Here is a 144,179-nt window from a genome sequence, read left to right on the forward strand (position 1 = left end):
TAAGGTCTGAGCCTGCTGAATCGACTTCCTTCACATCTTTTTTCCTAGTTCTTCTGAAGTTCCTGACCTCTTGCTCTTCCAAATGAACTTTGTTATCGTAAGTCATTCTTTCTCTAACTTGCCTCTCCAGTCACCACGCCGAGCTAGCTGTCGGTAAACTATTTGTGCTAAAAATGCCCTGGCATTATCATGACCATTAGTAGCACCACCCAGGGCTTCTGGGAAAAGGAGAAGGAAAGAATGGGCAAGAAACTAGGGGGAAGAGGAATAAAGAAACCAAAACAAATGAGATTTAAAAAACATTGTGGGCTTTACAAATATGAACTTATTCGCTCCTCACCACAACCTTGGGAGATAGTTACTATTATCTCCTGATGGCAGACAGATAAATGACTTGGCCAGGGTCACACACCTAGCAAGTTTCTGAAACTGGTTTTAAATTCGGCACTTGCTGACTCTAGATCCTGTGCTTTGTCCACTTCGCCACCTAGTGGTGATTATGGAGAGAGGGTGGAAGATGATCCATCTCCAAAGCTCAGGTCTTCCTCTCTGCTTTGATCCTAATCTCCAGTCCAAGCAGTGGTGTGGAAACAGACTTAGAAAACCACAAATTAACATTTTCTATGTGGTCTCGTATTTTTAATTTATTTTGTTAAGCATTTTCCAGTTCCATTTTAATCTGGTTCAGATTTCACTTTGGGTTTTTCCAAAGGACCAAACTCTTACACTTATCTCATATGTAGAGCTGAAGGTGACCATCATCTAGACCAGATTATCCCTTCTCTTGGTAATATCTTCCATCATCCCTACTTCCTAACCCGTTCCTTTCCTTGTGCCCTCAAACATTCTCAGGTCTCCTCTACCTCAAAAGGCAAAAAAATAATATATGCCACTCCAGTGTTTGCAAAGCACTTCTCATTTGACCCTCACGACAATCCTGGGAGGTAGGTGCTATTGTCATCTTCATTCTACAGATAAGGCAACTGAGGCAGGGATGGGATTAGCCCAGAGACACACATGTGAGGCAGGTTTTGAATTCAAGTCTTTCTGGCTCCAAGTCCAGCTGTCTATGCCCTAGCCATCTAGCTGCCTTCATTTGATACTGTTTCTCCGGCTAGTCATAGTCACATTTAGACACGAGGCCCTTCTCTATTTCCCTTCACTACCAAACTTCTCAAGACTGATCTACGTGGCTGTCTCCTAATCCTTTCCTGGTGCTTTATAATCTGGTTTCTTTCTAACTTCTATTAAGATGCTGCCTTTTAAAGTTACTGGTGACCACACTGTCACTATATCCAAAGCCTTTTCTCAGTTTTTATCCTACTCCTCCTTCTCAGCAACCCTAGACACTGTTGACTTCCTTTTAAAACTCCTCTGTTGGTTTCTACTACCACTAAACTATTTTGGTTTTCCTAACTAATCTTTTTATCTCCTTTAAAGACTCCTTTACCTTTCAACTCTTAGAATAGTACCTAGCAAATAGTAGGCATTGAATACATAAAAATAAATTGACTTTAGCAGAATGCCTTACATGTAGTTTGGGTATAATAAAATATTTTGGAATGAATTAATAAATTAGATTATTGTTGTGCCTTAAAGCTCCACCATTAGCTCTCTTTCCTCTCTTTTTACTCTCTCTCTGTTTACTCCTCTGTCACAACTTTGGCTGTTTCTTTATCACCTCTAGGGTCAAATGTTTGTAATTTAAAGCCCTTTACAACCTGGCTCCAATCTACATTTCCATGCTTATTCAGAGCAGTCTACAATCCAGCCAAAGTGACCCCATCGGCCCTCACATACTGCATTGTGTCTCCATGCCTTTATTTAAGCCGTCTCTCGTAGTACCTAATGCCCCCCTTCCCCAGCAAAATAACCTTGTGTTTACTTTGTATATGTAGGGTGGCCTTAGATTTCTCCCTTTCTAGCCCAGCTCCCTCCATACAGTCACTTGGTGTAGTTGTACAAAACAAAGCAAAGGGCAGCTGACAGAGGCAGTGCACACTGTGCAGAGATATTTTATGGGTACATGTTGTCTCCCTGAATAGAATGTAAACTCCTTGAGGGCAGAGGCTGTTTCATTTCTACTTTGTATCCCCTTCACTTAGCGTAGGATCTGGGGCAGAGAGGGCATTTCATCAATGCTTTTTTCTTGATCATACCAGTAAGACCCAAATCTAAATGTCTTGTTCTAATTACTCTTCTCTGTACACATGTTCTCTCTGCTGGTAGAACGTAAAGTCCTTGAGGGCAGCGACTGTTTTGTTTTTGTCTTTGTATCCTATGTACCTAGCACAGTACCCAGAATATAGCAGGCACTTCATAAATGCTTGTTTATTGATGGATTATGCCATTAAATCCAAAATCTGTATTTCTAGTTCTAATCATTTACCCTAATTCTAGACCCATGTTTCTGACTCTCTACGAGCCATTTATATTTATGTGTCCTATAGCCACGCTCAGAAGGGTACTTTGGAGTGGATCTCCCCTTCCTGGGGGCATGTTGCTCTGGTAGAACCAAGCCTTCCCACTTGAATGGACCAGAGTCTCTGTGCCCCACAATGCGGTGCAGTCCTTATGTGAGTTTTATTCTATGTTAATATGTATATGTCTGACTTGTATATTGGGTTCCTGCCTCCTTTTCTTCCCTTCCCTTCCTCCCCACCCCTATCCCTATCTCTTACTCTTCCCCCTTGGTCAAAAAAAACTTGAGTATTAAACTGGCCCCCATTATTTTGACATATTTTCAGCATCTGAACTCACAACAATCTTGGGAGGTAGGTCCTATTCCTACTCCCATTTTGTAGGTGAGGAAACTGAGGCAGGCCACGTGACATCCATAGGGTTACACAGCTAGTTAGTGTCTGAGGCTGGATCTGGTCCAGTGCTCCATCCAAAGCGCCACCTAGCTAGGACTGTGGGACTGCTCTGTTTCCCAGCTCACTCCAGGTTGGCTGATTAGAGGGATATGGAGGATCTTTTATATGATGCCAGGTGCTGTGGGTAATTTGGGCCCAGGTGGACATTCACTTATGAAGTTACCATTAGGGACACAGGAGAAGCCCCTCTCTGTTGGTCTCAGGGTGAAAAACCAAAGAAAGTAATCCACATTTAGAATTATGTAGGTGAAAAACCAAAGAAAGTAATCCACATTTAGAATTATGTAGAATTATGTACGTGCAGGAGTCTCCCCAGGCAGTTCTTTCTCTTAAACTGCCTGACTAGAGCCAGGAGAGTGGCTTTAGCTTGTTTCTCAAACGAGGATCAGAGGCCTCTGATAGAGGGTCTTCCTGCTCTCCCCCTTCTCTTCTGCTAAGCTGGATTCTACAAAGGAGATTACACTTCCAATACACAAAGATCTTAACAAAAGCAAAAAAGTCTTATAATATTAATACAGCTGTGCATGCTGTGTGTATACATAAATGCAGCTTCCAGCAAGCAACACTAACTCATTTAAATGCCCCAGAATGAGGAGTAATTACACTTGGAGTTTCAAAATCCTAAGACTCAAGCATAGCCTTAGGCGAATCATCAGAAAAGGCAAAGAAGCCTCAGACCAGACGCTATGAGACGAAATGTGGCAGTCGTAGTTTGAGGCGTCCTATAACAGGGCAGCCAGGTGGTGCAGGGGGAACAGCGCCAGGCCTGGAGTCAGGAAGACTCACCTTCCTAAATTCAAATCTGGCCTCAGACACTAGCTGTGTGACCCTGGGCAAGACACTTCATCCTGTTTGCCTCAGTTTCCTCATCTGTCAAATGAGCCGGAGAAGGAGACAGCAAACCACTCCAGTATCTTTGCCAAGAAAACGCCAGATGGGGTCATGAACAGTGAGACAGGACTGAAAGGACTGAATGACCACACAACAGGGATCCCCACGTCAACTAATGGCCTCACTATCCCCCTAGTTGCCAGGCTCCAAACCTTGTAAAAATATGAGTTCAGCTTCTTCCCATTCATCACTCCTTGGTTTCAATCAGACCCTAAGTCCTGTCAACTTTTCCTTTCAAATATCTCTTGAATTGGGCCCTTTTCTGTGCCCGCTGCTACCATCCCAGGGCACATCCTTGTTACCTCATACCTGGATGACTACCGTAGGCACTGAATGGGTCTAACTTTTTACATTTCCCCCCAAACACTGCTTTTATCACGTTGACCACTGGCTACTACATCCCACCTGACCACCTCTGCCATCCCTCAAGGCTCTCCATAATCTGGCCCTGTCTACCCCTGCAACTTTTCAAGAGGGACTTTACGATTCAGTTCAGGCCAGTCTCCTCACTGCCATCTTTGCCTCACTAACACACAAACACACACCCTGCATTTATGGTCATTTTTGTATATTTGTTGATGCTGTTCACTACTTGGCCTAGAACAGGCACACAGTAGGTGTTTAATAAGTGCTTATTGGCTGAGTACTGAATCCTTACTCCTCCTCTCCGTTTATCTATGTTCTAATCAGTACCTTAATGTATACCTGTTCTTTAATCCTGTGCCACCCAATTAAGAACGGTGGATTTGAAGTTGGAGGTCGTTGGTTCAAATATTGGCTCGGCTGCCTCTTTTTTTAGCTGTGTGACCTTGGGGTCAGCTGGGGACAACTCGCTTAACTGAGCCTTAGTTTTTTTTATTAGTAAGAAGGAAAGAAGGAGCTTGGCCTAGATGAACTCTGAGATCTCCTTCTGCAGTGACTCTTCCGATTTTATCTTCTAGTGACCGCTTTTTCCTTTGTGCCACACAATTTATTTTTGTGTTGTATCTGTGTGTGACATAATGCTATTTTGTGCCCCGTCTAAAGCATGAGCCTCTAACATCCAATGGAGGAATCTTTGGCCACATTCAGGCCAAAATGACAGCATGTGGCACAGAGGAAACACTCTAGGAATTCAAAGAAAGACTGAGGACAGTGGCTATTGTCCCTACATGCAAAGCCAACTGAAGGACTGGCATAATCGTCCAGAGCCTGAAAGGCCTGATGTGTCTGACTGAACTTCTTGAACTCGGAGGAAGTGAAGCTATTTCCTGAATTTGTGGGCTTGAGCGGTTCTAGATGGTTGGTTCCTTTCTGTCTGGTAGGCTCAGGTGCGACAGTGAGATGGCGAAGCTGCACGTCAGTCACTGAGAAGACCTGACTTCAAACCCAGCCTCAAACACTTCACTAGGCAAGTCACTTAATCACTGCTGCCTAATTCCCAGGGTAATCCCAGGGACAAGATGACATGATATTTGTAAAGCGCCTCGCAAACCTTAAAGCACTACATGAATACTATCACTCTTCCCATTATCGTAGGATTTAGAACTGGAAGGGCCTTTCAGAATGACCTCATCCAATCCTCTCATTCCACAGGTGAGCATACAGCCCCAGAGATTTTCAGTGACTTGCCCAAGGTCTCACAGCATAAGCGGCAGCATCAGAATTCAAACCTAGATCTTTGCATGCAAATTCCTTCTGCTATTACCACGTTGCTTCAATCCTCTGGATTCAGTGGTGGGGTACAGGTGCCTTGAGTGCATAAAGTACAGGCGTCCAGTTATTTAGACAAGTAGAATATTAATTATGTGTTAACACACTTTTTACTGTCAAGTTGAAAAGGCAAACACTGCAAGGCAGCCTTAATTTTTTAAACGAATCACAGAATCATATGCTGTCCTCACTGGAAAGGATCTCAGAGAACATAGGGTCTCAGAGTTGGGAAGGGCCACAGAAACCAGCCATCCCTGACCAAAAATTCCCCCCATGAGCACCCCAATCCCCATTCACCGGCAGCCAATTCTACTTTAGGGAGTTTTTTCCTTGTAGCCAGATTAAATTTGCTCGTCTAAAACTTCTGTCCATTGTTTTTTGTTCTGCTCTCTGGGGTCAAGGACAAGTAGAACAAGTCTAGTGTCCCCCTCCAACGTCAGACCTTCAATTACATGAAGACAGTTGAGTCTCCTCCTCCTCCTCCTTTTCTTCCTTCCCCTCCTTTCTCTTCCTCCTCTACTCTCCTTCTCTCTCCCCTTGCCCCAAGTCCTCTCCTCTCTAGGCTATGACGTAGTTTGGAGGCCTCTTCACGCAGGCTTGGTCACGCTCCTCTTAGACGCTCTACAGCTTGTCTTTGAAAGGTCGCGTCCAGTTTTCCCAGTTGCTGCCCAGCATTGTTGATTCGTAATGATTTGACAATATTCTAAAACCTTCCTTCCTCCCTTTCTCCTTCTCTTTCTTTCCTCCTTCTTTCTCTCCTTCCTCCTTCTCTCTTTCCTCCCCTCTCTCTCCTTCCTCCTTCTCTCTTTCCTCCCCTCACTCTCTCTTCCTCCCTTCCTCCTTCTCTCTTTCCTCCCCTCTCTCTCCTTCCTCCTTCTCTCTTCTTCCCCCTTCTCTTTCCTCCCCTCACTCTCTCTTCCTCCCTTCCTCCTTCTCTCTTTCCTCCCCTCTCTCTCCTTCCTCCTTCTCTCTTCTTCCCCCTTCTCTCTTTCCTCCCCTCACTCTCTCTTCCTCCCTTTCTCCTTCTCTCTCCTTCGTCCTCTCTCTCCTTCCTCCCTTTCTCCTCTCTTCCTCCTCTCTCCTTCCTCCCTTTCCCCTTCTCTCTCCTTCCTTCCTTCCTCCTCTCTTCTTTCTCTCTCTCCTTCCTTCTTTCTTTCTTTCCTTCCTACATTGCAACAGAGAGTTTCCTTTTCTACATTCTCCCTCTGCCCCAATGAAATGTGGGTTTAGACCCCAGTCTCCCATCAGATCTTTATTAAAGAAATTTGCTGCAAAGATTTCCCCCCCTTAACTTTCCCTTCAAATTCTAACTATTCATTTTTACACGTTTCGTGTAATCAAAATTGTTTAACTTTTCCGGTCATTCTGTCCTCTAGCCCCGGCATTTCCTACTGCGTACCGTGCCACGGTCTAGGTGCTTGATCCTACCTCATGCTTATCACCGGGTTCTTGCAGTTAACGCCTGCTGTCTAGGGGCTCCAGAACAGCTCGTTCAGTGCGATCGGTTCGTTCTGTGAAACAGGTTCTCAGGTTGTAATTAAAACCCAATAGGGAGTTCCTCCAGGGGTCCAGACGGAGGGGATGAGGGGCGTCGGAAGGCAAGATTGGCTCCTATCTATTAACTAGAGCCAAACAAACGGCCGCAGAGGTTTTCGCTGCCTCCACCCATGTGAGCGCACTTTTACGCGGAACTTTAAAGTTTGCAAAGCACTTTACACACAGCGCGCCGTTTCTTTCTCAAAACAACCCCGTGAAAACAGGTATTCTTAATCCCATTTTACAGAGGAGGAAACTGAGTCTGGGAGCGCTTCAGTGCCGTGCCCGGGGTCACACTGCATAGCTGGCCATAGCCGGGATTTGAACCTAAGTCTTCAAGACGTGTCTGCCCACTAAGCCCGCTGGCTGCCTTCCCAGAACGGAGGAGCGCCGGGTCATTTGTCCTGGGGTCATCTGTCCGTCAAGGAGGTCCCTGGAAGAGACATTCGCGTCCTTCAGTTAGTGCGCATTATTAGTGTGTCACGTTAGCCCCGGTACAGCGGGCCACTCGGCCTTCTCAATTAGCGGGGTGGGGCTCCGGGGCACTGTGGATCCCCAGGGCCCCCGCCCAGGCTCCGGTGTCGGAACACAAAGGCGATCCGAAGGGGAGCCCGTGGCGTCCGGCGCCCTGCCGCACTTGGCCCCTAGAGGGGGCACTGGGCGGAACCGAGCCCCGCCCGCTCTTCTTGGGCGTCTGCCGGAGGGCCTGGGGACGGTGGCCACGTCTCCCTCCCCCCTCCCTCCTTCTCCTCCTCCTCCGGGCGGTGAGCTCAGTTCCTGCCTCGCCTCCCCCGCCCTTCTTGTACGGGCGCCGGGGGTGAGGGCGGGGATCTTCTCTCACCACTAGGAGCCGCTCCTCGGGCTCTCAAAGAGCAGCCGCCCCCCGCCTGGCCGTCCCCAGGGAGGAGAGAGCCCCCGCCCACCTGGCCATCCCCGGAGCGCCTCTCACCCACGGCTGGAAGCCTCCGGGGAGGATCGCCCGGCCTCCGGTCTCAGGAGCATCGCGCCGCCGCCCTAGTCCCGCGAGGGTCGCCCAGCCTCCAGCCCCGTGAGGATCGCCCCAGCCCCGGAAGGGTCCCGCCGCCGGCATGTCTTCCGGCTCCAGCCTGACCACGATGCAGCGCCTGGTGGAGCAGCTGAAGTTGGAGGCGGGGGTGGAGAGGATCAAGGTGAAGGCCGGGGCCGGGCCGAGGGGCCGGAGGCAGGCGGCGGGTTTGCGGGATGTTTGTAGCCGGGTAGGGGGAGACGAGGCCTCGGAGATCTTCCTCTTTCCCCCTCTCTGAATGGGTGTGGCCGCCGAGTATCCAGAAGCGCCTTCTCTCCCCCAGCTCCCGGCTCTCTTGAACCTCCGTCCCCGGTGCTTCGTGTGTTTAACAGACAGTGTGTGACCCCGGGCAAGTCTGAGCCCCCAACCCGCCCCCCTTTGTGCCTGGCACGTGTTACCGAGTGAGATAACATTACGAAAGCGCTTTGCAGAACTTAAAGCGCTTTATAAACGCCAGCCACCACTAGGAGCACGGGCTCAGTGTGTGCGTGGGCGTCCACTTTGAGGTGGGGCGGGGGAAGGGAGGCAGAGAAGGCCCTTGAATCGGGTGAGGCGGAGGAGATGCCCAGAGGCAGGCAGTAAACGCGTTTTCGGCGCCCCCTCGGTGCCAGGCCCTGGAGGTGCTGGGGGTCTGGTTCCCCTCGGTCCGCCAGTGAGACAAAGCCCGGTGGAGCCCGTCGTGGGAGGGGGCCGTGTGTGTGTGTGTGTGTGTGTGTGTGTGTGTGTGTCTCTGTCTGTCTGTCTCGGTCTGTCTCGCAGTCCGCCTTACTCTCTCCTCCCCACCCTTCTCCTTTCCGGCTCCCCCTTCCCTTTTCTCCTCCCCACCCCCACCCTTCTCTCCAGCCTCGCCCCTCACCCACTCTTCCTCCTTTCTAACTTCCTCCTCCTCCGTCCCGAAGCCTCTCCCGCTTGCCAGACCGTAGCTGTAGCCTTCCCGGGCCGGGCAGCCTGGGCCCAGGTCCCAGGAAGGACCGCGCCTCTTAGAATGGAGCGCAGAGAAAGGTCGAAGGGGAGGCTGGCTCTGACCCCGGTAAACGCCTTTGTTGCGGGTCCACAAACCAGCTTCTGTTTCTGGTCCAGACCCGAAAATGTACAGAGGGGGGCGGGACCAGCCCAGCAGGGGAGCACCGGGGACAGTGCCGAGCTTTGTCTTGGGCTGGGGGAGGGGAAGACCGCGGGGACCGAGATTTGGGATCCAACCTAAGGTTTCAAAGTGTCTGGAGAGGCTGCGCTATGTCTCCGAGCTAAGCAGCCGCAGGAGTCCCCGGGTCTGGTGAGGCAGGGGCTTCAAGCCGCTTTGGCGGAGGCTGGTAGGCAGGGAAGAGGTGTTTAATAAATGCCGTGTGCCTGCATTTCACAGGTATGCACTCCTTTGATCCTGGGGAGGTGAGTGATATTAACATTCCAATTTTACAGATGAGGAAACTGAGGCAGACATTGCCCAGGGCCACACAACTAGCAGTTGTCGGAGGCTGGATTTGAACTCTGACCGCAGGCGCCGCTAGCTGCCCCCAACGCCAGTAGATGGGAGAAAGGGGCCAGGCCCGCTAAGGGTTAGCTGCGGGTTTCTTAGTTTCTGCTCGGAGCACATCGCACGCTATCGTTCGTCTCTCAGGATCAGTCTCCGGCACCTCTGAGCGGCAGTAAGGCCGTTAATAACGGCCTCATCTAAGCTATTCCAGGATGGGTTGCCCCAGATAGGTTCTGGCTTTGCGTCTGAGCACTGAAGGTGCCCTCCATCCAGCCTGGCCCGCGCTGATCGTCCCAGCGCCAGTGACCTCCTGACTGCGCTTCCCCCAGAGCCTCAGAGCATACTCTAGCCGGAGCAGACGGATCAGAACCGGCTTTAAGTTCACCATTCTGTCCACTCGCTTAGACTCTCCCGGTTCCCTCATCTGTAATATGAGACTATTGACTCGCTTTCCATCCCACAGAGCTGTTATAAGGAATGCACTTCGTAAATTAATATATTCTTACGGGCTATTGGCTGTATTGCTATGGGAATACTAGAGGCGGGTCAGTGGTGCAGTCTGTAGGAGGCTGGACCTGGAGTCGGGGAGACTCTTCTTGAGTTCAAAATCTGGCCTCATACATTTACTAGCTGTGTGACCCTGGACAACTCACTTCACCCTGTTTGCCTCAGTTTCTTCATCTGCAAAAAGAGCCAGAGAAGGAGATGACAAACCAGTCCAGCATCTTTGCCAAGAAAACCCAAAGGGAGTCAGTCGAGAAGTCAGACACGACATGGACAAATAAGTGTCAGTTCCTTGTTGACCTGAATGTGACTCTGTATATGAAAGAAAAGCAGGAGCACGTGTAGGGATTGTTAGCAGGCGAAACTTACTAAGAAGCTTCCTCCTAGTCAATTACATAACCCAATGCCGTGTGCAATCACCGTGCTCCTGCATCCCCGCGGCGCCTCATTTGGCCTTGCCCTGACTTGTTAAACCACTCCCCAGTGTAAAACGCCAGTGGCTGTTCTTTCCACTGTTCTGATGGTGAATGCTGACTTGGGCTGCAAGGAGGTCATCCTTGCTGACCAAAGATGGCACGCCCTGAGACAGGGCTGATGTCCTGGTGGGAGAAGCACAGGATCCTGAGGACACAGGGCACTTCAAAGCAGCAATAAAATTCTGAGTCTGTAAAGGACTGCATGGCTTAAAATTTTAGTGTTGGGAAAGACTGTAGGGATCATGTCATGCAGGGGGCTCACCCTTTTGTTGTGCCCTGGACACCTTTCACAGTCTCCTGACTGCTAGGATCCTAGGATCCCAGTTTGGAAGTTGGAAGAAACCTTAAGAGGACATCTAGTCCAGCCACCTCCTTTTACAGACGAGGACACCGAGACTCCAGGTCTCCCGGCTCCAAATCAGCCATCTTTCCATGCTGCCTCATCTGAGGAACTAGAAGAGAGGAAATGCCTGCGTGGAGACTGCTTTTTTCCCCCTGGAAACTTGATTCTGAATGACAGAATGAGGATACAATGATAACTTGAGGGCATAGTTGGGTAAAGAGGGTTTTCAAAGGATTGCGGAGACATACTTGTAGGCATCAGGATAGGATGATCATGGGGCAGTCTGCCGGAAGAGAGGGAACAAGATGGCACCAAGGGAGCGATTCAAGTTAGCCTTGGCCAGGAGTAGGGCCATCTGTTCGTCAGAAACGGGGGTAAAGGAGGAGAAGATGGGGCATGATTTCAAAAGGTTTTGAGTGGAGGAGGGGGATGCTCTTTGTACGTGGCATCTTTTTTTTTTTCAGTCAGAGATCTCTGGCTGAGAAGGGGGTTGGGGTGTGGGGAGCTTTGCAGGCAAACTTACTGTTCAGACAAGTGTTTCTCTGGTATGGTTCTTTCTGGCTTGAAGGCCATGATCCTATATCTTTCTTCTGGTGCCTCTGTTGCTATGAGATACTTTATTATATCTAAGCCTGAAAATTGTCCTCCTGCATTTGGCTTACACTATACTGACTGGGGACCAGCTAAGTTGACCTTCTTAGAGAAATGTCAGAAATCAGTAATCAAGGATTTTGGTTCATCTCCTTTTTTCTCTCCACGTAGGAAATATATCACAGCCTGGATGGAAATTTTAGAAAAGACACATCTTACGAACAACTAGTTGTGTGATCTTGGTTTGTAGTGTAGAATGGGGACTGGTAATCCTTGTAGGATCTCACTGGGTTGTTGTGAGGAAAGTAGCTTGTAAACTATGAATTCCAACAGGCCAAGCCAATCCTTCAAGCCTTTTGACATACTTACTCCCTGCAAATCACTATGCTTGGGCAGTAGAGATAGAGAAAAAATGAAAAATGTTTCCTGTGCTCAAGGAGCATTCTTGCTTCTTGCACCTTCCCCCTAACGGGTACTCCTTAGTCCAGTGGCAGTGGCTTCCTTGTTCCAGGAACAAGACACTCGGTCTCTCGACTCCAGCCATTCTCTCTGGCTGTCTCCCATGCAAATGCTCTCCTCCCTGGCTTCCTTTAAGTCCCAATTAAAATCGCACCTTCTACAGGGAGCCTTCCCCAGCCCCTCTTCATTCTTAATAGCGTCTTCCCTCTTTTAGTTATTTCCTATTTGTCCTGTTTATAGCTTGCTTATGTTTGTTTGCATGTTGTCTGCCTTATCAGGTTCTAAGCTTCTTGGCCACAAGGACTGTCTTTTTATTTTTTTGTATCCCCAGTGCTTAGTACATATCTGACACATAGTAGGCATTTAATAAATGTTTATTGGGGATGGGGAGGGATGATGTGGGTAGAATGTTTCAAGAATCCATGATTTTGTGGGTGCAGGTTCTCCCTATGCAGGTTAATCATAGTCTTTTCAATTCCTTGGGAGATAATCTTTATGAACTCTAGGTCTAAAACAAACAAACAAACAAAAACCTGATGGCAACCCCGAGCTTGTTCTGACTCAGCTATATCGGTCCTTGTTGTTGCTGGGCTTATACTTAGAACCTCTTTAATTTGGCATGACCTGAGAATTCAGGGTCAACTCTATGCCATCATGAGTGGAGTAAAGCATAAAATGCTGTGTCAGGGTGATCGCTTACTGTTTGGAACTCTCATGTTTCTAGCCTCACCTGTGAGCAAATTGCTAGGAGGCAGAAAGCATCTCATGTAGCTATACAGAGTGAACCCAACTGTCTGGCCTTAAGAAATGAAAGAAATCCCTTTTTGTTTTTTTAAGATGGAACACCAATCAGCATATCACAATCACGAGGTGGTAGTAAAGGGAGAGAAGGCAGGATTTACATCAGAGGAATTATTATTAACCAGTTAAAATAAGAATAAGAAAAAACCCCAGTGCTCCAAAGTTCCTTCTCTGAGAAGTCTGAATCATGATTATTTTATAGTTCACAGAGTGCTTTACGACACTTTGCTAAAGTAGGTTACAGAAGCCTTATCATCTCCATTTTACAGAGGAGGAAACTGATCTTCACTGCGATTACCTTTATTACAAGATAGGATAACTGGGTACTTAATCTACAAGGTACCGGATTTTAAATTCTGAATAAAGTGCTTACTTTCTCTGGATGAGAGACAAAAACTTTCTCTCTCTTTCCTTTTTCTCTTCTGTTCTCCTTTCTCTCTCCACCAACTTCCACCCCCTTTTTTGGTGCCTTGAAACAACTTATTTACTTTCTTCAGGTGAACATTATATGGGGCTGCTAAGAGTTGTATATTTGCTAGAAAACCAGTCCCCCAAAATTAGTTTGCCCCTGTGTTGTATAATAGAGACAAAACTCCAAACAATTGCTGTTTCTCTAAATCTTCAAAGGTGTGGTTATCATTCCCTTCACTGAGAAAATCTCAAATAGTTCCCAGGAAGACCATTCTCCACCCGTTTCTACCCTTCCCCACTCCCCACTTCCCTGCTTTTAGGAGTTTGGTTGCTGCGGCTTTCTGTAGGTTCATCCATGTAATGCAAAGGTTCTTAATCTCCTTCGTATGTCATATACCCGTGGCGGTCTGGTGATGCCGGTGAACTCCTTCCCAGGATGATGTTTTTCAGTGCATAAAATAAAATACATAGGATTATAAAGGAAACCAGTTATATTGAAATAACAGTAATCAAGGTTCAGAATGCTTCTTATAATGGAGTAGGAGTTGGTTCTTGAAGGGCGTGTCCTCTGCTTTGCTTGTGGGAATGGTGGAAGGGAGACAGACGTCTCTAAGACATAACTGTTCTCTTCTTGCCCCTCTCAGGTCTCTCAGGCTGCTGCGGAGCTCCAGCAGTATTGCATGCAGAATGCCTGCAAAGATGCTCTTCTGGTAGGAGTTCCAGCAGGGAGCAACCCCTTCCGAGAGCCCCGGTCCTGTGTTTTACTCTGACGACAGGTAACTCCATTGGGTGCCTTACTGGGGCTCATTTTTTATCTCTGAATGCCTTTGACGTTTTCAGGCGCCTCCACACAGGTTTGGTGGTAATCTCTGCCATTTGCTGATTGGGAGGATATAAAGTCAAAGCAGCCAAATCCATAGATCACAGATTTAGGACTGGAAAAGGGATCTTAGAGACCACCCAGTCTAATCCTTTCATTTTACAGATGAGGAAATGGGGGTCCACAAAGTGAGTTGCCCGAAGTCACAAAGGTAGAGATCGGATTTGAATTCAACTAGGTGGCAAAGTGTTGGGCCTGGAGTCAGGAAAACTCTGTTACTAGCTATGTGACCCTGTGCAAGTCACTTAACCCTGGTTTGCCTCAGTTTCCTCATCTGTAAAATGAGCTGGAAAAGGAAAAGTCAAACCACTCTAGTATCTTGGCCAAGAAAATCCCTAAATGGGGCCATGAAGAATTGAATATGACTGAAACAACTAAGCAACAAAATGTATATATACATATATAATACACACATGTAGAAATCACATATAACACACAAATATAATACATACAATGTACAACACACACCCAGTTTTCTAAGTCACTCTGTGGCCCGCAGGGACCCTCATGTAAGGTTTAGCGGCCCCTGTTTTTATTTCAGTTTGACAGCACTGGTCTAGCGGAAAGCCCATCCAGGAGACGTAGATTTCCTTGTCAGCTCTGCTGTGCACTAACTGTGCTCGTGAGTGAAGAATCCCTTAATCTCAGTGAAGGCCAGTTTCCCCATCTGTAAAATGGACGTGATAACGCTGCTGTCACCTACTTCACCGAAGTGTCGTAGAGCACTTTGTGCACTATAAAATGAATGCTTCCGGAGCTCTCAGCCCACAGATGGTAGAGCCTTTGATCAGATGATCAGGAGGAGGTTACGTGGGTCTCTCTGCTGGCACTGAGGCAGGACTCTGTTGCTTTGCCCGTACTTGGATCTGGGTTGCAGTCCTGGGGTGGGGAGGAGCACTGGCAGAGCTTGTGGCAGCAGTACAGAGGGAACCCTCCTCACAGTTCCAGGGCAGAAAAGAGCTCATGCTACCTTGGAGGAACTGAAAACTTAGAGGTCCCTAGAAGTATCTCTAAAAACAGTTGCACAAAACCCCTGAAGCTTGGGACAGTATGCTCTTCACTGGAAGCAAAGTCCTACCTTAACAATTTTCCTATTCATCTCTGGTCTTTTCATCAAGAAAGCTTGAAAGTCCTCTATTTTGTTGAAAGTCCATATTTTGCCTTGGAGCATGATACTCAGTTTTGCTGGGTAGGTGATTCTTAGTTTTAATCCTAGCTCCATTGACCTTCGGAATATCGTATTCCAAGCCCTTCAGTCCCTTAATGTGGAAGCTGCCAGATCCTGTGTTATCCTGATTGTTTTTCCACAATATTCAAATTGTTTCTGACTGCTTGCAGTATTTTCTCCTTGACCTGGGAGCTCTGGAATTTGGCGACAATGTTCCTAGGAGTTTTCTCTTTGGGATCTATTTGAGGAGGCGATCTGTGGATTCTTTCAATTTCTACTTTACCCTCTGGCTCTAGAATATCGGGGCAATTCTCCTTGATAATTTCTTGAAAGATGATATCTAAGCTCTTTCTTTGATCATGGCCTTCAGGTAGTCCAATAATTTTTAAATTATCTCTCCTGGATCTATTTTCTAGGTCAGTGGTTTTTCCAATGAGATATTTGACATTGTCTTCCACTTTTTCATTCCTTTGGTTCTGTTTTATAATATCCTGATTTCTCATAAAGTCACTAGCTTCCACTTGCTCCAGTCTCATTTTTAAGGTAGCATTTTCTTCAGTGGTCTTTTGGATCTCCTTTTCCATTTGGCTAATTCTGCCTTTCAAGACATTCTTCTCCTCATTGGCTTTTTGGAGCTCTTTTGCCATTTGAGTTAGTCTATTTTTTTAAAGTGTTGTTTTCTTCAATATTTTTTTCAGTATTTTTTTTGGGTCTCTTTTAGCAAGTCATTGACTGGTTTTCATGGTTTTCTTGCATGCTTCTCATTTCTCTTCCCAGTTTTTCCTCTATTTCTCTAACTTGCTTTTCCAAATCCTTTTTGAGCTATTCCATGGCCTAAGGCCAGTTCATGTTTTTCTTGGAGGCTTTTGATGTAGGCTATTGCACTTTGTTGACTTCTTCGGGCCCTATGTTTTGGTCTTCTTTGTCACCAAAGAAAGATTCCAAAGTCTGAGACTGAATCTGGGTGCGTTTTCGCTGCCTGGCCATTTTCCCAGCCAACTTACTTGACCCTTCAGTTTTTCATCGGGGTATGACTGCTTGTAGAGCAAAGAGTACCTTGTTCCAAGCCTGGGGGGGATGTGCCGTTGATTTCAGAGCTATTTCTATACAGCCAGCTCTGCCACCCCAGTACTCCTCCCTCCTTAAGAACCACCAACCTGGACCTGATGCAAATCTTCAGCAGGCTCTGCACTCCTGCTCTGATCCGCCACTTAATTCCTCCCACCACGTGGGCCTGGGGCCGGAAGTAACTGCAGCTGTAGCTGCACCTCCCCCGCTGCCCCTGGGGTGGTGGCCGAACCACGAACTCTGTTCCCCGAAGCTTTTCCCACTAACCTTCTCTGTTGTCTTTGGTGTTTGTGGGTTGAGAAGTCTGGTAACTGCCACAACACACTGATTCAGCGCGCTAGGGCCTGTTCTGCCCGGCTCCCAGTCTGGCTGGTCCTGCTGCCTCCCACACTGAGCTCTGCTTGCCTCCACTCCATGCGCAATAGACCTCATCCAGCGACCATCCAGGCTGTCCTGGGCTGGATCCCTGCTTCCCTCTGCTATTTTGTGGGTTCTGCAGTTCTAGAATTTGTTCAGAGCCATTTTTTATAGGTTTTTGGAGGGATGTGGTAGGGAGCTCACGCAAGTCCCTGCTTTCCAGCTGCCATCTTGGCTCCCCTGCTGCTCAGTTCTTCCTGTGTGGCCCTGTTATGTCACCTCTGTAGGCTTCCATTTCCCCATCTGCACCTCAAAGGTCCTCTTTGGTTCTAAACCTATCACCTATGTCGGGAAACTCCTGTAGCTGAGAAAGGAAGCTGCCAATAACCACACCACCAACTGTGTAGTGATTGTACTTTTTTGATGGAAATTTATAATCTTCACAGTCTGGACATTTTCCTTTTACACTGTAGTTTTCTGACTTGAGAGAATGGAATGTTTTTTTTTTTTCGTTGTTTGTTTTCTTGGAAATTGAGTTTAGCTTTAGTGTGGGGTTACCCAATGAGACTCTCAAGTCTAACAATATAACAATTCTACATTCTATTAAGAGCTGACAGTTATATTGAATTTTACATACATTACCCCCTTTGAACCTCATAGCAATCCCATAAGATAGACACTACAGGTATTACAGATGAGGGAATTGAGGCTCAGGGAGGTTAAATGACTTGCCCAAGGTCACACATATCTAATGTTTCAAAGACAATTCAGATTGAGATCTCTTGACACGAGATTCAGTACGATATTTACTAAGCCATCCTCCTTTTCCACATCTCCAGGATAGGTCAGAACATACGGAAAATTTAGAAAGGGCCCAAAGTTTGCTGGAAGATGTTAATAAGAAAATCCTGGGTTGTAGCTTCTTTCATTTTGGATAATTAGAATTTGTTTTTTAATTTTTATTTTTAGTTTACAACATTCGGTTCTACATAGTTTTGAGTTCCAGATTTTCTTCCCTCCCTCCCCGCCTCCCTGCCCTAGATGGCATGGAATCCCATATAGCTTCCATGTATAACTTCGCATTGAATTAATTTACACACTAGTCAAGTTATGGAGAAGAACTGTGATCAATGAAATGAATCATGCGAGAGAAGAAACAGAACCAAAAAAAAAACCTGCCCAAAAACAAAAACAAAAGTGAGAAAAGGAAAAAAAAATGGGGGGGAAAAAGACTATCATTAAGTGTGCCTCAATCTGCATTCATACTTCATAGTTCTTTCTCTGGATGTAGATAGCATCCTCCATCGTGAGTCCTTTGGAGTTGTCTTTGTACCTTGTGTTGCTGAGAAGAGCGAAGTCTGTCAGGGTTGGTTCTCCTGGCTCTGCTCCGCTCCCTCAGCATTATGTCGTGTAGGTTTTTCCAGGTTGTTAGGAATTCCGTATCATCCCCATTTCTTATAGCACAATAGTATTCCATTACCTTCATATACCACAGCTTGTTCAGCCATTCCCCAGTTGATGGGCATCCCTTTGATTTCCAATTCTTGGCTACCACAAAAAGAGCCGCTATAAATATTTTTGTAGAATGGAATGTTTTATAAAATTAGAGCACCGCCCAAACTATTTTCTTTTTCTTAACAGGAAGAAGTTCACTGAGGAGTTACCTTCAAGCATGCAGTGATTAACAGCTGCTTCTGAGTCTTAAGAAATTTTTTTTTTTTGGTGGCCAAACAACTTTTAGATATTTGAGTCCTTTCCATTACCAGCCCCTGAAGTCAAATGCCTTGAGGAATGAATGGAAGTTTCTAGATGCATAAAGGAATAGACCCACATGTAATAATTAACTTGCTTTTTGGGGGGGCAGTTCTTGTAAAACATTCTATACTTTAAATGACACACACACACCATTTCACTTCAACAAAACTACTCACCTCTCATAACTCAGTTATGACTGTTGCTATATTTTTAACAGCCTATTTTTACTTAAGTAAAGAAAACATTTTCTTTTATTAAAAAATTATTTTCATTGTAACTTGTTGTGCCTAAAGGTTTTTATTTTCCAGCAAGTGTTTTCCGCCCTCTTTAAAATGTGCATTTTCTAAGGGAACACACCCAAGTGCAGATTACTGGCTTTACTAATCAAGTGGCATCTTGATTTTTCTAAAGCAGAAGATAAAATATTTTAACACTAAACACAGTAGCTATTTCTTAAGTAGCTTGTTTTGAAAGACCAACATTATCATATTAAATTGCTTCATTCAGATATAATTGGTCCTTGTGTGCTGTTCAGTTTATTTCATGGTTTTATTTATGCTTAAACAGGTACTGCATTTAAAAATTTTGTTTTGGGGAAAAAATGTTTAAAGCATGACTAAGAGAACATTAGAAAATGAATGTAAACAGGGAGTCATAGAAAACTAACAAAACTAGGAAGACATTTTTAATTCTTAAGCATCTGTTGCTCTTGTAGTTTTGGTGGTGTGCCTTTGTTTTATACAGGATACTTTAAAAAGGATACTTTTATTCTTTTATGTTTTTTTCTTTTTGTTTACTTTTTTTTGTAATAGCTTCTTAGAGGATTAAAAATAAAATTTTCCATAATGCTTTTGACCATCTTTTCTTATCACTGAAAAATGCCATGATTCTATGGTAATTGTCATTTTAAAACTTTTATAGGCTCCTGTTTTATCATGGGACAAAAAGGATGAAATCTCTTTTTCAGACTGTGTAGAGTTTTGTAAAAGTCTCCAGAACACACACACACACACACACACACACACACACACACACACACACGCACGGGAAGAAAAGGGCAGAAAGCAGAAGCAGAAACTACAAGTCATCAGTTAGAAAAGATGAGATTAGATCTAGAAAAAGGCCCGATAGCAGCAAGAAATGATGGGAGAACAGATGGGAAAGGATCCATCACTAAGAGAGCACAGTAATGCCGTGGTATTTAACATAGGAGCACTGCACTCCTATGTCTACAGATCAGTAATTGATTTTTATAATGACCTTGAGACATTCAGAAACGCTGATGTTCAGTATAAAATTAAGCATTCTTCACCTTTTTTTGTGACTGAATGGTTAGAAGGATCTCATTAAGCAGAGAGTGCGGGTCCAAGGCTTAATGTAAGCATCCCAGTGTTGATGCAAAAGAGGAACAAATGTAGGCCCTTTTCACCAATAGAGATGTTTTAATATGTATACACACGCATGTGCACGCGCACACACACACACATGCTCACTTCATGAGGTCGGTGAACTGTCTCCCTGTTTTATTCCTTGCTTGATGTTGATACTTGATGAAACATTGAATAAAGAGTGTTCATTGCCCAGATGGTGACTTGTGAGTGTCTGGGCACAACCTTCAGGCCATTACACATTGAATAAGTTGGACTGGATCTTATTTGAAATGTTGCACCACGCTGAATCAGGTATGGAGTCGGAAGAAAATGCACCATATGGTCTCTTATCTCCTCAGTAAACAAAGAGACAAAGCTATCTGCTGAAAGAAATGGAAGTGGAGATTTGAGGAGAGAAGGGAAGGTTTGGAACAGCCACTGAAGACAGAGGAAATCAACAACAAAGAATATGCTTTGCTGTTCAGCAGTGAGGATCCAGTTAACATAAAATAATATAAATTTGTAGTGGATCAAGCTAGTGTATTGGGTGAATTCTTCTAGAGGGGTTGAGCAGCTTGGAAGTACGAATGGAGAAAGGCAGATAGTGGTAATAGCTGATCCTGGGCGGAGGATTGGAGGGTGGGGGATGGTGATGAAACAAGGGGGTGAGTCAAGGGCAAAGGATAGGATGTATTTGAACTGGGCACCTGTAGAGTCAAGACTGAAGATAGTAAAGTGAGGCCAGGGGTGATGAACCTGGAGAATAGGAAGAGATTGGAGTCACAGGGAGAACTAAGAATAGGTATAGCAGAAGTGAAGGAAAGAGGCGGAAGGACCTGAGATTGTGACGAGGGGCTGTACTTGTGGGTGGCATTGAGTTCTAAGACATGCTCACCCTCGTCGGTGGCTGAGGTAGAGTGAATCTGCAGGTCACTGGAGCTTTGATCGAGGTGGTGGGACTCCAGCTGCATGTCAAGGTCCCCAAGTATGAGGTCAGAGGTTGAGATAAAGATACCGAGAATTGAGTAGAATCCTTGAGAAAGGAGGGAAACCATGTGGAAAACAGTAGGTTGCTAAAAATATCTGGACTGGGTCGTATAGGGAGTTGGCCTGAACTTCAGAAGAGAAGCGGTTGGAGTTGTAGCAGAGGCATGACTTGGGAGGGTCACTGGGGTCATACAGTAAACCAGCTCCAGACCCAGGGTATGTGAGAGGAAGCAATCAGCGCTAGAGATTGCTGCAACATCCTCGAGGGAGTGAGGTGTCCATGAACACAAGAAGATGGAAGAAGAGAAGAAATGGAGGGCGAAGGGGAGCTAACAATGAGCAGGGTTTCTAGAGGGCACAGCTGAAAAGGCAGAGAGGATTAGGATGGGGGAAGAGGGACGTGGCAGGAGAAGGAGACTTTCACAAGCCAACTGAACCACCAGGGTTGGAGGAGCAGGAGATTACTAGCTGTGGGTGCTGGTCATTTGGAGCTTACCTTTCAGGGCGGTGTTGGTGCAATGTTTCTTCTAACATGGGGGTAAGAGGGAGTTAAAGCCAAGTGTTGGTCTTTAGGGGCTTGGACTGAACTCTGAACCAGCTCAGTAGTCACATCCCAAGAAGGTGGTGGAATGAAGAATACCTAGAAGATTCTCTGAAGTAAATATAAACTAAAACAGGGAAGTATGCAATGTATTTTTAAAAGTTTTCCATCATCTAGTAAGGCCTGCTTTGATGGCATACCATGGTCACAATCAGCATCAGTGGAGAAGCACCCTTACCACTGAAACTGAAGCTTGGAATATCAAAATGCAGGTAAAAGACAACGCCCATGCAGCTTTTGGAGCTCTTAAATGGTTAACCTTCAGTTAACAGTGACTCAGATCGTTTCATTCTCTGATCTGACAGAAAACAGGAGGCATTGATTAGGAAGAGGCAGTGTAACACTCTCCATTTTAGCACTGCCTCTGATTTGTTGAGAGCTCATGAGCAAAGCCAGCTAACCTTCCCAAAGTTCAGTTTTCTAACCCAATAGCACCTATGTATCATATAGGAATATCTTGGGGGCAGCCAGGTGGTGTAGAGAGTGAGCACCAGCCCTGGAGTCAGGAGGACCTGAGTTCAAATTCGACCTCAGACACTTGACACATTCACTAGCTGTGTGACCTTGGGCAAGTCACTTAACCCCAAGTGCCCCCTCAAAAAAAAGAAGGTGGTGTCTCAATAATAAAACTGAGGATTTGTATTTATAAGAAGCATTTTTGAGGGAGAAGAGAGTAATTAGTAAAAAAAAAATAGATCATATAAAGAGAGGGCAAAATTAACCAACAGCTTATTTGCTGAATTCACAGAACTAATACTTGCATATATTTAACTTGAAGGGTGTTTTACAGTTTCCTTTTCTGTAAAATGAAGGTAACATTTTCCAAGTCTATCCCAAAAGGTTATTGTGAAGAAAGCTCTTTTGTCAGCTGTAAGGGACTCTAGTAAATCAAAGTTAATAACAGTAAGGATAAGAACAACATGACAACATAATGGTTATCTTAGCAGCAGCTCATGGAGAAAAATGTCTGGAGGCTCACCAAGGAGTTCTGTGTAAGAAATGAGGGTCTCAATCTTGTGATGGTGAAGAGTGGGACTAGATTCTAAAGGCCACATTCATCGGTTAGCTTTGATGGCAACCATGCTGGGAGGCTGAGGGAGCGTGATGAGAGAATAGTCATTAAAATTTAATTGAAGACAAGATAGACTTCTCAGATATACAATTCTGATAGTATTCGCCGCTCCCCCACCCCATTTAAAAATCCTGACAGGTCATTTTAGTATTAATGCATGTTTTGGTGGCCTTTTAAACATCACATTAGTTTTCTTTTAGAAGACTGTGTAATTCTCCTCATGCCCTATGTATGGGGAACTTTGTTCTAGCAAAGCCTCTGAGAATCAGAATTGAACATTTGGTTGCCTTGGATGCAGTCAGTCCAGCTTCTGTAAAATGAGAAGACACCATAGGTGTCTCCTTTCCATCATTATTAGCCTGAGGAAATGGGGAACCCTGGAACTTGGCCTGTATCAGTCTTCAAGGTTTCCTATTTACATTTTCTCTAACCCCTCCTCTACTCTTCATACCATGCACATATGTGTGTGTTTATGTGTCATGATAGAAGCTTTTCAGGTTCTGGTGACAGGAAGGGGCACAAATAGAGCTGAAGGGCCACAGTGAATTTGTCCTTAAAACCAAAGCATGTTGAGTTACTTCTATTTGTAGATCTGTACTTCAGCAGAGAGGAAGCAGTTTCCTAGGCTTAGAGATTTAAGAAACAGACTACTGCAAAGTCTGTGAAGCCAATGGAAGAAAGCTGGTTAAGTTAGAGACAACCAAAAGTGGTTGAGAAATATTCACTAGATTCAGGGTTCAGATCTCCCTTTGTCTTCCCCTCAGTAAATGAGAAAAATAAGGCTGGTTGAGCTGTGATTTTTCAAGGCAACACATGGGTCTTCTTGAGTTTCCTCATATTTTTAAAATATATTTGAACTTTTAACACCTACTTTGGATTGATTGTGTCGTTTTAGTAATGCTGTCGAGTACTTAGAAATCTTGGTAAGGAAGGGCTAGTACTATCTTTGTCCAAGACATGATTAAATTACCATTTTCCAGCAGTGTCCTGTTATCCTACCCAGTTACAGATGGCATATCGTGTCAACAAGGCTCATTTTATGAAAAGGATAACTGTTACCAACATCTGCTGTTTAATTTAATTTAGTTAATCATATTTGATATTTTGGTCATCATAATTGAATCACAAAATTGCAGGCCACAGTGCAAACTGATGCTTTGCAAAAATGAAAATTCCTTAGCAAACCACACACCCATAATGTTTTGCAGAAGGGGATTATTTTGTGCAGTTATGGGGACATATCAACATGTAGTATTTTGGTAACCCAGAAATGATGAGATGTCTTTAACTGTTTGGACAAAAAAAGTATTTCTTAAGCCATCCTAAATTGTTATGAGGAATTCTAATACCGTGTCTTATGCCTGAGACACTAGAAGCAGCTGACTTGCTAAGGAACATAACCTTTTAAAACTGAAGAAAAGTGCGAATGCTAGTTATTCCAGTTCTTCAGACCAAACAAATTTCATTTGTACATAAATACAGTTGAATACACCATTTCTTCAGTCTTTAGCTTTCTGAAATCCTTATGAAAGCTAACATTTACACGCTGCTTTAAGTTTTGCACAGTGCTTTACATACATTATCTCATTTGAAAAGTATAATAAAGTAAGGACACAGAACTGGGGTAGAATACCTGAGCGCTGTATTGCATTTTGCCTGGAACTTGGAAAGAAAAGGCCTGAGAGGCAGTCCCTGTTAGACATAAGACTTATGTCAAAACCTGTTTCTATTACTAAGGGTCACAGTATTTTCTTATTGTATGCTTTCAGTAGGAGCCATCATAAAGTAGCAGATTAAAAGTGGCTCTACTTTCTTTTTTTTTAAATTTAATTTATTTAATATATTTAGTTGTCAGCATTGATTTTCACAAGAGTTTGAATTACAAATTTTCTCCCCATTTCTGCCCTCCCCCCACCCCAAGGTGGCATATATTCTGGTTGCCCTGTTCCCCAGTCAGCCCTCCCTTGAATGGCTCTACTTTCAAGCTCGGTTTTAGTCACTTCCTCGTCTCTGGTCTGTCTTTTTAACTTCCTGACTTGAAAGGGTTACACTGGACTCTGAGACGGTGATTCAGGCTGCTTTACTTCATTCCAGAGGCATGGAGTTTTTGGGTAATGAGGAATAAATGCCTTCTCTAAGATTAAATGAATTCTGGAAACTATTATTTACAAAAATGTAAATTATAGAAGAAGGTGGTGTACATTTTTTGTGGGTTTAATTTCATTGGAACATTGAGAATATAGAGAGTAACCTTTTTCAAAACATATACCAACATTTGAATGGTGCTTCACACAATGATAATACACTCCAAAGCTCTTTACAAAGCAGCAACTGGCCCGGTGCTTCTTCAAAAGAACTTAAGGCGTGTTTGTCCATCGGTTCTTCCTGGGACCTTTTCATACACTAGTCTCCTTTTTTTCAGTTGGGGTCGCTGAGAATATATCAAACCTATGGAGAAAAGAAAAGGAAAACTATTTCATCACAACAGACAGTGGCTATGAAAGTAGTTTGTTTGAGCTTTATAAATGGATTTGTGGTATAAAGAATCTGTCCAACACATGTATTACTGACTGCTAAATTATTACATCATAGCTATGCTGAAAAGACACGTCTCCTTCGATTTTTTTTAACATAAAACACAACTTTTTCTGCACAGTGTATATTCATTGTTCAAAATGAATGTTAATGAAATGCTCCAACCCAAATATATGCTCTTACCTGGAGTGAAAAGCAGGCAGAGATTGCTAACACGTCACTAAGGCCTGGCCTCCTGACTGTTGGAAGGAGTCAGTAAACCATCACAAATTAGGGCATAAGAAAGAACCAACTGTAGTTTGTACCACCCTTAAAATTAAGAAATATGAACTATGGTTCCTATAGGTTATGAACATGTATGTTCATAACATATATATAACATACACATTACATGTCAAGAGAGGAGAGAGAGGGGCCGACATTTATATGTGTATGATGTGTAATGACCTATGGCTGTCTTTGAACTGTGGCATGGTGTGAGATCGGGGCTGTGGGTCTATACTCTTCTAGCCTCTGTTGCCTGGCTTTCACTCCTTATCTTACCCGGCTCTTTCCTTGGGTTTGTGCAAATATCTCTGTTATACACACGGGTCTTTCAGTTTCTTTAAGCACACACTCATGGGGAATATGGGCCTTCTTTAGTTAGCCTGGGCTTTGGGGTCTACCTTTGCCAGCAGTTTGAGTCATTCAGAGGGACCCTGGATCAGTGGATCCTGTGCATCTGGGTCCTAGGACCTTTGGTTTTATTAAGGTTTTGGTCAGGACAAACTGCCTTCACCAGTGTAGATCAACAACTTCCTCTGTCATTTATAGCCTTACAGAGTTGACTAGGGGCACTGAGAAATTAAGTAATTTGCCCTTGGTCATACAGTCAAAATAGGTCACAGGCAGAACTTGAACCCAGGTCTCTGACTCCAAGACCAGACCTCTGTCTATGATGCTACGCCCTCTTTTGTTGTAGGATCAAATAATATGAACTGGAAGGCACCTCAGAGGTCATCTCCTCCTTAATTTTTTAGATGAAGAAGCTATAGCCTGGAGAGGAGGGGAAATGACTGTCCGGGTCATCTAAGTTGTGAGCCTCAGAGGAAGGAGCCTGGGTCTTCAACTCCAGACTTGGCATCTTCAACTGCATTGAGATGTCTTTAATGCGTATACACATATGAAATAAATATAGTCTACAGGGCAATTTTGAGATGATGGGGTAATAGAGTCCTAAAATACTATTAGTGGCATACTAATTAATGGTATTTTCAAACCAAAACCACAAGGAGTCTTGGACTGCCATTGAAGGCCCTCAAAGGAATGGCAGAATAATTCTAGGCATCAGCATTAGTGCCCAAGGGAAACCAGCTTCAGCACCCATCTTCTCCATCTAGTTCAAAGAGCTCAGCCAACAGCACGTGGTACTTCCACAAGCTCTTCAGCTGACTGTTGTTTTTCTAAGGTTTACGTTTATTGTTACGTCTTGCCCCATTCGAATAAAAAATTCTTTGCAAATTAAAGAAAAGGAGGGAGAAAAGATATTTTGTCAGTCTAACCAAGAATTCATATTTATCTGACTACTCAAATCTGGCTTTAATTTAATTTTATTTTTGTATATTTGTTTTTTGTTTTACTGTATACAGCCAGTTCAGGAAATTTTCTCATGTATACCTGATAAAATGCACTTCCTATAGGTATTCAGTAAAGCTCTTTTACATCCTGCAAATCTACTTGGAAATATTTCCTAGTATCATCTACCACTCCCAGTTGTCTAAATAGTTATAATATTCAAACCAAGCAGATGTTAAACTGGGAAAATCACTATAATATATTTCTGTATTGAATGCTTTTGTTATTACATTTAATACCAGTGCATTTTATGTTCTTGGAAGCCTGGGATTAGATCTTTTGTGGAACTCTGTATAGAGTACTTGGCTCTGTGCTATTCAATAGAAAGTATGCTCAGTGAAAACACAGATGACATTTTCCTGGAAAAAATCTAGCTAGCATCTTGGGAGAATAAGATTAAAGTTCAATATGGTTATGAAAAGATAGGTATATGAGTGCTAATTAGCAATAAATAGAAGGATTTTAAAAATGAACTATACAATTATAAGGTAGAAAGTGGCTGGTCACAAGAGAAAAAAATTGAAAATTTTACAGATATATTAAAATTTTCTAAAGGAAAGCCTTTAGTCACAGATTCATAGGATTTAGGCTTCTCTTACAGGATCAAGTCCCATGACCCACAGCTTCACCTTTCTTTATTCTTAAAGCCTATTCCAGCTCCTCCATCCCACTCTGTTTCTTACCCCTTATTCGGCTTCATTTCTCCCACTTTATAGTCTTGATCCTGTAGTTAAGTAGTACAACTATATAATATCTTGCATACTTATATTCTTCATACCCTTGTTCTGTGGCCATTCAAGCCATCAGACCTTCCATGCACCTACTCTCCTGTGGCTGAATGCCACTGCACCAAGTCTTGCCATTGTGCCCACTACTAATCTAATCTCAATTGGACCCTTACTGCTGCATGACAGACTTTTAGTCTTCTTGTGTTTCTTATCTCACATTCACTGTATGACATCTGTTCTAAACCCTTATCTCCTCAAACCTTCAGTGCAATTCCTATGCTATTCTCCCCTGCCCCCACACCACTTTCAGTAGATTATCGCACTTCTTCCTTTACTGAGTAAGACTTCATCACACATTTCCTCATCTCCTCTATGCCAAACTTGAACCCATCTACATCTTCACCCAACCTTGTTTCCCTTGGTTCATTCTTCAAGGCGGCCCTTTTCCTTGCCAGAGCTAATCCAATTTAATCTGCCTAGCTAAGCCTCACCTTTTTGTAACTGTAAACTTGCTTTCTGAATGTAAGTTTAAGATTTTAGGATCTTTATTAAGTTTTATATTAGTTTTGTGTTAGCTACTATTCTAGCCTGCTGACATTATTTTTGGATTTTGACTCAGTCATCTATTATACAAGCTCCCCCAACTTTTGTCAGCAGTAGATTTGATAAGCATACCATTTATGCCTTTATCTAAACTCTTGATAAAAATATTAAAACTGCACAAGGCCAAGGACAGATCATTTCAGAGAGTCAAATGCTGACATCAAGGCCACCTATGTTCCTTTGGTCTTCCTGTAGAGTTTTGGTTTTCCTTTTTTTTTTTTTTTTCCTTTTTAGTCTAGACCTGTGGTTTCATTGGTATGGAAACTCCCTCCACCAGTAACTCATCGTAATTTAGAGGATTCGCTGGAGCACTAACAGGCTAATGCACTTGCCCGTGGTTATATAGCCAGTATGTGTCAGAGACAGAACTTTAATTAAGGTCTTCCTGAATTCGGACTGCCCCTTTAGCCCCTACCTCATTCTACCAATCGAGTTATCTTACCAAAAAAGGAAACTTTTATACTTTTAAACTTGTATAATTTTGAACTAGTATGCTTTCAAGTATGCTACTTCATTTTATTCTTACAATATCTGTGTCTGCATAACACATGCCAATAAATAAGCCCAAACAAATGTATTGATTTTTAAAACAAAATGAAAAAATTCTTAAGAAAACCTAGTTGTCTTTTTTAACTCATAAAATCAATGATAATTAAATTTAATTTGAAATTATTCTCAACAAATAATAATAGTTGTTACCTGTTAATGAGTCATTCTCGGCTAAATTTGATGAAGTTACAATGTGTCTTTTCTGTCCTGAATATCTTCCAGATGTTTGCTGGGCATACAGATTGTTGAATTTTTCTGAAGTTGCATTTAAATTATAGGCATGGGAATTATGTGCAGATGAATTCACATTGGAGAAAGTTAGTGATCCTTTCCAGGAAGTCTTATCTGTTGGATCATCTAGCCTGTCATACATGAAGCCTTTTAATTTACTAGACAGACACTTTTGTTGAAACATCAAGGGGTTAGAGGCTGTATTTAAATTGTCTGTTTTAGGGAACCAAGTATCATATGAGCTCTGTTCTCTGCCATACTGTAATTTGAGAGGATGGATTTGTGATTCTAGTGTATTTTTCTTAAGATTCCGGGTAGCAGGATACGCAGAGTTCTCCAGTGAAAAGATGGGGGAATCCAGTTCTTTTGTTATTTTTCCTTTTGTTACATGTATGTCTTGTTCCATATAGTTCATACAATCAGAGTTAGCAACACTCTCAGTCATTCTTGCTTCATAATTCACTTGAACCAGTCTGGAAGAAAAGACATCTGACTCTGAATCATTCTGCCTTAGGAAGGAAGTACCAGCTGTTCTTCTGGAGTCTATGTTATTTAGAACAGCAGTATCCTGTGGTTGGTATGGGTTCAAATTGGAAGCTTCCCAGCAGTTCATTTGTTCATAAGATTTTGAAGATGGTAAAATACATTGCATTTCACTTGGTCCTACAAGGGAAGTGGTATAATTTGAAGACAGACTTGCATCTTCAGGCACTTTTTCATACAATTTTGGATAACAATAATACTCATCTTCTCCTTGAATAATGAATGCTGAAGAATCTGAGGTTGAACACTGAGAAGAGATGGTACTGGGCTGGTATCCATTTTCTTGATATGATGAAATTGAAGGTGACTTTGGCAGGGAAGAATCAATCTTGAACAAAGAAGTAATCTCAGAAAAGTGCTAAAAAAATTCAGCAAAATACAGTCAATAATTAGTTCAACTTAACATTTATTAAGTAGGTGTCTACTTACTAGGTTTGAGGCACTTTGCTAGCCACTGATCAGTACAAACACCGAGACATGTCAAACAGGGTAGCATGAGAGATCTGAGGAAGGATCATTTTGGCTGAGGGTATCAGGGAAAGATTTTTGGAGGAGTTGGCACCTGAGTTAGACCATGAAGAAAAAGGATGATTTCTACAGCAGATGTGTACAGATCTGTAGCATGATTTCAAGGATACACCTTGTGCAAATTCATGAAAGTGGGAGGGAGGACATCTCAGAAAAGCAAGTAGTTCAGTCTGGTTGGAGCATAATGTGGGAAGAGGAGTTGTATAAAATAATGTTGGAAAGGCAGTGTGAAGACAGATTATGAACAATCTTGAATCAGCCAGGATTAAGAATTTGTATATTATTTGGTAAGTAATGGGAGATTGAAGATTTTTGGGCATGGAAAGAATGGTGATCACATTTGTGCACTAGGAAAATTATATATATATATATATATATGTATATGTATGTATATGAGAGGAGGGGCCAGAAGACAGAAAGACCATTTAGGATGCTATTACAATATGGCCAGATATGTGCTTTAGAAATATCACTTTGACAACTCTATGGAGGATAGATTAGAGCAGGGAGACTTAAGCCTGGGAGATCGATTAGCTGGCTATTCTATTGGTCCATTTGGGAGGTGATGATGATGGTGGTAACGATGGTTTTGTTGACAAATACAAGGGAAAAAAAGCATGACTCTTACCATCCAAGGACCACAATTTTGGGGAGAGAGTCTAGATAGGTAGTCAAGATTGTGTTTATTTTAATGTGAGCTAGCCTAAGTCATATGACATGTCTCAAAGCAAAGTTTTATTTAAAATGAGTTCAACAAATGCAAAACTGATTTGGGTTTATAACATCTAACATCTATTCAAAAAGCCTAATTCTTGTGTTTGTGTTTATAAACTATAAGAAAGCTTAAAGGTCAAAAAAGGGGAAGATATAACAATAGTATAAGTAGGAGGAATCAGCTGTTGAACTAAGGTAGTGGCAGTATGTGTTGAAAGGAGAAGTGAGGGATTTGAAAGCTCTCCACAGAACTTGGCATGTGAAGGATAAAGAATGGCCAAAGAGAAGTCTTAATTTTCAAGCCTGGGTGATTGGGCATATGGTCATGACTTCAACATAAAGGAGAAGGCCTATGCAATGGAGAGAGCACTAGATTTAGAGTAGGGAGCCTGAGTTAAAATCCTGACTCTGCCACTTAATATTTATGTGACCTTGGTCAAACCACAATTTCTTTGGGTCTCTAAAATAGAGGGATTGGATTAGAGGAGTCCCAAGGTTCCTTTTTTAGCTCTCTGATCTTATGAGATAGAAAGTTGGTTTGTTTTTTTTTGAGGGGGAGCAAACATTGAGAGGAATGATAATGATTTTTTGGGGGGAAATATTGAGTTTGAATTATTGAAGAGTCTAGTAGGCAATTAGAAATGGAGAATTGGAGCTGATGGGGGAATTTGGGGCTGGCTATCCAGATCTAGGAGTCACCAGTGAAAAGTTTATAATTTAACTCATGGGAACATGATATGGTAACCAAGAAAGCTGATGTTTTATCTGCATTAAGAGGCATAGCACCATGGCTGAACAAATTATGGTGCGTAAATGTAATGGAATATTATTGTGCTGTTTAGAAATGCTAAATGTGATAAATTGAGAGAAGCATGGAAAGATTTAAATTAATTCTACAAAGTGAAGTAAAGCAAAGCCAGGAAAACAAAATAAAAAATGATTACAACAACATAAATAGAAAAAAATAAAAAAAATCTAAAGTGAATGCTGCAAAATTATGAAGTATAAGCATGGTTCAAAAGAAGATATATGAGATGATACTTTTACCCCTCTGCAAAGATGGGAGGTCCATATGTATTTTACATTGAATATATTTTTAAATTTTTTTGATATATTGATTAGTCATGGTATTTTTTCTTTTTTTAATTTGAATTATATTTATATCATTATAATTTGAATTATATGAGATGACTAGGAGGGGAAGAGGGAGTGGAACAGGGCGAAAGTGTGGTGATAAAAAAAAACAAGACATCAATTGAAAAAACATGTTTAGAAATTAAAACAAAACAAGAGAGGCATATTATGAAGGACAAGGGTGGTGAGAATCCTGCTCTAGTCTGACCCGGTCAGATGACATCTGTATTACTGTGTCCATATCTTAGTGTCATATTTTGGGGGGAAAGGACCCTTGTTCTTGTTTCCTCCAGGAATTTGTTTTTCTTTCCTTTTCATTGTCTCCTCTTCTGATGTCTTTTCTTCTCTCTACAAATGTGCTCAGCAGTTTTCTAAAAACACCCTGCCCTAGCCCTATTGTTGTCTTAGGTGGCCAGGCTGTTTGTTCTCCTAATCTTTACTGCCAAATTTATGGAAAGTTTACCTTCCACATCTCTATCCATTTATTCCTCTGCCCCCATAATGTGGCTTACCTCTGGGTAACAGAGATTTGTAACTGTTCTCTCAAAGGTTAGCAGTTACCTACTAAGTGGTTCTTCCTATGTCATCCTTATTTACATCTCTTTAACATCAACCCTTGATGCTTTCTCTTCCCTAGACAGAAATCATTCTGCTTCTCAACTTTTTATCCAATCCTTTCTGGTCTCTTTTGTTGGTTTCTCTTCCTCTTGTCCCCTCCTAAGTCTGGGCTATCTCAAAGCTCTGTGTTCAGCCCTTTTCCTTTCTCTTTCTTTGTTCATGGTAACCTTATCCACTTAGCAATCACAGAATCTGCGTTAGAAGAAATCTTGTTTAACTCACACCTTAACAAGAATCCCATCTATATAACATCCAACAAGCAGTCATACAACCTTTGGTTGATGACTTCCTATGAGTAGGAGCCAACTACCTCTTGAAGTATCCAATTTCACTTTTTGGATGGCTCTAATTTTTGGAAGTTTTTCCTGACATCATGCTTAAACTTGCCACTTTGAAACTTCCTCTCACGGTTTCTAATTCTGCCATTTGGAGCCAAGAAGAATAAGGAGGGCAAGGGGTAGGGAATAAGCATTTATTAAGCACCTACTGCGTGCCAGTAACTGTGCTAATTACACTTTACAAATATTACCTCACTTGATCATCACAACAACCCTGTGAAGTAAGCGCTATTATTATCCCCAAGTAGATAAGGAACTAAGTCTAATCCCTCTTCCTTGTCCTTAGCTCCTTAAGGACAGCTATCATTTACCTCCTGAATGTTCTCTTCTCGAAGCTCAATGTCCCCAAACATTAGCTTTTCTGTCTATTATCACAAACTCTAGGAAGGAGCAGTCACTTCCCCTCAGGGTCCTGTCATTTCCATCTTAGCAATCAATTCTGGCCTCTCAAGGAGACATACAGAGTAAAATTTCCCCTTGTTTCCTCTATCTTCTGAAGGGTGAAATGATCATGATAGCAAGTCAAGAAGTTATCAGCTGCTCGACTCTTAGCAGAGTGAGAGCTCCAGCAGATGTGTGGATCATTAGTACAGCACGTCTGCCAAAGTTGTGATTTGTTTCTCAAACTCTGAATCTCTTTCCTCTTTCTGTCCAGGTGGTCTCTCTCCACTGATCACTATCCATGCTTCCATGTTCTACACACCATGCTTCCTTCTTCAGTTTCTGGTTATCCTCACATGAATATGCCTTTTTCTTAATATGCCATCACCCTACTTCCCTCCCTTTTACTTATCAGTTTCCACTTGAATAAGGCATATCCATCCAGAACCATATTCTAGTTAGGAATTTTACTCCATCAAATGTCATGTGATAACTATAAAGTGAATTTTCCCCCTTGTGTGAGGATCTCAAATTCATCTTGCTTACTGACCTGAACTTTGGGCATCAGGAGATACCTGAGGCTCCGGGCTTTAGGTATTTTACTACTGGCTCCTTTCTTGGCTTTTTATCTCCTGTGAACTTCTGGGTATTTCAACGGTATTTCTCCCTGCAGTACCTGTGAATGATCAAACTAAAGACAACTTCAAAAAACGGTCCAATACAACTTTAATTCTGCTCTTGATTCCCTGTCATTTCATTTCTTACTGTGGCTGTTCCAATGCTTGCTTTCCCCTTAAGCTCCTAGACACCCCCTTGTGCTCCACACTCTTAGCAGATGACTTTCCTACTTTCTCTTTCTCTGGGGTTCTTCAAGCAGAGGCTGGATGACTACTTGTCAGGTATGTTTTAGTGGGGATTTGTTTCATGGATGGGTTGAGCTAGTTGACTGCTGAGGTTCCTTCCAATTCTCTGATTCTGTGAAAAAAGTACTCTATAACAGATGGCTTTACCTCCTTACAACCCAGTCACTCCTTCACCATTGGAAATCTGGCTCCTCTCCCTTCTAATCTATAGAAACTGTTCTTTCAAAGGTCACCAACAAGCTCCAAAGTGCCAAAATCAATAGCTTCTTATTTCCTACTCTCTGATCTTTCTAACTTATTTGACACTTGACCACCACCTTCCTCTGACAGTGACTTGGTTTCACACCCCACGCTCCTGGTCTTCTCCCTAACTTTCTGTTGTTACTGCTGTTGATGTTGCTGGCTTCTTTTCCTCTTCCTACTTTATAAGCTGGCTGTACCCTAACACTGTCATCAGTGGAACTTCTTTTTATTATGACCCTTTGAAGTGCCAATCTTGTCCACACTTATGGCTTCACCTATCACTTTGATGTGGATAATTTAAAGATCTCTGTATTTCTAGCTGATATTTCCCCTGAGCTACAGATATGGATTTTCAGCTGCCTAATGAATAGTTCTACCTATATGTCCCTCAAACTCAATATTTCATGAAAAGCTCCACTGTTTACATAGTCATCCATGGTTGAAACTTTGGCATTTGAGTCTTCCCTCTTGTTCACTTTCCCATATTTGATCAGTCAACAAGTCCTAAGGAGTCTACGTCTACAATATTTTCTGTATCTTTTCTGTTTCCACTAACACCACTCTAATGGAGACCTCCAAAACTACCTCTCTGCTACCGCCACAACTTCCTAATGGTTCTCCCTGCTCTGAATCGTGACCTTGGCCAAATCACTTAACTTCTCTGGGTTTGTTTCTTCACTAGTAAAATAAAAGGACTGGATTAGATAATCTCCAAGGCTTCTTCAAGCTTTAACTCTCTGATCTTATAAAATAGGAAGTTAGGAGGCAGGATAAATTTTGGGGGGAATGATAATGATCATGGGGGGGAGATAGTGAGTTTAAAGTATTGGTGGGACTCATTGAAGTGGATGTTTCTAATAGGCAGTTAGGAATACAGGATTGGATTTGATGGGAGAGTTCAGGGCTGGAGATCCAGATCTAGAAATCACTAAAGTAGTGTTTATAATTTAATTCATGGGAGCATGACGTGGTAACCAAGAAAACCAATGCAATCTTAGATTGCATTTAAGAGATGGATAACTCCTTTGATTGGGGGATGACTAAACAAATTGTAGTACAAGACTATAAAGGAATGTTACTGTGCCGTTAAAAATGATGAATATGATGAATACAGAGAAACAAGAAAAGATATAAATGAACTGATGCTGAGGGAAGCAAGCAGAGCCAAGAAAATATATACCAGAGATGTCAAATGTTTACCCAAGGGCCATAAGCAGCAGGCGAAACTCAGAACCAGATTAAAATGTAATTGGGAAATATTTGAAAAAAATAAATAAAAATATAATACAATGTATGTAATAGTAATTTGTGGTTTTCTAAGTCAATATTGTGGCCCTCAGGTATCCATTTGTATTTGAATTTGGCACCACCAATACATACAATGACTATAACAGTGTAAATGGAAAGAACCATCGTAAAAATGTTGCAAAACTTAACCCACCATTCTAAAAAGAAGAAATGATGGTGGTTCTGATGGTGGTTGGAAATACAGGGCTGGCGCTGATGGGAGAGGTTGGGGTAGAGAGCCAGATCTTAAGATTTAAAATTTAAGTGACTGGAGCGATATAACAATGCTTCCAGTTCATCCTTTAAACTGATTCTAGATTAATCACAGCACACCAGCAGCTGCTGGTACAGTGGATAGAGGGCTGGGCCTAGAAGTGGGAAGACCTGAGTTCAAATCCTGCATCAGGTACTTCCTAGCTGTGGGACTCTGGGCAAGTCTTTTCACATCTGTTTGCTTCAGTTTCTTCAACTGTGAAATGGGGAAAATAAAGACCTTCTTTTCTGAGTCTTGAGGATCAAATGAGATAATGTTTGCAAAGTGCTTGTCACAGTTGTCTGGCACTATAGAAATGATCACACACACAAAGCACAGTATAATCAACATAAGATCTCATCACAGTATTCCTCTGTTCATAACACTTCATAATAGCTCAATATCTCCTGATATCACCTTCTCCTTAACTGGATACTCAATCAGCTGGCTCCTCCCTTTTCGGCTTTCTCTCACACTATTCTCCATGTGTGCAGTGTAATTATAGTGTGCTGACTGTACGATATTACATATTTCTGTAGCTGCACTATCCTCCTTACTGTTCTGTCATCTCCAGGAGGACAGGAAGTGTCTATCTCCCCTAGTGCCTGGTACTTTGCACACCGAGGGCACTTAATAAATGATTATTGATTTAACGCATGTCAAATGACTAATAGTTAATTAAAGTTTTACAAGGTAATATGTTCAAATAAATTAGTATTTCATTAACTGTGAAACAAAAAGATAGAATTTAGATGCTTCTCTTCTGAAATAGGAATTCTAGATAACTGACCTTTAACACTTTGGAGGGAACTTCAGGCAGAAGTCCTTGAAGTTGATCAAGAGTTGCAGATAGCAGCCAAGGCAGCGAAGGTCCTTTATTTAACATAAGCTGAGCCACCAAGGGATTGATACATGGAAAATCAAGTAAGCGTGTTTCATCCTGGATAAAAGGATTTAAAGAATGGTCAGGCTTTTCATAATGATTCATTTTATGTCACTTAGTTTGTTTGGCAATGATGTTCCTGAGTATTTCAGGTATTCATACCACAGAATATAGGGCTGTGGGAGGTAGGACCAGAGAAGGGAAGTATGGCCTCTTGGAACAAAGAATCTAAGAGTATTTGTTCCAGTTTCTCCAAAGAGTTGGTTGCAGCCCAACTGAAAGGTATTTCTCTAGTCGGCTCCTTTATTCTGAAGCCTTCATAGTTCCCCTTCTAAACAATAGTTACTTGCTAGTTACATCAGTGTTCTAATTGATAAGTACATTACCATGGTTTCCAGATGTTCAGTTTCATGAAGGCCTTATGCAGGGGTGTGTTGGTAAAAGTTTAACATCCCGCTTCCTGAGTAAAAAAATGTCTACACACTATACTTTTAAATTTGATCTGCACTATTACCATTTTCTCCATCACTTTCTTAAGTCTAGACTGTCAACAAAACAATAAATCAAACCCTGATTTGTAGTGTTTGCCAATTTCTGAGATGTAAAAGCTCACCCTGAAAATTTAACAATTGGTATTCATGAGCTGGTGATAAGCTGGCTCCAGAACACCGCTGGCTTTCTGTGAAGGACTTAGGAAGATCATGTATCAACCTTGATTGACTCAGACCTCTAGACATTAAGGTCAGGCCTCGTTGTCTAGAGAGACCTGGCAACATAGCATCCATCTTTACTACTCCCATGGCACATTTCCAGACTTTCTGGGCTTTTGTGGTCAAATGGATGGAAATGGCAAGCCCGGCAAATCTTACACAGAGTATGCCATGATTAGAAGAGCCTTTAATTGGGCTTACATCATTCACAGAAAACCTTGTGCCTTTTAGTGGATAAGATTTTAGTTTTGTAATAAATAAAAAAGTACTAATAATATTAACTAGTTCATAAGTTCCTCAGGTAGTTTGCCCTGAGAACAAAACAGAGCAAACACTAATGATATCAGAACTCTAGAGTCAGATTATGATATTAGACTTAAGGTGAACATTCCAAACATTCGGTAGAGCAGGGATTATCAATTTTTTTTAGTTTGGAGGGTCACTAATAGAGCTTTAAAACGTGCCGTTGATGTCAATAAATTCCATAAAAAATGAAGAGGAAGATAGTAAAGGAAAAATAAAGAAAGTTTAAAAACTGAGAGGAAAGCAAGAGAAGAATAAGAATAGGTACCTATGTTGGGAAGTGGTAAAGTTCCTCAAACAACCTAGGGAATACATAGTGGCACGGATGGCTTAGGTGGATGGTTTTAGAAGAGTCAGGAGATTAGCTCTGTCTTTGGCTTTGGTATTAGCTGCATTTAATAAAGCTTAAGTGATTTTATTTCTTTGTTCCCTTTCTTAGTTTCCTTTTGGAAAAATAGAAAGAGATCTTATCATTTATGATTCATCACCCTGATGCCTTAGAGTACATAGTCAACTAAGGCATCTCACAGCACTAGAAATAGAAGAACCAGCAGAAAACAGAGTTGGAAGGCTGTCGGAAAGATCAAACTATTTGGAAGCTGTAAGTCACTGGTCACAAAGCCTGTGCTCAGTGGCTTGTTCCTTTTAGTGCCAGTTGTCAAAGCTCATTATAGTGAAGTGTAGGACCCAAGGTTAATCAGACTGGCATTTAATTCAATGATCATTTATTGACTGCTTACTATGTGCAAAGCACTTTGCTGGGAACAGTTTTTCTCCCCCTAACATTTTTAAACAATTGAAATTGAATTGAAATGTACATTAAAGGCAGCCTCAAAGAGAAAGAAGAGACATCACAAGGGCATCATGTAGAACAAAGAAGGCTATGGAATAAGGAAGAAAATCATTATTGCTAAATAGCAATCCCTAATTTTCAGTCCCCTAGGGTACTTTACACGCTAATTATATGTATATAGTCAGATTTTAAGTACCTGTTCCTCTTCCCACTTTCATACATAGTACACTAATCTCCATGCCCTACCCTCCTCAGGCCCTTCTCCCTAAGGAGAAATAAAGAAAGTTTAAAAACTGAGAAGAAAACAAGAGAAGAATAAGAATAGGGGCATATGTTGGGAAGTAGTAAAGTGCCACAAACAATTAACCTAGGGAATATTTAGTGGCAAAGTACAGATTCTGGGTTTGTGGCTCTGATTTGCTGTGCTTAGGGATGGCTACACTAATCTCTATATTCAGTAAATAAGGCCGACGCTGGCTTAACTGCTGGAAAATACGTGTATGTACTTTGGAAATGGCTTACAGGGATTTTTTTTTACGTAGGGGAAAATGTTCCTTTTTTCTATTTCAAAATCTGATATAGCAAAAACATTAGCTGTGGCCACATATCAAAACCAAAAGCTTGTGATTTCAGCAGTGCAGTCATTAATGAAGAGTGCAGCTCTTGTGTGACTTAGTAGACGGTCTTGAAGAGTTGCTACAGCCAAAAAAATTCATTACTCCGTGGCTAAGCTGGTGAAAAACCTCTCTGAGCTTAGCTAGATTGGCTCTCAGACAACAGAAATACAGGACATCACAGGTTGCATACCTGAAGCTTTTATAGCTTGGCAGGACCAGCCAGAGCTTCACTCAGCTGGCACAGCTTTTGAGAATCCAAGGTAGGTTTAATCTAATTATAATATCACTTAGCATTGCAGGCCTCAAATAGATTATGACCAGAGAAAGAGAAGTAAGATGCTAAGTAAGGATCAGAACCCACAAGAATAAGATCTATAATAGCTGACATTTGTATAAGATTTTAAGGGTTCCAAATATATTATATGATAAAATCATATGTGATATATAATTATATCACACTATAATTATATATTATGTGTAAAATATACATAATATATATGGGCTTACAAATAATTTGGTAAACAGTAGAAGAATTTTTAAATAATTTCTAGATTAATTTTTTCAACATAAAAAAAGGTTTGTGATATTTATGAATTTAAAAATAAAAAAATCACGCAATTTTGGGGTTGGCATGAAAACTTGGGAAGTTTTAAGTTTATAAATAAGCATTTGTAACAACCTACCATGTGTAGTAATTAACTAATTAAGTAAATTTATCTTACTAAAATATTCTACAACTCTACTTGTCACTTTTTCAGGGTAATTACTGAATAAAGTTATTGAATCATCTAGGTTCTATAGACTTTATTGCTTTTTCATCCAATTTAATTTTTAATATACCTATTCCTTTTACATTAGGAATTTGATGAAAAGACAAGGTTTTTAAGAATACTGTGCTATGTGCATTGTGCTAATCATTCATTGGCTACTAATACCAACTGACTGGTACCACTTAAATGTAGCTGAAACTAATACTACAGTATCTAAATTATTTATTTACTTTGCAATCAATAAAAATAATGAAAACAGCTAAGAAGTACACCTCAGATGGTAAAACTGAAAGCCAAGACTTGTCCAGCCATTCCTGAGGATCTCTCTTAGAGGACATCAAGATGTGGTCAGCAATTTGGCGAATTAGCTGTGCAGTTTCTTCTACTCCTGGCATGATGACAAGCTATGAGAATTTTCCCATGTTAGATATCATGTTATAATAGGGAATACAGTTATCATATGTTTTATTAGTTTTTAGTTGAATAGAAAACATGGGGTGATTCTTTAGCTTAAATGTTTCTAACATAATAAAATGTATTCATCATAATTAATTAACATGGCCTACCTGATATACAGGTCATTTCATTTCTGAGGTATAAGAATTTTTTCTTTCCTCTTTCATTTTATGGAACCTAATAACTTTCCATTCTAAATTTGTTATCTACTACTATTATATTCTCTGTAATGAGGCTATTATTAAAATATATACATGCAAGGAGAAGTACTAACTTGAATATGATTAGCAATTGCAGGCTTTTTCTAGTAATTAAGAAACAAAAATCCTTAAGAACAAATAGCAGAAAATAAGTATTTATTTTACAAAGGCACATATCAAACTTTCCAAAGACAAAGTTAAATAAAAGAAAATAGACACTTGTAAACTGAATCTGATAAATGTGCTAAATAAAAAAAAAGATTTATTTTAGAATAATGATTATCATAATCATCTTTTGTTTTATGTCATGGCATTCTCCTCAAAAAGATGTTGCATGATAAACATGCAGTTAAAGTAAAGTCAGCTTCATTTATTTATTTATTTATTTCTGGCAATTTCTAAATGCTACTTAAAATAGCTGGAGATTTCTAGAGGCATTATAATAGTAAGACTGAGAATTACCGTCTTATGAACTTAAATTTTCTGTAAAGGGAAAAGAAGAAACATGAAGTTTTTTCACATGATCAATTCAATTAATATCCATGTAAACATCACACGCTTTTTATTCTTTCCTTTTATTTTCATTAGGTCCTTTCAAATTAAAGCTAACTAACTGTGAGACACTGGGTAAATCATTGTAGGTGAGAGTTCTCATTTGTAAAATGAGGCTTTTGGAATCTAAGGTCCCTTTCAGTTTATAGGATCATAGACTTAAAAGTCCAATCCTATAATCTTTTAATCCTTATTCTCAGTGATTATATGATCTTTTGTAGCATTTTCATTTATGAATAGCATATATAAGACATTAAATAACAAAAATATTTTGAAGAAACACCTTCACTTCCAGTTCTTCAGATTTCAACCCAAATGGAATCAAAGCTGCATAGATCAGTGCCAGATGATGAAGAGTTTTTCCTGTAAGGCAGTACCTAAAACAGAGTTCTGTTATTATACTGCTACTCATTTGTCACCCAAATATAATTGTCAAAACACTGAGGAAAACATTTCACTATATTAAAATATTACTAGAAGCTTCTTGTTAAGGAAAGATTAAAAACAGCATCCAAAATTCATTCTAGTTCTACTTCATCAGGATTTTCTATGAGGTGTCTCACATATTTCTCCAGCACTGTTTTCCCAGTGGAAAGGGGTCTGAAAAATAATAATTCAATAGGCATCTTCTTAAATCTTGCTACTTATAGCCAATTTTTTGTGTGTCATACAGGTATAGGTCCTGCTGGGAAAACATTTCAAAAACAAGCTCTCTTCCCTAATCTGCATTTCTCTGTGCCTCTGTATGGGTGGATAAATGACTGAGAGAGAAGCAGGGGAAGGTAGGAAGTGGAAATAGGGAGAAGAGAGAGAGGAGAGGGAGGAAAGAAGGAAAAGCGTAGGAGAGAGGGGAGAAAAGAGAGAGAGAGGAAGGGAGATGGAGAAAAAGAGGAGAGAGAGAGAGAGAGATGGAGAGAGAAGGGGCAGAGAGAGAGAAAGAAAAAGAGGGAGGTGGGAGAGAGAGAGAAAGAAGAAAGACAGAGGCAGAGAAATAGAGAGAGGTTAAATGATTTACTTGAAGTCAAACAATACTTAGGAAGTAGAACTGAGGATAAAGACCTTTATATAATCTGGCTTATATGTTTAGCCACCAGCATCCCACAAGTTGGCATATTGGGGTAGATAAGGTGAGAGCCAGAAAGAAGGTTACTAAGGGGAAAATCACAGAGGCAATGTCAGTGCAGTCAAGGCTCATTCTGATGTCAACACCCTCTCTCAAGAGAGACATGGCTTTCTAACTCTAATTAAGCATACACTGTACTGTAAAGTGAATGAGAAACCTTGTTAGGTTGGTGAATTTAATGGGGGTTACCTTCATTTAAAATTACTTTTGTTTGAGGGAAACAAATATAGAAAGTAATTATAAGTGTTTTAAAATGAACAGTTCCAGCTGTTTAATATTTATTTACACCAAAATTAATCTAATGGAGCAAAAAAAGCCCCTTTTCTCTAACTTGCGGACAAGCACAGAATTTTGGCCCTGATAACCATGGCCCTGAACTGCATGAGAAATGCAGTGGGGGAATGAGAAATTATGTGCAAAACTTAATACAAACAACATGAGCAGGTATAATGATTTCAGAGCCATGATATTAGAGTAATAATACTGAATAATAACTTAAAGAAATATAACATTAATTTACCCCATCCCATTAAACTTGTCAAAGAAAACATTTCACATTATAACATGTCAGCACAGAAGGAAATTGTTTACCTACCCTGAATTCAGTCTTTCCTTGGAGTACAAAATGACCCAACAGTAGTTGTACTGGATTGATAATGCTATCAATTTCAAAATGAAGTTATCTGATGCCTTTTCATAATTCAGTTCTTCTAGACTCTACCAAAAAACATAAAATGTTCATGGATTTGAAGTTTTTTTTTTATTAAATTATTGGCATTAGCTTTAACACTTGATATAAATTCCTTTAAGCATATAGACTTAAATCCTATAACAGTTAAAATTAAGGTGGACTAAGGCACAAAGTTCAGAGCATGATTAATTCATTAGTAAAGCCTGAATTTACTGATAAATATTATCTCAGCTTCCTATCTCAGCAAAGATAAGATCCTGAGTGAGGGGACAGCTTTCTTTCATAGTTTTGGGGAGTTGTTGTTGTTTGTCCTTCATTTTCAAAGAGGACCAATGACATCACAGGTGATGTCTTGACTTGTGAGTGAATCGGATCTAAGTGAGGCAGAGCTGTACAAAGTCACTGAAGTCCAGTGGCCAGACAAAAGAGTGGCGATGGCCTGGGATGCAATAGATGACCTTAGTGTCTATGTCTGATCAAGTACGAAGCATTCCATAGTACCTGCTTCAGCCACCTTCAGGACCTTTGGAACAAACTGTTCTCATCTACCCATTCCACCAGTCTTCACATGCGTTGGGTAGATACCCCCCTACCTCACCAATGGGTTTGAGGCCTGTTGCTTATCCTCAACCTGGGTTAGCCTATCTGCTGAGATGATTTACCCTGATGTGGCCACTGTTGCTTGTATAACGGGAATATAGCCCCAGGGGAGAGTTGAGTGCCAGGAGGACACTAAAGGTGAATGAGCAACCCTGAAATGGGTTTAAGCAAGACCCCATACCAGAGGTGTAGTCTTCCTTGAATACCTCATATATCTCATAGTTTTGGGGAGCATAGAAAATAGGAAGGCCAGTATCATAGATGGAAGAAAATATGATTGGATGGAAATTTGGGAATGAGGGCTAGCAACAACCCCATCTTTCCCTCCCGTGACTATGAAATGTTCATTGTTTGAGTCTGGCTGCATCTTCAAGGACAGAGATAGCAAACCAGACTTCTTGGGATAAAAAATCAGATATCCTTCAAGGACAGCTTGGTGGCATAAAGATACTAGAACAGACTCCCTGGTATCTACCGGTTTCCTTCAAAGGTAACAGATTTGCTTGACTCAAGAACAGAACAGTGATTTAACAAGAGAACTGGATTTATTCTGAACTGAGTTCAGAGGCAAAGAATCATAGGGGAAAAATCACTGTAAATAGGATCAATTTTAAAAAGACACAAAATCAATCTGATAATTTCAATCTCAATGTAATAATTAACATTGAAGGCATTAGGAAAAAAGGCACATGAGGAGAAGTCTTCTCATTTTAGAAAATGGGACTCATAGTCCAACTAGATCCTAAACTTCAAGAAAGGAACCCTGCTGAAGTACATGTATGGTTGGATTATGTCAGAACACAATTGAAAATCTGTCTGATGACCTGTGGGAAACCCTGTACCATTTGTATTTTGAGAGGTGTAAAGGAAGTAGCAAGCATCTGTCTTTCCCCAAAACTCCATTTGGTGTCCTGACATAATGGGAATTTGCTCAGGCTGCTTTGTGGAATTAGTCTAAATTTGTTTATCTGTTTATGAGCTGAGAATTTCTGGTAGCTACAGCCTACCCTGCCAATAACTGAGTTAAGAGGAAGTGGTTTAGCAGGAGCCAGGGGAAGAAGTGAAAACTAGCTCTGTTGGAATTCTTGTAGATAGAGAAGAGAAGCACCACCATTTTGGGACTAGTTGCAGGAAAGCAAATATATCTAATTCAGTACTAAGGGTCAGTTAGATTCATGATTGTTGAAACTAGATCCTTTAGCTTTATAAAGCAGAACTGTACAGACTTGGGACTAGCCTAAGGTACTGATTTTTAAATGAAGCCAACCATAGTATTGAGATTGTTTTCCAGGAATTTTTTTTTCTGGTAAATTATATGACTCTGTGTATATCTTGGCCATAGGGCTGATATTAAAAGTAAGAAGGAGATTGTATTATTAACATTTTCCCTAGGGGAAGTAGAATATATCTTGACTATCTTTGGACATATGAAAATTTAAGTAAATTTTTCCCTAAGTTATTTGCAACTACCTCCCTGGATATCATTTTCCTCATCTGTAAAGAGATTATATATTATGATCAGGAATATAAGGTTTGTTCAATAGAGGAAAAGTATAAACATAATAGACTGTATTTCAACAAAAATAATAAGAATCGTGGCATATCAATAGATACTGAAAAAGTTTTTGTCAAAATTCAACTCCTGTTTTTGTTAAAGATGCTAAAGAGCATAGGAATAAATGGATCTTTCCTTAATATGGTAAATACTAGTTATCTAAAATCTAGAGCCAACATTATATGTAATCATTATATGTTTGTCTTTATAATGTTATTATTTTAACTTGTGTAATGGTAAACAGGGCGATGCTTTTTGCTGTTCTTCTCTTAAGTGCCTTTAATGATTCTTGCCTTCCAAATAGCAAGCAAAATGAGACTTTTCACTGTTCTTTGTTTGAATGGGGCAGGTATGGTGGGATCTTTTGCTTTGGAGTGTTTCTCAGCATTAAGACAATCAGGAGTCATTGACTTGTATATGATGTGATACTGGGGATGGGGAACTTTCACGCACCCAGCCTGGGTGAGGTCGAAAAGGATATAATTGAGGAGAGCTTGGTGTTTGACTTTTGGGCTCGCTCATGGAAGGAGTGTTGAGACTCTGGGCAAGCCGTGTAACTGTCCCCCAGCTTTGATAACCCACACAGATATTGGTGTTTCTCTGATAACTATGAATTGTAATTTGAATCAAACAAGGTCTTCTGTTGATGTCTGTAATTTCTGTTTGTGTTTGCCTTGAAGTTCAGGGGGCTGATCTTTTCCCCCTGAACAAAGTGAATGATATATGTATGTTTAATTAAACTGAGATTGTTAATCTCTTAAAGTTGCTTTCCTTAGAAAAGTAGATCAAAAAATCTGTGTTAGCAGCCCTTCTGTATGCTGGTGTTATTGGTCTTACACAGCCACAGTAGCTGCTAGCAAAATCGTTGCTACAACTTGTTCTCCAGTTTTGTTCATTTCGTTCTGTAATTAGTTCATATAAGTCTCTCCAAGTTTCTCTGAAATCATCCCTTTTGTCATTTCTTACAGGACAATAATACTCTAATACATTCATATATCATACTTTGTTCAATGAAAGGGATGGCTTCAATTTATACAGTTGAATTGCTTTTTTTCTTTCCAATGGAAGGGAGAGAAAAAACAGGGGACCACTAACAAGATTATATACATGGTCACAGATAGTTACTGTATTAGATGTTTTTCCTTAGTTGCTTTTTTTTGTCACAAGGGAAGGTTGAGTCTGGGAGTGGGGGTGACGGTGATATAACTGACGTAAAGACAAAATGCATCAATAAAATATTTTTACATGAAAAAGAGAAAAGAAAAATAACTCTAATAAGGGTGGCTAGAATGAGATATTGCTGCTTGCTGTTTATGCTCCATTAGTGTCATTGAAAGAACATGGAAGATTTAACTCCTTCCTCCTAGCTCTCTTTTCCTTTTTATATGTAATTTTTTATATAATTTCTTTAAGTTGTTTCTAATCCCTGGCTGGTTTATATTTGATTTTGATTGCGATTTGCTCTGTTTTTTTTTAAATCTGAAAATATGGGGGATGCAAAGGAGGAGCCAGCGAAGGGCTTGTGTACAGAAATAGTCTCTCATTGTCAGAGGCTTCAGGAAAAGGGATTTTTTTCTTTTTCCTCCTGCTCCTCCTCTCCAGTCCTCCTTACTCCCCCACCCCCAAATCCATAACATACTAGGAACTGAAGGGAATGGGAGAGAATAGTATGTTTTTGATTTTATTAGTAATTCTTGTAAGTTCCTTGATATAGCGGTAGATGAATCATGTAATTGGGACTATTCACCCTTAGGCTATTGAGTCATGAGGCAGTTGGATGGCACAGACACCCTAGTGATGCTTTAGGCATGTAATGGCAAGCAAAGTGGACTTTTTGTTTTTTTTGTTTTGGAGTGCTTTTCAGCACTGAGGCATCTTGATTTAATTGGGAGTCTTTGATGTCCTGCTTACATCAAGGGAAGGCCTCGTTCACATGGGTTTGAATCGCATGGTTGTGATGCCTCTGACCCTGAGGAAGCATAAGTCACAAGAAAGCCTAGGTCATGCAGGTTTGAGTCACATGGTTGTGATGCCCTTTGACCCTGAAGAAGTATATATATATATATACTCAGAGGTCAGCTTTTTGCTTTTGGGGGCACACTCACTGGAAGAGTGTTGGTGATTTGGCCAGATGAGACTCTGGGTAGCCGTTGGAGCCCCCTAGGCTTTGAAAATCCAGATGTTGGTGCCTCTCTCTCTGGTAACTATGTAATTCCCTGGTCAGACAGCTAGAGGCCCGTCTGTTGAGTTCTGTGTGTGTTTGTTCTGTTTATATAATGTATGCTTGTAATTTCTATTTGTATACTCTCTGAAGTTCAGGGTGCTAGCTTTTTCCCCTGAACTAAGTGAATGATATATGTATGTTTAATTAAAGTAAGACTGTTAACCCCTTAAAGTTGCTTTCCTTGGAAAAGCAGATCAAAGAACCTGTGCCAAAGAACAGCCCTTCAGTGTGCTCTCGTTGTAGGTCTTTCACCCCCACAACAGCTGCTAGCAACACTGTTGTTACACTTGCCTTTTAAAATCCCCTTAAGGTAACTGACTTCTGTGAACTGGAAAGCTAGCTCCCTTTTCTCTTTTCAGCTACATCTATTTGGTAATACAAATAAGTCCTCAATGATCTAGTGCCCTTTTCTTTGAAATAATCTTCTTTCATAGTCTCAATGAAAAACTAATAATGACACTGCAGGGTGTTTCTAAAGTCTGGACACATAGGCAAAAATACATATTTTCAAGAAGTGAAATGAATGAAATTTTCAACAACATTTTATTTAATTGGAATATTAACAAATAACATCTTCAATATGATTTCCATCATTTGTGATGCAAATGTTGATGTGCTTTGCAAGATTTGTGTGAACTCGATGCAATAACTCCACATTGCTGTCAATTTTAGCACATTCACTCTTTATGCGTTTTATAGGTTCAATCAAGTGTGTTGCATCTGTGATTTTCATTGAGTACACCTTCTCCTTTAGCACACCCCAGAAAAAGAAGTCAAGGGGGCTAAGGTCTGTTAATATTCCATTTCTTGAGAATATGCATTTTTGCCTATGTGTCCAGACTTTAGGGACACCCTGTATTATTAGACTTGGAGACACACAAATGTATTATTTCCTTTTTACTTAAGTTTAGCTTTACCTGAATAATTACGGCTGTGCACTCATCAACTGTCACCACCACATAACGATCTGTATCCCCAAACTGTTGTAAGGACTCATTGCAACATCTTTCCACTAAAGTTATATTGTAGCTGTAAAAACACAATTAACTTAGATGAAATAGGGAAACTTCCAAGAGAAATTTAAGAAAATCTCTATTCCTTCAATGTTTATTACATAATCACCATTCATGCCCACTCTATCCATTCCTAGTGGTTTGGGGCATGTATATTGGGATGGGAATAATTTTCTGCCTTTGCATAAAGGAATACAAAGGTATTCTTATGCATGTTGTTATGTAAGTTTTTGAATCCAGAAGGATATTATTACATAAACCACAGAAAATATCTAGCATATTTGTACCTATGCTAAAATTAGGAAATCTGGGGCTTACTTGGATTCTAGTAGCTGAAGTATTTCTGGTGTGTTAAGAAGTCCTTCAGATGCGAGAAACACATACGGGATTTGAATTTCCAAAAGAAAACCACCAAATCTGTCCAGTGAGGCACTTTCTAAATAAAAGAAAAATTTTACTTGTTTATATATGTACACATATATATATATAAATGTATGTATACAAACACATATATGTCTATATATATAGCTACAGATGTATATACACACACACACACACGCTATCTTTTGTTAAAAAATGACAGGGATTTGTTTCTGGATTATTCTTTTATTTAAAGATTATATACATTGAATGTTTTCCTTAGGAAGATAGAAAGAAAACCTCTGAAACCTTTTAATATTCCTATTCTAGATTAAGAATAATTTTTAGCCCATTTGTGAACTTATAGTTAAGAATATTATCATCAGAGAGGGATCAATTTAACTTTCACTGCTATATATCAAAGATCCCAAAGATGTCATTAAGGTGAGCAAATCCTTAGAACTAGACTGGAGTTCCCAGCCTTGGTTCCGATCTCCTACTTACACCTAAAGCCTAATGGAAAGTGAGAGATAATAAGACAATCACTTGGGGCAAGATCCATGGGTAAGTACAGTCTGTGGTAGAGACAGAGTCCTATATTTTGTAGTCTACAGTGGGAAGCTAGGACTCATAATGATATGTTACTACCAGCATTTCGATACTGTTCCATAACTATTGTTCAATGCTCTAGGGTACCAGGATATGGTCAATTTAACTACTTTGGAATTGCCAACTTAGTCATTTGAATTACTGCTAAAGTAGGGAGGAGCCAAGGTGACTGAGTTTAGTTTTAGTTTCCTACCCAAATATCTGTTGGTCACTGGTATTTAGTATCTATTAAATGGTCATTGCCTATTTAATGAGGATTGCTTAAAACAGCATTACTTAAAAATGCATTAGACACAAGCTAAATAAAAGGGCTCACTATCATAAACACAATTCATAGTTTAATTAATTAAAGACTGAATTGCATCAGTAGGTCCATAGGGAGCCTTAGTGGCATGTTCTTTATGCTTTTCTTAGGCACATAGTGTTTATCAAACCTTCATTTTAGCAGTGTAACAGAAAAGATTTAAACAGCATTTAGGGTATAAATCAAATAACAAATTTCAACCGGAATGCAGAAATGAGTAATTTGGGACTTTGCTTACTTTTAAAAACTCCATCTGGGAGAACTGTTTTAAAGGTCATGTAAGGAATATCCAATTGTTTACAGTGCTCAGTCCAGCAAGAGTTTTCTACATAATTATATTCCACCATGAATGAGAATTGCGTCCAAGGAAAGTCGGGTCCAATATGCTGACTATGTACAACCATACAGGAACACTTCTTGAGGCTGGAAGAGCCAAGAAAACAGCATTAAAATTATGAGTTTATCCATGGAATGGGTAAACTTAAATACACCTCACTGAGAATGCTAGCTTAATGACAGTAAAGGGTCATGATTCCTGGCTGTTTTATTCTCTAATCCCATCTGTCCACCAATCTAAGAAAAGTGTTAGTACAATTTCTGTTTAATTTACTGTCCAATTTGGTCCTCCTCTTTTGCTTAGATGCTCCTATTTCCCCCCATGAAGTGAACAGAAGTAGCCTATTTTTATGTTCAGTTTTTATGACAGTACTACATTGCTTGACAATGTTACATCTACATTTATATCTGTGTGTATAAAGAAGATTACAGAATAATTTTAGAAAACATCAAATTTATAAAACATTATAGTTCTGCTTTCCCATCTGACTTCATTTAGGGTAGTGACTACATTAATTATAATTTTCTATTGCCACTTTCTCAACTGCTAGCACAATCTTGAATTTTTAGCAATTGCAAAATAAAATGTGTTTTCAGTTACAAATTGGTTCCATTTGTATTATGTATTTCTGTTTAGTTATTTGAATCCTGAATATTATTGAAATGGCCATTGCTACATGAGATAAACACATATGTGTTTTGAATTATTTGGTCCAAATATACCTTACTTTTTTTTTTCTTATTTACATGTCATGAAGTAAAGCAGAGCTAGTGAGCAAGTGGTTTTGCATAAATTAGCATGTATCGGTGGCCCACTGATATATACCTTTCCCGTAGGTATTGTTTCTTCCATCAGCAAATGCCAATTGCTCATGTTAGAGAAGAAGACTATGAAAGATTTTTAATTAAGCCTTATCCTGTGGTTGGGAATCATACCCTTACTTGTGGGTGCTCTGCCCAAAAGAATAAAAATTTTGATTACTGAAACCTAGCAAGATATCTTGGGATTTACAGGCTAGATTTCTTTTTTATGGACTACAAGCCTTAAACCCAAATTATTTTGCCTCTCATAGACTGGCCAACAATAGATCCCAGCCCAAGCCTCACTTGGGTTCTGATGGCTCAGTGTGAGAGTAAATAACAATTGTTTCTGTTTTGGCCAGAAACCCTGAGGGTGTTCCCCTTTAAGTAGAGAAAAGAGACCATTCTTTACCTAATTTTTACCTAGCCTTAATCACTGAATGGGTGTTGCCTCAGACAAACAGAGAATTGGGAAAGATTTTGGCTTAAAAAAAGGCCAAGATCTCCCCAATGCATCCAGGGCCATCTCTAGTCATCCTGATCTATATCTTGTCACTGGACCCAGATGGCTCCTGAGGAGAGAGTGAGGCTGCTGACTTTGCACAGCCCTGCCTCACTTAAACCCAATTCACGTTCAAGTCATGACATCACCTTCCTGAAATTCTGGTCCTCTTTGAGAACAAAGGGCAAACAACAACAATCCTATGGTTGGACATAATTGAAAAGACTACATCTATTTATAGCTTTATGTCTCTCAAAGTGTATGAAAGTCTCCTTGTAGTGAGTGAACTTTGTATTTTTTTTAACATTTTAAAATTAATTCTACCAAACCTAATTTTTCTATAACTGTGACTGAAAAACATTAATTTAGGCAGGTATAATATAATTTTAATATAATTTTGAAATGCAAACCTGAATGTATAGCAGAAGTGGAGACTGGAAAGGACTTGAGCAATGAAAAGAGAGCTGAGTTCTCAATGAAGATAACTGAGCAGCCCTTTCCCATGTTGTGTGAGCTCCAGGTGTGAGAGAAGGAGGAGTGGGCTTTGCAGGGTCATGCTGGGCTGAGGCAGGGGCTGCAATGCTCTAGCAATTCCAGTGTGTGGCACATCCATGAGTGATGTTCCCTTGAATACACTAAGCTATCAGTTCTTCAATCTGCTCAACAACTCTAGCCTACATTTCCGCCCCACTTTAGCTACACACAGGAGGGCTTGCTCAAACCTTTCAGCTTGTCACTGCCCATCAATGTGCTACTTTCATGATCAAAAACATTGAAATTTCTCTTTCTGATCCCAATCTTCTCACATTCCATCTGTCCCCATACCTCTTTCCTGCCCCAACCCATTCTTCCTCACTCTCACCTGCACTCTCCCTATTCCTTGATATTTTACCAGGCTATCAACCCCTACTCTGTCTATATTTTCTTCCCTCCCAATCTTGAACTTTTGGTGAACTCTTTGCATTTCAACTCTACACTCTTCTCTACTGTCAAATTTCTTGTTCCCTTCCTCTATCCCCACATACAACTTGCCAAACCCCAAATTTGGATTTTACCATTTGCCTCCTCCACACTTATTTATGTGTTGTTGAACGGAGCTAAAGATTGTAATCATGTTGAATGAAGCTGCTACAAATTTATATTATCTAATCTTTTATGATATTTAATCTCAACTGGTGAAAGCTAGCAAAAAGGTAATCATTTTACTCTTCTTTACTGAGTCTCCTTCCTACCCTCAATAGCAATTGTTCCAAACCTTTACTTCTCCTCTCAAACCTCCAGCAGCAGCCCCTCCTCCCATAGTCTCATATGAAATCCTTGCCTTACACTTTACTGAACATGCAGGTTGTCCAGTGAGAATTTCTTCTTCCCCTTGCCCCTACCTCATTTGGCAACCTTTCTTCCTCATATGACAATAATTCCCTTGACATCTCTACAATTTCCTCCTTTACTTGAGTTTTTGGTGAAAGAGGATTGGGTTTTATTGGAACCCTGATTTTCCAATGTAAAGTCTAATCTTTCGTTTTTTAAAAATTTAATTTTTGTTGATATCTTTTGCTCTTTACATCACCTAGATTTCCAGCTGCTACCACAAAAAGTGCTTCTTTGTGTATTTTGGTGTATATGGAAGCTTACTTTTTACTCAATGACCTTCTTGGGCTTTATACCTTATAAGTAGAATAGATGGGTCAGGGTAATGACTTTTTAGTTACTTTATTATGCAATTTCAAAATGCTTTCCAAAATGGTGGTACTAATTCACAAGCCTTCCAACATTGACTATTTACATTTTTTGTCATCTTTGCCAGTTTTCTAGGTGTGAGAGGGTTGTTTCGAATTTCATTTTTCTTATTATTAGTTTGCTGGAGGATTCTTTCATATGGTTGTTAATAGTTTACAATTCTTTTAAGAATTGTTTGTACCCTTTGATGAATTACCCATGGGGGAATGGCTTTTGGTCTTATAATAATCCTTTTTAATAATTATTGGGGGGTTTTTATAGTAATCAAAGCACTCCTTAGATTTTCTTTCATGAAAGATTAAACCAAGGAGAAGAGTGGTAACACAGATATATCAGTAATTGTCGCAGTGATGAAAAACCCCAGAATTACTTAATTTCCAGGCATCCAACTCTGTGATTTTTTTTCATTAAAAACAAGTTCTCTCTAATCATTTGATGGACTGGAATGTAACATAATCTCTGCTGTATGGTAGCCAGGTGGTGCAGTGGATAGAATGCTGGGCCTGGAGTCAGGCAGAGCTGAGTCCAAATAAGGCCTCAGATGCTTACTAGCTGTAGCTCTGGGCAAGTCATTTAACCTCTCTTCACTTTAGTTTGTTCAACTGTAAAATGGGGGTAACAGTAATGCCCACCTCTCAGTACTGTTGTGAGGATCAGATGATTTGTATAGTGCTTAGCACAGCATCTGGCTCATAGTAGGTCCTATACAAATGCTAGCTACTGGTGTCACAATTTCCAAACAGCAAACCAGGAAAATTCCCAAAGATTATTCTTTGGAAATGATTTCCAAGAATGGGTACACCACTGCTATTTCCTTACACAATCCAGAATACAGAAAAGAGTAAGGATCTCCTGAAAGGCCACTTGACATAACCTGGTTTCTCTTTTGGACTTAATATTTTGAAATCATTAACCATAGGATAATATGGGTAAAGAATGACAGATACTGATTAAAGAGTCAACCATCCATAAAAAATAAATTTGACTCACCCATTTAAAACATCATTGGATTCCAGTAAAACTTTTCTTTCTTCAGGAGATAAAGAAATACATTCTAAACCTGAGTTGGCAAAACATGGAAAGTAAACATTTTTCAATGTCCTTAATTTTATATACTTCTTTCTAAAGTGACATAAAGTGACATGATTTAATGACCGAGAAATATGTATAATGATATTTCCAAAAAGGCTACTTCTTTGTGAGAACTCAAATTATTTTTTTTAAAAGGATTTAGAGTGTTTTGCTGCTGTTTTTAGTGCTCACACAACAGAAAATGTATCACAGGTTATGTATCTGGGGTATGTATAGGTTTTAAACAAGAAGGATGTTCAGTTTTTACTTTTGAACCTCAGTGTAATTGAAATATTTAATTTTAAACATCTTGTGTAACTAAGTTCATCTCATTAGAAAATCACAATGAATTTTTTTCCCCTTCAAGTAAGAAGTCTGAATATAACTGTAACACCCAATTCTAGGCAACACCTTATACTCACATTGGCTGAGTTGAGTTACTCTAGAGAGTGGTTACTAACTATACATTTTAATTTCAGTAGAATTTACCCCAACACAGTGGGAATATTAGTATTTTGTGGTCCTTTCCAGGAAACATTTAAATATCACCCTGTAAAATATAGCAGAGTCACTAGGGAATTGTTACTCTTCACAGTTACTCCAGATGCTCTCAAGTTTACTGTAGGAGCCCTATTTTATTTTTCACCAGTGTATACAGAAAAACATACTTTAAAATATACTAGCCAGAGAAAGAACTGATGGAGTCTGAATGCATATTGAAGCATACTATTTTTCTCTTTTTTTCATTTTTTTCCTTTTGGTCTGTTTCTTCTTTCACAACATGATTAATATGGAAATATGTTTTACATGATTGCACATATATAACCTATATGAAATTGCTTACCATCTTGGTTGGGGAGGAGGTAAGGAAAGGAGGGAGAAAATTTGGAACTCAAAATATTAAAAAACTGAATGTTAAAAATTGTCTAGGGGGCAGCTAGGTGGCGCAGTGAATAGAGCACTGGCCCTGGAGTCAGGAAGACCTGAGTTCAAATCCAGCCTCAGACACTTGACACCCTTACTAGCTGTGTGACCTTCGGCAAGTCACTTAAGCCCCACTGCCCTGCCTTCCCGCAAGCAAAAAACAAAACAAAACAAAAATTGTCTTTATACCTAATTAGGAAAAATAAAATATTATTAAAAAATAAAAAGTGTACCAGCATGTGCACATCTTATTAACTCTTATAGAACAACATTTAGGTATAAGGAATGCTGATTCTAGGGATGGCAAACTATCCACTATAGTACAGTATAATCATCTGTAGAATGCGAGGGAGTGTCATGCTAGGCACACAGTATATGTGTAATCAGTTCTTTCTGACTTGATTTGATGGTGAGCCAAAAAATCAAAAGAAAATGCATGTTGTCTCTTTCCTCATAATCTCCTCATATTATTTAAAGACCTGATTTGATGTTTGGATTTATTAATTACATCTGGAAATATATTGGCTACTTGTTAAATGTACTGATTAAGAGCTTGTAAGCTCCAGAAGGATGGAAGCATGTGTTAACATTATAATATTGCACAAGAGAAAAAGCCTAGCTAGTAGTAACCAAAGAGAGCTACTGTAATTAGAGTGGAAAGAAACAATTCTCAGCTGTATAGTCAATGTTTTTGGGCCCCAAGATGGAAGAGATCAGGAAGAAAACATGATACTTAAATTAGTAAAAGCCATCCACTATAAGGAATATTTTCAGAAATGACATCCTACGGTGTGATGTGGAGACACATCACTATGAAAGTAAGATATCTTGCTATATATCAGATACATAGCTCTATATACACACAAATATATATATATATGTATGTGTATACAAAATACACACCTATGTATTATATTACTTCAGCACTTCAGAATCTGTAATTCTGTCATTGTAAGTATCTCTGTGCACCAGTGCAGACTGCAACCCGTATTATTTAGTAGGTAGTCTTCAAGAATTGATATAGCAGCTAGACTGCTGTACTGCACACATGCAGTCCAACCATGGGCCCAACTAAGTCTTTTCAACAGGGTAGATGCTGCCAGAGCTTGTGTTCCACTGCTGTAACTTCTGAGAACCTGGGGCTATTTTCACACCATGAGGAAGCATTAGCATAGACTCTTTACAGTAGAGTCTGTAACTGAGTGTAAGGAAGGACTTCGTGTTTCATTTTCTTTTTAAAGTGGCAAACAGCAAGTGAATATTTTGGAAGGAGTAAGAAATCTTTTAGGGGAAGTGTGAGGAAGGTTGGAAGATGTCATTTATTCGGTAAGAAGTGAAGGTGAAAGATGAGTGGAAGGAATGATGTGTATCCACCTTAAAGACAGCGCGCTAACAACAGATTATGATGTTCAGAGGACTTGGTTTTTGTTTACATGACACAATTGGGAAATCAGACTAGGGGCGAAAGTGAATGCTTGAATTACATTTCAGTAGTTGATTTCAAGACAATAAAGAATAAAATTTTTAAAGAATACTTTTTAAAAGTACCTAAGATATAACCAGTCTAGAGATGTAAACCCAGAAAAGAGAGGGCTTCGAGGAGGATGGCCAGCAGTGTCAAATGCAGTAAGTGTGATGAAGACTGAGAAAGGATAGTAAGATTTGGCAAATGAGAGATCGTTATTAACTGTGAAGGGAGCAGTTTAAGCTGAGGGATGAAATTGGGAGCCAAATTACAAAGACTGAGGAGAGCAGGGGAAGCGCAGGCCATGATTATAGATAGCTTTTTCAACTAGTTTGGCCAAGAGAGGTAATAACAATATAGGATAATAGCTTTAGAAGATGATAGGATCTAGAGAAGGTATTTTAAGGACAGGGGAATCTTGACCTTGTTTGAAGCCAATAGGGAAGAGATCAGGAGATAGGAAGAGTTTGAAAGCAAGAGAAAGAGAGCAAATGATTTAAGGGCAATCCACTGGAGAAAATGAGACAGGCTTGGATAAAGAGGAACAAGAAGTTTCATCATCAGAAACTGGAGAAAAGGAAGAGTGAGTTAGGATGTTAAGGCTTCCTGAGATGCACAGAAGGATATGGTGAATAGACTCAATTTTCACAGTCAAATGAGGTCCTCAGCTGAGAGGCACGCTGTGCCTCAGTTTTTAGCAATAATGTTTCCGTACTAGGTATCCCTCACATGATTGTGCAGATAGCATTTACATATTGGAATTCAATTCTTTCCACTCACCTAACTCAGCATCACTGAACTAAAGTGGGAAGATCCTATTTTACTCAATTCTACTATGAAAAAGGAATGTAACAAGTCTAACAAACACCTCTACAATTGGAGAACATAGTTACTGCATAAATAACGTAACATGCTTCTCTGTATTCTTGAGCTAGTCTTTAATCCAGGATTGACTTCAAATAAAATCCATGTATTGAAATTACAGCTGGGTGGCAGAGTGGATAGAGCACTGGGTCTGGAGTCAGGAAGATCTGAGTTCAAATCCAGCCTCAGACACTTTCTAGCTATGTGACCCCGGGCAAGTTACTTAACCCTGTTTGCCTCCATTTCTTCATCTGTAAAATGAGCCGGAGAAGGCAATGACAAGCCACTCCAGTATCTTTGCCAAGAAAAACCCAAGGGGTCGTGGAGAGTGGGACATGACTGAAATGACTGACCAAAATTATAATTAATTCAATAACAAAGAAAAAGAAATACTGACCTTCTATTTTGCTAAGTTTTTCAATAAGGAAATAATGTTCATTATCTGAGTCCATTCTTGTTATAATTAGCACCTGGTCAAAATGAAAAAAGTTCATCATTTATGTACACGAATGAGAACTCCGTATGAAAGGGCTATGAAAATGACAAATTCCAGCGCAGTGCCCTTATCTTATGTAAGGTATGAATGGCGTTCAATTTGATGCAATCAGCACTTACTGAATGCCTGTTACACCAGGTACTTTGATGATGAGACAAGGACAAAAGCTTTTTCACCACCAGAAGCAACCACCCTGTACCCTCACTGTCCTGGTGAGGACTGTTAACCATATACCAAAGATCTGATCCAAAGAAATGAACAGAATCAGTTTTCCCCTTAACCCAAGGTTTGTCCTAAGAACAAACAGAATGGGCTTCCCCCTTACCAAGGCTTTGTTCAAGAATAAACTGAATGGGGTTCATCTCACCAAAGGTCTGAACAAGGAACAGACATAATCAGGCTGTTCGTGTGCTTCTATTCTCATTAAGCTAGAGAATCACGCATGCATCGGAGTCAGAAAATAATTCCGAACTCAGGACTAAGCAAGCTGAAGGAGACCCATTATACACTTACAGCAATCCCAACTCAGGATGCCTGTATCAACCAAAAATATAATCTCCCTATGTGTTAACCATAATATGAGAAAAGGAATTTTCTTAACAGGACAGATTGTAAATACAATAAGATAAGAGAAGTGTCAAAGTGTCCATTGAAATTATGGTTCCAGGATATCTTTTTCTTCCGTCATTAACATGACATACCATACCATAGCATGTGTCCATAAAATACCAAGATAAGAAAAGTCCCATTACTCAAGATCATGACTAGTTCAAGGTGCCTTGTACTTGGCAGTCAAAAACAGAAGAACATTCCTGGTCAGCTTTATCCCGCCTTGTAGTTGCTGACACAGGAAGGGGCATTTTGGGTTCACTCAGAGAGCAAAGCACGTCTGTTCTATTGGAGCACGCAAGGCATTAGTAAGTTAAGCTCAGAGTGGGCCAGAAATGTCTTTCTCCTGATTGGTCAATATAGGTTTTAGGCCTTTCTTAGGTGATGGGCGGCTACTGACTTAGTTCTAAAACTGATTGGCTGAATTGGGAAGGTTTAATCCAGAGGTTCCCAAACTTATTTGGCCTACTGCCCTGTTTAAAAAAAAAATCAGGCATTTAAAATTTAATAATTTATTGTAAATTTGTGATTTTTTTCCCTTGCATTGAAATTTGATGATGTGATATTGTGTCATGTGACTATGGAGTATCACATTGTGAACAAGTCATTACATGCACATATTCCTGCTGGTGCATGCTGGGCTTCCCGACAACGCACAACATACTTGCCTGCCAAAACTTGCTTGTTAAGACCTGTTGGCAGATGTGACCACTGACCACTTGCATTTTGTGTGTTTATTTGGAAAATAATGTAATCACTAAGGCATTAACTCTGTTATACAACAGAAGAAATGTGTACAAATGGTTTGTCAAAATTTGCTTCTCTTCTCTTCTTTCCTGATGCTTCCAACACCCCCTTATTTTTATTTAATGCCTCCAACTGCACCTGAGGCTACTACTACCCCCCTGGATACTTCCAGCGCCCTCCGGGGGTGGTATCACCCACTTTGGGAACCTCTGGAAAATCAAACAGTTTGATGAACGGAGAAGCAAAGGTATATGAGGGGACAACAACATCTATATTGAAATCTTTATATGTAAAGATAAGGTTTGAGTTGGAGAGGAAGATTGGGCCAAGGTACTGAGCTCTTTGTGAAGGGAGGGTGACCTGGGGGCTGATAGGTAACTATAACTAGGACCTGGCTAGGATGATAAATCTGGATGGAATGAACCTTGAAGGTGAAGTTGCTGAGTGATGGCTCTATCTGTTGCTGTCAATTTTATTTTAGAAGTACTATTTTATTCTTCACCAGAGTATAAAGAAAAACATTAAAAAATATGCCAGCCTATGCTTTAAAAGTTGCAGGGAAAATAAAGTTAGTATGTAGAGTTTCTGGATTGCCTCCACTCACCAATGAGTCTCTCATTTCTTATTTGCAACATTTTGACTGCAACATCAATTTTTCAATTTCTTTGATATCAATATTAATTTCACTTATAAGTAATACATTTATAAATTATCTTTTGCGTATTAGTATTAGATTTTGTGATTAATGTGCTGCAACAAGGATTATTTATGTAATGATTCTACATCTTATTAACTGAATACTATTTTGGTTGACCTGTAACATAGCTTCAGATACTAATATGCATTATATATTTGGAAAGTATGTGGTACAGTGGAGAAGGCATTGGAGTTGTTTTTGGCTCTGGCTCTGCCACTTACCACTTGCGTGATGTTAGGCAAGTCACTGAACCTTTCTGGGTCCTGATTTCTTCATCTGTAAAATGAGGGAGTTTGAACAGATGGCTTCTAAAACCCCCTCCAGCTTTAGATCTATCAGCCCTATGAAACAGCCCCACCGCCCAACTGCCCTTCACATGTAAGGATGTTGCTCTTAATATATTAGGTAGTTTTCCAATTGGTTTGTTGTTGTTGTGTTATGATGTTGATGGCCTTATATTAACTCATTCACATGCATCGAAGAACTTATTTGTAAGAAGACTAGAGAGAATTAAAATGCAGGTGTATCCTTATATAGGTCATGTTTAAAGCTAACTGGCTCATTTAGTGAGCAAGTGGCCTCAATTGTACCATTCTCTAAACAATGTACTAACCAGACACAGAGGTACATTTAATATCGAATACTAGGATCATAGTTTTGGAGCCTGAGGGGACCTCAGAGGTCGTCTATTCTAATTCCTCCATTTTCTTAAATATAAATTCTAAGACATGAACATACTAGGGCTATAAATGTAACCACGTTCTTTACTATAAGACATGCCATTAAAATTGGTCATAAAGTGAACAATAATTTTCACTGAAAGCTCCAGGTCAGTGATTGTCTCATTATCTATGTATCTTCCCCAGAGAAGATCCTCAACAAATTCTGAATAAACGAATGAATCCTAAAATTGAACTTATTACAGAAAAAAAAATTCCCAGTCAAAGGCTGCTGACAACTTTTAGTGAAAAAGAGATTATGCTGATGTCCTGTGACATAATGGCTATCTGGAGGACTGTCAGTATTATGCTTACAATATCTGCATTGCAGTTTACTTGTTCTTTGTACCACTTTCAGCATTCACTCCCTTGTACCTTAAGGGTAATACTACTCACTAGTCAATCAGACAAGGATGTCACATTTAGAGAACTAATAGTTTATATTAATATTTGTAGACAGTATAAAAACTTAGTACCCTCTACTCTTTTCTCTACTACTCTGCCACTACAGAAGAATGATTACAACAAAAATCTGGTCACAAATATATAATATGTGAAAAAAATCTCTGACAACAATATCAGAAAAAACCTGCAGGAGGGGGATGTTTCTTCATGACAGTAGATAAGTACATCTTAACCTGGGGTCCAAGAACTTTAAAAAAATGATAACTACTTTAATATAATTGGTTTCCTTTGTAATCCTATGCATTTTATCTTATTTTCTGAGGAGTCCATAACCTTCACCAGAAATGCCAAAGGAGTCCAAGACACAAGATGAGTTTAAGAGCCCCTGCTCTACAGTCTAAGCCTCCAAACAAGATTTCCAGGGACTTAATTTCTTTAACTGTGAAATGTGAGGTCTGAATTAGATGGTTTTCAACATGACCTTCAGGCCTACCTAACTTTTATGAATTTAAGTTAGATGTTTTTTCACTTTGTTTACAATGCAAGGGTGGAGTTTCTTTTTAAAGTATTTCATGTAAGAAATCATGGCAAAATGTACCTATTTTAAAAATTATGTAAAGCATTTCTTTCTCCAGTAATCGGAATAAATAAATACTAGGGTTGCTATTTTTGGGGAAATTTTTAGTTGGTATTATTTACATATGTAACATCCTTCTCAGAGATTTTTGAATCATCTAAGAAAGATTAAAATAGGTTTAGTTAAACTGGGTTAAATTATGATTATTAAATTGTTTTAATGTGGTGCGTTTTATTGTTTGAAAACTGTCAAGCTATGAATGGTATAAATAGTAAGTATTGGCCAACATAATCTATTAAATATCTCATTCCATTACCATGCCACATAAAGTATATAACTGCATGTATTGTTGTTTCATCTATTTAGCTGCTACTCACAATGGTTAGGATCTGGATGTGCTGGTGTCACTAACGAAATCAATGCAAAGCCAAACAGAGAATTCCACTGAGTACGTGTTCAATATGTTCTTTGATGCTATCTACAGTTGCTATCTTTACCAGTCAGTGAACAGTTAGAAAATGTTCAGCCAAAGAAGATATATTCCATTACTGTAATTCTTATGACAATCTTAGGCAGCGTGAAGGATTTTCCTGGCTGATAAAGAGACTGTCTTCTTCACCGATAGCATTATCCTCACTAGGCAAAGTAGGCCGTGATCAACTACTTCACCTTCTGCATGTGTTTTTAAAGCGTAATTATTTATATTAGTGGCTCTTAGTATTTATAGCCTTTAGAGATAGAAGGTTTCCTAGAAAATTGCCAACATGTTTCGATGCCAGTTTCCATGACTTTGGTTGAATTCTCAGGCATGACTACAAAGAAAAAGTTGGATGAGTGGACCTATCACAAATCTGTTTTGTTTCATAGTACTAGCTAGTGTGAACCAAAGTAGCCTTCAGTAATTTCCCCAGATATAAAATGTACAGAAGTCACCACTGAGATGACCGAGGACGGCTCTTTAATGGAATATAAACAATTAACTCCGTCATTTTGACAAGGATAAAGGATAAAACGTTTGCTGCACTTTTGAAGACGTCTCCTTATGGAAGCTGTCGATATAGTTATTTAGTTGACTCATGAATTGAACCATGACCACTGAACATCTCAGCCACTACCTTGGACTCAGGTCCATAAAAAGGAGCAGAATAAGAAATGCATTTTTGCATGTGACCAATGTAAAACTATATTTCGCTCGACTGTGCTTATGTGATACAAGAATTCTGTAGTTTTTTTTTCTTCAAGGGGTCAGGGGAAGTAGGAGGGAGAAAAAATTAATGTTTTGATAATAATAAAATAATCACATTAACAATATCTGCTAGGACATCTGAGAAATTGAACTGAATTGAATTCTAAACCTGAGAGAGTGACTGCACTAGTGTGTGGATACAGGTCCTTTGGGATCTGTGTAGTTGTACAGCATATTCTCCTTCCTGCTTCTATCTCCTGCCTTCCCAGAAGCCCTTACCTTACGTATAGAACGTAAATCTAATGTAGGGGCAGCTTGGTGGCACAGTGGATACAGTGCCAGCCCTGGAGTCAGGAACACTCATCTTCCTGAGTCCAAATCCAGTCTCACTCACTTACTCACCTACTAGCTGTGTTACCCTGGGCAAATCATTTAACCCTGTTTGCCTCAGTTTCCTTATCTGTAAAATGATTTGGAAAAGAAAATAGCAAATCACTCCAGTACCTTTGCTCACACAGAGCCAAACATGACAGACTGACTAAACAACAATGATGTGAGTCTAATGTAAACTCCTATCAGGTAATCATAAGTGTTGATGTATTTAGGGAAAACGTGTACTTGCAATTTGGGGCTCAGCTGTGTGACTGACATTGGGCAAGTTATTTCATTTGTATTGTCTGGTTCATCCTCTGTAAAACATGGATAATATCAAATTACATGTGTAAGGCACTTGGGTAACCACAACGTGTACAAGTAATTTGAACAACTTCTCATATTAATATGGCAATGTATAAATTAAAAAATGCTTTCCTCATGCTAATCCAATTGAAGTTGTTGGTGCAAGTTTTACTCTCTGCATTTTACAGATGAGAAAACTGAAATTCAGGTTGAGTGTCTTGTTCACGGTCACACAGCTGATACGTGACAATGATGAGGCTTGTACTCCCTTGAATGTTCTGATTCTATTATACAACTCTGTATTCCATATATGGAAGCTAATAAAAATGCTAAGAAGAAAGGTTATTCTTTTTTCATTGTGAATGATGACATTGCCCTAGAATGCAAACCACAGTTTCACTGAGACACTCTGTGCCAAACTGGGAAAATTAAGCCATTAAGCCATGGGAAGAAAATTTCTCATGTGAACAAAGTGACTTCTTCCAGGACTTAAATTTCCTCAGTAGTTCACAACACTACTAAGTAATCTCTTTCCTAATTTAAAAGGTGAATTTAAAATTTATCTTGTAAATTAATTATTTGAACTAAGAAATGTGAGCAGCCAATCCGAATTTGAATTACAATTGCTTAAAGAACATTTTATAGAAGTTATTAACCTTAAATTGTTGTTCTTCCCTGTTGTTCGTTTGTACCAAACGTAATATCTGACCACATAACTCTTGTTCTTTGTGGTTGGTCTCAGGATTTTTCTTCTTGATAAATTGTACGATCTCGAGCTGTCTCCAAATATTCTCCAAACAGGAACCTAACATGCTTTTGTAGACATCTTTTGCTTTCAGTAAATATCCTGTTATAAACCAAAGGAAAAAGAATGATTACGTAAATTTTTTTTTGACAAACCTTGTAGCAAGTAAACAGGAAACTGAGAGGAAAAAAATAACAAAAGTCACTGGATGTTTACTTCAATTTTTGTCATTATTTTTCAGTTTTAAAGGAAACTTGAAAGCAGCGAAGGTATAAAAAGATGTCTCTATTAGGCCATCTTAAAAAAAAATCAAACAAACTAAAACTGAGCCAAGGAAAGAATTATAAGAAGGAATATTCTACTAGGTAAGTTAAGGGGAATATCTAACCTATATGCTTAAACTATTCTTTTGTAATTTTTATAGAATTTATTTGTAGTCATATTGCAACACATCTGTAATACTTAATCTTTCACGTTTTTAAAGAAAAACTGAATTCAGCATCATATATATGAGGGGAAAAAAGTATTACACCTAGGGCCCTGTGGACAACCTTAGGAAAACAACTGAGTAGCAACTCATTATTGGTATCAGCCTAGTAGTACCGACAGTAAATTCAGAATTAATCTGACTGCCTTCTGGAATTATGCTTTCTAATTGATTTTTATTTTATTACTATTATTATTTTTGTGACTAAGTTCCCCTATGTCACTCAGGCTAGACGTACAGTGAGTACTAATGAACACTAATAAACCCAACCCCAATGCTGACTGATACAGAAACTTGAAGGTGCTGTTTCCAACTTGGGTCAATCCGTCCCTCTTTAGGCAGCTTAGCGCTCCACCTTCCCTCCTTGTGGCTCACTGTATTTATGCCCCACTTAGGGCTTTGGGTGAGCTTTATTTGCACTGCAGTTCAAAACTCTGAAACTCAAACAATGCACTAGCTGCAGCCTGGTGTGTGCCACCATCCCTGCCTCTGATTTATTTTTAAAACTTAAGTTATATTTAGAGGCATCCTGGCATCATAATCATTAGATGTGAAGCGAACTAAATTATAAATTATATAACATACCTTATTGTAAATTTACCTTATATGGATTTTATACCTTATTAGAATATATTAACTAAAAAATAAAAACTATCTCTGGGTAAACAGTATAAAGCACAATAAGGTCAGTTTCATAGTCTTGATATTTTAGAGACATTTTTTCTTTGTGTGGTGTGAGATACAAAAACTGGTCTGGCTTTATCAATTCTGTTACGTACACTCTAATGTATGATTAACACAAATGTGGCTAAACAAGATATCATTACTTGGGAAACAGGACACTGCCTATATTTCATGCATCTCCCACCTAAATGAAAAACAGCAAATCAACACAAATTTATGAAACATCTTCAATTGCCTCCTTGTTCTTTCTAAAACATGATACTCCATCTTTCCACTCCGTGGATTTTCACTGTACATACCCCGTGCCTGGAATCCTCTTCTTCCTCATATCTACCTCTTGATGCCTTTGGTGCTTACAGCTAAAATTCTACATTCTACAAGAAGGCTTTCTCAAAACCCCTTAATGTCAGTGCTTTCCTTTTTGTTTATTTCCAATTTATTGTTTATCTTGTGTGTGTGTGTGTGTGTGTGTGTGTGTGCACGCACACACACACACACACATAGTTTGTATGTAGTCATTTGTACGTAGACTTTACTATTAGATTTGTGAACTCCCTGAGAACAAAGACTATGTTTTGCCTTTGTATTTCTAGTACACCTAGTAAATTCTTGTTGGCTCAACTTGCAAGGCAAAATATTAATGTTAACTGTTAAAAGCCAGAATGAGAATTATAAATGTATGTCTCTATATATTCATCTTTGGCTTAGGGACTTTCTTAGGCTTTTTTGTGATTCCAATGATTAGATATAACATTTTTCATTTTAAAATGTTAGCCAATTCAAACAAAATTAAAGAATAACATACAAATATCTGTCTTTAGTAGTTTCAGAAATACGCAAACAAAATACAGATTATATTATGAAAATGTTACAACGTTTTTTGGAAAATACCCATATTTCAATGAAATGAGGACATTTTAAATGACAACTTCTGGGTTAGATGATGTCTTATTTGGATAAGGTAAAACATGAAGAAATGAACTACTTTTCAACTAACCCAATGCTGTATCCAAGGTACACATTAAGAGGAGATCTCGAACTGTTACCAAAAGATGGACCAATGCTGCCTGTTTGAATATTACTTCTCTTTCATCATTTTTACCTAAATAAGAAAAAAATATATTTATATATACTATATGTTAGAACACATACATATACATATGCATATACATATACAGATACTTGAATCTTACATAAATGCTGCTTCTAAAATATTTATTTCCTAATTCTTCCTAAGCCAACTGAAAAATTAAAATGTCAAAGGAGCCTTTGTTGTTTAAAAAAGAGGGCTCTAAAGAGATAAGTGGGGCTTCAGTGGCAAAGGGTTGGGCTAGATCACAGGTTCAGACCAGCTATTGTAGGAATATGGAAACAGTGACTGGAATCTGGAAGTAGAGCCCAGAGTAGATTAAGTGACAAGTGAAAGGCAGACTCCATAGCAGCACACTAGCCACAGCTGGGCTTCAAAGGCAAGGACTGACAGAACTGACTCAGGCACAGAGACAACGGGACTCAGGGGTAGAAAACCCAATTATTAACGGGACTGAAAAAGAAGGAAGAAAGCCAGTTCCGGAGAAACCTAGATGCATCTAGTGAGCACCTGTACTCACCTGATAAAGTTCCTGGACTGGGGATAGACTCGACTCCAGTACCTAGGGTAGGATGGAGCCTATAAGTAGGGATTAAGTTGTCTCTGCCATTAGAGTTAGAGAGCTGAGAGGAGAGGATCCAGATGGACTATTATATTTAAGTAGCGCTTGGACCTGTGTTTAGTATGATAATTACTACCGTGCTCTATAATTCTACAAGCCTTCAAAAACTCAGTCTGTACTAAAATAATCCCAAATCTGTGAGCAGTAGAAATCATATTACATTATATTAATAGGCAATGTTTTGCTTTTGCTGCAGTCTTCTTTCTTTTCATAAAGAGTAGTCTTCTGATAGTTAGGATTTTCTATTTTCTTTGATATTTCAATGGCTTTTTTTTAAAAAAGCTATATTGTGAGCAAAGGAAAGATCAAAGAAGGCCCATGTCTCAGAATTAGAAGAGAGGTTGATAATAACAGATGACGGTGAGAAAACAATAACTCAGACGTTTAATTTTGTTCTTTTTCTTCTGTTCCAAGGAGAATGATCTCTTGATTAGAAAGGACAGAACAGAAATGGTCAACGCAGTGGGAAACTCAAGATAAGTGAGATAATAAAAGGATTTAGTTGCTCTTAATATATTTAAGTAAGAAGATCTGGGTTAATTACAGTGCTTAAATAAACCCTTCGAGATGTAACTGCTGAGCTTTTATTGCTCTTTGAATGTAGAGCATAAGAGAGGGGTCTTAGGACTGTTGTTTCAATCCTCAAAAATGGGAACAGGGTGGAGTCTATAAACTCTAGCTCATGAGCTAAACTTTTATTCTTGGTAAAATTATAGATATATTCTGTTTAAAAATCTTATTTTTATTGATTTTTTTTCTTTTTTTTGGAGGGGGGAAGGCAGGGCAATTGGGGTTAAGTGACTTGCCCAAGGTCACACAGCTGGTAAGTGGGTATCTGAGGCCGGATTTGAACTCAGGTCCTCCTGACTCCAGGGCCGGTGCTCTACTCACTGTGCCACCTAGCTGCCCTATTTTTATTGATTTTTTTCATCATCTTTACTTCTGAATATATACTTCCCACCTTCTCTCCCCAGAAATTCATCGCTTGTAAGAAAAATTTAGAAAGAGAAAAAAGCAATTCAGCAAAAGCAAGTAACATATGAATTCTGTCTCAAGCATATGTATGCAATATTCCATAGTCATAGTCTCTCACCTCTCAAAAGAAAAGAGGAAGATACATTTTCTCAACCTTTCTCCAAAGGCCATTCTTAGATACTACTATTACATAACATTCAGTTTTAGTTTTTGATTCTTTTTACATCGTTATAGTCATTAGGTATATTGTGCTTCTGGCTGCTTATTTCACTCTGCATAAGTTCATACCTCTTTCCAGGCTGTTTGAAAATTTTAATATTCATGGTTTCTTACAGCACAGTAATATTCAGTTACACACGTCTCCCAATTTGATTAGCCAATCTTCAATTGATGGGCATCTACTTTGTTTATAATTCTTTGTTATCAGAAAAAGTGCTGCTATACATGTTTTATACACATACATGTGTCTATATACACATATACTTGTATAAGTATGTGTATGTATGCATAAATATAAATATATATGTATATGTATAATATACACACACATGCACACATATACACACTCATACCTCTCACTTTCATTTCAATCTTTAACCTCCTTGGGGCATTGGCATTTCTAGGTCAAAGACAGACATTTTACCAACTTTTTAAAAATGTGATTTCAAACTGCTTTCCAAAATATTTGGACCACAACTCTGACAATGGCAAGTCATTATGCCAGTTACCTCATAGTACCTCCAACACTATTTCCAACTTTTTTCATCTTTGCTGATTTGCTGAATATGAGGTAAAACCTCAAAGTTGTTTCGATTTGCCCTTCTCTTATTATTAGTGATTTGGGGAAATTTAAAATAGCTGCTAATAATTTACAATCCTTTTGAGAACTGTTTGTTTACATCTTTTAACCACTCAGCAACTAGGGGAATGAATCTTGGTCTTGTATATCACCACGAATTATAATAATAATAATAGCTAACATTTACATAGTGCTTACTATGTGCCAGTGCTAAGAGCTTAACAGATATCTCATTTGATCCTAACAACCTTGGGAAGTAGGTGCTATTATTATCCCTATTTTACTGATGAGGAAACTGAGGCAAACAGAAGTTAAGTAATTTGCCCAGAGTCACACTAGTAATTGTCTAAGGTTGGATTTGAACTCAAGTCCTCCTGACTCCAGGCCTTAGGGTGCTCTATCCTGTACCAGCTGGGTATCAGACTCATAAAAGATATTTGATGCAAAGATTTATTTTCCCAATTCACATTTTTCTTTTTATCCTTGCTGCACTGATTTTGTTTGTGCAAAAGCTCTTCAATTTCATATGACTAAAAATGGAATTATCCATTGCATCTTCTGCAATTTTCTCTAATCCTTGATTGCTTAAGAATCTTCCTCTTAGCCATAACTGTGATATGTGATTTCATTCTCTAATTTAAAAAAAAATTAAATTTTTTAAAATTGTGAGAGCCTTTATACTCAAGTGGTATATATGTTTTTGAACTTGTAGTAGGTATAATTAGGAGAGGTGAGCCCTTCCCCCCCCCCAATTTGCTGGACTGAGACACCTCCCAAGGATCTAGGTCTGCATGCTCAGGCTCCATGAGGCTGGACATATGCTCTGGCTCACACTTTGGGATGCTGAAAAAGCCTCTTTTTGGGTGCCATGGTTGGTGTGGGGGAAAACTTGTGTTAAAGATGACTGATGACTGAACCAGTTAAAACCACCCACTTAGGCTATAAAAGGAGAGGATAAAGGCTCTGTCTCTCCCTCTGTCTTCTTTAATTCTGAAGATATTGTTTGGTACTCTCCCTTGGATTTCTCTTTCCCAACTCCAATGACCACTGGTGTCTATGAGCATGTGGCAAGAAGAATGTGTGCATGCCCTGCCAAGTCTGGGATTGCATTTTAAGTCCTTGACTGCATTTTTTATATGTTTATCCTATGAGTGCAGGTCACTGAGACAGAAGGTTCTAGGCTTGGCTGCTACCTCATGAGTGTGAGTTCTGGAGCCCTCGAGTCAGTGCTGGTTGCCTAGCAAGAGATGCTTCCTATAACTACACTGTTTTTCAGAGGAGAAGATATACTTCCACCAGGGGGATGATACAGCTGGAAAGACTAAGAAAGCCCAAGTTATGCCCTAGCTTGCCTGGAGTGTTGGACTTGTGAGCTGCACAGATAGTGCAGGTCAGAGATAAAAGTGAAATATCATTTAGTAGCTCCAAATGCCTTTATTTTTCAGAGGATATAATAAGTGATCAGCTACTGTTTCATGTTTTAGGTATTTGTTAGAGTGTGTTTATGAGTTTTTGGAGTTTTAGATATTTCTTCATTGGCAGAATAAATATGGCAGCTACATGGCTCAGTGGATAGAGGACTGGGCCTGGAGTCAGAAATATCTGAATTCAAATACAGCCTCAGACACTTACTAGCTGTGTGACCCTAGGCAAGTCATTTACTTAACCTCTGTTTGCCTTAATCCACTGGAGAAGGAAACAGCAAACCACTCTGGTATCTTTGCCAAAAAACTCCTATATGGAGTCATGAAGAGTCAGACACGACTGAACAGTACGAAGAAATATACAGCCATCTTCTATCTACTCTGTACACCAAGTACCTTTTCTAGATGGAATCTTTGTTAATCTTTTTAGGGGAGGCCTCAGGGATGAGGCATGTTTAAGAGCTTTTCCCCAGAACTCTAGTGTTGGGAGATAAAGAGCCATAAAGTATGAGAAAACACTGACTCCTCTCTTTGGGATCAGTCCTTCCCCAGGATTGAACTCAGTCTGTGTAAATCCTTAGTAGGCAAAGTTACTCATGGGAATGGGTCTCCCCAGGATCACAGGTGACAAGTATGGTACAAGACTCGATCTAAAACAAATTTTTGCCAAAATGCTTTCCAAATTCTCTAGTAATTTTGTAAAATAGGGAGTTCATCCCAAGTAGATTATGGTCTTGGGCTTTTTTTGTTTCTTTGTTTTTTAGTGTTTTTGAGTGAATCTCTTCTTTGAGTTTTGGAATTTCTATATTGGTTTTTAATTGGGATTTATCTTTTAGATCAATGAAATGGGGAAGAACTCATGACCAAACAAGGGATAGAGAAGATCACAAGAAGTAGAAGTGGACAATTTTGATTACATAAATTTAAAAAGGTTTGGATAAACAAAATCAGTGCAACTTACATTAGAAAGAAAACAGTTAGTTGGGAAAAATCTTTGTAGCAAATTTTTCTGATGCAGGTCTCATGTCAAAGATATACAAGGAACTGATGGAAATTTATAAGAATAAGAGCCATCCTCCAAATATTTAATGCTCAAAGGATATTAAAAACAATCTCAAAGGAAGAAATCCAAGCTACCTGTAGCTATATGGAAAAAAGGTTCCAAATCACTAGTAATTAAAGATGCAAATTAAATTACCCCTAAGGTCCTATCTCACATTCATTGGATTGGGAAAATTGGCAAAAAGGGAAAATAACAAATGTTGGAGAGGGTATGGGAAAACTGGTACATTAATGTGCTGTTGATAAAACTGGGAGTTGGCCCATCTTTCTGGAAGATAATTTGGAACTATGTCAAAATAGAACTATACCCCAAAGAGAGAGGACAAGGATTCATATACACAAAAATATTTATAGCAACTCTTTCTGTATTGACAAAGAATGGGAAACTATAGGAATGCCCGTCAAAGTACAAAGTATTGTATGTGAACATAATAGAATATTATTGTGCTGCAAAAAATTATGATGGGGATGGTTTTAGAGAAACTTTGGAATGCTTTTATGAACTGATACAGAATGAAGTGAGCAGAACCATGAGGGAAATTTGTGCAATAACAACAACGTGAAAAAGAGTAACAGACTCTGATCAATGCAGTGATCGACTGTGCTTCCGGAGGATGAATGCTAAAGTCTGCTACCTGCCTCCTGACATACAGGGGAGGATTTAATATGTAGAAAAAGACATATTTTTTGGACATGGATAATGTGAGATTTTGTTTTGCTTAACTTTGCATATTTGTAACATGGGTTTTGTTTTTCTTTTTTCAGTGGAAGAGGAGTGAAGGGAAATAAATGTCGTTAATGAAAAAATAAATTTTAATTCACAAAATAAAAGAGGCTTAAAAAAGCATTTACTAAACATTTACTGTGTGCCATGCACTGCACTAAATGTGAAGGACATATAGAAAAATCGAGTCTCTACTCTCAAACCACTCATACACTTACTGGGAGAAGCAACACATAAAACAAAGTTCTGCTATGTGGGGAATGGAAAGTGCTGGAAGTTCTAAGAAAGCAGCAACGGAGTAGATGGATGATACGGGCTTAGATTAAATCAGTCGATCAAATAACAGTATAGGGCTTTGCAGGGCCTAGCAGCAGGATAGATGGTAAAGCCTGGAGGAACTTAATATGTAATGGCAGGACAGATATTCCTTTATCTCACCAGAAGGAATAAAGTTGATGACTCCCATTTCATCCAAGTTGTGGGAATAGTTAAACATCTCAGATGGTTTCTGAATGGCTGTGACTGTTGAAGGGGGAAGGCAAAGACTCAAGAAACTCCCCAGTAACAGGTTCTAGAATGACCTGTGGCAAGGCAGAGGTGGGAAGCAAGGGGAGAAGGTACCCTTAGGGGTCTTATCTCCCACTTGTTCTGATGTTTCCAATACGGGAGAAATATGATTAAACAAAAATGTGAAAAACACTTTGATGACTGCTTCCTCTTCTAAATATTTGCTAACTATTTCTTTAATAATACATTCTAGAACGTAGAAGGGAGTAGAAACTACCATCAAGCTCATTAGCTGAAAATCTATGCACTCCACTGTCTTTTTGGAAAATCCGGACATTTTCCTAGTTTTGGTAATGCAGGCCCCTCCTGTTCTCCTGATGCTTCAAAGATTGCTAAGTAATAGCAATGACTATCTCAGTGGTCACATCCACCAGTTCTTTTAGTGTCACAGAATGTTGTCTGTCTCGACCTGGTGACTTGAATATGTCTAGGGCAGACAGTTCTCTTCCTATTGTCTTGTGAACATGGGATTTCAGCTCCCTGTTAGCTATTTTTCTTCCACCCTTTCCAGTTCAAAGGTTATTCTCCTTAGTCAAAAGAAAAAAGAAGCAAAGTTGAGAGTTGAGTGGTTTTACCTTCTCTTCATTCTGCAGCCTGGTGGATGGCTGATGCTCTAGAATCACTAGGCTTAATCAGGATGGTACCTTCATGAACAACTATAGGTAATAAATGCAATACTTTTCTAAAAAAGATATTTTGCTAATTCTGTGTGATAAAGGATGCACATGTGCATGTGCACACACACACACACACACACACACACACACACTCTCCCCTGAAGGGACTCTATAAATATTAGTTATCCTTTATGTATATACATACATACATACAATCAGAGGAGCACAGATTTAGATTTAGAAGAGATCTATAAGGTTATCTAGTCTAATACCTTCATCTTACAGAAATGGTTACTGAGGCCCAAAGAGGTCAAGGTACTTGCCCCAGATCCCGAAGATAGGTAAATGGCAGAACTGGGATTAGAATCCAGTTCCTCTGACTCCAAATCCAGTATTCTCTGGCATATATCTTACCAAACTACCATGTCTTCTATCTAAGGATTGGCCTAGAATTTTAGGTTGGCTACCAGTGGTGGATTTTTCAGCTCTAAAAATTTATGAAACATTGAGGTTATTGGTAGATAAAGTAACCTTACTAATGTATATATACTGTATATATAAGCATCTATCTATATATTCGAAGGAATATAGCTTATACTTTCACTCACCTTGAAGAAAAATGTCATTTAGTATTTTTTCTTGCTGCTTTAAGAAAAATCTAGTTTGGTCAAAGCCAAGAGTGGCAAATTTCCAGTTTGATATAGGAAGACTACCATGGCAAGCAAGCTCTTTCAATAAAGGAGTAGCTACTGCTTCTAAGAGACTGTAAGCCTGGCACTGGCTATCTGCCAAAAAACAAAAGTGGCAAAGTCAGAGTTGGTACTTGTTAGATAGATGCTAGTGTCTTGTTGATCAATTAAAAAACAATATTACTTTTTTAAAAACCCATCAAGATACTATCAATATGCTTGTGCTTGAAACCTTAATTTTCTCTAGGCAAGCAATCATGAGAGCCCTCACGGGACCACGAGAGACTTCTTTCATGAGAAGTATATTTTCTACAATAATTCAGAATTATGAAGGAAAAACCCTGTAACCTAAATTATAGATAGGTTTACAAAAGAGCAATTATCATGTTCTTAGAATGCATTTACTATCTAATTCCACATAGCACTGTACAAAGATTATTATATAGTCCTATTATTTGCCTTCTCTTGAATATTTAAAATCTAAGATGGACACTTTGACATGTACAACAGAATAATAATCTTAATCTGATACGTGAACCAATAGTAAATTATTTTAACCAAACACAAATCAAGGTAAAAGACAAGACAGAATAGCCAAGGAAATTTCATTTCCAAAATTAGCAAACTAATGGTTTCATTTTCTCAGACAAATGTAGGAATTTGTTTAAATGATAGGAAAGAGAAGAGTTGGTGGGATGGGGCATTCCAGGCATAAAGCCCAACTGGAGAGACCTTGAAGGTGCTGATAGTGGATGATGAAAGGGACTTTGACCAAATGGAGAAAAGTGGCAGACATGATAAACAAAGGTAGCCTTGGCCATCCCAGTGAAGCACTTTAAAGTTCAATGAACTGTAAAATTTATAACACACCAGTTGCTTGAATTTCAATGACATTATTTATCTCTTTTTCTTGATTTTTCTCAGGTGACAGCTCTTTACAAACAGTAGGATTCTCTTCTTCAAGAGTCAGAGTACATTCCTCTTTTCTTTGTATTCTGGATTCTAAAACACAGTAAATTTGTATGTTGTTCAGGAAAAACTCATGTTATACATAAATCACTTAAATAAGCAATACTTTTTATCAAAAGATTATAACCTTTCCAAGATCACTAAAATTCATGAATATTAAATTCAACTCAATGAGTATTTCTTGAGCAGTAATGAAGTAAAACTCAAATGTCTCATTATGGAGTTGGGGTGGCCAATGCTTAAGAGCTAGGCCAGCAAAGCTCAAGCCCTGATAGGTTCAACTATGCTGGAAATACTTCTCTCATTGTGATCATTGTGATAGATTATGTTTGCTTTCTGGAGTCCAGTCTAGCTGACAATGGAGAGGCTCATCACTAGCAGGCTAGACGATTAGTGAAGAGTCCTTTGCTCACAGAGGGGAGGAGGGAATGGCATTTATATAGTACTTATTATGTGCAATCACTGCGCTAAACACTTTACAAATATTCTCATTGGATCCTCACAAAAACCCTGGGAGGGAGGTGCTATTATCATCCTCATGAGAAAACTGAGGCAAACAGAGGTTAAGTCACATAGCTAGTAAATATCTAAGGTCAGATTCGGACTTAGATCATCCTGACTCTAGGCCCAATGCTCTAGACACTATACCTTTCATAGCAACCCACGAAACAAAGACAAAGATAAACTAGTTTTCAGCCTCAGTAGTTCCTATTTGCTTCTGTGGCAATGGTAAAAACAATGACCAGAAGAGAGGGCAGAGACTATATAAATACCCATTTGTTAGACTATAGAAATACTACATTGCTCTAAATGTGAGCTCTTTGTCCAGTGAACGGACATATTACTAGAGGAAGTGAATCATACTGAGGCTGATTTTCTCACTGTAAATTAAATTAGAGGACAAAATGAAATTGCTCACAGGTTTTCCTTGGAGAAGCAAATAAAGCCCTTGATTTTATCATGCACCCAAAGGCAATAAGAACCATCATTTCATGGGATAATTATACACACTGCCTTGTTACTTTCATGATAAGCACTTGCAAACACACTATCATGAAGATAATTTTAGCTTATGTACCAATGTCTGTTGCAGGGGATAAAGAGGTCAGTGAAATCAACATATCTCCTTTGGCACACAATAGCGGCAAGGCAGATAGAGCTGGATCTGGAATTAGAAGAGTCAGGTCATGCAGAATAAAAGGGCATGGCTGATGAATTATGTTGTTCCTCAATGAAGGAAGTGAACTAACTAGATCACAGATACACTTAAGTATCAAAGTAAAATGTAGTGGGAAAAGCACCGATTGCCCTAGGAGCCGGAATATCTGACTTCTAGCTCTAGCTTTGGAAATAATTAGCTATGGGATATTAAGCAAGTAATCTCTGTGAGCCTCAGTTCTTTCATCTTTAAGATGGGAGACTGAACTGAATGTTTGCTAAGATTCATTATATTTCTATAATAGGGAGGCAGCATCATACATTGGAAAGAGCTCTGAGTCTGGAAATAGAAGCTGGGTTCAAATCTTGTCTCTGATATTTAATATTTATATGACCATGCATTTAAGCTCTCCTGGGCATCTATTTACTCACATGTCAAAGAAGAGAGTTGGACTAGATGGCCTCTACTATCACTTTTAGATCTATGATCCATATTTTACCCACAGTGTTTCTAGCTATGGTAGATACAATGAGGGGTAGTTCAAAAGAAATTTAAGTGATGAAAAACTAATTTTTGGCACTGTTGAAATGAAAACATTTTTGGCTAAAAGTGTTACATTTAACAGTATTTATCATTTTAAAAGTATATTCATTAGTAATGAAATATTTAATTAAAAACAGAACTATGTAACTTATCCTATAATGAATATTTCAGTTTTACGTATGTATATTCTCAAAAACAAATTTCATCAAGTTTATTTTTGGGTGTATAATTAGCATTCTCCATAAAAGTAATTATCTCAGGGACAACATTTAATAGGAAAATTGGCTAGATCTAAAATAACTGTTTTATCTAATTTATGGGTGCAATTCCTCTTATAATCACTAGATGGTAATGTAATCTCTAAATAGTGATGTTCTACTTTAAGAAGCTTAGAAAGATACTGTCATCTGTAGAAGTTTTGATTTATATAGCTTTTGCATATACATACATATACACATACATACATACATATATACAGACATACATACATATCCTTCTGTTTGCCATTTAAAACCCCCTCATAACACTGGCCCCAACCTACTTTTTCAGCTTTACATTATTCACATCCACACACACTGTGGTCCAGACAAAGTTACTTTGCTGTTTCTCACACAAAGTACTCCATGTCTCATCTTCATGCCTTTGTACGGGCTGTCCCTGATGCCTAAAATTCATTCCTTCTTTATCTCTGTCTCTGAGAATCCTTTGTTTCTTCAAGACTGCTAAAGCACCACTTTCTACACTGAGGCTTTCCTGACTGCCCCAGGTGCTACTAGCACCAAATCACTTGTAATATATGGACATGCTGTATTCCCTGGCTGAGCTGTAAACTCCTTAAGGATAGGGACAGTTTTCACTTTTGTCTTTATCTTTAACTGCTTAGCAGAATGCCTGGCACCAAGTAAGTGATTAAAAAATGCTCGTTGATTTATTGCTAACAATAAAGCATAATTATAACAGTAAAAAATGCCCTATTTATTATGTCACTAATGAGCTTAAAGTGTTAAACTTAACACTTTCTATAAACTATTAGTTTATACTAAATTGAGGTATTTTATTGTTGGTATACTCCTACTAACACTTTGTTAACTCTGATGCTGACATTTTTATATTCATTTGTGCTGTTCTACATCCAGGGTTAGCACTCCCTAATACATCTGTCAGGAAGGGATGAGCTGTCAATCTCCGGGCGATGCTCACTTTTTGGTCACACACACCACTGTGTCATCATTCTTGCCACTTTCTCCTATCCTATTGTTTTTCCTCGTTGTGTGCTCCCTGGATATGCAACAAATATATTCTGAATTGAATAAATCCGTGCCGTTGGAGTTGTAACGTAACATCAAACTAGGGTTATTAATTTCCTCTACAATACCTCCTATTTATCAGTGCTGAACCAATGCTAGCTGATACCACCCAAAGCCTATTGAGCACTCATTATATTTAAGGCATTATGAGTCAAGGCAAGGAGCAGGAATGCCCACATGCTGTGTACAAGGTATAGTTAGTAGTTCTTCGGCCTGGAGTATTGTTTAATAGCTAATGATAACTAGCTTCATTTTATTTTTTAAAATATAGAACTTTAAAGTTTGCAAAGCATTTTGTGTTTTGTTATACATATATACATATACATATATATGTTCCCATCTCTGTGCTTCCTATTAATAAGCAGGCAGCAGACAAAATTACCTCTTAGCAAAGGCATTTACTAAGATGGCATGGTCAGAACAGTTGCTGCAACATGTTCCACAGTTTATATTGCCTAAAAACGAAGTTCAAATCTTCTATCTATCTTATCATATATATATATACATACATACATACATACACACATATGCGCATATATGTATACACACATATATCTATATATCTATATACCTATCTAACAAAACAAAAACTTAAAGAAAAACAAAAAACTTAAAAAGGCCAAGGTTTCCACTGCATCCTAGGCCATCTCCAGTTGTCCTGATATATCTGGCTACTAGGCCCAGATGACTCTGGAAGAGAAAGTGAAGCTGGTGACTTTGCATAGCCACCCCTCACTTAAATCCAATTCAACTACAAATCATGTCATCATCTTTCTGATGTCATGGTTCTCTTCCAGAACAAAGGACAAAGCATACACAACCACACAGCTCCAGGTACAAACACAAGGAGTTTTTAAATGTTCATGGTATGAAAAAACATTGTTTTTCTTTGCACATGTATACACCTTCAAATATGTAAATATATATTACAATAACATCACAAAGTTGTTCCTTTCTGCTCGACAATTTGACTGAATTATATGATTTCTTCCCATTTTATGATACTATGAGTTCTCTCATTAGGTTCTTCAAAATATTTTGAAATGAGGAAAAACAACAGTGCTGGGCTTTAAAAGGCTCCCTTACCTTCTTTGTGGCTATTATCCATAATAACTTGAGGCTCTGACAGGATGGTCATATGTTTGTTTCTCAGAATGATAAAGTTGCTCAAAGGATCCAAATCATCCTCATATTTTCTACTACGTTCAAAAGATGCATTATGACTTACTGATGAAGTGTATGATTCAATAGTTAATGCTTTGTAGTCTAGTGATTCATAAGTATCTTTCTTTTCTTCCTCTTTCACTATTATAGAAACTAGTTCTTCTGGTTTACTCTTTGTCTTTTCTTCTCTTGTTGGTTTTTCAACTGGAAAACAGGAATGTGGTACACTTTTTGAAGGACTCCTTTGAACACATGAGAAATTACTGTTTGTAGGTTTCTCCGTAGGAGGAGAGGTTTTGAGTTTAACAACAGTATTACTTTTTTGTTCAAGATACCCTGGAAATAAAAATAAATGCCCAATTATATACTTAACATGCCTTCCATAACTAAATATCCTGATGAGCTTAATTTACTGTGATAGTTTAACCAGTATAGTTTGACTATAATGTATGGCAACTTTATTTACTTTCAGCTTTGAAAACTTAGAATGTGTTCTTTTTGTAAGGTTTTCTAAAAGATAATGAAATCTTAACACAATGTACTCAATCAAATTCAAATTTTATTTTAAAAATACTTTTGTTATTCTAGAATAAATTGATAGTAAAAGATAATGATATTTCCAAAACCAATAAGTTAGAGTATTTCTGGACTTTTGCCCTGGTACAAAACAATGAGTTTTTATTGATTTCTAAACAAGCACATGTTATAGAAATACAAGATTCTGGATAAGTTTGAGATGTTCTTTACTGTAGCCATTGATCACAAGTCCATATATTAATCCAGAGTCAAATATTTCAGTACTCTAGTGGATCTGTAGTTTCTACTGCATTATAGATGACAACCTATACATGCCTGTCCACTCGTCCTCTACAACTCTCGTCCTCTTATAAGATTGCCAAAGGGGATCCTACTAGTGTCCCCTCTTCCACCCTACTAGTGTCCCCTCTTCCACCCTACTAGTGTCCCCTCTTCCACCCTACTAGCACAATGTGCTAGGGCCCTTTCTCACATTCTCTTTACAGTCCAAGGATCAGCAGAGCACATGAGCTGCCCTTGCTAATCTACTGCTCTTCTGTGACCAGCCCATTTTTTCTATCATATCCTGATGACTTTGATGACTGATTTCCACCCACCGGGCAGGCAAGTCATCCTAGAAGAAGGAGCAAAGTATACTGGGGTTGATAAGGGAGGGGTGTCAAGAGCCAGGTGAGTCATAAAACTACATCACCTTGATCCCCACCTCTCTAAGACCCCAAGAGCTAGAGAAAGCCGAGGACTCTGGCAACCAAGGGCCTTGAGAATGGCAATGCCACCCCCACCCCTAACACTGCCCGCCCTGCTTCTAGACTGGCCTCTAGACTAGCTATAATTGAGGGTGGCAAGCTCTGTGGAGAATGGAATGGATTCACCGTCTTTGCCACCAAAACTCAAGAGGTGATCAGCTATCATTAATAAGCAAAGAAGCCTGAGAACCTCTGGAAAGGAAGTATGGATACCCCCACTGACCAGGCTTCCCAAACAACTCCTGAAGGTACTATCCAGGGAATAAACCCTTACAGAGGTGTGAACAGAAAACTGCCTGTTTAGCAGTCCCAGCTACCGAAGACCCAGAAAAGAAAGTTCTTGCCTCAAATTCCTTGGCACTGTCAAATGAACATCAGAAACAGATGTTGTTCACATCAGTAGAAATAACATTAAAGATTATTCATTACCATTGGCTTTACTGCTGCAAAAACAGCAAAGGGGGCCTTTCTATCCCCTATATGTAGTGTTATCTCCCTCAACAGAATTGTCTTGTTTTAGTATTTGAATCACTAGTGTTTAGCACAGTATTTTGCACACAGTAATCACATAGTAAATGTTTTTTCATTCATTCCTTTGTTCCAACACTTATGTGTTTGTTTGTAATGAGCTACAGTATATTCACACCCACCATGTGCTATCTGGGTGATCAACTTCAATTTTTCAGTGATTGTAGTATTCCTTAACTCACAATAAATATAAAACATTGGTATTAAATATTGGAAAAACGTTAGCATTAAATAAAAAGTCAGATATATTTTAAAGAGAGGTCTATTTTGCTCTTAAAATATGCTTTCAAATAAAAAAAGTTAACTAAATTATAATGTAAAGAGAAAAATCAATTTTATTTAAAATAAGTTTTAGTGATAAATTTTATGTTTCTACTATAGTCATTTCTGGACACATTCCTGTCCCTTCCCTTGAAACATGGCTAGAAATCACATAGCTTGAAAAATGGACCTGTGGGTTTTTGTGTATTGCAAACTATACGATAATCTAAAAAGATCATATGATTATAGACTGCGGCAAGACAGGTAAAGTACTAGCATTAGGGAGGTACTACGCTCTGGTCACACTGAATATTGTGTTCGGTTCTAAGTGCCACATTTTAGGAAGGGCATTGATAAATTGGAGAGCATCTAAGGAGGGCAACCAGGACTTTGAAGGGTCTTAGGTTCATGACACATGATCAACTGTTGGACTTGGTAATGTTCAACCTGGAGAAGAAATGCCTTAGGTTCAGGAGTGTGTTGAAGCTAGCTTGTGGAAGAGATGACTGTTAGGTTTTCAATGTGAGTATTTATACCTTGGAAATCAGCAAATGCTACAAATCAAGGCTTGATTTATTATTTTGTTGACTGTCTAGGATTAATGATGGAGAAAATACTAATAATGCAGATTAAACTTAAAAGTATGTGTTTTTCCCTCAGAAAGCTAGTTGTTTACCATTTACCAGCACATACCTAGACATAATAATCTGTCTTAAAATATCTGAAGGGCTGCCAGGAAAAAAAAAGGACTCGATCTGCCCCAGGAGGCAGAAGTAGGGATAATGGGTGAGACAACAGCTGGGGCTTGTACGGTGCTTTAGAGTGTACGAGACACTTTACATGGGAGGTAGGCATTATTATCCTCATTCTACACATAAGGAAACTGTGTCTCAGAGAAGTTAAGTGATTTGTCTGTGGTTGCACAGATAGCAAGTATCAGAGGCAGAATCTAAACGAGGTCTTCTCTATTCTAAATCTATCACTTTATCCACCATGGAGTTGAAAACTGGCAAATTTAGGCTTGAGATGAAATAAAACTTCCTAACCATTAGTTATGCAAGAGAAATGGCCTGCATTAAGAGGTAGTGGGCTCCCCCAACTGCTGTTCTTCAAATAAGAGTTAAATGGTCACTGCTTGTAGAGACATTGGGAAGGGGATCCTTATTCAGGTATAAACTGGACTAGATGACCTTAAAACTTTGAGATTCTGTGACTCTGGCTAAAGAAGGGTAAAAAAAAATTATACTTTTTTTTTGAAAAAATGAAAAGTAGAATCTATAAACTATAGGCCAATGAGCTTGACTATTTCTAGTGAAACTCTTGAACATATTATTAGAAGGGACAATTAATAAAAATCTAGAAAAGGAGCAATGATTAAAAAACAGCATGGCTTCATCAAAAACAGGTTATCGATCAATCACTTACTAAACACTCACTAATATGGAAGGCTCTGGAGACACAAGTTTAACCTGTAGCTTAAAGCCCATTTGTGCAGGACTGTCATCATCGGTGAAGATTGATACTCAATGTTCCACACCCACATGAGAAGTGGAGTTGGTGAGAGCTTTGGAAAAGGGACATCTTGCTCTTCTGGCTTCCAACTCCGAGATAGAAGAAATGCAGTTTAAGATTCTCTTCAGGGACAGATCCTTGACAAGGGAAAAAGACTCTGGGAAGATGACATGTGGACTATTGGACACTTTCCCCCTTGGGTGAGAGCTGGGATTTTAGTCTTCCTCTCTGTGTCTGTCTCTGAGATCTCTATTTCTCTGTTGGTCTCAACTCCTACTCTCAATGAGCTTACATTCCAATGAGGTGATACAAGTACATGTACAAATATCTAAAAAAATTCAAACATATACAAAGTAGTTAAATATGAGATAGTTTGGGAAGAAGACATTAGCAGTTAAATGGATCAGGAAAGACTCATGCAGAAGATGGCGCTTAAGCTGCATATTAAAGAAGTGAAGTAGTGGGGCAGCTAGGTGGCTCAGTGAGTAGAATGCTGGTCCTGGAGTCAGGAGGACCTGAGTTCAAGTCTGGCCTCAGACACTTGACACACAATACTAGCTGTGTGACCTCGGGCAAGCCACTTAACCCCAATTGCCCTGTCTTCCCCCTTCAACAAAAAAAAAGAAGTGAGGTAGAAGCACAGAGGGAGTGCGTACCAAGAATTAGGGACAATTAGTGCAAAGTCTTGGAGATGGGACATGGAATGTTGTGTGTAAGGAACAGAGAGGTCAGTCTGGCTGGATCACAAGGTACAGGAGAGGCAATAATACACAATGAGGCCAGAAAGATAGGCTGGGACCAGATTGCACAGGGCTTTAAAAGTAAAACAAGAAAAGTTTCTATTTTATCCTAGAGGCAACAGGAAGCCACTGGGGTTGGATAGGTGATACATGTGGTCAGATCTGTGTTTAAAGAAAATGACTTTAGCAGCAATTTATAGGACTGACTGGAGTGGGGAAAGACTTGAGGCAAGAAGCTGCTGAAGGAGGCTGTTGAGATAACCTAGGTGAGAAGTGGTAAGGACCTCAATTAAGGCAGTAGTTGTGTAATTGTAGAAAAGGGGCTGGATCCAAGAGATACTGTGAAGGTAGAAATGGCAAGATTTGGTAATTTACTGGATATGTGGGGTAAAGGAGAGTGAGGACTTGAAGATCATATTAAACTTATGAATCTGGGAGACTGGAGGGACGGCTGGTGCCTTATATAGAAATAGGGAAATTTGGAAGAAGGCAAGGTTTAGGGAGAAAGATACTGAATTTAGTTTTAGATGTGCTCAGTTAAAGATGTTGCTTCCCCCATGTTCCTCAACATGCTGTGCCCTCCCTCCCCACCTCCCCAGCCAGGTTCTTGCATCATTCTGTAGGTATGTGTCCACCAATCAAGTTTCTTAGCTCACACTTAATTATCCATTTACTCTTTCCCTTCATAGCTGTCAATCAAATACAAATACCCCTTCATTATCTTACTCATCAACTAAGTGGATTAAGTGTTGTTGCAGATTTTTGATTTTATCAGTATAGGGAGATATCTAGGGAGGAAACTCTTTACCAGTGCAATCAGTAACTTTTTTTTTTTGTTTGGGTTTTTTTTTTTTTGGAGGGTGGAAGGCAGGGCAATTGGGGTTAAGTGACTTGCCCAAGGTCACACAGCTAGTAAATGTGTCAAGTATCTGAGGCTGGATTTGAACTCAGGTCCTCCTGACTCCAGGGCCGGTGCTCTACTCACTGAGCCACCTAGCTGCCCCCAATCAGTAATGTCTGCAAGGGGCTGAGAAGTTAGGTTATAAGTATGTGTCAGAGGTAGGACTTCAATCCAGACCTTCTTGAGGCCAAGGCTGGTTCTCTATTTATTACATCATGTTGGCTCTCTTGGATTAGGCAAAAACCAAACAATTACAAAAGCCCACTTCCTTGACTTTGTAGAAGTGTCATGGTGCAGTGGAAGAAGCGGTGCACTGGAAACCACAAGGTCTTAGTTCAATGTTTTTGTTCTGACCTCAGTGAGTCTCAGTTTCCTCATGTGCAAACAAAGATTATTAATGCTGAAGGTTATAGATGACAGCTAAGGGCCCCTCTATTTTATCCCGCTGTAGTAGACTGACTTTGGGATTCTGCCTCATCAATTGTTTTTAAAGTACACCTTCACCTCTTTAAACCTATTCACACTCTTCATTCTCTTACAGGATTCTCAACACTGCAGAATTGTTCTCTCAGAAGTGATGACCTGTGCTATACCAAGTTCAGTGACATGTTTTTAGTCATCGTGCTCCTCAGCCTTAGAGGAGCACCAGTACTGTTAACTACACCCGTTTGTCATGCTTTCACAGCCTGCTCTCTATGATCGTTACTTGTGCATGTCTTATCATCTCTGTTAGAATGTCAGTTCCATGAAGCAGTGACTGTTACATTTGTTTTGTTAAAAAATTCTAACACCTCACACAATAAATTGCAGATAGGTGGTTAGTTGCACTCTCAACAAGTGCCTATTGAATGAACAAATTACTAGTGACTAGTTTGATATGAACAGAAATAATTTTACTAAGTATTTGTTAATAGCAATCCTGTCACCAAAGGTGGAAAGAGTAGGAACTAAAGGAATCTCTAGAACGGAGACAGAAAAGTGGGTCCTTTCCAAATTTTAGGCAAAAACCTAGGAGTTGTGGAAGCATATTAAAAACCTCCTTTTAGGTTCAACTGAAAATATTAAGATTTACTTCAGGAAAGCTGTAGAACAAAAGCTAAGGGCTTTTCTTAGGGAAATGAATTAAGGGTGATGACCAAATTTAACTCCAGCATAGACGAGATCATTGCTTCTCACCTACTTGAAATCACGACCCACCTAAGGCGGCATTCTTTTTTTAATTTAAAATTAAAATACTGATCACAGGGAGAAAACCCTTTTTAATGCATGAAGAGAATGGTCCAGGAAAGAACTGAGTAGAGACTATTCTGGATTGTTAATCCCCAACTATATATTAACGCACTACGATCTTTTCCTGTTCAAGATTCCTATAAATGTTACCTCAAATTGTCTTGAGGTAGAGACATATCAGAGGGCATGGGGGAAATATGCCAGTTTAGGCATCTTTCTAAGCTGGAAATGGATTGGACATTACGTTAATGTTAGATAAAATTGTTTTTGGCAAAACTGTTCCTAAAAAGCAGAGTACAGTATTAATACATATTTTTTTGGCAAAGTGTTATAATGGCAAGCAAAATGGGACTTTTCACTGTTCTTCGTTTGAATGGGGCAGGTATGGTGGGATATTTTTTGTCTTGGAGTGTTTCTTAGCACTAAGACAATCCTGAGTCATTGAGTTGAATATGATGTGGTGCTGATGGTTGGAGCTTTCCCACACTGATTTCTCACCCTCTAAATGGTGAGCCTCAAGTGCCCCAGGACCCTGAGACAGGTATAGAAGATCTGAGGTTAGGGTTGGACTTTTAGGGGTACTCACTGAAAGAATGTGGGTGACCAGACTCTGGGCAAGCCATTGAGCCTGCCCCTCCCCCCAACTTTGTAACCCAGACAGATGTTGGTGCTTCTCTGGTAACTATGAATTGTCATTTGATCAGATGAGGTCTGTCTCTTGATGTTTGTAATTTCTGTCTGTATTTGCCTTGAAGTTCAGAGGGCTAATCTTTTCCCCTGAACTAAGTGAATGATACAAGTATGTTTAATTAAACTGAGATTGGTAACCCCTTAAAGTGGCTTTCCTTAGAAAAGCAGATCAAAGAACCCGTGCTAGCAGCCCTCTTGTTGTTGGTCTTGTGTTGTTCTTTCATGCCCACAACAGCTGCTAGCCACATTGTAGCTACAAGTGTATATTTGCCTTGGGGCAGGCAGGTGGCATGGTGGATAGAGCACCAGGCTTTTAAGTCAGGAAGACCTAAGTTTAAATCTCACCTCAGATTTACTAGTTGTGTGACCCTAGGCAAATCATTTAACCCCGTTTGCCTCATTTTCCTCATCTGTAAAATGAGCTGAAGGAAACGGCAAACCACTCCAGTACCTTTGCCCCAAATGGGGTCAAGAAGAGTAGGACATGACTGAACAACAAATATAAACTGTAATTGTAAATGTTTGCTTTAGTCAGTTACCAGTGTTGACTTGGCAACTATAAATTTCTAGCTCAGAGATTAACCTTCTAAGAAAGTTTTAAGATTGGCTACTTACACTCTAGCTGAAGTGGTTTCACTGGCAATATCTCCATGTGAGGGGGAAGCAGGTTGTGATCACACAAATCTGGAGTCAGATGTTCCAAGGTATCTGTCATTATCATGCTCAGTCCCTGTTGTTTCCACCATTCTTCTTTTAATGAGTCAAGCATAAGGATTTCTACCTCAAGAGAAAACATTCTTTTCAAATCTGTAATTGAATAGTGAATTATAGGCTCTTTGGTTTGTGGCACTGAAAAACAAACAGGCAGAAATAATTCATAACACAGTTGCAAAGAGAAGTTTAGGAAAAAAACATCATGGAAATATAGCTATATTGTCATGAAGCATTTTATACTTTAAAATGATTATGAAAATTTCAGTCATCTTTAACAATTTCCCCTAGAATAAACAAAACATTTAGAAATAGCTACATTTGTACTTTTAAAATGTTTGATTTAACTTAGAGAAAATAAAATGAAAAAAAACCCAGAAAATATTTTTAAGTGCAAAATTTCCAACTTACTAAGGAGTAAAATCATAAAACTGATTAGATGTCCAAAAGGAACATAAGAGATGTGGGGGTGGGGTATGGTGGTCAAGTAACAAATAACAAATAAGTATTTCCCATCTTTTGGGAAGATTGGCACACTGCTATTTTCATTTAACAAAGACCAAACCACCCTAATGCTAGTAGAAGAAACCAAAATTTATTTTGCTTATATATTCTGACACTGAATTACAACGTGGAAGAATTTGCAAAAATTATACTTAAGTGATAAAATACAATTCTTTCTAAAACTAAAGAGAGGTATTTCATAACGAATTTCATCTTGCATAGGCTATCTCAAAAAAGAGTTATTTGGCATTAACAAGCGCAAATAATTATAGTTTTTAAAATGTACTTATTTTTAAAAATTAATACTAAAGTTTTAACTTCTGTCGAGAGGGATAAACAAATATAAAACAGCTAAGAAAAGAAATACTAAAAAAGATTGCAGATGATTTTATATACATTTGTAAACTTTTATCAGTTGTGAATTCAATTCAACAAAGCCTTATTAGGTGCCTGCTATGAATATTCAAAGACATAAATGAAAGCGCTACTGCCCTGAAAATCCTAACCTTCTATGGGGTGACACAACATGTACACGATTAAGTAAGCTCAAAGTATATACAGAGTAATTTCAAGAGAAACAGTGTCAATGATGGCTAAAAAAAAAAAGTCCTGGGGAGGGAGGTGAAAAGAAGGGAAGGAAGAACAAGATTCTAGCAAGCAGAAGTGGGGACAGAGTACATTCCAGATATGGGAGACCATTTTGTCAGTGAGTCAAGAGTCATTATTAAGCATCTACTGTGTGCTAGGCACTGTGCTAAGTGCTGAGGTTACAAAAAGAACCCCAAAATAAAACTGCCCCCACATTCGAGGAGCTCACAATCAAATTGGGGAGGGAGGAGACAAGAAACAAGCTATATGCAGGATAAGACATAATCAACAGAAGGGAAAAGCACTAGAGTTAAGAGGGGTTGGAGATGGCTTCCTGTAAAAGATGGAACCCAAGCTGGGACGTGAATGAAGCCAGGAGGCAGAGATAAGGAGAGAGAACTCCAGGAATAGGAGACAGCCAGAGAGAATGCCCAGAGCTGAGAGACGGAGTGCTTCGTAACACTGGATCAAAGAACGTATGATGTAAGAGGATTAGAAAGGTAAGTGAGGTCTGGGTTATAAAGAGCCTGGAGGTAATAAGGAGCCAATAAAGCTTATTGTGTAGGAGGGTGGGGTGATATGGTCAGAGGGGAATGTAGGAATATTGCTCTGGCAGCTGAATGGAGGATAGACTACAGGGGGGAGAGACTTGTGGCAGGCATACCCACAGCAAGTTTGCTTGTGAAGGAATGGAGGCAAGGAAATGAATTGTGCACAGGGAACAGCTAGCAGGCAAGTTTGCCTGGAATAAGGTATATAAGAAGGGAAATAATATAAGAATTTAGCATAGTGGTAATCAAAATGGTTCTGTTAGGCACTAGAGATACATAAATTTAAAGTGAGACAGTCCCTCCCCTCAAGGAATCACAGAATTTGAGAGTTGGAAGGGCCTTCAAAGGCCATCTAGTCCAACCCATACACCCAAAGCATCCCCACTCTAACATTTTCAGATGGTTGTCTAAACTCTCCCTGAAGACTTTCAAGGAAGGGAAGGGGAAACCCACTATTTCTTGAGGGAGTCCATGCCACTTTTAGACAGCTCCAACTGTTAAGAAGGTTTTCCTGACATAAAAGCTTAAATTTAACTTTTTGCACCCTCCTTCTCATTGCTTCTGGTTCTGCCCTCTGGGAACAAAAGGAAAGAGGTCTAGTCGCTCTCTCAAAAAAATATCCCTTCAAATACTTAAAGAGTCTCTATCACGTTTCCTCCCTACCCCTCGCTCCCTGAACCTTGACATGGGAGTAGGGCTCTCCACCATCCTGGTTTCCCTCTTTAGGACATTCTTCAACTTATCCATGTCCTTACCATGGCTCCCAAAATTGAACACACTACTTCAGACGAGGTCTGACAAGGGCAGAGGACAGCGGCACTATCACCCACCATTCCTGGAGACTATTCCCTTTTTAAATGTAGCCCAAGATTGCATCAGCTTTCTTAGCTGCCATATCACACTACGAATATATTGAGCTTGCTATGTACTCAAACTCCCAGATCTTTTTTAGAACAACTGTTGTCTATCCATGACTCTGTTGCTTTTGTACCTAAGTGCATGACTTTACATTTATCTCTACTGAATTTCATCTTAGTTTCAGCCTGACTTCTCTAGCTGAGCTGTCCCTAGTGATCTAGCCTGTCAAGATCTTTTTGGATCCTGACCCTGTCATCCAGTATGTTACCTACCCTTCCTGGGTTGGTGCCCTCTGTACAAAGGAGCATGCATTCTACTATGTGGACACATCATGCGCACAGACGTGTACATACAGGGTATACACAAAATGTGCATTGGTTGGAGGGAAATCCAGAAAAGCTGTTGGAAAGATGGGCCACCTGAGTTGAACAACACTGAAAGGATTTAGGGACTCCAAGAGGAGATGGTGGAGCTTTCCAGGCAAAGAAGTGGGAGATGGAATGTTGTGTACGTGGAACAGCAAGGCCAGTATGGCTGGTGCAGAGAGTACGGGAGGGGAAACAAAGTATTAATCAGCCTGGAAAGATAGGCTAAAGTCAGACTGAGAAGGCTTTAAAGTGCCGAATAGAGGAGTTTGTATTTTGTATTAAGGGCAACGTATGTATTAAGCCTCCTGAGCAGAGGACTGACATTGTCAAGACACTTGCTGTGGAAATATTATTGTGGTAGCCGTGTGGATGATGGACTGGAAGCAGGGAGATCTATTAGAAAGCTATTGATGTTATTTAGACAGTAGGTGAGGACAGTTTGACCTAGACTGGTTGTAGTATGAATAGACAGAAGGGGATAAATGGGAGAAATAGCAAGGAGATAGAATTGACAAGACTTGGCAAACGACTGGATATGGGAAGGTCAGAGAGCGGGAATCACAGAATCACAGACTTAGAGCGAGAAGGGACCGTAGAGGTCAAGTCTAATACCCTTATTTTAAAGGAAACTGAAGCTGAGAGAGATTAAGTAACTGGCCCAGGGTCACACAGCATTTGAACTCAGGTCTTTCTGTCTCCAAGCCCAGTCCTCTATCCACTGTGCAATCTTGAAGTTGACTCTTAAGTTGTGAACCTGGGGGCCTAGAAGAATGTTGATACTCTTGACGGAAATAGGAAAGTTACAGGGGGTTGGTTTGTAATTCCTTAGCTCCAAGGAGCCCAAGCTCGAGCCTCATTTTCTGCAGGAAGCCTTTTCTGGTATCCCAGCTGGTGCATCCCCTCTCAGATTCTTTCTATCTGTTGTGAATATCCTGAATGGATGTAGTCACATAACAACAGTAATCATTATTACAACATTTACATGTCCGTTGCTGCCACTGAGCACTTCATACTTATTATCTTATTTGCTCTTCACAACAACCCTGGGAGGGAGGGGCCATGATCATCCTCATTTTACAGATGAGGAAACTGAGATCCAAAGAGGCTGATAACTTGGCCAGGGTCACAGAGCAGGAACACAAAACTCTACTGTAGACCCACGGCTTTTCCCACTGTACTGAACTGATCAAAATACTACGACGGTAGAATTTCCACGCTCTAACAAAAAGCCCCATCATATAATGAGTGTCATTTCCATTACTGCAAAAATTCCCTTCTTTTTTATTCATGACTGGGAAAGTGTATTACTTTTCAGTTACACAGGTTATGTGCCTTTAAATATTTTTTAGCATAGTATACAAGTCTCTGAAGATGGCTTATCTAAATAAAATCAGTCTTACAGATTACTATATTATTATATATTTATATATTTTTGAAGCAAAAAAAAAGGAAGGAGCTCAAATTAACAAAAATTATCACAAAATGGATTTTTCTTATAATAATGACCTTACTACTAAATTTATTATTGTGACTCCAACATTTGCATGGCAGGTAAAAATTTTTTTAAAAATTGGATATTTTCAAATATTCAGATTATTTGACTTGCCATAAAATACTTGGATGTTAAACAGAAATTTCTTGTATTCCTTATGAGGCTCTAAGTTCCAAGGAGGCAGAGTCCATTTCATCTTTAGGGACAGCAAGTAGAGATACACCTCGGAAAGTGGACAATTCCTGATTTACCAATCTATGACCCCAAATGACCTGTATGTATGAAGTTCTGCTTTCACATTCATCCTACTACTTGATCCTGCTGGTCCCTCATCTTTAGCATTTACCCATATCCTCATCACTAAGGCTACTGATTCTAAGAGAAGTAAAATGATTTGAATAAAGGCAGCAAAGCTTGTCTCTTAGTCTTGTGTTTTTCATGTTGCCTTGCTTATATTATGGCTGAAATAGGCCTGCATGGGCTACCCTAAGAACCTAACAGTTACTTAATTTACAACATTTCAATGGGAAAAAATATGTGCCAAGTTCTTAACAACTGACTTCTAAATGAACTTTTGGAACATAACTCATTAGTGTGTTGGGAGCTATGTGTTATGTATAACCTTGTCAACAAAGCCCTTTTGGTACATTTTAAAGTATTTAGATGTATGCCCTAGACCTAGATTAATACTGTCATGTTTGTACTTTTCAATATCTAGATGCCCTTTCCTACAGTATCTGAGCACATGCAATAGGCATTCCTTACCTGCAAGTAAAAGAGAGTCCAGGGAACTTCGATGGGTGCATTTCTTCGTGTAATTTTCAGCTGGAGTAAAATTACTGAAAAATATTTATATCAAGAAGTTTAATTTTAGGACATCTAGAATTTTCTTCCTTTTTTTTGTATTACAAAAGTTTAGCTGAGAAAAAGTAGACTTTCTGAGCCCCTTTTTAATTTCGGAAAAATGAGAATACTAATCCCATTTTATAAGTGTAAAGACCGACCTAAAAAGGACATTTTTGAACTCAGACAGCCAATACACTGACAAGAAGTTTCTACCCCTCAGTTGTCTTCATGAGTGATGCTGTCAAGACACAGCACTTGTGGCACACTCTACTATCATTTTTAGCATATCAATTTAGCTTAACTTTAGGCACTGCTAGTTGAACTAAAAGTTCAGAGACTGGCTCAGATGTGATTCCACTCAATCTGATTGATGCTAGTGTAGTTTAATCATCAACAGCTGAACTCCTTAGCTTCAGCTCAAAGCCAGGGCCAGATATGGTTCCAGGATTGGAAGATGTTAGAATATTTAATTTTCCCATGTAATACAGAAAATCTGGACATTTTGTGGCAAAAGTAGGCAATCAAGTTTCTTCATTAAAGTTTTTTCTAATGCTGAATACCTGGAGATTCTGGATTGTAGAAGCAAAAAATTGCAGAAAGGAATAACAAAAAAGGAGGCAAACTTCTGCAGAGAAGCTGCTGTAGAGGACCTGTAGGTTCTCAAGCAAATATGGCAACTCTGCATGACATTTGTGAAAGCAATTCTAAAATGGATGTGCAGTTGAGTCACAGGCCAAAATATCTGCATGGTTTAAGAATCCATTGGTAGGGGAAGAAAAGTTTTCATATTCCATAGGGTAGGGATCATGTATTTGTATATCTCACTGTGATTGTCCTGGTGCTTCGCGCACAGTAAATAATAAATATTTGGTTTGTTGATTGATATTGGGGTATAGGGTATTTCATGAAAGAAGAAAGTAGCCTCAGATAATGTGTGGCATGGTAAATAAGTGCATCACACAATGAATCAATCAACAGGTATTTATCAAGAGTCAGGTACTGTTCCAGGAACTAAGGATACAAAGACAAAATGAAAGGCTGCTGTTCTCGAGGCTTACATTCTGTCAGAGGAAGCAACGTATGCACATAAGTATACAGGAAATAGAAAATAAATACATGCTAACTGTGGAGAAGAGGAACTAGAAGCTGGGATCGGGGATCAGGAAAATTTCATGTAGGAGCTCATCTACTTAGCTCTGGAAGATGTAGAGGTGAAAAGAGAGGGCCTGGGCAAAGGCACAGAGATGAGAGATGGTTTATCCCGTATGAGCAACCACAAGGTAGCCAGTTTGACTGAACCAAAGAGGATGTGGAGAACAATGTGGAAAAACAGGTTAGAGTCAAACTGTTAAAGGCTTTAAATGTCAAGTAGAAGAATTTGTTTGTGATCCTAAAAGCAACAGAAAGCAACTGGAGATTATTGGGCAGGGAAGCGAGTCATGGTCACACTTGTACTTTAAGAATGTCACTTTGGTAGTTGTGTGGAGGATGGACTGGAGTGGGGAAGAGTCTTAACATGGGGATCAATAACTATTATAATAGACAAGAGGTGATGAGGGCTTGACATAGGGTGATAGTTGTTCATATGGAAAAATGGGATGGATGTGAAGGATATTATCGAGGTAAAATTTGAGGGGCCAGGGAAGAAAGGGTGGAGGCAAGGAATTATTATCCTGTGCAAATCTTCAGAGCTGCTTCTCGGGGCATTTATATAGGTCGATTCTCTGTTAGGTCAGAGAATTGAGTTTATGTCCCTTAAGGCAAATCAGATCAGCATTATCAAATTGATGGTCCCAGTGTAGAATTGGAGAAACTGGAACTCTGAAAGGTTAAATGAGTTGTCCAGTGTTATACATCAGTAGCCTACCCATAACTGTTTTGATATTCTTTTTATTGGTTATTTCTGACTGTGCAAACAAATGGAGCTATCAATTTCAAAAGGAAAGTCAATTTAAAACATTTTCTTAGAGAATACTACTCTGGTTACAGAAGATTGGGGAAACACATATTTTTCCTTCCACGTAGGCTAAAAGAACCAGGCAGCTTTCTCTAGCCCCACAAAATATATTTATTAAAAATTAGCATTTTTGGAATAGAATTTTATCCCATTTTTACTTACATATTATAAACAGGAGAAAGTTGACATGTTTGAAGTCCGGTATGTATCGGATTTACCAGGGAATGTTGGGTTATTAGACGTGGAGGAGTTAAAGGCATTTCTAACTCACCTGAAAGACATGGACTGTGAAAAACTAAAACCAGGGAAAAAAAGTCACAATGTGAATGTGAAAATGAATGAATTAAATTATTAGTATGAATTTTCCATAGTAATTATTTTTATTCATATTATATTGGACAAAGGCAGTTTCACAAGCACCAATTGATAACTTGACCTAAAAGCTAGCATGAATTAAACATGAAATGAAACTAACAAAATATATAAAAAGGAAGCTCGTGCTGGAGCTAAAACAATTTTGAAGAAACTTTGGGGTTGAATTTCAGTGTGGCATACTGGAAAGAGGGCTGGACTTGGAGACAGGAAAGACAGCTTGAATTTCTCCATTACTTACTAAGGGACCACAGGCAAGCCACTTAACCTCTGTGAGCTTCAGTTTGTTCATCTCTAAAATGGATACTTCTGCTTATGTGTACCTAGCTTCATCAATCAAATGAAATGATAGGGACAAAAATTCCTTGTAAACCTGAAAGTACTATATAAATGTTAGCTATCACCATCATCATAACTGTCATATCTCAAAGTGGGGAAGGATTCAAAACAATGGGGAAGATTATGGACGGCAGGGACGGCAAAAAGATGACTGAGAAGACATCAGCAGCCACCTACCCACAGAACTACTTCATCATCTCTATAAAACTTTTTAAGAGCAGATTAAAGAAATCAGCAATAACAGACTTTTCTCCCTAAGAATTTGGCTATGAAAGGGAGAAAAGACACAGGGAAATAGTTTGAGGGGATAGTAAGTTAAGTGAGGTGTTTTTGTTTTTTTGTTTTAAAGGATGGAGGAGACCTGGGAATATTTACAAGCATTAGGGCGTTAGGCTGTAAATAAATTTATGCAAAGACATAGACTAGGATTGCAAGGGATGAGGTGACATGAATGGATTTGTGCTGACAGAAGTGCTCACATGTATAAGATTACATATACACATGAATATCTTTATTTTGCGCTCATCAATTACCAAGAAAGTGTAATTTTGCACTCCAATGCTTGGTACTGATAAATGTGGATGCTAGCCTACATATCACATGATATAGGTTAGAACAGGTTATGCAGAGCATCACAGAAATGCAGCTCCACATTCAAACTGTTGTTGTTGTTCAGTCATCTTCAGTTGTGTCTGACTCTTCATGACCCCATTTGGGGTTTTCTTGGCAGAGATACTGGAGCGGTTTGCCATTTCCTTCTCCAGCTCATTTTACAGATGAAGAACTGAGGCAAACAGGGTTAACTGATTTGCCCAGCATCACACAGCTAGTAAGTGTCTGAGGCCAGACTTGAACTTGGGAAGATGAGTTTCCCTGACTCCAGGCCCAGCACTCTATCCACTGTGCCACCTAATTGCCCCCAATAACAGCCTCATCCCAATACTAATGGTATGGAAGCTTCAATCTGCTCTATTTTTTCTGAACAGGACAAAGTTGACCCTCCGTAGGCTGCCTGGCCCCTTCTCTGGGGGCTCATCTTATTGGTGCCAGACTGAGCATGGACACATACCTCATTGGCTATTGCCCTATTATAGCTCAGAGTCCCCAAACTCAAGCGATCCACAAACCTCAGCATCGCCCAGTAACACAGATTACAGATATATACCACCACACCCAGTTTATATATTTTTTAAAAAATATTTTCACTATGATATTGATCTGTTACTGGTATTTAGCTAAAAAATTTTGCTGATTCTCTCAATTTTCCTTATTTTATTTTTCAATCTCTATGACTTTTCTCTCTCTATTCAGCCTCAATTTTGGTCAATTAGAGTGACTGGTGGTAAGGAAAAAAAAATGAAATAAGGGAATGACTTAAAATGAAACTAACTTGAAGACTAACCAAAGACTGAATATATGCAAATACACTGATGCTCTATTATTTCACAGGCTTAATGACCTTTGGAAAAAACTTAAGGAGATCATTGATTTATTCAGTAATTCTACCTTGTTCACTGCTTTCTAGTTCACATTGGTCTTGGATGGTATAAATCCTCTCTGTGGGGTAGTAATCTGTCATAGTTTCATCCTTATATTTGTTAGGGAGGGCTGAAAAAGAAAGGGATAAGCCGTACTAATCACAAAAGCATTGTTTCCTTGCTATAATTTTTAGTGATTCTTCTCCTTCCACCCCCCTACTCCCACCAACAGTCTTTAATTTTCTTTATATATAAAACAAACTATTCTGTCTTCCAGAAGTCAGGATTTATATTAATGTGAAGTTACATTGCTTTCATTAAAAAAGAGTTTGCCTTTAAAATTTTTTACTTTAATGGCAGTGTGATCTTCACAGGCAAAGATTCACACTCATTATTGTTGGTAGGATTAAAACAATGGTAAATATGAATTACCAAAATGTCAACCACTTACCCTTTATGAACAAAGCAAAAAGATATCTAGCACTCATTAATGTAGACAGTACCTGGAAGGCAGGGTGGTATATTGTAAAGAGTATTGGAAAAAGGATTAGATTTGCAGTCAGAAGACCTGAGTTCTAAATCTGATTCTTTCATTTATCACCTGTATGACCACAGGCAAATCATTTAACCTTTCTGAGCCTTGGTCTCCTTCTTTGTAAAATGAGAGTGTTGAACTAGATGACTTCTAAGTTTCCTTCCAGCTCTAAATCTATGATCCTAGGATTTATTGTAAGAGAAGGAAAAGGCATCTAGCAAAGTACCCCTTGCCCTGAATCTGGTTTGGTCTCTGATGCCTTCTACAGGTTTTTTGTGAAGGCCAGAACCACCTCAACAACTATAAATGTTTTTCAAGGTCATTGTGAAAGAAGGAGTAAGAAGAAAGATAACCATCAGCACTTGGGTTTGCTTTCACAAAATTATTGCCTTTGACTCTCACAACAGCATAAGGTAAGCAAGATGGTATATTAATGTATTTTTGCTCAATCTGAAGATCTTCCCATCCATTAACAGGCCCAGGTGACCTGCTTAAATCATATGGAAGCCTAAGTCACATGTGGTGGGAGGAGCTTGATGAATGGGTGGAGCAGGAAGGTTAGAGTAGAACTGAGAGAAGTGAGATCAGAGCAGTTAGAGTGGTGGGAGAGAGTGGAAGCAGGCAAGGAGGCAGCTAGGATTTTAAGTGTTTGTTTATGGGAAGGCCTGAGCTTGGGGAAGGCTTTGGGATGGAGCTGCTCTCTGCAGTGATAACGTGTATTAACTTCTCTGTTGCTATGATGGATTTGGTTTACTGGTGTTGGGATTTGGCTTTCTGGGGTCTAAATAAATGATTTGCTTCTGTCTTCTATATGGAGAGTCTGTTACATTTTGCGATTCAGATCCACGCTGGCATATTCATAGCAACAGCAACTGCTGTGAATACTGCCTTGGTGATACAGATGGATATTATTTATTTTCATTTTTTTCAGCTGAGGATACAGTTTTTGGGAAAGCCTTGGTAAAGTTTACTTAAACTGAACCTCAGTTCCTCACCTGTAGAGTGGAGATAATACCTGTAGTACTCACTTAACAGGATTTTTGTGAGGTTCCAATGAGATGACAATTACAACTGTATAGAGCACTTTAAAGTGTGCAAAGGACTGTGCATGTTATCTCATCGGAGCCATACATTCATCCTGTGAGGTAGCTGCTGTTGTTACTCCATCATACAGGTGAGAAAACCAAGACTCAAAGGTGTTTAGAGATAACATATGTAAACTTCTGTGTAAAATTTAAAGAACCATATAAATGTCAGCTAGTATTACTTCACCAAGGTCATATAGCTAGCTTCTAGTAGAGGCATGACTTGAACCCAGGGTTTGGGACGCCATCTCCAATGGCTGAATGCACTATACTGCCTCCTTCCAAACATTCTTTGTTGAACACCAAGTCCTAAACTGGTTTCTTGGTACACCTTCACTCCTATGGCCTCTAATCCATGTAGCAGGAACTGCTTACTATACCTATTAGTTCTCAGGTATTTGTACTTACTTTCTGGCTATAGTCAAAATCATATTTCTAAAGCAATGCTGCTCTAATTCATATATGCATTTTCAACTTTCAATTTTTCTCCAATTTGTAAAACAGCAACTTCTACCTTTAGGCAAAATAAAATTGGTATATTGAAAATATTTAAAATTTTGGTCTTTTGAGTTCCCCTAGTTTCAAGTGTTATTTCTGAAGGAAAACATTTTCGTTTCTATTAGCATGTAATTTTTAAACAAAGTTCGGTTTTTTCAAAGAGTGAATCAACTCTAACTTGATTCTGTTTTAGCGAACTTTTTTTTTATCTTGAGGGAAGCTAAATTATCAGGTACTCATGTGATGAAATTAGCTAAGGATTTTTTTTTTGTTATTGCTGGCCTAAGAGTATACTAAGGAAAACCCCATTCTTTTGGAGGTAATTACTTCATGTGTGAAAAAAAACAACTGTGTTTAACACAGGCATATTGACTCCTCCTAAGACTGAAAAGGAATATTAAGGCCTGTAAATATAGGTTCATTGGACTCGGTGAATGTTATAGAGTAGTACAACATATTAAGAACATCTATTCATGTGAAGAAATTCAGGAACGTAAATGTAAGGGTGGAACGTGGTAGGGAACATTTGAGTGAAGATCAAAGGAGAGAAAAACAGAAGTGGTAGTGTCATGAGATTATACTATAGACCACTTGGACAGAAGGAGGAATTAGATGAGGAATTCAGAAAACAGCACAAACCCACAAATCTACTGAGGCATGATATAGCAATGATAAGGGACTACAACTATCTAGGTATCTACTGGAGCACTCTCTCACTTTCCAACAAAATCAGAGCAGCTTTTAGCTTATTTATAATTTCATTTTAAGGTGCAAAAGGCTTCAAAAGGAATTGTTAGTCTATACATAATTCTGACCAACAAAGAGGAAATGGTTGGTGTAGTAAATGACAAAGTCTGAGGACAGTTGGTAGAGAAGAAGGCATAGTCTGACGTACACCAAAGATTACTAAGAAAGCAGATTTTAAAGGGCTCGGACAAATGGTAATTTGGATCCCCTGGCCTGGAGGATAATAGTACATGATGGTAAGAATAATGAACTCCTCAGCTGTTTTGTTCCTATTTTCTCTATCAGGAATGATACTTAGCCTGAGAAGGCACCAAGGTCAGGCAGGTATGAAGTAGTAGAACCAGTATTTGAAACCAAGCCCTCTGACTACAAATACAGAACTCTTTCTACTCTACCAAAGCATACTTAGCATGTTTCTGTGGCCAAAAAAATTCATCATTGATGACCAACCTTTTGGTGCTAAGCCTCCCTAAGCTATACTAGGCTTCTCTCAGAAGATAGCCAGGATTTGCCAAAACAAGCCATTCCATTGGGAAGACCCTCAATCATCTTCATGTCTGAAGCATGGGAATAGGAATTTACAGGAGAGAAGAGATTTTACATAGTACTAGCATACTGAATATACACACTTGGAGATTTAATTCGACTTTTTTCCTACTCTTTATAGGCCTTTGACAACAGGTTTTATAAAGCAATCATAATGAGTATGTGTATTTTGTTTTATTAATATTCCTTGAGATAATGTCTTTAGTGCCTATGTTGTAAAATAATACTTAACTCTTTTCTGTTATTTATAATATCCTATTTAACCTTCTATTTTGTCAGTGCCATGACCAAAATGCTAACAAATGTTAATGTTTAAAATCCACCAGGTTTGCTTCCAAGTTATTTTTGTATTATATCCCTGACAGGCTGATATGGTTCTATAGGGTGCAATAAACCACCTCTGGAAAAATAGAGGGGACATAAATCTTCCCTCTCTAGTATTTTCAGATGTCCTGCTTTAATAGGCTAATGTTTTTCCTGTGCCAATTTTGTAGTAGAATGGGAAACTAGTAGAGGCAGTCATAAGCGCTATTCCAGAAGAATACTGACAGGGAAATCAGATATGCTCATTCCTAGATAGTATATTCCACATGTCCCTAGTCACTGAGAGCTGGGCTGAATTAGATATAGATGAGGTCATCTATATCTATGGCATTCCCATGACAGACATAAATAACAGGTAGTTAGTTTTTTTTAATAAGAAACTGATTTTGAATATATGAACCACTCTAGCTTCTCCTCTTCCCCTCCTCCCCCAACACACCCACCCACCCACCCACCCACACCTCTTTGCTTGGCCATAATCAAGCCTAAAATGTAGATTCTGATAGTAAGAGAATCTTTGAAGTAGTATGTCCAGGAAGGTAACAGAGGGAAGGTTTCTGAAGCTCTGTGTCATTTTAAGATACATTAGGTATGTGTGTTTTTGAATGTGATAAAATCACAGTATGGCCAACTTCTAGTAAATCAATGTATTTAGACTTAATGAAATGGAGAGGAACAGATAATGCAAATTGATAGGATGATTCCAAATCATTTATATCTGTCATGGGAATGTCATATGTATAGATGACCTCATCTATATCTAATTCAGCCCAGTTATCAGTGACTAGGGACCTAACCTAAAGCCCACTCTGAAAATAAGCAATTCTGGAGCACTCTATCTAATCATAAAATCAGAGGTTCATAATCTGGGGTTCACAGACTCCTCTCAGTCCATGGATAGATTCTGGGGGTCCATTAACTTGAATGGGAAAAAATTATATTTTTATTTGCCCTAATCTCTAATTCAAGTTTAACATTTCTTCCAATTGTTTGAAAGTGTTTTTCTGGGAAGGGATGCATAGGATTCTCCAGATTGCCAAAGGGGTGCAATAACAAAAAAGGTTAAAAATCCCTGCATATGTGTATTCACAGAGTTGACTATATATTCTTTTATGATGGATGACTGGGAAAATATTGAATTGGCTAGAAGCATGTTTTTAAAAAGTTCTAAGTTTGACTTTTAAATGATAAATTATACCAAGAACCTACCACAGTTATCCACAGAAGTAACAATTAAAAGATGGTGAGAAATAACTTATCATAGAAATAAGTACTTTTGATAACTGGATATGAGTTCTATAGGGGACTTGATAAAATATGTGGGTTCACAGAAAATTTTAACATCAAATTGTCAACAGTTTTGTAATATAACATTAAAAATAATTCTCACCTCTTTCAAAGAGCTTTTCATTTTCAACTGTATGATTGATTATTGCTGGAGTCAATTTTAGGGACTTCTTAAGTTCTGAGGATGTTTGTATATCTGTTCTTTCTTGGAGGCTGGCAGGTTTCAATAATTCCCATTTAATTGGCAAAGTCAAGTGCTAAAAATTATAATGGTAATTCTTGGAGATAACTATATAATTTATGAGTTTAAATATTTACTATAAATATTTTTGAATATTGTTCAACATTTGAGAATTTAAAAAAAATAGTGTTTATAAAAATAAACATTCCCTCCAAGGTATGTGTATGTGGGGTCAGGCAGGACTAAAAATACTTTCAGAGACATACCTTATGTCTTTTGAAGCTTCCTCTAGCTTCTGTCCACATTACCAGGGTCAATTTACTTGAGCAGCTAAGTATTGGGGATGGGAGGAAGGAGGGCTTTTTAAATAGAGTTGGCACATCTAAGAAACTGAGATCTGGCTTCCACTCTATAGAATGGGTTCTATTCCCACTCCCAGGAGGCCAGCCTCCTCGGAAGATTCAAAACAGTATGTACACATAACTTGAAGCTGCTGGAAAAGGCACTAAATGAATGATTTTTTTACGCTAGAAATTTTCAGCTATATGTACACAATTAAGTCTTAAGTTCATTCTGACTATGTTGAAACTGAACAAGCCATAAATGAGATCGCTAAGAAAAAAATCCCCAACATCAAATGGGTTTACAAGTGAGTTCTACCAAACATTTAAGTAACAATTGACTCCAATACTATCTGAACCATTTGAAAAAATAGGCAAAGAAGGAATCCTACCAAATTCCTTTTGACACAAATATGATTTTGATACCTAAATCTGGGAGAGCAAAAACAGAAAAGAAAATTAAAGGCCAATTTCCCTAATAAATGTTGATGCAAAAATTTTAAACGAAATACTAGCCAGGAGATTTGGGCAGCTCGGTGATACAGTGAATAGAGTGCTGGACCTGAAATCAGGAGGACCTGAGCTCAAATCTGGACTCAGACACTTACTAGCTGTGTGACCCTGGGCAAGTGATTTTAACCCTGTTTGCCTCAGTTCTCCATCTGTAAAATGAGCTGAAGAAGGAAATGGCCAACCACTCCAGCATCTCTGCCAAGAAAACCCCAAATGGGTTCACAGAGAGTCGGACATGACTGTAAACAACTCAACAACAACAGCAGCAGCAAGGAGATTACATTAATATATCACAGAGATCATACACTATGACCAGGTAGGATTTATACCAGGAATGCAAGGCTGGTTCAACGTTAGGAACACTGTAAGTGTAACTGACCGTATCAATAACAAAATCATTGTATTAACAGATGCAGAAAAAGCTTTTCATAAAATGCAATACTATTTCTATTTAAAACACTAGAAAGCATAGGAATAAGTGGACTATTTTAATAAATCATCTTAAATTATAAATTATAATTTATTATATAATTTTATTATTATTATAGCATATAAAATATAATTTGTAAAATATATAAAATCTAATTTATAAATTATAATAATCTTAAATTATAAATTATCTTAAAATGATAATGTATCAAAAAGCTATTTCAAAAGAAATCACTATGCTGAAAACATGTTAAGCTGGAAATGCAAACACATTTTCACCTTTTAAAGTATTTTTGGTTTTGAATTGGGTGTAGTTTTTTAAAAAAGGCTCAAATGCAGTTAAAAACCCTGCTCCTTCAGCTCCTAGTATTCTTTGCAAACCAGTTTTAAGAGAAAACTTATTTTGTGCTTTCTTGAACTACAAGCAGCAAATGAGAGACTACTTTGTAAAAGATTAGCCTTTAATGTGGTAGTCTTCTCCTTGTCCCTCAAAGAGATGAGCCAATAGTAGTCCCAAAATTCTTTGGGAAACCATTGTTCATATGGCTTCCATTACATGAATAAATCTCTAATGTTCACTTTTTGTCCTTATCTTATACCCTCCAATTTTCTCCATGGCATTCCATTGGACAATAACAACTGACACTTACACAGCATTTTAAGAAGTCTAAAGTACTTTACACACATATTTCATTTGTTTCTCTTCACAGCTGTGAAGGGTAAATTTTTTTTAAATCAGCCTTGAGATTTTATTAGTATAGAGAGTTCCCAGTAATGGAACTCCTACCAACATAGAGCAGCCCCTGCTCTGCAATATAAGTCTTAGTTTCCAGGGATACCGAGAGGTTAAGTAACCTATTTAGGGTCACGCAGCACATCTCTGTCAGACAGAACATCAGGACCTTGTTGGTTCTGAGTCTGGCTTTCTAGCCATTATGCCTCTTATGAGGTAGATGCTACAGGGAGTGTTATCTTGATTTTGCAAACGAGGAAACTGGGGTTTTTGGATTTTAAGGGACTTGCCCAAAGTCACACACCCAGTAAAAAGTGGAGATGGGATGTGAGTCCAATTCTTGAATCTAGTTCTAGGGCTTTCTCCACTTATGCCATGTTGCTTCTTACTTAAAACCTCAAACATATAAAATTGGTCAAGATTAGGGGCACCACTGAATCCCTAGAATGATTCCTTCATAATTTCTCCATCATTATCAATGGCATAACTCTCCCACATTCAACTCATGGCCAAATATTTTTCAGTTTCACAATTACATATAACATGCTACAGACCACTAAAGTTTATAGAAATTTATTCCACCACTTTTATAAGAACATTATTAAATAAGAGTTATTAAAACATGATTAAGACCGAACTTTAAAAAAAACACTACTTTTTCATCTTCGGACAGCTCCTTAATCATATATAATTCTTCTTTCTCATGAACTTCCAAATGGCTTTGCAAAGGAGAATATTCCCTGAAAAGAAAAAGGTAAAAATTTTGATACCTCAAATAACATTTTAAATAGAAATATTAAGTCAATTCTTTGTTTTGATTACTGATGATTAACCCTGAGTTGCCCTGTTTTATGTATATATATGTGTGTGTGTGTATACACACACACACGCATATATACATATACACACATACATATGTGTGTATATATATCTATATTTGATTCACTGCCCATGTGAAGAATTCTCATGTCTCCAAACTGGTCCTTTAGGGGTCATGATAGGACAGCTTTGCTTTTCTGCAAATTTGCTTATGTGGAACATTATATTACTTGACAATATATAGTTGCTACATAATCTGAGGAAACGCAGGTCTTTTAAAGGGCCATACCCAAATTGTCTTCTCTCAAATACAACTCTTATAATACCAGATCTCCTAATATTTACGCACATTTCTTAAATTTAAGCAAAATAGGAGGAAATAGAGTAAAAATGAGTTTTGGACAATAATTTCTGTCTTATTCACATATAGACTTTCTGTTGACTTCAAGGAGCTGCCTAAATTCTAACAAGAGTTTTTTTTAAAACACTTTGAGGGGAGAACAAAATACTAAGCACTGTTATGTTTAGTGAGGATTCTAAATTCTTTTTTTGTGTTTTTTTTTTAATTCCTGGAGGGATATCTTGTGGTTACTCTGATGTGGGTTGGAAGTATTTCTTTAACTACAGTCTTCCCATAATGCCACCCAGTCAAAACTTTTTAAAGAAAATCTATTCTCTAACAATATTATGGTGATACAGATGCAGCTGAGCTGAAAAGATTTGCTTTTATATGCCTCATAAAAAGGTGTGACTTGTGTACTAAAATTTTTCTCATAATGAGTATTTTTGATTGTCAAAATATAAATATAGATTATTATTAAGGGACTGTTTTCAGTCACACAGAACCTTCAATATCTGTGATGAAATAATTATTTCACATTATGCGGACTTTAAAATATAGCATTATTTTTACCAAATGAACCACAAACTTACAATGGGATAAAACTGCCTAGAGAGCCTACATATTTTACATATGATGAATATTTTTGAATGAGTCTAAGGTCCTTTGAGGATTGCTCTGGTGTTGTCATGTCCTCTGTATGAAGACTACTTACAGCCTTCTAGGAGTTATAGGCATGGCAACGTCAACTACCTTAAGCCCAAGTATGGTATCTGGCTTTATCCAGGAACTATTTCAACTAAAATTAAATGCAGAATGGAAGTATCTTTATTTCACCTTAATTTTAGTTGAATCTCTGGAGTGATTTTGTACACTGGAAAGGCTATGGAAACATTGAATTGCAGTCAAACAAAACCTATAATAATTAAATTTGACTTAATGGCAAACAGGTGTTGAAACTGAGAACATGGAAAGAACATTTCCCCCTCTTAAATACATTTGCAATACCAGTAACCAGTGATTAAGTACCTGAAATGATCAGCTTCTATGAAGATCTGTTGTTCTTTGAAATCTAAACAAGGATCTTTTAATAAAAACACTTTCAGTCTACTCAAGAGAGTATACAAAGTAGGGAGTTGCTTTTTATACTCCGCCAAACTATCTACAAAAATTATGTCATCATCAATATACAAATCTGAAAAGAAATAAGAAGCAAAATAAGAAATCAGAAAGGGTCTTCTGGCTAGGTGAGACCCCGATATTTGGGGGAGTTATGCTTATATAGAGGTTTCAGAATGGTGATGTAGTTTTAAAGATTTTTATGGAGGTTAAAAGATTAGGGACAGGATGAGGAAGATGGATGACACAAGATAAGGGAGACAGGGGAAATTTTATTACCCAGGATGGGGGAAGACAAGGAATTTTATGGTCCAGGATAAGGGGGAAGTTTTATGGTATTTCAAGATAATAGGAAGAGACCTTAGGACAGCTTCAGGTTATAGAATAAACTAGGGGCTTAACAAAGTCAACCCTTAATGTTATTTTTAACTCTTAGGGCACTGTATCCACATCAAGCAGAACCAGAAGAATACTGTACACAGTAACAGCTACATTGTGTGATGACTATCTTTGACAGACTTAGCTCTTCTCAGCAATGCAATTATCTAAGACATCTTCAAAAGACTCATGATGGAAAATGCTATCCACATCAGAAAAAGAACTATGGAGTCTGAATGCAGATCAAAGCATACCATTTGCTCTTTTGGTCCTGGTGTTGGCGCTTACCTGCTCCACCACCCCAAGATCAGGATCTCCCACTGGTTTGCTGAGGTGGGGTTTGCTGAGACCCCTCCCATTCTGTACTGTTCCCCCTCCACCAAAGCGAAAGGGACCTTTCCCATTAATCTCCCAAGCTTCCAGGGCTAAAGGACTGCTGCATTCTGTCTTTCTGCTGGCTCAGCTATTCTAGGGTTTTTCCAGGGGTGATATTTTCTGTGTTTTTAGGGCTCAATAAGGGAGAGTGAGAGTGACTTACTGCTTACTCCGCCATCTTGGCTCCTGGAAGTCAAGCAAGTGGGAAATTTTTAATGGGAAGTTTTATGGAAAAAGCTATTTAAACAAGTTCCTAGATTTAGAGCCAATAGTAGGTGGGACAGTTCACTTTTCCTAAAGAGCAAAACAAAAATCTGTGTCTTGAGTGTATAGAATCTAGTCATAGGACATGGAGCAGGAAATAGGGTTAGACTCTGTGTAGGGAAACTATGAATAGTGTCTTTTTCTAGTGCATGAGAAAAGGAAAGCAGGAACTCTTGGGATCAGAGAAAAAATTGCACAGGTACTAATCTCCTCTTCGATTAACTTGGAAAAGATTGTAGGAATCATTTCCTTTCCCTAAAGTAGTTAAGGCTACCTTAGAGCTAAAGTGCCAGAGGAATTTTGATGCCAAAGAGCCCATAGGTTGGGAACAAATTTTCAATGTGGGCTTTTGATGCTAATCTCAGAATTCAGAGTGAGCATACACACACATGTACCTATGGTTAAAAGTAAACGAATGGAAAGACTGCTCACAGACTAAATAATATTCTATTTATATGTAGTCTTCTAAAATACTAATAACGAGTATAACCTCTGTCCCAAAGTCTATTGGTATGAGATTCTCTATTTATTGGTGTAGAGGAACACCTTGTCCTGCGTGAAGAATGGGGCAGAATTGGAGAGAGTAAAGGTACTTCACTTTATTTAGCCTTCTTTGGTCTTTAGACCTTGTCAAGTGTCAAAGTGCTTCTGGAGCTTCTGACTTCCAGCTTCAAGACAGAAGACGTAAGAGGCTGACTCCATTTTGGCTTGTACTGTAAGGAAAAGACTTTGGGAAGACATGAGAGGAGTGAGCAATCTCCATCATGTCCCTAACCCCAGCTTGTCATTCTAGATACTTTGGAGAACTTCTCTTGGGTAACAGCCAAGACCCTCTACCCTCTCTCTTGGTTGAACTGAGCTGTGTTGCTCCCAATGGGAGAGCACCTTCATTCTATTTGTCTGATACACACACACACACACACACACACACACACACACACGTCCTCTGATTTGTTTTGCTACCGATTTACATAAATGGGTTGCTTTGCTATTCACTATATGTACTAATTGTGGACTTGGTATTTGGTGGGGAGAGAGTCATGCCTTGGATAAAGAGCTTGGGGGTCTTCTTTTTCCCCCCAAATGACAAAGTGATTAGAAGTTAAATTGAACCTGATCATATTACATTAATAAAAGGATTTGTTCTGTGAAGTTTAGATTCAAAGGGCTGTACTTTAGGACCTAGTGGGCCTCGAGGCCTCAGGTTCCTCACGCCTGCCCTAGACTAATAATTAAGGGAGCAGATAGATATAATTCTAGCCCAGTACTCTCTCTCTCTCTCTCTCTCTCTCTCTGAGGAAAGCAGAGTGACCTCCAGCCCCAACCTCCTGGCAGGAATGAAAGTCTCATTTGGAGAAGGGGGGCAGGAGGGGAAGAAGAGGCTAGAGGTGTTTATTTTGCCTCCTTTTGAGCCATACAACTACAATGCCCATGTCACAGCCCAGGGAGACAGCTCCTTGACATACATGGATGGGCTCTCTCTATATGCCAGCTTCTCCCTACACAAGCAAAGAGGATTTCCTTAATTTTGGAAAGATTGTTTTTTTACTTTAACTAGTAAATTCATACTTTTAGGCTTGATTGGCTACTAAAGAACTGGGGCATAGATAATCTTAAACAAATGAAGAAAAGTCCTTAACAGGTTTCAATGTCATCCAGAGTGTATAACACTCTGCAAAGGAAGAGTATATATTGGGAAAATTGTGATACTTGAGTAGCCAGCTATTGCTAGAAAACACCCTGCCCCCAACCCCTAACTACAAACCCCAGTTTTGCATACTAAAGAGTGGACTCAGACCTTTTGGAGTCTAGCAAACATCCCTGGGCTCCGTGACTCCTCCAGGGAATGTCAATAGATAAGGTTATCCCACTTAATGATAACCTGTGAGAATCTGTGATCTGTCAGGGCCTTTGTTCCTGTATCCCCAGACCACCCTGTGACCTGGCATGTAAATTCCCTATATAAACTACCTTTTCACTGTAAAACCTGGCCATTGATTTGTGGTGCGGTACCCCAATGGCCACCGGCTAATAAATTCTCCACTTAAAACTTATACTCTGTGGTGTGTCTCACTCGCTTCTAGTATAACAAAATAAAAGTTTTAGGATAAATATGAAGAATTCAGGGAAAATTGGTGAGATTTATAGAATCTGATATAGAGAATAGCAGGACTACAAACATTATGCACAATGACCACAATGGTGAAACTGAGAACTGAGATTAAGTGCAATAATCAATCTTGTTTCTAAAGGATTGGTAACTAAGTAGTAGATGAACCTATTCAGAATGTTGCAAATGAGGTCATTGTGATGTTTTGCTTAACTGTTTTTCTTTTAACAAAGTAGCATTCTATGCATATTTGTGTAGGAGGATAACTGGGAAGTAAAAGCATAGAAAAAACAAAAGCACCAATAAAACATAAAAGAAACAATACACAAAACTCCCATTAAAATGAAAACTATACTGTAAATTATTAGCCATAGTTATATTTTAAAAACTAATATTTGTGCTACTGTTACCATTAAATCCATGAAAATCCACAAAGCTTTGAGGAAAAAGATATATAAAATAATGAAGTGCATTTTGAGAATGTCAATTTCAATGTCAATTATAACTACTGAATTTTCTAATGGTGCTGGAGTTATCCAGTGATAATCATTTCAGATCATTTGAGCCTCAGAAAGGGCCAAAGCCTGAACTGTGGGAACCAATAGGAGGAATTTTGTTTCCACAGGATTAAAAGTATTCTTCCTCGCTTTGAGTGATGCTAGGATGTAAGTCAGAGGTGACTGGTTCTAATCAGAGCTGTGATCTAGCAGAATCAGGTTTCTGATCAGGTGAAAGGTGAGAAGCTTGTATGCATGCTTAATGAGCTGTTTGAGGTGGGGCATGATGTGGGCATTTCAGGGGGTTGCATCTGGCCGATGGAGAGCAAGGTGAGAGATTTCGAATTGGGAGCCAATAAAAAGGCTCGCATTTGTCTGAACAAGCTGTACTCCATTAAGGGGGCTACCCATCTGTTCGGGATAGAATAAATGTAAAATATAATGAAAGTCTTCCTGGCTTTCCAATGAGTATTGTTTATTCCTAGACTAAGTATGTTCCTCACAATTTGGGGGCTCGTTGCTGGTATTTCTATAGCAGCGGAGATGAGAGAACTCCTTGGGGACAATGGGAGGCACCCCGGCTGGTTTCCAGTGGACCCGCATGCCCACAGGTTGGAGTTTCCCTTCTTCAGACTGCTAAATTCCTGGGACTATTTTTTGGAATCCTTGGGAACTCAGGAAGTAAAGAGATTTGAATGAGAAAAAGTGAAACTGAACAGCTGGAGATTGCATAAATCAGGTCCCTGAGCAATGCGAGGAAAATTCGGGATCTAAATAGCACTTGGTCAAGTTTCCAATTCTAGGTTGATAAGTCAGGTTTGCCTCGAATGGGAAAAGAGCTCTTAAAAGAAAAAGTATTGAGGAGGAAGACGAAATTCCTCCAAGCATTTTATCCAAAAAAATCCCACTGGGATAAATGCTGGCTAACTGGGAAAACAGTAGGTTAACCCAGGATAAAGATAGCCCCCCCCCCCAACCCTTGCCTGCTTTGGCAGTCTCAGGGGAGCAGCTGGATAGCAGAGAGTGAGAGAAAATTTGGCACTTTGTAATATCTAGGAGTTTAGTTGTTATAATACCTTGAGAATTTATGAAAAAGCAATTTCTCTTATAATCTAGATGTTAGGTTAAGAATTGTGAATATATATGTGTGTGTGTGTATATATATATATATATATATATATATATATATATATATATATATATATATATATATATATATACACATATATGGAAGAATGAATAAATTAAGATAAACTTCCAAGCTTTGTCTATATCTATAAGTTCTTATAAACTCTGTGCAAAAAGTTTCTGTGTTGTAGAATTCCTATTGGGCAAATGAGAATCCTTGGAAAAATACAGAGGTATGATTTTCAAGCCTGTATCATCTAAGGAATTATTTATGTATGTTAATATGGAGGTTAATGGACCACATTCACTATATATGTGAGATTCCAGAATATATTTAATTTCTACTGATATATTTAAAAACAAGGGAAGGCTATCTATGTTTTCTAAAATCTTTTGTATAATTTGTTGTAATAACTTGAAATTGAAGTTTATAGTCAAACTCACTGTGAATTTTATGACTCTCTGGGTGGGACCCAGATGTCTGGGAGATATGCTTTTGTAGAGGGTTAAAAGATTAAGAACAGGATGAGGAAGCTGGATGGCAGAAGATAAGGGAGACAGAGGAAGTTTTATGACCCAGGATGGGGGTAGAGACAGGAAGTTCTATGGAAGTTCAGGATGAGAGGAGGAGACTTTATACCTTCAGGTTAGAGCGAACCAGGCGAAATAATGGCCTTACAGTATCCTCCTTTCCTTCCCCCACTTCCCTACCCCACCAACCCTTAGTGTAGTAAGAAGAGAGAGCTTTACCTTTCTCCACCTGGCATAAGGGAAGGAGGGGGGATGGGTAGCAGTTACAATAAGGACCCCCGAGGCTGAGAAGCCTGGAAGTCTTACTGAGAGAACAGCTGAGTCAGAAATCAGCTGACCTCCAAACCTGGCCCTTAAAGTCAACAAAACTGATTTCTAGTGACTGTTTTTTTTTAATTAAATAAAAATTCTCTATTTTTTAAAAGAACATTTTTGTTAACAATTTAATACAGCTCTCAAAAATGCACAGATGGTGGATTTGACTATTCCTTACTGCCATCTTTCATCCCTTGATACTCTAATACATCTCTGATCTCCACAATGTTTTCTTTTCTTTTTTTTTTGCAAATTGATTTTTTTATCATTTAACATTTTTAGTTTTCAACATTGATTTCCACAAGATTCTGAGTTACAAATTTTCTCCCCATTTTTACCCTCCCCCCACCCCAAGACTTGATATGTACTGTGTTAAAAATTGATTACTTAATGTATTTATATATGTAATGGAGCCTGTTATTAATTCCTTAGTGAAATCTCATCCTCCTGATGGGGGGATTAATAATGGATTAATGTAAAGTACAAAAAACTAGGTTCTAATGTGAATCTCTTAAACATGACAATTAGCCACGGTTCCAATTTTGATTTTGCAAGAATGATAAGGATATAAGATTAGGAATGGTAATTTAAAATTGTGCCAAGCACATTTTTGTAGGAGAATGGACAAAAGAAAGTGGGTTCCAACAAGAAGAAGATGCCGAGATGCTGTGCTGGAGAAGGCTGGAACAGGTGCCCAGACCAGAGGACTTCATTAATAATGTTCCCTGCCAGATTGTCCATCTATGGTGATGATGATGACAATGACAGGGTATAGGCCCCCCCTCCTCTCCCTGCACCCAAATTCTCCTTGAATTTTCCAACAAAGTCAAATCTCTGGTATCTATGTATGTATTGCTATAGACAGACAGGTAGAAGCCCTGTCTGCTGATTTGTGTTATTTGCTGTTTATATAATTTCTGTTTGTGTTTTCTCTGAAGTTCAAGGTGCTTTTCCCCCTGAACTAAGTGAATGATACATGTATGTTTAATTAAAGTGAGATTGTAAACCCCTTAAAGTTGCTTTCCTAAGAAAAGCTGACCAAAGAACTTGTGCTAGCAGCCCTTCTGTGTGCTGGTATTATTGGCCTTACACCCACAGCAGCTGTTAGTAACATTGGTGTTAAAAAATGGCAAAATCTGCTTGAAGCACAGACCCATCCCAGTGATCCTTTTAACTGGCTCTTCATTGTGGCCATTATCTAATCTCCCAATTCTCTGTTACCCCCTAACCTAGCCCAGCCTTTCATCGTCTGTTACCTCCAGATTGCCCCCAGCTACTTCCCACCCTTGATCCCAGCTAGACTCCTTTGACCAAGTGGTCCGCATCCCAGATGTTTACCTAGGTGTTCACCCTGTCCTTCTCTGTTACCTCTCAGTCTCCTCAGACTACTTGGCAACTCCTAGATCCTTCCCACAGTCTTTCTGTATATAAGATCCATCTTGCCTCCATTAAGGGGCTCAGATTCCTTAAGAGTCTAGCCGATGGTTCCGATTCAGTCTGGCCAATATTGCAGATTTTTAGAATCACACCCACCCTAAGTGGTGTTCTAATAAACCTTGCCTTTGGCTGAAAGAAGGCTTTGGTTGAAGGACCTTCGTGTCACTATTTCAGGGTCCCATCACCCCTAAACCTCAACAATTATATGGTTATTATTATATTATATGGTTTATGGAATTAATATAAAATTAGGGAATTTTAGTCTAGTTTGCACATCACATCACCATTTCTGAGCAAGTAACTTTATTGGAAACAAGATTTGAAGTACTGCAAAAAATTCCTATGTTAGATCAGCATTAAGATTTCTGGTATCATTACACCAACAGGAATTGGGGGATTAACTATGATTATCTACATGTAGGTTAAATTGATGCCAGTTTTTAGCCTATCAAGGTTGTTCAAACTCAGAAGATAATTGCTGAGTCTTCTAAAAATACCCAGTTTTTACAATAAGGATGTCAAGTGGAAAAATGCATCATTTTGCTCAATGTAGCAAAGCTGAAAAACACAATTCTGCTAAGGAGCACCCTCAACATATTTTTAATCTACTGAATAAAAAAAATCATTCTCAGAAGCGCAAATCAATCAATCAGTAAGTGCTGTTTTAATGCATAGTAAGACTTAGAAATGCCTTACCTTGATTGGGTGTTTGAAGTGTTGGCCATCCTTCAGAACAAGGAACAGGATGGAAGACTTCCTTATAGTCATTCTGAGTAAATAAATAGCTCTTTTCTATGTCAATTTGAGAGGATGGATTTGAACTTGGAACAATTTCTTCAAAGTCATTAATATGAGACACAATGTGTGAAATGCTCTTCCTAAAAAAGATGTTTAGTTATTTAAGCACATTTTGCCTTAATATGCTCCATAAAATGCATGCTTATGGTATATAATTTGATAAAGAAATTTAACTATATAATACTACTACTGTCTTTACAACAAATGATCAAATATTAAAGATAGGAAATGGAAATAATAGGCCAAATAAAGACATCATGTGATATAGGGAATAAAATATTGGGTCAGAAAGACTTGGGTTCAAATCATGTCTTGGACATTTACTACCTGAGTAGCATTATGCAAGTTAATTTATGTCTCTCACCCTTGGTTTCCTTAACTGTACAATGGGGCAATCATACCTGTTGAACTCATCAGATATGGTTATTGTAAGAATCAAATGAAATAATGTAAAATTCTTTGCAAACTTTAAAACACTATACACATATTAGAGTTAATTATTATTGTTTAATTTGAAGGCTTAAAACTTCTTTTTAACTCTAATTCATGGAAAAATCCTACAATGTATAATTTTTTAAAAGTTATTGATATCTTTACCTAAAATAAGAAGGGAAGTAGTTGGATGGGGGGAAAATCTTTTTTTATCAAATTTCTCTGGTAAAGATTTGGTATCCAAGTTATATAAAGGTTATACAGGGTGTTGCTAAAGTCTGGACACATAGGCAAAAATGCATATTTTGAAATATTTGGAATATTAACAGACCTTAGCTCCCTTGACTTCTTTTTCTGGGGTATGCTAAAGGAGAAGCCGTACTCAATGAAAATCACAGATGCAACACGCTTGATTGAACTCATAAAGAGTGAATGTGCTAAAACTGACGGCAATGTGGAGTTATTGCATTGAGTTCATGTGAATCTTGCAAAGCGCATCAACCTTTGCATCACAAATGATGGAAATCATTTTGAAGATGTTATTTGTTAATATTCCAATTAAATAAAATGTTGCTGAAAATTTCATTCATTTCATTTCTTGAAAATATGCATTTTTGCCTATGTGTTCAAACTTTAGGAACACCCTGTGTGTGTGAATGTGTATATGTGTGCGTGTGTGTGTGCATGTATATTATATATGTGTATATATGTATATATATATGTGTGTGTATAAACAAAAATAACGGTCAAAAGGATATTAAAAATCATATATCATTGCTTTTATTACTATATCAAGGCATATGTATTTAAGTAAAGATATAGCTTATCTTCAAAGTTCATACAAAAAACCCAATAAAACTGTTAGTATGATTTTATGTAAGGTGACAGTTAATTATTAGCCAATTTAGTATGTTTTCTAATAAATCTCTTTTTCCTTTTTAGAAGTATAGCTTATTAAATAGAGCATCAAACTTAGAATGAGCAGTACTAGCTTGGATCCTATTTGGAGAAAGAATGCTTCAAATCACTGATAATAAGATAAATGCAAAAATTGAAACAATCCTGAGGTTTTACCTCACCTTCTGAAAATTGGCAAAAATGACAAAAGATGAGCTAATCAATGTTGGAGGAGTTGAGGAAGGATAGGTACACAGAGGTGTGAATTAGTACAGTCATTTTGGAAAGCAATTTTGAATTATTAAAATAAAGTAAGTTAATTGTCTATACCCTTTGACTCAGAGGTTCCATTACTAGGTTTATACCTGAGGAGGCCACTGAGAAGAAGAAAGTCCTTATATACACTAAAATACTGATAGCAGCACTTTTTGTTATAGCAAAGAATTGTAAATAAAGTAGATGTTCATCAACTGGGGAAAGGTTAAACAAACAGTGGTATATGGATATAATGGAATATCACTATGCTGTAAGAAGTGATGAATATGACAGATAGAGAGAAACATTGAAACATCTACTTGAGCTGATGAAGAATGAAGAAAGCAGAGCCAAGAAAACAACATATACCATGACTACAACCATGTAAGAACAAGTGTATCTTGGAAGAATAGATATGGATTTTTCACTCTTTTTTTAGTTGTTTGAGTCTTCTTGTACAAAATGAATAATATGATTAATGCTTTGCATGATTGCATGTGTATAACCTATATCGGATTGCTCACCATCTCAGGGAGGGCAGAGGGCAGGGAGAGAAGAAGGGATAGAATCTGGAGCTCAAAAATAAAAAAAAAAGCTTAAAAATTGTTTTGTCATGTAACTAGGGAAAAATAAAATATCAAAAAGAAAAGAAAGAAGAGATATGAACAGACATCTCCATGCCACCCCTTTCCAAAGGTGGGAGGTCCACAAGTGTTGTACATTGCACTTTCATTTCCCAAATATATCTGTTCCCCACCTCTCTTAACCAAGGATTAATTCTTCAAAACAAAGACTTTTTTAGGAAGAAAGAGAAAAAAAAACAGTTCAGCAAAACTAACACATCAAAGAGTCTGATGGTATATTCAATTAGAATATATAATTAAGGGGATCCTTAATAAACATCTAGAAAAGAAAGTTGAAAACAAAGAGCATAATTTCATCAAGAAGAGACTATGGATCTCCTGACCTCACCAAGTCACCCGGACACTTCTACCCTAGAAGACTCATCCATCTAAATAAGGACAGAAAATGAAAAGACAGAGGCAGCCACGTATTCATGGCCAACTAGGTGGGAGACAGGACAATCACCTTTCAGTCAGTTAGCATTTACCAAGTACCTACTATGTGCCAGGCACTATATAGGAGATACAAAGAAAAGCAAAGGCTCTTAAGGAGCTCATAGTTAAATGGGGGAAACAAGTTGCAAAGAACTAGGTACAAACAAGATATGTATAGGATACATTGCAGGTAACTAACATTAGGGAAGAGAGAATTCAAAGCAGCCCTCTCAATTCAAAATCAAAGGGAAAATATAAGTGGGTTTTCTCTTTCGTATGCACATCAAGGTTTGCCTCAGCACCCCGAGACACCAAGTCTTCTAGTTCCCTAGTCAATCAGAACGTTCCTTGTCATCATCACAGGGTATAAGATCCTCAGTCATGAATGGCATGAAATTGGCTCCCTACAAATTTCTGTGGTTGTTTGGTCTGGAAACAAGGAAGGAATATCTATATGTATTCCAAGGACTGGTCCCACACAGGCCATTCTAACTTTAAAAAAATTTTTAATACTATTTTATTTTTCCCCCAGTTACATGTAAAGACAATTTTTAGCATTCATTTTTATAAGATTTTGAATTCCAAATTTTTCTCCCTCCTGCCCTATCTTCTTCTCTTCCTAAAATGGTATGAATTTGATACAGGTTATATACGTGAAATTATATAAAACATATTTCCATATTAGTCACAGTTGTAAAAGAAAAAACAGACCAAAAGGAAAAAAAAAACCATGAAAAAAAACAAAGTGAAAAAAGTATGCTTCGTTCTGCATTCAGAGTCCATCAGTTCTTTATCTGGATATAGATAAGGCAGAATGGAGATTACTAGGGCAAATACTGTAGAGTAGATACTGTCGGAGAAGGTTCACTGTACTAGGTGTCTGTTACAATAATATAGTGTTTTGCTTTCCTTTTCCGGTTGGTATGGGAGCAGCGGCAAGCAAGCGTGACTCTGGGCCAGCCCCTGCTCTTGGGCCGAGCCTAGATGTTGGTAACTATGAATTGTATTGGGTCTGTCTGTTATTTGTAATTTGTTTGTATTTTGCTTTTGAGGTTTGTGGGGTACTGGCTTGTTTTCCCCCGAACTAAATGAATGTTTTGAATCTCAGGGTGCTGGTTTTTTCCCCTGAAGTAAGTCAATGAATCTGTATTTGGTCAGTCTCTTGATGCTTGTCTGTATGCTCCCCTGAACTAACTGAATGCTGGCGTTTTCCCCTGAACTAAATGAATGTTGCCTGTATGCTAACTAAATGCTGGATTAAAGTAAGCTGGTCAACCCCTTCACCGTGCTTTCCTTGTTTAAGCAGATAAAAAGAACCTGTGCTTTTCCCAGCAGCCTCCTAGGTCCCGGCATCAGGGGAGGGATCTTAACGCCCCCATCGAAGCTGCTAGCTGGGTTGTTAAAACATATGGCGTAGTCTTGGTCAGGATCTGGCTTTAACAAGAGAGCATGGTGTTTTGGGGTGCTGGGTTGGTTGAATGTTTCCCTGTTTTTGGACTGCTCTTTGTACTTGAGGTGGCTATGGTTCTGTGGAGCCTCAGGAGCAACGAAAACAGGCGGGTACTTTGGAGCCTTAGGAGCAAGGAAGGCCTGAGGTTTCCCAGGGGCCCAGAGCAGGAGATAATCCCTTCCCCCCAGGCTTAAGCTGATAAACCTGGCCCCGGAGGACTGTGCTGAAAGGGCCAATGTCCTGAGATTATATTGTACATGGAATTTTGAAACAGGAGCAAAAGGGTCTTGCTGCATTGATAGGATAAAGTTGGGAGCTAAGGTATGGGTAAAACGGAAGCCAGATGAAGTCATACTCGGAGGGAAGGTGGCCTCATGTGATTAACAGAGGAAAGCTTGTACATCTGGGGAAAGGCTGGGAGGACAATTCTAGTCTCCATCTAGGGTGGGTTCCTCTTGGCTTCCTCAGTGTGTTCTTTTTGAAAAGAAACATTTCCCACCTGAGTTTGGCTTCTGATATTGGATCTTTGCATAACTGAAATCTCAACCAAACTGGAGATGATTTTACTTGAAGGATAATAGCCCATACTTGCCTACTTTTTTTTTTGTTCTTTGAGATGATTTTACTTGAAGGATAATAGCCCATACTTGCCTACTTTTTTTTTTGTTCTTTGAGATGATTTTATTTAAAGGATAATAGCCCATACTTGCCTACTCTTTTTGTTCTTTGTTTTGGTTAACTTTGTTGCTAGTTCTGTCTCCTTTAGGCTTAAGTACCCTGCACTTTCCGGTGACTGCCTAAGCATGTAGCGTTCTTGGAATTCCTGCCAGCTGGCTGAAAGAACTGACCTCTGTAATGGGACTCTTTGGGGCAGGCACAGCTCTACGTCCAATTTCAGCATGAAGAAGCTATGGAAAATGAGACCTTCACCCCTTACCCCAAGATTTTGATATTTGTAATTTGTTTATATTTTGGTTTTGAGGTTCGGGGTGCTGGTTTGTTTTCCCCTGAACTAAATGAATGTTGTCTGTATGGTAACTGAATGCTGGATTAAAGTAAGCTGGTCAACCCCTTCAAAAAAAATAATATAGTGTTTTAAGATTTGCAAAACACTTCACAAATATTTTCTCACTTTATCTTCCCAACAGCCCAGTGAAGTAATTGCTATTATTTCTCATCATTTTACAGCTGAGGAAACTGAGAGAGAAGTTAAATGACTTGCCTGGGGTCACATAACTAGTAAGCGCCTGAGACTGGATTTGAAATCAGGTCTTCTTGCCTCTGGGTCCAATGATCTATCCATTGCACTACCTGAAAGCTACTTTTTAAATTCAATCTGAAGTAGAAAAGAATCGCTTCTTTCCCCTAGAAATGACTATAATGTAAGGGTAGAAGCCTGATAAATAAAATATATTCATCCCAAACCTCAGGACATTGACAATTAATCAAAACAGAACGGATAGATCAGTAGTAAGAATCCAAAGGAGAAAAAAAAATAAAAAAAATTAAAAAAAAAAGAATCCAAAGGAGTCAGTTCTGCTTAAGTCCCTTTACTGATGAAGTAACACAAGTCCAATTTCCTTCCTAACCTACAAGAGAAAAAAGAAGAAGAAACAGAAAAGAAAGAAAAAACAATTAAAAATCACATGGAGAAGATATTTCACTACAAGACATATACCCCACAGAGTTCAAAGACAGAAAGAAGGGCCTATGTGACAGCAAAAGACAAGAAACAATGTTGGCACTGATTAGGAAATGGTTAAACAAATTGTAATACATGAATGTAATATATTGAGCTGTTACAAACAACAAATACGAGAAATTCAGAAAAGCATGAGATAATGCATATGAACTGATGCAGCAAAGTAAGTAGAACTAAGAAAATAATCTGTCAATTGAACATAAGCTCCCTAAAGGCAAAGATTATCTCACTTTTGGAGCCATCTCTAAGGCCTAATAGCACATGACATAATGCACAAGATTATGGGCTGAATATATTTAATGGCTACAGCAATATAAATGGAAAGCAGAATAAAATGAAAATGAATACTGTGCCATTAATATAACCAAACTTGGTCCTCAGAGAAATGATAAAATATCTCTCCCTCTTTTCACTAGAAAGTGGGGCAAGTATGGTTGTGGAAATGTTACATATCAGATTCAGGGGATATATCAGTTGGTTTTGCTGAATTGGTTTTTTCCTTAATAGGCTTGCTGATTAGGGGAGGAGAGTATATTCATAAATGAATGCTATACAAAAACCAAAAAGGCATCAATAAAACTCTTTCAAAAAGAAAAAAAAGGAAAAGAATCAACTAGAGATGGGGGAGAAAACTAGCACTAAAAACATCATTTTTATATATCATAAACATAAGGATTGAATTCGTTAATCTGTAAGATTCCTTCAAGTTCTAAATCTTATGTGAACAAAGGTGCTAATATTACTTATGTAGGACCAAGTACTAAGTCAATAGTACAAATGGCATTTGAGGGATTTCTGCAACTTGGTTTTAAGAGTACAAATTATCTTTTTGAGATATTTTTCAACAGGTAATCAGTGGATTCTTTCAATTTCTATTTTACCCTCTGGTTCTAGAATATCAGGGCAGTTTTCTTTGATAATTTCTTGAAAGATGATGTCAAGGCTCTTTTTTTGATCATGGCTTTCAGGTAGTCCAATAATTTTTAAATTATTTCTCCAGGATCTATTCTCCAGGTCAGTGGTTTTTCCAATGAGATATTTCACATTGTCTTCCATTTTTTCATTCTTTTGGTTCTGTTTTATAATTTCTTGATTTGTCATAAAGTCACTAGCTTCCACTTGCTTCATTCTAATTTTTAAGGCATTATTTTCTTCAGTGGTCTTTTGGGCCTCCTTTTCCATTTGGCTAATTCTGCCTTTTAAGGCATTCTTCTCCTCATCGGCTTTTTTGGAGCTCTTTTGCCATTTGGGTTAGTCTATTTTTTAAGGTGTTATTTTCTTCAGTATTTTTTGGGGGGTCTCCTTTAGCAAGCTGTTGACTTGTTTTTCATGATTTTCTTACATCACTCTCACTTCTCTTCCCAATTTTTCTTCTACTTCTCTTACTTGATTTTCTAAATCCTTTTTGAGCTCTTCCATGGCCTGAGACTAATTCATATTTTTCTTGGAGGCTTCTGATGTAGGATCTTTGACTTTGTTTACTTCTTCTGGCTGTATGTTTTGATCTTGTCATCAAAGTAAGATTCTATAGTCTGAGTCCTTTTACACTGCCAGCTCATTTACCCAGCCAATTACTTGACTTTTGAGCTCTTTGTCAGGGTACCACTGCTTCCAGAGTGGAAAGTGCTTTGTCCCAAGCTTTAGGGGGTTTGAGCTATTGTTTTCAGAGCTATTTCTATTCTGAGGTGGTATGATTCTCCTCTCCTGGCCTGTGCTCTGGTCTGTGAGTTCAAGCACTCCTTTCTGCTGTGTAACTAACCAGGAGGACTCCCTCTCCACAACTACTATAAGCTCTGCCACCCCAGTGCTCCTCCTCCCCCAAGGACCACCAACCGGGAGTGCGACCCAGCTCCAAGCAGGGCAAAGCAAGAGAACCTTGCCGCACTCCTGCCCTAATCAGCCCCTTGATTCCCCCCACTGTCTGTGGGCCTGGAGCTCTGGAAGCAGCTGCCGCCACCCCTGGGGCTAGGGCCAGACCACACCCCTCTCTCACCCAGGTCCAACAGTTTTCCCACTGACCTGCTATGTTGTCTTTGGCGTTTGAGAAGAGTACTAATTATCAATTACTATATTTTCTTTAAATAAGGAAAATTAACTTCAAAATTCAGAGGGTGATTTGGAGGGGACTAATTTTTAATACACCTGAGGCAATGATAATTAATAGTATTGGGCCAACTTGCTGACAACTTGGGAAGCACGAATCTCTCTTAGGTGTTCATTCCTTCAAGAAACAATGATGAAAAACTCTTCCAATTGGAAATTCTCTCACCACATCATCATTAAAGCAGTCACTTTCTACAGTTATTGTTGTTCTAGAAGGTAGCTCAACTGGTTTTGCTTTCTTGAAGATTAAAAAAATTTCTAAATATCTTTGAGGTTCATAAATAATGATTTTCAGTATCAAAACCACTTACTAAATGCTAAATTGTGTTGCTATGTTAGCAAATTGTTTTATAGCTTTTTATAGCAAGCACACTATGCAACTGCAATGCCTTAAATGACATTGTAGTCTCCTGAGAAAAGAAGTAGCATTCTGCCACACATAATCTTTATATAAGTCATTCATATACAAATAAGAGACATACTCAATGAGAATATAAATAGGGAACAGACAGGCTTTCAAAAGTGGTATAAAAAATGACTGAATCTTTACTGTTTAGCAAATGGCTGAAAAAGGCAGAGAATATAAAATCCCATTATGTCTACTGATTATGAAAAAGCATTTGACTTGGGAAAAGGCTTTTTTCCAACAAGTTGTCTCCCATGCATATATCAAAATCACTTAAGATACCTGAAAAACATAAAAACAGAAATAACATCTGTGGAGGCATGAAATAGGGAGGTACATATTTGCCAAAGATGTTTACTACTGTGATATAGGAATGAATGCAGCGTGCAAGCTGAAGGTTTTTCTGTAGATGGCCCCTATATACAGATGACACTGTCCTAGTTGGTTGCATCAAGTCCGAGATCACTACAGAGGATCAGCAAAAAGATCTGTAACTACTCAAAAGAATCTGACCTGACCATCCATACAAGAAAGACCAGGTGGATAAAGATTTTTTTATTTCCTGGGTTATGGTATGCATCTGGACAGGAAACCTATAAAGGTTGTCCATTTTTGTAAATAGAGAAATCATTTACTAAGCTTTGACTATATTCCAGGCATTGTGTATAATAATATAATATAATATCTCGGCCAGCAGAGAGCTTACATTCTAATGGGGGGAATACAACCCATAAAAGAGAACTAGAAAGGAATTGGGGGTGAAAGGGAATACATGTGTGGCGGGAAAATATAGCCAATAAGTGGCACGGAGCCCTGGTTCTCAGCAACATAAGTCAAAAGCTCACCTATCAGAGCCTGGTATCCCAGGGCAAATATTCAAAGTTCTAGTGGTAAGATAAGGATGATGGGTGAAAAAAAGCTGTGTAGTGTGGAGATGGTCAGGACAAATAGTACAGATGGGCAACAAAGTGTATCCAGAGTCAAGTAAGAGTTAGAGAGTGGACTGGGTGGCCTTCAGAAAATTGCAAAGCTCCTTTAGTACTGAAAGATCTACAGTGTTCATCTTAAGGCAGTCCCATTCTATTCCTGAACAGTCATAATTATTAGGAATATTTCCCTTTTATCTAGAAGCTGAAATTTGCTTCTCTGTCATTTGGATCCATTGCTCCTCTCTGTTTTCTAAAGTTAAGCATAAAAAGTGTAATTCCGCTTTCAAAAGCTTTTCAAATACTGTGTTCCCCCTTTATCTTCTCTTATCTAGGCTAAACATCCCGTTTTTTTCAACTGGTCCTCATGTAGAATGTCTTCTAGTCATCCATCAACATGTTTGTTCTCCTTCCTAAACTGCCACTTAAACACCCAGTGCCTAGTGATACTTGATAATCTTTAATATCCCTATCAGTTCTTAATCCCTTGAGCTTCTTGTGCCTCTCTTAATAACAGCTTCTTTGGCTGCTATATCACACTACTGACACATTGAACAGTTTACCAAAAAGTTCCATATGTTTCTAAATGAACTGTCATCTAACCGTGCCTACTAATCATTCTCCATTCTTGCTAGAACTGAGTTGTTCAATTTGCTATCATTTTTGCCAGCTCTTGGTACTATCACTCTCCCTGTTTTTCCTGGTTCCAAGCAAGTGCATGGAAGCTTAGCAGGCAAAGGGGAGTATTTCATGCCATGTAAAATTCAGGAGCTGGCACTGTGAGATGAGAGTTCCTTAACTATCTGTTGAGCAGAAAGAATTGATAATTCAGTTGCTTGCAATGGGATATGAAAAAAAGCTTACTAATTGGTTGCTGGACCAGAAACACAGTGGGTATATGAAAGGGATTATATGCCCAACCACTTTTTATTCTTCCTTTCCAGCTCTGAAGGGTGAATATTATTCAGTCGTATCTAGACAGTCAACTAGGGGAAGTCCAGACGCCCTATCTTCCACTTCACTGCCAGTAACTGTGAACACATGTTCTGCCTAGGCAAGCCTGTACCTGGGATAGGGCTGTCAGCTTTTCTGTTTCTTTTCTTAAGTAGATGACCTTGTAAATTAAAAAAAAATCTCGAAGTCTGAAATTGCAGGGGCAGCATTACCTCCAGGGGCATGGCACTGGAAGTGGTATCCACCAGAGCAGCAGTAGAAGTGTTTGCAATGGAGAAAAGGGTCAAAAGAAGGTAAGTAGGCTTTCACCAGCTGTGTGTTTGGACAGAGCAAGAGAGAGATGAAAATTTAAAAGTAGCTAATTAAAGACTTTATTATGTCCCAGTGAGGTTCAAATATTAGCTTCCTGAATCACTATATTAGTATTTGTAAGTTAGTTACTGAATTAAGTTTAAATTGTTCTGATGCAGAGACTTTCTCAGAGCTACAATTGCTTTCTGTGAAGGAATAAATGATCTGCTGTATACCCAGTTTATATTGTATAGAGTACCACTTTTTCTACTTGTTTTGGGGGAGGCCCTAGCCTTGACCAGCCCTGTATTCCTGGCAGCATTTTCTCTATGTTAAATATGCATATTTACCTTCCTGAATCGAATCCTTAGGAAAAGAGTACATAGCCAAAACAAACCCAGGAACTATATGAACACAATTACAAAACATTTTTCACACAAATAAAGTCAGATCTAAATAACTGGAAAATCATCAGTTGCTCGCGGATAGGTTGAGCTAATATGATAAAAATGACAATCCTACCTAAATTAATTTACTTATTCAGTGCCATACCCATCAAACTACCAAAAATTATTTTATAGAGCTAGAAAAAATAATAACAGAATTCATCTGGAAGAACAAAAGGTCCAGAATATCAAGGGAATTAATGAAAAGAAATGCTAGGGAAGGTGGCCTTGACATACCAGATCTTAAATTGTATTATAAAGCAGCAATCATCAAAATTACTTAGTACTGAATAAAAAACAGAGTGGTGGATCAGTGGAATAGGTCAGTAAACAAGACACAGTAAGCAATGACTATAGTAATCCACCGTTCGATAAACTCAAACCCTCCAGCTTCTGGGACAAGGCCTCACTATCTGACAAAAACTGCCAGAAAACAGGAAAGCAGTGTGGCAGAAACTGGGCACAGACCAACATCTTACACCATACACCAACATAAAGTCCAGATGGGCTCACAACTTAGATATAAAGGATGACACTATAAGCAAAGTGGGAGAGCAAGGAATAGTTTACCTCTCAGATTTATGGAGAAGGGAAGAATTTATGACCAAACAAGGGACAGAGAGCTAATGCAAAATAATGCAAAATGAATAATTTAGATTACATCGAATTGAAAAGTTTTTGTACAAACAATGCCAATGCAACCAAGATTAGGAAGAAAGCAGAAAACTGGGAATTTTTATAACCAGTGTCTCTGATAAGGGTCTCATCTCTAAAATATATAGAGAACTGAGTCAAATTTATAAAGAACACAAGTCATTTCCTAATTGACAAATGGTTAAAGGATACGAACAGGCAGTTTTCGGAGGAAGAAATTAAAGCTATGTATAGTCACATGAAAAAATGCTCTAAATCACTATTGATTAGAGAAATGCAAATGGAAACAACTCTTAGGTATCCCATCTCTCCGATCAGATTGGTTCATATGACAAAACAGGAAAATGATAAATGCTGGAGAAGATGTGGGAAAATTGGAACACTAATGCATTGTTGGTAGAGTTGTAAACTTATCCAGCCATTTTGGAGAGCAACTTGGAACTATGCCCAAAGGGCTATAAAAATGTGCATACCCTTTGACTCTGCAATACTACTTCTAGGGCTGTATTCCAAAGAGATCATACAACTGGGAAAAGAACTCACATGTACAAAAATATAGCAGCTCATTTTGTGGTTGCCAAGAACTGGAAATTGAGGGGATGCCCATCAATTGGGGAAGGCTGAACCAGCTGTGGTATATGAATGTAATTGAATACTATTGTGCTTTAAGAAATCACGAGCAGGTGGACTTCAGAAAACCTGACAAGACTTATATGAACTGATGCTGAGTGAGGGCAGCATTGTACACAGTTACAGCCATATTGTGCGTGGACTAACTTTGATGGATTTGGCTCTTCTCAGCAATCCAAGGTTCTAAGACAACTCCAAAAGGCTCATGATGGAAAATGCTATCCACACCCAGAGAAAGAATTACAGAGTCTAAATGCAGATTGAAGCATACTATTTGCTGTCTCTCTTTTGTTTTGTTTCTTCTTTCTTGTGGCTCATTCCATTGGTTATAATTCTTCTTTGCAATACGACTAATGTGAAAATATGTTTAATGTGAATGTATATGTAAAGCCTATATCAGATTGCATACGATCTTGGGGAGGGGGGAGAAGAAAGATGGGGGAGGAAAGAGGGGGAGAAAATTTGGAACTCAAAACGTTGTGGAACTGAATGTTGTAAACTAAAAATAAATAAATTTTAAACAAGAAAAGAAAAGAGTACATATCTTCCATTTCTTTTGTATCCCTTACCTGACAAAAACTTATTTGATTAGTGCTCTCTCTCCAGAGCTAGTGCTCAAAAAATGCTGACTTTTGATTCTCTACTGTTTTAAGAATCCTGCTGTCAGATTATATGAATGATTAGGAAATATAAGTGAAGGAGCCTGGATCTTTGCCCCTCTGAAGTTTGTATTTATGGGACAGCAATAATCCAATGCTTATGTGTATCCTGGGCCATTCACAAGTGGAAAAGAAAATGGAAAAGGAAATGAAAGCTAAAGTAACTGGTTAAGTGCAAATAGCAATTCTCTAAACTGACAGGAGCTACTACTGTCCAGGTTCACTCCCACTGACCTTGCAGGCTATTATTAATATTTAGAAAGTGATTCTTCTCTTAAAAGGACAAGATCTAGGAGAAGGAAAGATGGATCCCCCTTGCCCTGCACACACCCACCCACACACACCAGAGTCTAGTAAGCACATGGTAAATTCTTCTCCAGATACAATGAGGAGAATCAAGTTTAATGACACATACTTTTCAGGGAAATCCTCCACGGAAAAAGCTGTCTTCCACTGATCCAATGCTGAGAAATCCTCCACTTGTAGAGTTGTGGGGACTGAGACCATTAGAGAAAATAGAAAAAATAATTAGCCTCTGCAGTTCTCTTCCACTATAAGTTTTAAGGAAGTCTGAATGTTTGAATTTTCCAGAATAGCATGATCCTTATCTTTTCCCAGATTTAGTTCCCTGATGATGCATGATTCACTAATGCTGAAATACTCCCACTCTGCTACAACAAAACATCTTTACGGTCCAATCAGATCAATTTCCTTTAAGTGTGCCATGCTCATTCTCATCTTCCACCTTTGCTCATGCCCCTCTTATGGAATACCCTTATCCTACTGCTTTGCTCCTATCCAAATCCTGCTCAAATTGTTCTTATTTTATAATGCTTTCCCAAAAGGTTCTACTCTCTACTTATTTCTGCCTCCTCTACCCACTCTCCTGAATGTAGCATTTACTTATGTCACTCATTTTGAGACACAATCAAATGCTGTTCAATATTGGTATTTAGATGTTTTATATATGCATATTTCTTCTCTGCAATTAGACTAAACTACTAAAAGCAAGAACTATGTAATTTTTTTTTTTGCATCCACCAAACAGGCTAGTAGAGAGGTTTTCTGTAAATACTTAGTGAAACAATGGATGAGGTTTTATGAGAAGCCCTCTAAAAGATAATAGGAGGCTTGATAAAATTCATCCCTCATTTTATCACCTTTAGGGAAACTACCAATTTCTTAAATATATCTTAATAAAAATAGTAATAACATTTTTTAAAATTAAAAGTTTATCATTACATTAATGGAATTTGGTTTTTAGATCTTAAAATAGACCATTATCTCAAGTGAAAATATGCTTGTATATTTCATTATATTATCACATTTTACATATCGGTGTTAAAGATGAGCAAAGATATACTTAATGTTTAAATGCATAGGGCTTAATTTACACATTTTGCTTGTACTGTGTTATATGCATACTTCTGTATTCCCAACTTTCTTGCTTAAAAGGCTTCCAAAAATATCAAATTAAGAATATCCTGTAGTTCTGCTCATTACTATGCCTTAAACTAGCTTTTAAGATCATTATCAGTTAGAAGAAAAACACTATGCTTGCCAAATACTATTAAAGGTCTTCAGTGTTCTTTTAAAACAAATGTTAAAGTGTAAAAACAAGAAAGAAAGCTTACCTCTTGTCCATGGCTTCCTATATTTTTCATCAGCAACAACTCCAGCACGACAATTATACTTGTCATGATGCAAATATGAAGGAATATGAAGTGATAATGATCTAATCATTAATTTCTTCCTAACCATATTCTGCGAGAAAAAAACCCAGAATTATAGAGCCTTCTAACATACTACTTGATACACCAATATATCTCAGTATCACTCCCTATGATCATAAGTACATCTTTGTTTTTAACTAGAACTTCTAGGTCTTTAGGTAAATGTGCTACATTTAAGGTGTTATGCTTCAGTACTTCTAAATATTATTACTACAAAATCACGAATAAAATGCAAGTGTAAAGATAGCTCATTAAGGTCAATTTGACAAACTCAATCATTTGCATCAGACCACTAAAACCATCCCTAAGTAAAAGCATGATAACTACAAAGATAAAGAAGCCTTTAACATTTACTTTTAATTACTAGAGAATGTAGTTTTCTGGAACTATAAACTTCTGGTTTGAAAATTTTATTTTAATTGTTCCTAATAGATCAGGACATCATAAAACTGATTCTTCACTTCAACATTCATGTATGTGGGGACAAAGGTGAAACGTAAAGTAAAATAAGGAGTTAGGATTGTATTTATACTTCTATTGGCTATCATTTGCTTATATGAACTAAGTTTTTCTGTCATTATTTATACCTACAGCAATATAGTTGAATTTTTAAAGTACCTTTGTATTTCACAAAGCTATATGTCCATGAGACATGGATAACAACACCTACCTAATGATATATAACGAAAGAAAAAGCATTTACTTAAGTTAGCAAAATATTGTCTTTCATAATACTACTATACTCAAATGGCTCTATTAATTCGTTGGTATTAAAAGTTTCCTCCAACGATGCAATTCAAAACTCATCCATGCATGCCCACTCTGTGTTCCTCTTCCATATTTACCATACATAGTGATTCACTTAACACGCTAGCGGCTTTCTTCCATTTTCCCTTACACCAAGAGGGTACCACTGGGGCACTCAGGCCATCTCCCTATCATCTCTTGCCCCTGCACTCAGACAAGATCACTTTCTCCCCTAGCACTTATTTCTTTGATGCTGTCTCCCACTCCCCCTTCCTAAGTTTCTCCTTTACTCTCACCATAACCTTTTTCTATAATTTGCTCCTCTCCTCACAATCTATGATCTAGCTTTACTAGCCTACTTGCTGCTGTTCATGCATAACATTCCACCTCTTAACTCTGCCTTTACAACGGACATCTACCTTGACTGGAATGCTCTCCCTCCTCAATTACGCTTCATGGCTTCCCTAGGTTACCTCAAGCCTCGGCTGAAATCCTACCTTCTGCAAAAGGTCTTTCCTGATCGCCTTTGTTATTAAGCCTTTCCTCTGAGATTACCTTCCACTTGTTTTACATCTATCTTGCTTGTATGCAGTTAATTACGTGTCATCTCCGCATTAAACTCCAGTGGCTCCCTATTGCCTCCATGGTCAAGTAAAAAATGCTATGTTTGGCATTCAAAGCCTTTCACGAAAGCCCTCTCCTATATTTCCAGTCTTCTTAGACCTTACCCCCTAACATATACTTTCCAATCCAGTGACACTGAACTCCTGGCTGTTCTATGAACAAGGTAATCCATCTGTCAGCTCTGGTCATTCTCTTTGGCTATCCCCCATGCCTGGAACACTCCTCCATTCCACCTATCTTCGTGGCTTCTGTTAAGTCACAACTAACATACAATGTATAGATCATATGGTTATATTCCTTCGCTAAATCCCCACTACAATGCTTCCTCTTAATGCACCCAGCCTGATCCCCAGCTTCAATCATACGTCAGTGAAATAAAACATTGGCTCATCCTATTAAGTTAGAAAGGCTTTGAATATAGTCTTTGTGATAGTCTATGTGTATTGTCTGAGGCATAAGCAAATTCAATGTGAGGAGATACACTATCAGAATGTTAGTATAGCAAGTCATGAAGTAGGACAAAAAATTGAAACATCAACTTAAAATGTTATAGCAGCTCTTTTTGTGGTAGCAAAGAATGAAATTGAGGGGATGCCCATCAATTGTATTATTGTAATGCCATATTATTGTGCTCTAAGGAATGACAAACAGGATGATTTTAGAAAAACCTGGAAAGATTTACAAGAACTGATGCAAAGGGAAGTGAGCAGAACAGAAGAACATTGTCCACAGTAATAGCAATACTGTACAATAATCAACAGGGAATGACTTAGCTATTCTCAGCAAAATACAATGATCCAAGACAATTCTAAAGGACTCCTGATGAAAAAATGGTGTCAATATTCAGAGAAAGAACTGATGGAGTCTGAGTGCAGATAGAAGCATACTATTTTTTACTTTTCTGAGAGCTCCAGAAACAGCCACTGCTGCTGCTGTTTCAGTCACTCCCAAGGCCTGCTCTTGGTTTGCTGGGCCCTAGGCTATGCTGGCGTGGCCTGTGCTAGACTGTGCTCCTCTCTCACCCAGGACTGACAGACCCCTCCTGCTGACCTTCTAACTTGTCTTTGACCTCTGTGGGCTGAGAAGCCTGGAAACTGCCACTGCTGCCAGTGATTCAGTCCCCCCGAGGTCTACTCTGGCTTTGCTGGGGCCAGGTCTGCACTGGTACAGCCTGCTCTGGACTGCAGTTCTCTCTGAACCTGGTGCAACAGACCTTTCCTGTTGACCTTTCAGGTTGTCTTGGGCTGGAAATTTGTTTTACTCTGTCTTTTTGTGGATTCTGCTGCTCTAGAATTTGTTCAGAGTAATTCTCTAAAGGTATTTGAAGGGCTTTACAGAAGAGTGCAGGAGAGTCCCTGCCTTTCCTCTGCCATCTTGGCTCAGCCCCAGCAATGTGCCTACTGAAGAGAGAAGAAGGGTACCCATGAGAGGCTCTTTCTCTCTACTCTCCCATCCCCAAAGATGCCAGAACAATAAGAGACTCAAGCCATGACATGTAGGAGCAAAAGATCTGTGTTTTGGTCCCTACTATTACTCTGAGTTATTCAAACTGTAGAGGTCTGATAGGAAGGGGGTGGCTTATCTAGTAACCCCAAAGCATACTTACCCTCCAAGAGAAATCCAAATGACAGGGCAGTGTTACAAGTCTCAGTAGACCCTGTCAGAGAACTCAGGATTCATAAGAATGTCAGTGTCATTGGCAACCTAAAATTCAGTTTTGAGCTGAACAGTGGAAATGATGGGAACTACCAGAGATGTCAGGAGCCATATTCAGACATTTCCAGGAGTGGAGACAAATTGCACCAGATAGTAATCTTTTCTGGTCAGCTCTAAGATTGGACTGAATCCACAAGAGCCTAGAATTGGGGGGTGGTGGAGGGAAGAGGGAGGATGGGAGAAAAGGTCAGGCCGGGGGCTAAATGTAAAATGTGGAAAATAATCCAGATCCTGGAACAAGGTATTTGCAGAAAAACCCTATGTGGCCTTGGCACACACTACCCACCACCACCAGCTCTAGCTCAGCACCAGGTAAGCTCTCAGACCCCTATAGCCTCCAGCTGCCAGCAGCTGAGGCCCCAGCACACAAAAACAGTAAGCAGGCCTCTAGCCCCCGGCACAAGAAGCAGGGACAGTGGCCCCCCTGTGAACCAGAAGCAGAGATCAACTTTAAAAGCCAGGAAAAAGGCAAATATCGTGAGCAAAAAGCAACAAAGAAAAGCAATAACTATAGAGAATTATTATGGTGATGGGAGATCAAAACGCAAATTCAGGAGAGTACAACATTGTCAATATACCCACATCTAAAACCTCAAAGGGGAATATGAACTGGTCTCAAGCCCAAAAAGCCTTCTTGGAAGAGCTCATGAAGGATTTTAACAGTCAAATAAGAGAGGTAGAGAAAACTTGAATAATTCCTTTAAAGATACAATTGACAAAATGGAAAAAAAGTACACTGAAGAAAACAACTCCTTAAAAAGTAGAATTGAGGGCAGCTACGTGTTGCAGTGAGTACAGCACCAGTCCTGGAGTCAGGAGGACCTGAGTTCAAATCCGACCTCAGACACTTGACACTTACTAGCTGTGTGACCTTGGGCAAGTCACTTAACCCCAACTGCCCTGCCTCCCCCCCCCAAAAAAAAACCAAAAAAACAAAATTAAGAAAAAAGTAGAATTGGCCAAATGCAAAAGGAGGTACAAAAGCTAACTGAAGAAAACAATTCATTAAAAATTAGGAACAGGCAAGTAAAGCTAATGACTCTATGAGACATCAAGAATGAGTCAAACAAAATCAAAAGAATGAAAAAAATAGAAGAAAATGTAAAATACCTCACTGGAAAAAAACAACTGACCTGAAAAATAGATGCAGAAGAGATAATTCAAGATTATTGGTCTCCCTGAAAGCCATGATCAAAAAAAGAGTCTGGACAGCATCTTTCAAGAAATCATGAAGGAAAACTGCCTTGAGGTCCTAGAACTAGAGAATAAAATAGTCCTTGAAGGAATCCACTGATCATCTCCTGAAAGAGATACCAAATTGAAAACACCTGGGAATATTGTAGTCAAATTCTAGAAGTATCATGTCAAGGAGAAAATATGCGGCCAGAAATAAACAATTAAAATATCATGGAACCACAGTCAGGATCACACAGGTCCTTGAAGCTTCTACATTAAAAGACGGGAGGGCTTGGAATATGATATTCCATAAGGCAAAGGAGCTTGGATTACAACCAAGGATCGACTACCCAGGAAAACTGAGCATAATCTTTCAGGGGAAGAGACAGACATTTAATGAAATAGGGGAATTTCAGAACTTCCCGATGAAAAGACCAGAGCTCAACAGAAAATCTGATCTTCAAAGCCAAGACTCAGGAGAGGCATAAAAAAGTAAACAGGAAAGTAAAAACAACATGTTATTCAATAAGGGCAAACTGTTTACATCCCTACAAGGGAGGATGATACTTGTAACCCTGGAGAACTGTATCTTTATTATGACATTTAGAAGGGATATACATATACAGAGGCTGTGGGTATAAGGTGACTTTGATAATTAAGTGATGAAAAGGGATTGTAATGGAAGAAGAGGAGAGGAGGAGACAGAAAAGGGTAAATTACATGACATAAAGAGGCACAAAGACCTATTACAGTAGAGCGAAAGAAGGGAGGGAGATCAGCATTGTCTGAACCTGATTAGATTTGGCTCAAAGAGGGAATAACATAATCAGTTAGGTATAGAAATCTAACTTGCCCTATAGGCAGTTGAAGGGGAACGGGGTGGGGGGGGGGAGGGGAAGAAAAGGGAGGGAGTGGATAGAAAGAAGAGAAGTAGTAGTAAAGGAAAAGGGAAAGAAAAGGGAGGGTGCTGATAGAAGGGAGGGCAGATTGAGGGAGGCAGTGGTCAAAAGCTAAACTCTAGTGAGGAAGGAAAGGGAGAAAGGAGAGAGAAAAGTATAAATGGGTGGGGGGAACAGGATGGAGAGAAAGACACAGAGAGTAATCATAACTGTGAATGTAAATGGGACAACCTCTCCAATAAAGTGGAAGCAGATAGCAGAACTGATTAAAAACCATAATCCTATAATATGTCGTTTACAAGAAACACATTTGAAACAGAGAGATACACACAGAGTAAAGGTAAAAGAAAGGAGTAGAATATATTATGCTTCAGCTGAAGCAAAAAAAGCAGAGGTAGCAATCCTGATTTCAGACAAAGTAAGAGCAAAAATAGATCTAATTAAAAGAGATAAGGAAGGAGTCTACATCCTGCTAAAAGATACCATAGACAATGAATCATTACTAAACATATATGCACCACGTGGTATAGCATCCAAAATCTTAGAGGGGAAGTTAAAGGTGTTACAAGAAGAAATAGACAACAAAACTATATTAGTGGGGGACCTCAACCTCACTCTCTCTGAACTAGATAAATACAAACAAAACATAAGGAAGAAAAAAGTTAAGGAGATGAATAGAATTTTAGAAAAGTTAGATATAGTAGACCTCTGGAGAAAACTGAATGGGGATAGAAAGGAATATATCTTTTTTCAGTGGTACATGGCACCTACACAAAAGCTGACCATGTATTAAGGCATAAAAACCTCACAATCCAACGCAGAAAGGCAGAAATATTAAATGCATCCTTTTCAGATCATGATGCAATAAAAATTACATGTAATAAAGGGCCATGGAAAGATAGACTAAAAATTAATTGGAAACTAAATAAACTAATCCTAAAGAATGAGTGGGTCAAACAATAAATCATAGAAACAATCAATAACTTCATAGAAGAGAATGACAACAATGAGAAAACTTACCAAAACTTATGGGATGGAGTGAAAGCGGTCCTTAGGGGAAGTTTTATATCTCTGAATGCTTACATGAACAGAATAGAGAAAAACGAAATCAATGAACTGGGCATGCAACTAAAAAAAGCTAGAAAAAGAACAAATTTAAAATCCCCAGTTAAATGCCAAATTAGAAATTCTGAAAACCAAAGGAAACTAATAAAATTGAAATTAAGGAAACTTTTGAACTAGTAAATACAACTAAGAACTGGTTTGATGAAAAAAAAACAATAAAATAAATACCTTTGGTTAATTTGATTAAAATACAGAAAGAAGAAAGCCAAATTACCAGTATCAAAAATGAAATGGGGGAATTCTCCACCAATGAAGAGGAAATTAAAAACAATAATTAGGAGGTATTTTGCCCAACTGTATGCCAACAAATTTGACAATCTTAGTGAAATGGATGAAAATTTACAAAAATTTAAATTGCCCAGATTAACAGAAGAGGAAGGAAAATACTTAACCCCATTTCAGAAAAAGAAATTGAACAAGCCATTAATGAATTCCCTAGGAAAAAAATCTCCAGGGTCAGATGGAATTACAAGTGAATTCTGTCGAACATATAAAGAGGAACTAATTCCAATACTATAGAGGCTATTTGCGAAAACAGGCAAAGGAGTCTATCAAATTCTTGTTATGATACAAATAGGGCACTAAGAAGGCACACTGCCCCAAAAATTTATCTGTAGAAGGCTAGACCTCTGACCTCTTAGCCCTGGGACAACCCCATATCCATCAATGCTGATCCCTTTTCTGGCTAGAAGGTAAGGTTATGGCACCACACTGGCTAAGAAGCTTGTGTCTTCTAACTGGGAGACAGGTTTAGGAATGACGCTGTCCCAACAACCATACAAGCAAGCACATGCAGCAATCATGTGTATCCTGTAGCTGCCAAAAAAGCTAATGCTCACCTAGGCTGCATTAAAAGACACCATTTCCAGATAAAGGGATGTGATAGTTCCACTGTACAGTGCCACTGCCAGATCTTAAGGAAAACATTAATTAACTGGAGAGTTTCCAGAGGAGAGCAATCAGGATGGTAAAGGGATTTAAGTCCATGTCACATGAGGATTGGTTGGAACTGGGCATGTTTAGCATAGAGAAGTCTCAGAACAAACATGATAGCTACTTTCTTTTCTTTTTTTTTTTTAGGCAATCGGGGTTAAGTGACTTGCCAAGGGTCTCACGGTAAGTGTCTGAGGCCAAATTTGAACTCAAGTGCTCCTGACTCCTGGGCCAGTGCTCTATCTACTATGCCACCTAGCTGTCCCAAGATAGCTACTTTTAAGCATTTTAAAGATTCATGTGAAGAAGGGATTAGACTTATTTTGTTTTGTGCCAGAGGGCAGAGCCAGCAACAATGGACAGAAGTAGTGAACAGGCCAATTTATACTTGCTGTCAGGAAAAAATTCCTTATAATTAGTGCTGTCCAAACCTGGTTCTTGGAGAAGTGATAGGTTTCCCCTCCCTGGAAGTCTTTAAGCTGAACCTGGATTTACCACTTGTTGGGTATGCTATAGTGGAGATTCCTTCCATGTATGGGTTGGACTAGATGTTCACTGAGATTTCTTCCAATTCTGTGATTCTGCATTGCCAGGACATGTACTTTACTTGATGTCCAGTTGCTGCATTCCTCTGGCCACCTGGGTAAGAATATGCAGCCCCCATATGCTTCTGTCTCAAGGCAGTCATTAACAGCTGATGGGGGTAGGAGGAAGATTTAATCGTCAACTAAAATTGTCTGACAACATTTAAGATGTCAGTCAGACAACAATCATTTATTAATCATCTACTATGTGCCAGGCACTGTGCTAAGTGCTGGGGATACAGATATGGAAAAGACAGTCCCTGTCCTCAAGGAGTTTACAATCTAATAGCGGAAAACAACACACAAAAGGAAGACGAAGGAGTGGGGGGTGGAAGGGAAGGTAGCCAGCTTGGGGGCCAGTCCAAAAGAGCGCAGTTGTGTAGGAAATGAAGGGACAACTGGCCTGGGTGGCTTTCCTTAAATGGAAGTTTTAGGAAGCACTCTCCAATCCACCTTTCATTCAGAGAGGCCTCAGGAAGAGGGTACTTTTGAGGTGTGATTTCTAGGACAGACTGGATCTTGTAAAATGAGGAAGTACCTGGGAGCATGATGAGCAAGTCCAAAGGATGGCCAGCTGGGCAGGAAATGAAGACATATAGTCAAATGGAATGTCATTGAACAGGGTGAAAATAACTGTGCGATAATTTCAAAGAACCTGTGATGAAAAATGCTATCCACCTCCAAAGAGAGAATTGATGAACTCTGAATGCAGATTGACACTAACTTGTTTACTTTCTTTATTTTCCTGTTTTATTTTTTTGTCTATGTTTTCTTTGGGAACATGGCTAATATGGAAATATGCTTTGCAGGACTTCACAGGTACTATCCATATCAAATTGGGTGGGAGGAGGAAAAGAATTGGAGCTCAAAATTTTAAAAAATAAATGTTAATGTTTTAACATGTAATTAGAAAATATTTAACGAAATAAACACACACACATATATAACCACTTTGAGTAAAGCTTTACTATATAATACTGAGTCTACCATTTCTTATCAATGAATGATGGTAATGGGGATTCCTTCCCTGATTCCAAGACTTACATTTGTCAAACTGGAGGATGATATAGAAATTTTCTTAGTAGTTATCAAATGTATACCACATTTTGGAAAGCATTTTTTCTTGCTAAAGAGAGCAATGTTTCAATTTCAGTAAAATGCCAACAACTTATTTCTCACAATGCATTAAGGTCTGGTGTGTATTAAAAGTAATTAAAAATCCTCAAATAGTGATTTCTTATGTTATTCAAAAACATTTGTGTATTAAACACACTATAACACTATGCCTCCAAGTTTTAGTAAACAGGTGAGAACAAGTAGCATTCTACCTCATGTAAATAGTCCACCGAGTGATATTTTAGTATTGTGAACATATCTTCTTTATTTCACCAATACAGCAAAAACCGCAATTATCTGGAAATATATAAAAGTTTTTTAAATGTCAATACGATTCCAAAAACCTGAACATAAAACCTAGTTCTGTATTTAGTGAGCTGCCCTGATCAGTCTCAAAAAATTGGTATTTTGTTTCTTAGTTTTAAATTTGTTTTGTTTAAGATAAGGTTTTTTAAAAGTTATTTTAGTTTCTTTCATGCAGTGCATCAAAATGATGCCTTTTTTTGACTGTGTATTCAACAAATATCCACCTTAAAAAAATTTCCTGGGTGCACACGTTAAAGTTTAACTCTCTGAAATGTACAGTGCATGCATGTGTATATTTAATTTAGAATCGGCTTTATATTACAAATTTCTGATTTCCTTACATGAATGGCTTGGAATGACAAAAACTGACTACAAAAAAATAAGTCATTAGCTTAGAAGCTATTACAATTTCAAAATCTAATATGCAGATATTACATCTTGCTATAACAAGGGTTACTTTTCAAATATCCATACATCATTCAGGACACATTAAAAATACTAATTTCACTATCAAGGTAGTTTGGTGTAGTAGACAATGGGGAAAATCTTTGTTTTGAATCCTAGCTCTTCCTATTTGCCGAGCCCCTGTTGTTTAATCTCTATAAACCTCAGCCTCCTACTCTGTGCAATGTGGGGGGTTACCACCCTTCTTGCTCTCAGTCCTACTGACATAGGACATAGAACAACGGCTGTAATCCAAGGCAGTCACACTTATGGGGTCCTCCTCACCCTCGTGGAGCAGGATTTTGGGAATTGTTCTCATTTCTATATCAACGAATAGCAGAGAGGGGAGCAGGAAATTGGACGCGTGATTTCACCAGTCAGTCAAGTGAGTCAAGGGGGCATTTATTTATGAAGCGTTTATTGTGTGCTTCGTTTCCACGTTTGGATTTAGGGACACAAATAAATACGATCCCTACCCTCCAAAGGAAGAAAATGCCCTCTCCCAATGCAGATCGGCGCCTTTTCTGGAGCTGAATCTTGGAGAACACTGGGAGGTTACAAGCGAGTCACCCTGCGGTCTCCCAAGAGGCAGGACTTGTACCCAGGTCTCTCCCACACCAGCGCATCATCAGCTACAAAAAAGAATGCCAAATTTTACAACACACGCACAGCAAAAACAGCTGAAATGCAAAGCGGAGCTCCCTTCAAAACAGCTTTCCATTACTTGAAGAGGGACGGCCTTTGTTGACTTGGCCGCTAGGCGGCGCGGCGCAGGCGACAGGGCAGGTCTCGGCCCTTATTCTGCTCGTCACTTAGCCGCTGTCTGCCTCAGTTTTCTCGTGTGCGAAACGGGACTAACAGCAATGGCACCCACCGCGCGGGGCTGCGGGGAGGATCCGCACACAGTAAGCGCTATACATATGTCAGGTGGTAGTAGTAGCGCAGCAGCACTGGGGCAGAGAGCTTCAAAGCGCTACGCTGGATTACCCTCACAAAAAAAATTATGGCTCGTCAAGTGCTTAAAAGTGCCCCAGAAATGCTGGTTACGAATCACGTCAGGGAGAGAGGAAACGCGCGCGAGGGGCACGGGTCCCCTGGGGATGACGATCACCCAACAAACAAGCACCAGCCAGACCGAGAGGGCGCTACAGGCCCACTTACAGGCTCGCAGAGCACGAAGGAAGCATCCCCGGCCTTTCGTCCGCGCTCCCACACTGCCGTGCGGCAGCGCACGAAGACCGCCTTAACCGTTTCCTCCTCTCGCGGGATGTCTCCGCTCCTGCGGGCACGTGCCCCTCCGTGGCCCCGCCCACTGCCGGGCCTTCCAATCACTTCGCCGCGGCAGCCTCGAGCTCTCCTCACCCTATAGGCTGTAGGCTTCCCGCCTCACCGCACAAGCTCCGCCCCTTTCCCCCCTCCTCCATCACTTTAATCACATCTGGGGTAGTCAGTTCTCTCCCTGCTGTTTCCTGCGCTGGGCAGTGGCAAAGAAACGCGCCCTCCCTTATACCCCACGGGAGGCATGGACCTAGGACAGAGCCCTGGGATGGGAGGACCACCTGTGTAACTCCCGAGGCCTCCGTTACTTCCTCTGTAAAATGGGTGGACCGGGTAGTGTCTGAGGTCCTTTCTAGCCCTGTGAACTTGGGGATCAAGGGAGACGAGGTCTCGATGGAACTCTGAATTTTTTAGATAACTGAGGCGCCGCCCTGTGATTGGTGGAATTAAAAGCCAAAAGGCCAACTCTACTCATTTCAACACCGGCAGGCAGAATATTTTGACAAAAAAATTGAGATAGGTAGGAAAAAAAATCATGAAGATAATGGGGCTGTGGATTTTATGCTTCAAAGGAATGAGCGAAAACATTTCCTAAACTGTAGGTTGGGAGGAATAGCGAAAACGAGTTCTGACGAGTGAGACATGGATGCTTCGTGGGGAAGAATCACACGCACTTTTACACCACGAGGTGAAAGAGGACAATTTTAATTAGTTTGTGGCTGAGTTAAACGAGAGGGTATTTGGCAATTTACAGCTTTGATTGAATCCGGGGCCGTCATTTCTGGGAGAATTGTTTGACAGAGAATCAACGTTTTTTGAAATTTGAGCACTGGCTGAACCCTTTTAGAACTGGGCGGTGTGCTGAAAGGAACAGGCCTAGACCTTCAGAAAAATCTAATAGCTACATTCTACCAATTAAGATAATGCTTTTTGAATAACGTACAAGGAATAATGAATTTAAGATTAGGGTAGATTGATGAAGATGAGGAAATTCCTTGTACTGGTACAGCTTGGCACCCACTTGTGCATTCCGTTCTCCAGGAGGCTCCAAGGGTTAGTTCCAAATCAACCAAGTAATCTTAGATGTTTTTAGTCTTCTCAACAAGGATATTGCCACTTTTTATTGGAAAATGCAAGAAAAAGTCCTGCAAATAGGGCCTGGTTGAGGAGTTCTGCAAATAACCTCTCTGTGCCTCTATCTTTTCCCCTGTGAATTTATAGTTAGATGAGTCCAGAGGTCAGAAGAGAAAAGATGCTACACACTTCCACCCAGAGAAATGATGAACTTAAGCTATAGAATGAGACGTGCATTTTTTAACATGATCAGTTGGAAGATCATTTGGAAGAAGGCAGTGGGAAGGAAGAAATAATACATGCTTTTTTTTAAAAAAAAATGAATAAATAAATTATTGAAAAGATAGGATCCCTTCCAGCTCTGAAGTCAATGACTTAAGGCAGAGCTTTTGGCACTTTTGAAAACATCTCCCTATGGAGGATGTAAGTGTGTCCATTGGAACTCTGTTGATTAAGTCTCAGAAACTAGAGCTGCCCTCAGGAGGCACTGGTTAGCATGTATTCTTAGGAAGTCAGAAAAGTTGCTCATTTGTGTCAGCCTGAGTCAGGTTTCTTAAGGATTACTTCGCAAGTAACCCCAATTTTGGGAAAGTAAATTTTCTCTCCAGAGAAGGGAAATGAATTTCTTGTACAACACACCTCTTGGAGAGATAAGAAGATCACAGAATCATAGATCTAGAGATGGAATGGAACTCTAGCCATCTAGTCCAATACCCTAATTTTACAGATGAGATCCAGAGAACTTTCCAAAGTCACATAGGGAATAGGTTAGAGTTGGGAGTCAAAATCAGGCCCTGATGCCATTTGGCATTCTTTCTATTGCACCATGGTGACATCTTGTGACGAGTGAAGCAGCATCAAAGGAACAAAAGCCAAGATAATGATTTTTCATTTCTTTATTACAGTGAACTCACATAGTGCAGCCGGTCTTACAACCCCAATTGTTTTTTTTTTCTTGTAGCGTAGAGGCTCTCTGTGGGATAAAGTGGAACTCTTCAACAAGGTGCCAATGGATACATTCACATCCTCCATAGGGAGATGCATTCAAAAGTGCCAAAAGCTCCTTGAACTCTGAATCCAGTACTCTTTTGTGTATGATATATCCTCTCTGGCATCACCATGCAGTTTGTATACCGGACATGAAGTCTAGAAGACTTGGGTTCAAGTTACTCCTCTGACACATTACCATGTAACTATATATAAGTCACTTATCCTTTCAGAGCCTCAGTTTCTTCTTTGAGGATAATAATACTTATTATACCAAAACTTCTATAGCCACCATTCCTTCTTCAACCCCTGTCCAGATGACACATTTATCATTCTTAGCTCTGGGTCCCAAAGCGGAGGACCTTAAAGCCATAGTTCCAGCTTAGGATACTCTTTATAGGCTTGATACTGCCACCATGAGCATTTGTGAGTACAGGTAGGGCCAATGGATTAGAAGAACAAAATAAGCCGCAGAAAATACAGTGAGGTCCAGAAGATACTAAATGATGAGTAATAGCAGGTACCCCCAATCTCTGTAGCAATTGTAGGCTATGACATAAGTGATGATTTGTGTATGAATAGTGGAATAAAAGACATTGTCCCAAAAATGTGTGTTCAGAATAGGAGGTAGGATAAACATGTAGAAAGAGTGAAGGGTAGTAGATAAATAGTACGTGAATTTACTGGTTTCTACCCAATGTCAAAAGGCCTAGATGAATGCCTTATTTTGTAGATCTTCTATGGAAATCTCATTTAAGGACATAAAGAAGAATTGCACATAATGAGAAGACATGGATAGATTGCGATCTACACCAATGGAAGGATCACCAACATTGATGAGATTACAAGTCACTGAAGCATTAAGTACCTAAGTATGTTGCTACCTAGTATTTTAATCTTCTAGACAAAAGAGATATCTAGATATCAGCTAAATAAGAGAAGGGAGCCAAATTATAACATGGTCTTCTTTCTGAGAATTTGTGAACAAACTACCCCTGGAGAGGTTCAACGATTGGGTAGAAGTTTCTTGTAAGGGTCTTTGATGCAGTTCAGTTCTACAGTCCCACAGAAGTCCCACACGGAAGAGCTTTGAATGTCTCAAGTTTCTCAAAGTTGATAGCTTTAAAATGGATCCACTTATGATTGAGGAAAAAAGCAGATATTGACTAAGACAAATTAGAAATTTATGAGTGAAATAATTTATGAGTTGTACCTAAGTGTTTGTATTTGTTAAGTCCTGTTCAAAATCATCTGTTAACATATAGTAGTAATTCCAATCATGAGAAACAACATTGCATAGTGCGCTGGTCATAGAATTAGGGAAACTTCGGTTCAAATTTTGTCTGTAGCCACGAGGCCCTGGGCAAGCCATTTAACGTCTCCATGCCTTGGTTTCCTCATCTGGAAACTGAGGGATTGGACTCTGGTTTCTAAGATCCCTTCAAACTCTAAATTTATGAACCTATGATTCTATGGTGCGAGAGTTGCCTATGGCTCATGTTATTTGTGTTACTTCGGACAAATTACTTTATTTTTCAATGCCCCTAGACAACTGACTTAGAACTTGAACTGCAAGCAAATTGCCCATCTGCTTTGATGGAAGCAGTTTCCACCCTAAGAATCCAATTTTTATGAAATCACAGGCCCAGTCCTATATCTCCTTAGCTTCACCTCCTACTCCCTTCCCTTGTCCTACTGAGTTCCACTGTCCACTTGGTAGCCACTTATCTCTTGCAGAGGAAAAATGGCTAAAGTGCTAGCCTTATAAGCCTAAGTTGAAAACATATCAGCAAACTGAATGGCAAATGCTTATGTATGGTTAAAAGATAAAATGCCTCATCTTAAATATGCTGTGTGATTGGTAAAAAGTAATTCCTCTTCCTCTTCCTATCCTCTACTTCCCCTAAGAATCTGTGAAATATGGTCTGGCCTGACAACAACTCCCATTTAGTAGGCCAGTGTCTGTTTGTGTTTGAGACCACTGGTCTAAACTCTCTTTGTGTACCTCTCTAATGGGGTCTGGCGCATGAACAGACCACATGAGCTTGCTCTGTTGATGAGGGGCTTGCATCTGGGAGAGTTGTCATGACACTTAAGAAAGTGCTTTTGGTGAGACTGTGGAGACCGCATAGATATTCTGGAATTGGCTTCAGTTGGCTAACCATATGGTTGGGAGGTGCTTTTTTTTTTTTTGACTGGCTACACAGTTTAGTCTGGGGATATCTTAATAAATTTCCAAGTCAGTTTTTGCTGCCTTTCTTCACTTCATTCAGTGACTCCAATCTGGTAAGAGACCTCTCCCCTTGGGACCTCTTTCTGGGACCTTAAGATACAGTCCTTGCCCTCTGCATTCCTTCTTTCTCCTCTAGGTGAATGAGATTAGAACCTTCAACTCTGTGACTTCAAAGAGTCTTTCAGGTGGCTCCAGCATCCCAGAATTCTAGAATCTGGGTTCCAGAATCAGTGCAGCATTTATGTTCCAAGGAGCAAGGAGTGACCTCTTCAAACCCTGATCCAATGGTAGCTGAGACCAAGACTTGTCTGGCAGAGATGTCATCTTTGGGTGTGATTTTGGTGGAACCATTAGTCTATAGGAGATGAGTTAAGTAAAGCATACTCCCCCCAGGGACTGAGGCAGTGTAGGGGAGAGTATGTCCCCAACCTATTGGGGAAAATATTTGTACTTCGTTCCTGCTATTTTTTTTGAAGTAAATACTCCTTTGTAAAAGCTAATTCATGTGAAGTGCTTAAATGAGACTGTGGCCTAGTCACTGGCCCCTAACGATTAAGGGAACACAGTCATTGGGAGCTTGAGCAAGTGGCAGTAGAGAAGAGATACCCAGTGAGACCCCCAGGGTACTCTCAAACCCTGAGGCAGGTTGTAGCTAGTCTGGCTCTGAAAGAGTGAATCAGAATGCACTCGCTGCACTTGTATCATAGTTTGCTTTCATCACATTATGAAAAAGAGAGTCAATTGAATTAACCGACTACATGTAGAAAAATATTAGTAAAATTGACATAAACAATTTGTGGGAACTTTGAAATTTCTCTGGGGAAATACCATATTTGGGACTTCAATTTCCCTTTTTTTCTTTCCAGTTTCTTCCTTCTCATGATCAAACGTTACCTAGCAGCATTATGCTTCCCATAGCTCAAGAGGTTTTCTAAGTGAGAGAGGAAATAGGAAATGACATCTCACTTGGAAATTTTAATTGGGATCTTCCTAGTCAAGATGCCAGACTTCATTTGTAAACCTTACAAGACTGTTCTCAGACATGTAAATGTTTCGATTCTTGTTTCCTCAATAATAAA

The 144,179-nt window shown here is 38.9% G+C and overlaps 2 protein-coding genes across 2 annotated transcripts; one reads left to right on the forward strand and one right to left on the reverse strand.

The window, feature by feature from the left end:
* The first annotated feature begins 7,803 nt into the window (after positions 1-7,803).
* GNG10 (G protein subunit gamma 10) lies at positions 7,804-18,837 on the forward strand. The gene is made up of 3 exons (XM_036741768.1): positions 7,804-8,164; positions 13,741-13,872; positions 18,211-18,837. The coding sequence occupies exons 1-2, from the start codon at positions 8,084-8,086 to the stop codon at positions 13,864-13,866; spliced, it is 207 nt and encodes a 68-aa protein (XP_036597663.1). The 5' UTR covers positions 7,804-8,083; the 3' UTR covers positions 13,867-13,872; positions 18,211-18,837.
* Positions 18,838-24,701: 5,864 nt separating this feature from the next.
* On the reverse strand, positions 24,702-117,707 carry SHOC1 (shortage in chiasmata 1). Its single transcript, XM_036749339.1, has 25 exons — positions 117,469-117,707; positions 113,161-113,342; positions 105,340-105,505; positions 103,807-103,891; positions 101,058-101,211; positions 95,961-96,062; positions 93,906-94,014; positions 91,706-91,779; positions 86,484-86,717; positions 78,646-78,927; positions 74,452-74,562; positions 73,501-73,677; positions 66,010-66,114; positions 63,753-63,943; positions 57,380-57,452; positions 53,649-53,718; positions 49,518-49,702; positions 48,325-48,442; positions 47,911-48,022; positions 42,519-42,640; positions 41,084-41,177; positions 39,865-39,996; positions 36,307-36,456; positions 28,534-29,515; positions 24,702-24,802 (listed from the first exon to the last, which is right to left on the reverse strand). Exons 1-25 carry the CDS (start codon positions 117,705-117,707, stop codon positions 24,702-24,704), a joined length of 4,350 nt encoding a protein of 1,449 aa, XP_036605234.1.
* Between the last annotated feature and the right edge of the window lie 26,472 nt (positions 117,708-144,179).

Source organism: Trichosurus vulpecula, chromosome 1 (assembly GCF_011100635.1).
Source record: "Trichosurus vulpecula isolate mTriVul1 chromosome 1, mTriVul1.pri, whole genome shotgun sequence".
Taxonomy (NCBI): domain Eukaryota; kingdom Metazoa; phylum Chordata; class Mammalia; order Diprotodontia; family Phalangeridae; genus Trichosurus; species Trichosurus vulpecula.

Coding starts and splice junctions, on each gene's coding strand:
- SHOC1 (XM_036749339.1), bottom strand. CDS start 117,707: ATGACTTCATCTGGCTTCCGTTTTACCCATACCTTAGCTCCCAACTTT. Junction 105,506..113,160: donor ACTTCAAACACCCAATCAAG/GTAAGGCATTTC, acceptor ATTTCTTTTCAG/ATTTGTATATTGATGATGAC. Junction 101,212..103,806: donor AGCTGTCCGAAGATGAAAAA/GTAGTGTTTTTT, acceptor TATAATTTTTAG/CACTTGACTTTGCCAATTAA.
- GNG10 (XM_036741768.1), top strand. CDS start 8,084: ATGTCTTCCGGCTCCAGCCTGACCACGATGCAGCGCCTGGTGGAGCAG. Junction 8,165..13,740: donor CGGGGGTGGAGAGGATCAAG/GTGAAGGCCGGG, acceptor TGCCCCTCTCAG/GTCTCTCAGGCTGCTGCGGA.